Below are 106509 nucleotides of genomic sequence, written 5' to 3' on the forward strand. Positions count from 1 at the left end.
ATGATGATGCTGCTCTCGCTAACTCTCCTCTGTGATGTTCAGAGCAGTGGACAGCCGCATTGGGGCTTTGGGATCATGGAGGAGATGTGTGATAACTATGTGAACTACTATCCCGGACTCAACTGGAGCTGTGCAAGAGCAACGTGGACCATGGCTACTTGCAAAAGTACTTTAGTTTAATTAACAGGTAACACACACACACACCAATGCATGCACGCTTGCACACGCACACCAATCTGGATGTAAATCTGTCTCCCTCCAATAACTATGATACAGTGCATTCGGAAAGTATTCAGACCCCTTGACTTTTTCCACATTTTGTTACGCTACAGCCTTATTCTAAAATGGACGAAATTGTTTTTCCCCCCTCATCAATCTACACTCAATACCACATAATGACAAAGCAAAAACTGTTTTTTTTAGAAATGTTTGCACCTTTGGCAGCGATTACAGCCTCAAGTCATCTTGGGTATGACGCTACAAGCTTGGCACACCTGTATTTGGGGAGCTTCTCCCAATCTTCTCTGCAGATCCACTCAAGCTCTGTCAGGTTGGATGGGGAGCGTCGCTGCACAGATATTTTCAGGTCTCTTCAGAGACGTTCGATCGAGTTCAAGTCTGGGCTTTGGCTGGGTCACTCAAGGACATTCAGAGAGATGTCCCAAAGCCACTCCTGCGTTGACTTGGCTGTGTGCTTAGGTTCGTTGTCCTGTTGGAAGGTGAACCTTCGCCCCAGTCTGAGGTCCTGAGCAGGTTTTCATCAAGGATCTCTCTGTACTTTGCTCCGTCCATCTTTTCCTCGATCCTGACTTGTCAACCAGTCCCTGCCGCTGAAAAACAACCCCACAGCATGATAATGCCACCACCATGCTTCATCGTAGGGATGGTGCCAGGTTTCCTCCAAACGTGACTCTTTGCACGCAGGCCAAAGAGTTCAAATCTAGGTTTCATCAGACCAGAGAATCTTGTTTGTCATGGTCTGAGAGTCCTTTAAGTGCCTTTTGGCAAACTTCAAGCAGGCTGTCATGTGCCTTTTACTGAGGAGTGGCTTGGTGGCAAAGGCCTGATTGGTGGAGTGCTGCAGAGATGGTTGTCCTTCAGGAAGGTTCTCCCATCTCCACAGAGGAACTCTGAAGCTCTGTCAGAGTGACCATCGGGTTCTTGGTCACCTCTCCCACGATTGCTCAGTCTGGCCCGGGGGCCAGCTCTAGAAAGAGTCTTAGTGGTTCCAAACTTCTTCCATTTAAGAATGATGGAGGCCACTATATTCTTGGGGACCTTCAATGGTGCAGACATTTTTTGGTACCCTTCCCCAGATCTGTGCCTCAACACAATCTTGTTTCGGAGCTCTACGGACAATTCCTTCGACGTCATGGCTTGTTTTTTGCTCTGACATGCACTGTCAACTGTGGGACCTTATATAGACAGGTGTGTGCTTTTCCAAATCATGTCCAATCAGTTGAATTTACCACAGGTGGACTCCAAGTTGTAGACACTTCTCAAGGATGATCAATGGAAACAAGATGCACCTGAGCTCAAGAGTGTGCAAAGCTATCATCAAGGCAAAGGGTAGCTACTTTGAAAAATCTAAAATAAAACATATTTTGATTTGTTTGACACTTTTCTCATTACTACACGATTCCATATATGTTATTTCATAGTTTATGTCTTCTACAATGTAGAAAATAGTAAAAATAAAGAAAAACCCATTGAATGAGTAGGTGTGTCCAAACTTTTGACTGGGACTGTATGTTACGCAGATTAAATCAACTCCCACATCACACTAACCAGCAGAAGACACTTGACTTCCTGATAGCAATGGAACTTAAAGGGATACTTTGGGATTTTGACAATGAGGCCCTTTATCTACTTCCCAGAGTCAGTTGTGGATACCATTAGTATGTCTCTGTGTTCAGTATGAAGGAAGTTAGAGGTAGCTTTGAGTGTTTTAACAACGCATCATTACTATAATGGGCAAAAATGTCATATGCGTTTCCCAAAATACCACAGAGGGAAAGTTCACTAAGTGCGTAGTTGGAGCATGTGTCGATATTGATATGGAAAAAAAAGGCAGCACTGCTCTCAGATCAGCTTTCTCCATTCATATCTCCACAACACTAACGACGAATCAGCTCCTAGAGTGATATTATCGCCTATATGGCTGCAAATATTGAGGTGGCTTATTCTAATGCTTAGGTCAACCCAATAATAATGCACTTATAATCATGCACAAAATCACAGATTTGGCACATCATTGAGCATGTTGTTACACATCATGAACTATATTGAGGCAAAAATGACAGACGATGCCCTACAATCTGCTACTGTAAATAGAACTCAATTGATTGAACATAAAATCTATTTCAATATGATTATATTATATAGGGCTATGCAGCCAATACTGTATTTGTCTTTTCAATTTGAAGCATCCTTCGCTTGTTTGTAACAATTGCAAAGACATTGCCAACTTCGTTCTGAAGTTATCTTTTCACGCGACTTCAATATAGTTAACGTTACAGTCGGATGGGACTTTTTCGTAGCAGGTTAGAATTTACGCCGCAGGTTTGGAGAATTAGCATATCAGGTTAGGAGAATTAGGCTAAAGTTAGGAAAATAGCAAGATTTGGCGAAAATGCTTTCCTAACCTGCCAAGAAAAATAACTTCCGGTCGAGGCTGATTTCAAGTGCAACTTTAGTACGATGGTTTTGGAAACCGTCTCAGAGATTGAACGATGCTCCTACATTCTAACGATGAATTTAGCCTTAAAATGCTTTTGGGAAACCGGGCCCTGCAACACACACCAACAATAATGTTAACCTGATTCATATTAAGCCACATATAAACCTGAGCTGTGTTCGAATGCACATACTAACATAGTGTACTACATACTATTAGTTCATTTTAGGGTGTGTTCGTAAATTCAATCTGGAGTGCCAAAGAACACAGAGTGTGCTCTGGGCGTTCGTAAATTCAGAGCGTTGTCATATGGCCCATTCGTAAATTCAGAGTTTCGCACATCGGAGCGTTCAGAGCGCACACTGGACGCTCTAGCCGAGGAGTTGGGTTGATCCGAGCGTTCTGACCTCACAACGGCAGTCAAGCACCCAAGCTAACGTTGGCTAGCTATTTCCAGACACAAAATAGAGAATACCTGACTCTTAGCTAAGAATGATGTAAATAATCAAGTCAATTAACGCTGGGTAGTTAGTTAAATAGCAGATAGTTAATGTACTGCCTGGAAAGTTAGATGTATTAGTAGGCAATTTTCCATAATTTCCGGACAATTTTTTTATTTTGAACATAAATAAGCCGCACATGTCTATAAGCCGCTGGTGCCTACCGGTACATTGAAACAAATGAACTTTACACAGGCTTTAACGAAACACGGCTTGTAACAAAAATAAATAGGCTTTAACGAAACACGGCTTGTAACAAAAAGAAATAGGCTTTAACGAAACACGGCTTGTAACAAAAAATAAAACATTAGCAGTAAGCTTTAGTTGTCTTTTTGCACTGAGTCAATTCCTCACGCTGCTGTTTCCAACGTCTTATCATCGACTCATTAAGACCAAGCTCCCGTGCAGAAGCTCTATTTCCTTTTCCAACAGCCAGATCAATCGCCTTCAACTTGAAAGCTGCATCATATGCATTTCTCCGTGTCTTTGCCATGATGAGGGTGACAAAATGACTACCGTAATCAGAATGATGGGAAGTTTGAGAGAGCTCGATTTAATCTAAACAGTAAACAAAAAAGTTGTTTGACCTTAACCCGTTCGGCAATTTCATTGGAAAGCTTCATGCCGGCAAAAAAACTGAGCACATCACAGAATGTGTTTTTTGGAGAAAAAAAAAATTGAAAGTGGGAAAAATCCATATATTAGCCGCGTCATTGTTTAAGCCGCGAGGTTCAAAGCGTGGGAAAAAAGTTGCGGCTTATAGTCCAGAAATTACGGGTAGGTACCTAAATATCATACCGGTACATGCTGCTGTAATGCTATGTGGTTCATAAGGATAGTGTAGCTAACAAATTGTCAGCCAACAAATCAAATCAAACTTTGTCACATGCGCCGAATACAAGTGAAGACCGCGAAATGCTTACTTACAATCCCTTAACTCTTCTTGAACCGCACTGTTGGTTAAGAAAATATTGACCAAATAAACTAAAGTAAAAAAATATAAAATACAACTTTACACAATAACGAGGCTATATACACAGGGTACTAGTACTGAGTCAGTGTGCGGGGGTACAGGTTAGTTGAGGTAATTTGTACATGTAGGTAGGGGTGAAGTGACTATGCATAGATAATAAACAGCAAGTAGCAGCAGTGTACAAAACAAATGGGGGGGGGGGGGGGTCAATGTAATAGTCCGGTGGCCGTTTGATTAATTCTTCAGCAATCTAGGCTTGGGGGTATTTTGGCGAATTTAGTTCGACATCTGGGAACTTTTGGCATACTAACTATATCCATACTATGACCAATAAGCATACTATATACTCAATTCACGTCACAAATACTACAGTTAGTACTATTGCTTGATGATGAGTTGGTTATTTGAATCCGCTGTGTAGTGCTAGGGCAAAAAAACAAAACTGAAAACCCTGCTCTAGAATTCCACCTCCATCAGTGTTCCCCAACCCTGGTCCTCCAGTACCCCCAACAGTACACATTTTCATTGTAGCCCTGGACAAACACACCTCCTTCAACTCATTTTTTATTTTATTTATTTATTTCACCTTTATTTAACCAGGTAGGCAAGTTGAGAACAAGTTCTCATTTACAATTGCGACCTGGCCAAGATAAAGCAAAGCAGTTCGACAACATACAAAAACACAGAGTTACACATGGAGTAAAACAACATACAATCAATGATGCAGTAGAAAAAAATAAGACTATATACAATGTGAGCAAATGATGTGAGATAATGGAGGTAAAGGCAAAAAAATGCCATGGTGGCAAAGTAAATAAAGTATGGCAAGAAAAACACTGGAATGGTAGATTTGTAGTTTGAAGAAAGTTAAAAGTTAAAATATAAATAATATGGTGCAAAGGAGCAAAATAAATAAAATAAATAAATACAGTAGGGGAAAAGGTAGTAGTTTGGGCTCAATTAAAGATGGGCTATGTACAGGTGCAGAGATCTGTGAGCTGCTCTGACAGCTGGTGCTTAAAGCTAGTGAGGGAGATAAGTGTTTCCAGTTTTAGAGATTTTTGTAGTTCGTTCCAGTCATTGGCAGCTGAGAACTGGAAGGAGAGACGACCAAAGGAGGAGTTGGCTTTAGGGGTGACCAGAGAGATATACCTGCTGGAGCGCGTGCTACAGGTGGGTGCTGCTATGGTGACCAGTGAGCGGAGATAAGGGGGGACTTTACCTAGCAGGGTCTTGTAGATGACCTGGAGCCAATGTGTTTGGCGACGATTATGAAGTGAAGGCCAGCCAACGAGAGCATACAGGTCGCAGTGGTGGGTTGTATATGGGGCTTTGGTGACAAAACGGATGGCACTGTGATAGACTGCATCCAGCTTGTTGAGTAGGGTATTGGAGGCTATTTTGTAAATGACATCGCCGAAGTCGAGGATTGGTAGGATGGTCAGTTTTACGAGGGTATGTTTGGCAGCATGAGTGAAGGATGCTTTGTTGCGAAATAGGAAGCCAATTCTAGATTTCACTTTGGATTGGAGATGATTGATGTGAGTCTGGAAGGAGAGTTTACAGTCTAACCAGACACCTAGGTATTTGTAGTTGTCCACAAATTCTAAGTTAGAACCGTCCAGAGAAGTTATGCTGGATGGGCGGGCAGGTGCAGGCAGCGATCGGTTGAAGAGCATGCATTTAGTTTTACTTGTGTTTAGGAGCAGTTGGAGACCACGGAAGGAGAGTTGAATGGCATTGAAGCTCGTCTGGAGGGTTGTTAACACAGTGTCCAAAGAAGGGCCAGAAGTATACAGAATGGTGTTGTCTGCGTAGAGGTGGATCAGAGATTCACCAGCAGCAAGAGCGACATCATTTATGTATACAGAGAAAAGAGTTGGCCCAAGAATTGAACCCTGTGGTACCCCCATAGAGACTGCCAGAGGTCCAGACAGTAGGCCCTCCGATTTGACACACTGAACTCTGTCAGAGAAGTAGTTGGTGAACCAGGCGACGCAATCGTTTGAGAAACCAAGGCTACTAAGTCTGCCGATGAGGATGTGGTGATTAACAGAGTCAAAAGCTTTGGCCAGGTCAATGAATACGGCAGCACAGTAATGTTTGTTATCGATGGCGGTTACGATGTCGTTTAGGACCTTGAGCGTGGCTGAGGTGCACCCATGACCAGCTCTGAAACCAGATTGCATAGCGGAGAGGGTGCGGTGGGATTCAAAATAGTCGGTAATCTGTTTGTTGACTTGGCTTTCGAAGACCTTAGAAAGGCAGGGTAGGATGGATATAGGTCTGTAGCAATTTGGGTCAAGAGTGTCACCTCCTTTGAAGAGGGGGATGACAGCAGCTGCTTTCCAATCTATGGGAATCTCAGACGACACGAAAGAGAGGTTGAACAGGCTAGTTATAGGGGTTGCAATAATTTCGGCAGATAATTTTAGAAAGAAAGGGTCCAGATTGTCAAGCCCAGCTGATTTGTAGGGGTCCAGATTTTGCAGCTCTTTCAGAACATCAGCTGAATGGATTTGGGAGAAGGAGAAATGGGGGAGGCTTGGGCGAGTAGCTGTGGGGGTGCAGTGCTGTTGAATGCAGTAGGGGTAGTTAGGTGGAAAGCATGGCCAGCCATAGAAAAATGCTTATTGAAATTCTCAATTATAGTGGGCTTATCGGTGGTGACAGAGTTTCCTATCCTCAGTGCAGTGGGCAGTTGGGAGGAGGTGTTCTTATTCTCCATGGACTTTACAATGTCCCAGAACTTTTTAGAGTTGGAGTTGCACGAAGCAAATTTCTGTTTGAAAAAGCTAGCCTTGGCGTTTCTAACTGCCTGTGTGTATTGGTTTCTAACTTCCCTAAAAAGTTGCATATCGCGGGGGCAGTTCGATGCTAATGCAGAACGCCACAGGATATTTTTGTGTTGGTTAAGGGCAGTCAGGTCTGGGGAGAACCAAGGGCTATATCTATTCCTGGTTCTAAATTTCTTGAAAGGGGCATGCTTATTTAAGATGGAGAGGAAGGCATTTTTAAAAAATAACCAGGCATCCTCTACTGACGGGATGAGGTCAATATCCTTCCAGGATACCAGGGCCAGGTCGATTAGAAAGGCTTGCTCGTTGAAATGTTTCAGGGAGCGTTTGACAGAGATTGATGATTAGAATCAAGTGTTCTTGTCCAGGGTTACAATACAAATGTGTACTGTTGGAGGAACTCGAAGAATAGTGTTGGGAAACATTGATCTACATGGCCTGTAACAAGTCCCCCACCAAGCAATTCCCTGCGAGTACACTGCGTACAGGACAGTAAAATATCACGTACAGACTTTTCATATACACACTGTGGAGCAACGGCCTGTTCACCCTGCAATCTTCCAACCGAGCCACGGCCTGTTCACCCTGCTATCATCCAACCGAGCCACGGCCTGTTCACCCTGCTATCATCCAACCAAGCCACGGCCTGTTCACCCCGCTATCATCCAGAAGGCGAGGTCAGTACAGGTGCATCAAAGCTGGAACCGAGAGACTGGTAAACAGCTTCTAATCTCAAGGCCATCAGACTGTTAAATATCCATCACTAGCCGGGTACCATCCAGCTACTCAACCCTGCACCTTAGAGGCTGCTGCCCTATATACATACACATGTAATCACTGGTTACTTTGATAATGGAACTCTATAGTCACTTTAATAATGTTTATATACTGCTTTACTCATTTCATATGTATATACTGTATTCTATTCTACTGTATTTTAGCCAATGCCACTTCGACATTGCTCGTCCTAATACTTATATATTTCTTAATTGCATTCTTTTACTTTTAGATTTGTGTATTGTTGTGAATTGTTAAACTACTGCACTGCTAGCAACACAAGCATTTTGTTACCCCCGCAATAACATCTGCTAAATATGTGTATGTGACCAATAAAACTGGATTTGAAATCCTATTCAGCAAAAAAGTATTTGTAGTGCATACTGCGTCACCAATAAACCACATGGGAGTATAGATGTCTAACAACATACACTACGTGGCCAAAATAATGTTTACACCCCTTCAAATGATTGGATTCAGCTATTTCAGCCACACCTGTTGTTTACAGGTATATAAAATCAAGTGCTCAGCCATGCAGTCTTCATAGATAAACATTGGCAGTGGAATGGCCCGTACTGAAGAGCTCGGTGACTTTCAACGTGGCACCATCATAGGATGCCACCCTTCCAACAAGTCAGTTCGTCAAATTTGTGCCCTGCTAGAGCTGCCCCGGTCAACTGTAAGTGCTGTTATTGTGAAGTGGAAATGTCTAGGAGCAACAGCTTAGCTGCTAAGTGGTAGGCCACACAAGCTCACAGAACGGGACCGCAAGCGTGTAAAAATCGCCTGTCCTCCAAACTGCCTCTGGAAGCAACGTCAGTGCAATAACCCTTTCGTCGGGAGATTCATGAAATGGGTTTCCATGGCCGAGCAGCCACACACACAAGCCTAAGATCACCATGCTCAATGCCAAGCTTCGGCCGGAGTGGTGTAAAGCTCGCCGCCATTGGACTCTGGAGTAGTGAAAACGCATTCCCTGGAGTGACGAATCACGCTACCTGCCCCAATGCATAGGGCCAGCTGTAAAGTTTGGTGGAGGAGAAGGTTTGGTTTGGCCCCTTAGTTCCAGTGAAGGGAAATCTTAACGCTACAGCATACAGACGATTCTGTGGTTCCAACGTTTTGGAGAAGGCCCTTTCCTGTTTCAGCATGACAATGGCCCTGTACATAAAGCGAGGTCCTTACAGAAATTGTTTCTTGAGATTGATGTGGAAGAACTTGATTGGCCTGCACAGAGCCCTGACCTCAACCCCATCGAACACATTTGGAATGAATTGGAACGCCGACTGCGAGCCAGGCCTAATTACCCAACATCAGTGCCCGACTTCACTAATGCTCGTGGCTGACTGGAAGCAAGTCCCTGCAGCAATAATTTTGGTTTTTATAATTTACAGTAACACTTTACCACAGATCTCTATGAAATGAGGGTTGCAGGTAGCCTAGCAGTTAGAGCATTGGGCCAGTCACTGAAAGGTTGCTGGTTCAAATACCCGAGCTGACAAGGCATAAAATCTGTTAATGCGTCCTAATTTGCTCGAGGGGTGCCATATTACTATGGCTGGCCCTGTAAAACACTTTTTTTTTTTTAAATACATTTTTATGACTGTGGATGTGTGTTTCTGACTGGCTGATGGCAGCTGTGATCGTAACAGACAGAGACATGGCCAGTGGGACAGTGGCAGGGGAGGGAGTCGGTGAGTATTTAATTTACCATGGCATCCTCACCTGAACCTGCGCCCATGGTCTCAGGCTGAATCGTGCTGCCCTCCCTGTCAACCAGGTCACAGTGTTCGGATGGGCATATGTATGCCAGACTGGCACAGCCCACCGTCACCGGAGACTAACTGTACCATATAAAACACAGAGAACCACTGTACAGACATGTACAAATACCATGCATGACACGCATGTTAAAACACACAGGTCATTCGTTCAAATGTGCACGTCACCATCACGCGAGACCAGGAAAAAGTTCATAGCACATTTAAGGCGCCCCCCTTCTCTCTCTGGTGAAGTACTTCTCCACAACAAGTGCAGGGGATGGCACATCACATCCAGTTGATCCAATGGCATCATCATCATCAAGAAGGCCTACTACAGTACTAGCATAATATCATAATCACATTCACAGAATTCAAGAGAACACCATTATTGTACTATAATACAATAGTATTATATTGTATCTAAATGATCACTTCACTTTCACACAAATAAAATAGAACTCCATTATGATATCTCTATGATCACTTCACTTTCACAATGAATAAATAAAACACTCCCTAGTCCAGTACAGATATTTATTCGTAAAGGAATCTGTGGGACAGATCAGATAAATATGAAATTAAGTTCGATTTGAATGGGCATAGTTTATCATTTTAAGCTGTATGGCAATCATTGACACCAATAATTGCATATACATGAGATCTAAAATAACAGGAAACTAGACCTCCTAGTCTTCTAAAGCGGTCGTTGAAGTCACTAACCTGATCCTCAGATGTGAAAATGTAAGATCACATTGAAGCAGGAAGAAGTGAGACAACATTAAGACCAGATGACCCAGCATGCCTTGCAACATCTGAAACATTACGTTCAGTATACAAAGAACAGTTCAGTTCACAAAGAACCAAAAAAAATACACCGCTAAAACAAATTACATTGGCTATGGATTGTATTGGAAATGAATCAATAAAGTGTATTGAGGATTTCACAGGGGAGCAGTCTTCATTTGTTCTATATTTTCACAGACAAGTCATTTTATTAATGCATTATTAGAGTTCAATTCAGCAATCAGACTTCATTTGGTATCAACTCTGGAGTTAGCATACACTAATATGAACACAATAAAAGCGCCAATGGGATCTTATAACATGCTCACCAATAGCAGCACCAGAGACATTAATGAAACTAAGAATATATTGCAGTTCGCCAATTTATACATTTTATTTTAGTAGTTCAGCAAAGCAAGGCACGTTAAGTACAGTATATTACCCTTTGTTAACTATTTGTTAATCAATTTATCATATTTTCTACTTGATAATCAGAGATGATTTTAAGACTTACAGAAGTAGCTGTTAGCTTCGCCTTCAGCCATGATAATAACATGGTGTTGAGGGATGGTACTGCAGGACTACCAAACTCGTGACTCTAATCTGTGGTTCACTGGCTCTTTTTACATGGAATTATACTTCATTAATACTGACTTAAAAACACTGCTGTTCTCAAGCTTTACGCCAGACAGAGACCGTAAACATGTACCTCACATGATACTCCAACCAGACATGGGTTCAAATACTATGTCATGTCATTTCAAATACTTTAGCTGTGCTTGATTAAGCGTGCCTGTTGCAATTGAACCATTAGAAAAGTCCAGAAAAATGTAAAACCCTGCCCACCGGCACTCCTGGCAGGCTAGAACAAAATCTCAAAAGTATTTGGACTCAGGTCTGACTCCAACATGGGGATATGCTGGGGGAGATCAGGGACATATACAAAACAGGCACATTGTTCAATCACACCTTGATGTACATTATTGTGCATTGGCCTTGTAAACGTTGTGGTAGTTGTCGGGGTAAATGCCTTTCACGCGGTTGTTTGAGGGGTCAAAGGGCGACTTGAGGTGGGGCTTGGCCTCGTACACCACACCCATCCTCTCCAGAGCGAACTTTCCACTCTTGATGAAGTCAGCATTTACCTGAGAGAGAGAGCGAGAGAGAAATAGAAAGCAAGAGCGCAAGAGGGGGATAGAGAAAGAGTGACATTGAAAGGGCGAGAGAGAATAAAGAATGCAAGAGAGCACACAGATATCGTTAAATCCACACCTTTAGTCAGAGATGGAGGAACTCCGAGTCTTTAAAATAAGTTCCTAATCCATCCTGAGACCTGAAAGCTCAGGGAACCTTAGACTGTTCTTAATGACCCGACTCTTCTCTAGCACTATTCCTGATTAGATACTGCAGGGTTCGTCAACTGGCACCCAGCGTCGCAAATTTGGTGCGCGGCAGATTTTCTTTGGCCTCCGAAAGCTCTCAGGTAAAATGTTTTTAATATATTTCTTGATAGTATCACTGATCTTTAGTGCGTTTTACGTATCGGCCTTCGTCAGAGCTTTTGTGAGTTTTTTAAAATAGCACCCTTATGTAGACCTAGCCCCACCCACATCCGTTCCACGCATCGAATGGGGTTGGAGTCGAAGGAAAAACAAATAAGCGCTACCAAATATAACAATATGCATTTCATAAATATTCGAATAAAGTGTGTACATTAAACGTATTAAACACGTCTGTAAAACCACAATGAGGACATCGACCTACCAAGCAAGTTTTCATAAATCAATGGGTACAGCGCAAGAAAAACGTCAGAGTAATCTGAAATAGGCACATAATTCATGTTCAAATTCACAACATAACATATACATAGGCATTTCATCATTAAGACCTTTAGGAAATAATGTCTGGAAGGTGAAAATCCAAAAACATTCTGTTTTGCTCAGAGTATTATTAATATCACCTCCCCTGTCTGATATCTTGACTTTCTCTATGCCACAAAATATAAAAAGGTAGAAATGTCATGTTTTAGGACATTAAAATGTACTGCGACTGTATAATCCCTGTCGTTTTTCCTGATTGAACGTTTATGTTTGAGAAAACGAGAGGTTTTACCTACATAGCACAGCCCACATGGACATTTCATCATGTAGATAACATGGGTGGAGGAGCACGTAATAATGTGATTTATTTTAAACCGTTTTCCTGTATGTGGGTGGCAGAAATACTCACACTTCATCATATTGTTGCACTGTGCGCATCCTCTGCATTTATAGCTACCATTTGGAAGAGGGGTTTGTGTTCCAAACAAAACAACTAAACGTGTGTTTGATTTAGTTCCTCAACAGCACAGCTAGGAGAGCTAAAAAAAAAAACACCTTATAGTTAAAGACTCTTCTTTGAGTCATAAAAGCGTATTGAAATTACTTAGGTACTGTACACACTTTGGAGAGGTGTGTGTGTGTGTGTCCACTTGGGAGACACCAGTTAGTCCTCTCACTCAAACCCTTGTAATTGCTTTGTCTTATGTTGCACCTACCCCACCTTTTCCAGGAATATTCTTATCATGTCACTGAATGTATCCAGAGTATTTTCAGATTTCGTTATCAACAAATGCGGCGAAAAGTACAGTTCATGTAAAATGCGTATAAAATCAACAGTGTAATGTTGTGTCAGGTATACTGTCGTGTACTCATCTTTGGTCTAAAACATTTTCCCATAATCTCCAAACTGTTTCAATGTAGCCCTATCCATATAGACCGATTCCCACAAGAGTAAAGGGTTAATGAAACCCAAATGTAATAAGAGGTCACGAAACAGCCAGCTCATTCACATCTCAATGTCAAAACTATTCCGGCCCAATGAGTCTGTTCCTTTGGTTCCCTTCCTCGCCGTGCTGTGGCCCCTGCTCTTTCCTGTTCTGGCTAATTATAACTCTCCAAAAAACGAGCTGGGCTGGAGGCAGGTCTAACCCAGCTCCTAGTCCGTACCCTAGCCCAACCGCAGTCGAAGTCCACTGGCCTCTAACCCTCGGCCCCGCCCCTAGCCAAGCCCCTGCCCTGCTCTCCCCGAATCATTAGTAGTTTGTCACTTCATCTCTTCCCCCCCCTCATTCTCTCTTTCAGTACTTCTTGCTTACTCTCTCTCATTTGCTCAGACTTGTTTTCACCCTCCCTCGCTCCTCTATCCCACCCCAATTACCTCCCTCCTTTCCGCTTGCACGCTCCCTCCCTTCTTTCCTCTCAATCTATCCCCCCCTTCTTTACTCTCCCTCTCTCCTTCCTTATGTTCTTTCACTTCCTCCCTTTCTCAATCTTTCTCACTGTCCTCCATCTCTGCCTTTCAGTAATCAGTGAGGCGGATGAATCCCTCCCTGCCACTCTGACCTAAGCAGCAGTAGCAAGTAAGGAGAGGAGAGGTTGAGTGGTGGAGGTTTCAGAGCCATGTGATGAGCTGCTTCTGACGACCGACTGACCCTTAACGCAGCGTAGGAGGGCATGTGGAGCGCTGCAGCGCAGGGCCAAAGCCAGGGCTTTGTGAGTGGATGTGTGCGTCTGCTTCGCATTCTGCTGTGCTACTGTGATGGGAGAGGATGTGAGGCCAATGATAAGTGACAGGGGGATATATATATATATATATATCCTGTGGAACAGGTGGAGACCTAGACGTGGTGTCTCACTCCGTAACGCACACAGCCCTGTAACACTCTCTCACACACACACACACACACACACACACAGTGCAGCAGCATCTCAGTGAACAAGGCAACGGTCATCCACTGAGTCAGAACCTGCTCGGCCCGGTAGGACACACTGAGGTGGTACCAGGTTAGCCCACCGGGCCGTATTCTATTACTACAGATTTTATTATTGGGGGGGTGTAAGGAAAACAACACAGGATGTACACATATGTACACACATATGCCCACCGCACCACTTCACCCAAGCGACTACTTATTGTTAACTGTTTTGTTCGGCAGTGCGGTAAAAAAAAACAAATGCTGTAAATATTCTGCTGTGCAATTATGTCCTGGTTGTCGTAATCTCAAAAACGGACGTGGCAGTTTCACCAATTAACGAGTCCAGCTTTATTTAAAGGGTTCTTTTGAAATGCTGGGGGGGAAAAAAAAGTTCTCAGTTTCCGAGGTAGCAACCAAAGCTTGTGTGTGTGTCAAAGACCTGGTACTAGAATCTGACTCAATTGCCACTCAGAATCAAATATGAAGTTGTTAAACTGCAAGATATGCGTGATATGATGACGTGGTATAATTATAGGAAAATCTGGGCGTCTGCTCCAACACAAGGAGAGGACAATAGAGTCCCCGAATATTGTCTATCCTAAAGTAAAAGCTCAGGCGAGATTGTCCGAAGGCTGAGTTGATCTGGCTAGAGCCAATTAATGATGACTGATAATAGGAGAAAGAGGCAGTTCCAGAACGTGCACACCCACAGGCACGCGCACGGTGGGCTCCGAGAGGAGTCATCGCTTCCCAGCCGGAGGAGGAGCAGAGCAGAGCAGCAATGAAGCGTTTCTAAAGAGCTGGAAACAAGCAGTCGTTTCCCGTCTGCCAATCGTTACGAGCGTAACGGCCAGAATACCACCAATTATAATAGAAATCCCATCTCCCAACGAAGAAGAAAAAAAAAGCCTGTTAATGTTCCTTCTACTTGTGGTGATGACAGAAATTGTGTGGGTGGCTGAGTTGAATGGCGCGCGTGTAGCCAACTATACATTACTCACCACTCCTCCGTCAGGGTTGCGGATGTATCCGTATCCGATCTGCTTGTCAATAAAGAACCCGTAGTCGGAGCGCCGCAGATGGCCTACGGGAACGCCGTTCCGGAAGATTGCTTCCAGACCGAACATCGGGACTTTCCTGTTAGTAGGAACAGACAGACAGAGGTGTCAGGTTGAGCTACATCACACAGACCTGTTCAGGAGGATGTCATGTTAGAGAGATGGGGAAAGAGAAGAGAGACAAACCAGGTTTCTATCCAACCATTTCCTGCGGATGAAAAAAAAAGTTACGACAGGCCTAATGGAAACAGCAAATTTGTCGACAAAACAAAATACGCTAGACAAGGCGGGATATATTTTTTGTAGATTAAATAGATCATGCCACAATTGAAGTAAACTTGTAGTTTCGTGCAAATTTCCAATAAATATCGAGGGTAGGCTATCATTTGAATGATGATCGGTGCGCGGTTGCCAATTATATATAAAGTACCAGTCAAAAGTCTGGTGATAGTGATGATAAAGATATTGTAGCAGTGTATGTTAATGGTAACTTATTATTTGTTTGCAGAAATGGTTGGATGGAAACCTTCTCATTCAAGGGTTTTCATTTTTACTATTTTCTACATTGTAGAATAATAACAAATAAATATAAATATATTTTATATTTGAGATTCTTCAAAGTAGCCACCCTTTACCTTGATGACAGCTTTGCACACTCTTAGCATTCTCTCAACCAGCTTCATGAGATAGTCACATGGAATTCAATTCAATTAACAAGTATGCCTTGTTAAAAATTAATTAGTGGAATTTCTTTCCTTCTTAATGTGTTTGAGCCAATCAGTTGTGTTGTGACAAGGTAGGGGTGGTATACAGAAGATAACCCTATTTGGTAAAAGACCAAGTCAATATTATGGCAAGAACAGCTCAAATAAGCAGAGTAACGACAGTCCATCATTACTTTAAGACATGAAGGTCAGTCAATACAGAACATTTCAAGAAATGTGAAAGTTCCTTCAAGTGCAGTCGCAAAAACCATCAAGCGCTATGATGAAACTGGCTCTCATGAGGACCGCCACAGGAAAGGAAGACCCAGAGTTACCTCTGCTGCAGAGGACACGTTCATTAGAGTAACCAGCCTCAGATTACAGCCCAAATAAATGCTTCACAGAGTTCAAGAAACAGAAACATCAACATCTACTGTTCAGAGGAGACTGCGTAAATCAGGCCTTCATGGTTGAATTGCAGCAAAGAAACCACTACTAAAGGACACCAATAAGAAGAAGAGACTTGTTTGGGCCAAGAAACACGAGCAATGGACATTAGACCGGTGGAAATCTGTCCTTTGGTCTGATGAGTCCAAATTTGAGATTATTGTATCCAACCACTGTGTCTTTGTGAGACGCAGAGTAGGTGAACGAATGATCTCCGAATGTGTGGTTCCCACCGTGAAGCATGGAGGAGGAGGTGTGATGGTGCTTTGCTGGTGACATTGTCTGATTTATTTAGAATTCAAGGCACACTTAACCAGCATGGCTACCACAGCATTCTGCAGTGATATCCCATCTGGTTTGCGCTTAGTTGGACAATAATTTGTTTTTCAACAGGACAATGACCTAGCACACACCTCCAGGCTGTAAGGGCTATTTGACCAAGCAGGAGAGTGACGGAGTGCTGCATCAGATGACCTGGACTCGACAATCACCCGACCTTAACCCAATTGAGATGGTTTGGAATGAGTTGGACCACAGAGTGAAGGAAAAGCAGCCAACAAGTCCTCAGCATATGTGGGAACTCCTTCAAGACTGTTTGAAAAGCATTCCTCATGAAGCTGGTTGAGAGAATGCCAAGAGTGTGCAAAGCTGTCATCAAGGCAAAGGGTGGCTACTTTGAAGAATCTAAAATATATTTTGATTTGTTTAACACTTTTGGTTACTACATGATTCCATATGTGTTATTTCATAGTTCTGACTGGCACTGTGTGTATATGCAGTTGAAGTCGGAAGTTTACATACACTTAGGTAGGAGTCATTAAAACACATTTTTCAACCACGCCACAAATTTCTTGTTAACAAACTATAGTTTTGGCAAGTCAGTTAGGACATCTACTTTGTGCATGACACAAGTAATTTTTCCAACAATTGTTTAAAGACAGATTATTTCATTTATAATTAACTGTATTACAATTCCAATGGGTCAGAAGTTTACATACACTAAGTTGACTGTGCCTTTAAACAGCTTGGAAAATTCCAGAAAATGATGTCATGGCTTTAGAAGCTTCTGATAGGCTAACTGACATCATTTGAGTCAATTGGAGGTGTACATGTGGATGTATTTCAAGGCCTACCTTCAAACTCAGTGCCTCTTTGCTTGACATCATGGGAAAATCAAAAGAAATCAGCCAAGACCTGAGAAAAAAAATGGTATTCCTCCACAAGTCTGGTTCATCCTTGGGAGCAATTTCCAAATGCCTGAAGGTACCACGTTCATCTGCACAAACAATAGTATGCAAGTATAAACACCATGGGACCACGCAGCCGTCGTACTGCTCAGGAAGGAGACGCGTTCTGTCTCCTAGAGATGAACGTACTTTGGTGTGAAAAGTGCAAATCAATCCCAGAACAACAGCAAAGGACCTTGTGAAGCTGCTGGAGGAAACAGGTAAAAAAGTACCTATATCCACAGTAAAACGAGTCCTATATCGACATAACCTGAACGGCCGCTCAGCAAGGAAGAAGCCACTGCTCCAAAACTGCCATAAAAAAGCCAGACTACAGTTTGCAACTGCAAATGGGGACAAAGATCGTATTTTTTGGAGAAATGTCCTCTGGTCTGATGAAACAAAAATAGAACTGTTTGGCCATAATGACCATCGTTATGTTCGGAGGAAAAAGGGGACGCTTGCAAGCCGAAGAACACCATCCCAACCGTGAAGCAGGGGGGTGGCAGCATCATGTTGTGTGGGTGCTTTGCTGCAGGAGAGACTGGTGCACTTAACAAAATAGATGGCATCATGAGGTGGGAAAATTATGTGGATATATTGAAGCAACATCTCAAGACATCAGTCAGGAAGTTAAAGTTTGGTCGCAAATGGGTCTTCCAAATGGACAATGACCCCAAACATACTTCCAAAGTTGTGGCAAAATGGCTTAAGGACAACAAAGTCAAGGTATTGGAGTGGCCATCACAAAGCCCTGACCTCAATTCCATAGAATATTTGAGGGCAGAACTGAAAAAGCATGTGCGAGCAAGGAGGCCTACAAACCTGATTCAGCTACATCAGCTCTGTCAAGAGGAATGCAATGCTACCAAATACTAATTGAGTGTATGTAAACTTCTGACCCACTGGGAATGTGATGAAAGAAATAAAAGCTGAAATAAATCATTCTCTCTACTATTATTCTGACATTTCACATTCTTAAAATAAAGTGGTGATCCTAACTGACTTAAAACAGGGAATTTTTACTAGGATTAAAAGTCAGGAATTGTGAAAAACTGAGATGAAATGTATTTGGCTAAGGTGTATGTGAACTTCTGACTTCAACTGTATGTATGTATATATATATATATATATATATAAATAAATAAATAAATAAATAAAGATATTGCTTTTAGCCATGTCATATAACCTACCCTGTTCACTATATCATCAACTGTTGTCATTAGAGCACCAAAACCAGATTGGGCAAGGAGGTATGCTATTTATCGCAACAGTTGTTGTGACAAAACCATCAGAGTTGAAATTGCAAATAAACATATGAAACTTCAGGTTTTTTTTATTCGGTACCTGAACTCATACACTAAAGTTATTTTATGTGCACTACGTCATCACGCACAGCTTTTTATTGGCTAAAAAATCCGTTTGATGGAAACACACCTCTGGTGGGAAAATGTTAATATTTTATCTATGTGATTGAGACAGCGCAAGAGACAGAGAGCGCTGCACATGTCCTCTATATTGTTATTGTTCAATGGCTATTTAGACCCTTGGGTAATGTTGTCCCTTTGACAAGTATGACTATTATTATTTTAATATTGTAAATATCCAAAGTAAGCTTTGGCAATATGTACATTGTTACATCATAACAATAAAGCACAGTGAATTGAAATTGAGACAGAGCGCCAGAGAGATAGAGACAGAGCGCCAGAGAGACAGAGCGCCAGAGAGACAGAGCGCCAGAGAGACAGAGCGCCAGAGAGACAGAGCGCCAGAGAGACAGAGCGCCAGAGCGCCAGAGAGACAGAGTGCGAGAGACAGAGCGCCAGAGACAGAGCGCCAGAGAGCGAGAGACAGAGCGCCAGAGAGCGAGAGACAGAGCGCCAGAGAGCGAGAGACAAAGCGCCAGAGAGCGATAGACAGAGCGCCAGAGAGCGAGAGACAGAGCGCCAGAGAGTGAGAGACAGAGCGCCAGAGCGAGAGAGCTCGAAAGAGCGCGAGAGAGAACGAGAGAGCGCCAGAGAGAGAGAGAGAGAGAGAGAAAGAGCACCAGAGAGGCTGAGCGAGCATGAGAAAGGCTGAGGGCCCAAGAGAGAGCGAGTCAGAGAGAGCACGAGAGAACACCAGAGAGAACGAGAGCGCCAGAGCGAGGAAAGCACCAGAGAGAGAAAGAGAGAGCAGGAGAGGCACAGAGCGCGCCAGCCAGCGAGAGCCAGAACACCAGCCAGAGAGAGCGCCAGCCAGAGAGAGCACTAGCCAGAGAGAGCGCCAGCCAGAGAGAGCGCCAGCCAGAGAGAGCGCCAGCCAGAGAGATCGAGAGCCAGAGCGCCAGCCAGAGAGCCTGAGCCAGAGCCTGAGCGCCACCCAGAGAGCCTGAGCGAGAGCGCCAGCCAGAGAGCCAGAGCGCCAGCCAGAGAGCCAGCAAGAGAGCCTGAGCGAGAGCCAGCAAGAGACCCTGAGCGAGAGCCAGAGCGCCAGCCAGAGAGCCAGTCAGAGTGCCAGCCAGAGAGCCAGCCAGAGAGCCAGCCAGAGAGCCAGCCAGAGAGCCTGAGTGAGCACCAGATCGCCAGCCAGAAAGCCTGAGCGAGAGCCAGAGCGCCAGCAAGAGAGCCTAAGCGAGAGCCAGAGCGCCAGCCAGAGAGCCTAAGCGAGAGCCAGAGCGCCAGCCAGAGAGCCAGAGTGCCAGCCAGAGAGCCTAAGTGCCAGCCAGAGAGCCTAAGCGAGAGCCAGAGCGCCAGCCAAAGCGCCAGCCAAAGAGCCAGCCAGAGAGCCTAAGTGAGCGCCAGACTGCCATCCAGATAGCCTGAGCACCTGCCAGATCGCCTGAGCGCCTGCCAGAGAGAGAGAGCGCGAGAGAACGAGAGCGCAAGCGAGAGAGCGAGCCAGAGCGAGCGAGAGCGAGCCAGAGCGAGCGAGAGCGCCAGAGCGAGAGCGCGCCAGAGCGCAAGAGAGAGAGAGCGCAAGAGCGCCAGAGAGAGCACCCGAGCCGGAGAGAGAGCGCCAGAGAGAGAGAGCGCCAGAGAGAGAGAGCGAGAGAGCGCCAGAGCAAGAGAGCGCAAGAGAGAGAGAGCGCAAGAGCGCCAGAGAGAGCACCCGAGCCGGAGAGAGAGAGCAAGAGAGAGAGAGCGCCAGAGAGAGCCAGAGAGAGACCGAAGAGAGAGAGAGCGCCAGAGAGCGAGAGAGAGAGCGCCAGAGAGAGCGAGAGCGCCAGAGAGAGAGAGCGAGAGCGCCAGAGAGAGCGAGAGCGCCAGAGAGAGCGAGAGCGCCAGAGAGAGCGCGCCAGAGAGAGAGTGAGAGCGCGCCAGAGAGAGGGAGAGAGTGCCAGAGAGAGAGAGCGCCAGAGAGAGAGCGCCAGAGAGAGAGAGAGAGCGCCAGAGAGAGAGAGAGAGAGCCAGAGAGAGAGAGAGAGCCAGAGAGAGCCAGAGAGAGAGAGAGAGAGAGAGAGAGAGAGCCAGAGAGAGAGAGAGAGCGCCAGAGAGAGAGAGAGAGAGGCCAGAGAGAGAGAGAGAGAGCCAGAGAGAGAGAGAGCCAGAGAGAGAGAGAGAGAGAGCGCCAGAGAGAGAGAGAGCGCCAGAGAGAGAGAGAGAGCGCCAGAGAGAGAGAGAGAGGCGCCAGAGAGAGAGAGAGCGCCAGAGAGAGAGAGCGCCAGAGAGGAGAGAGCCAGAGAGAGAGAGAGCGCCAGAGAGAGAGAGAGCCAGAGAGAGAGAGAGAGAGAGAGAGCCAGAGAGAGAGAGAGAGAGAGAGCGCCAGAGAGAGAGAGAGAGCGCCAGAGAGAGAGAGAGAGATCGCCAGAGAGAGAGAGAGAGCGCCAGAGAGAGAGAGAGCGCCAGAGAGAGAGAGAGCGCCAGAGAGAGCGCCAGAGCGCCAGAAAGAGACAGAGTGCCAGAGCGCCAGAGAGAGACAGAGTGACAGAGCGCCAGAGAGAAAGATTGACAGAGCGCCAGAGAGAGAGAGACAGAGCGCCAGAGAGAGAGAGACAGAGCGCCAGAGAGAGAGACAGAGCGAGAGACAGACGGCTCACACTGCATCAAACAGACCTGTTCAGGTGATATAACGTTAGAGCGTTCAGACAGAAATGTCTTATGTAGAACAGATATGATTGTCTGCGTGTATAATAGGGGATCATGTCAGCTCCACTCATTGAATTTCTATCTGCACCTCAGACCTGAACCAGACAGAGTAGTCTCAGTGAATCAACTCAGAAAACGATATCACGTCAGGCTGACAGTCCTTTAAATCCACTTCTCACCGAATCCCTTCTAATCAAACCACAGGAGTTTTAGTGAATTACTGGAAACATCACTTAGTCCCTCACATTTAGACCAAACCAGGTCTGCTACAGTACACTAACAGCAGGGAAGACTTGAGGGCTAAGTTTCAAACATATGATTCTGTCATTTCTATTTCTATGGTTGTCATTAAGGCCATGGTCATGTTGACTTTAAAAAGAAGAGAAACACACCATTCTAACTGGAGTCATCAAAGACCCACATGGAAGGAGGAGGAAGAAACCGAGGATATGAGAAAATAATGCTGGTGACATTTAATTATGTCCTCAAGCTAAAAAAGTTGCCATGGTGACCGTGACCACTCACTCATCAATGGTGAAACAGACAATGCGTCTACGTAGTCCCTCAGCCTTCTGCTTCTCCAGAGAGGCCCGACCCAGGAAGGGAATGGTGCTCTTCATCTTACAGGTGAACGCTAGTCCCGCCTCCAGAGGTGTGTCGTCAGGGCGCAGGTCAGCATGCCAATGTCTGTAGCCTAGGGAGAGAGGAGGGGAGTCACTATCCAGCCAAACTGCAAACCTTGGAAGAGGTAGGACACAGAATGGACGAGACAGGTGTAATGTACGCTTGCACACTCGCGTTCAGTCAGTGGAGGCTGGTGGGAGGAGCCATAGGAGGAGGGTAATGGCTGGAAAGGAATTCATGGAACGGCGTCAAACATGCGGTTTCCATACGTTTGATACGTTTACATGTATTCCATTCCAGCCACTACAATGAGCCCATCCTCCTTTAGCTCCTCCCACCAGCCTCCCCTGCATTCACTATACACAGAAACACGAACGCACGCAAGCGCGCAGAGGTTAAGCGCTCTCAAAGAAGTTGCTTATGGCTGTCCAACGTATTCGACGATCACTTCCGAGTTAACGGGGAATTCTTTGGTGACTGCAGAGTCCAATCAGAGATCCACAAGCTTTATTGCAGGTGGGGCATATGCAGTCTGTGTTGGCGGGGGCAGGCGTGGTTGTATGTCTCCTGAGCTGTTTTTGCTGTCTCTTTATGCTCCTCTCCCCGCCTCTGTACACTGCTCTGGCAGAGCTGCTGCCAGGTGGAACGGTTGGCAGCAGCATCCTCTAGGTCTGTGGGTTCGATGTTGCACTTCTTCAGTGACGTTTCTAGCTGGTCCTTGTAGAGCTTCAGCTGCCCCCTTGCAGATCGCCGGCCAAGATGTAGCTTGGCCATACAGGATCTTCCCTGGCAAGCGCTCCTGAGACATTCTAATGACATGCCCAAGCCAGCGCAGTTGGTGTTGTGTGACCATGGCCTCCATACTCTTGCAGTTGGTCTTAGCAAGTATTTCTGTATGGGGCACACGGTTGCACCAGGGGATTCCCAGGATGCAATGCAGGCATCTAATGTGGAATCGCTCGAGCTGCATGTTGTGGCGACTAAGTGACCCAGGCTTCACAGCTGTAAAAAAGTATGGTGACGCAGACGGCTTGATCGACGGCAACCTTGGTGTGGACGTAGTACTATGACGTAGTACATCAGGTGCCAGTGTTTGGAGCGGGGGGGCATCCATGATGCCTTATATTTGTTCTTCTGCTGGAACAAGGTGTTAGTGACAATGGGATCGTGCTCGGCACATCGAGTTAGCAGGCTCACGCCGTTCTCATTGACCTGGCCAACACCATGCCTACCCAGCACTCCGCTCCATATCCTGTTGCTCTGTCCCACCCTAGCGTTGAAGTCACCCAGCAGAAACATCTTGTCGTTCCTGGGGATGCGGTGAAGGGCCTCATCTAGTGACTGGTAGAAGCAGTCCTTTGCCTCATTTTCAGATGGTAACGTCGGTGCGTATGCACTGAGAAGAGTAGCATAACGCATCTTGGCTAGGGGGTTACGGAGAGACATGAGTCTTTCCCTTATGCCGACAGGTGTTTCGGTGAGGCTGGGTAAAGGCTGTTCTTAATGGCCAGTCCCACACCGTGCTGATGTTGTGGAACTCCCGATAGGTGCGGTAGCCTATCCAGGATGGAGTGAGTGGGCAATTTTTAGGCCACCTATTCTAGGCCTCTCCCCAGCTGGGGTGAGCAGCGTGGCTCCTAAGTCGGGATGCTCAGTCACACAGGGGTCTGCCGAGAGCAGCTGCCACTCAAGTCCCAGCTGCTGGCGACCGTAATAGACCTGTGCCGCTGGCGTGCAGGGCTCTGATTAAGGGCTCCCGGTTTCCGGCTGATGGCTTCACCGAGGTCAGAAGTGGATACCTGTGCAAAGGAAGTTATTTAAAGTGCCGCTGAGTGTGTGCGCAATGCCCAACAGCACTACTTCACTGTAGGAAGGTGACATTCCAGTGGCAAGGGGGGGGAAACCCAGGACGACCAGTATCTTCCACAGCTGCAGGAGGCTGCCGAAACCCCAGTCTGTCAGCGTCTGCCTACCGCGCGCCGCCAGCATGCTGCTTTTCTCTCAGGGTGTGCTCCCCAAGCCTTTGTCGTACCAGACTAACCCACAAGGCAGCGGGACAGTGGTTGACGGCTGCCAGGACTTGTCCACACAGAGGTGGGCCTGTACAGACGCATCTCTGGGGCCCACTGCTGCTCCCGAGATCCCCAGCCGGTTAGACTGGAGTTTCAAGACAACCAGTTAACATGTGCCACCACGCGAGGAGGCCCGACAGGAGTCTTGGTCATGGAGATGCTTTGTCCAGGCAAGGGGAGACTTGTGCATGAAGCTTCACCCCAATTCACCACAAGGGCTAGCCGGCGGCAGCAAGCTGTAAGCGAGAGTATTCAAGCACGTGGCAAGAGGGCATGCAACTGACCTCTACCGCAGCACTACTGCACTAGACGCGTCACATGTACCCTGCGGTTACCCGCCGCCACAAATAAGTTACTGTAATGCATATTCACTGCCAGCTCCCCCGGCCTGTCAACAGACTAAACAGAGCGGGTAGTTGTACACTGTGGTTGATCCCGAGTGATGTTGAAGTACAAGCTAACATTATAGGATACTGCTGACACGTCAAACAGCCACTGTAATGGGTCTCTCATTTCTGCTAGTCATGCTACTGCTGTTCTCTCGAGGACACAGGTATCCATCTATTGAACCAAACACGCTCTGTTTCACTTACAGCTCCGCTCCATGTTGTCACGACACCAGTATCGCGATACTTACCATACCAGATTATCCTTGGCAAAAAAATAAAAACACGAAGCCGACAAAAAAGTCCTTTTAAAATCTACTTTTGTAAAACAAATGTGACTCTGGGTGACAACATAAGGCAGTTTTTTCCCAACATTACGACTGTTTTCCTCAAGAAATTCTGTCCGCTTCACGTTTTGTTTCCTTACTTCCTAGTATCGCGATACTGGTATCGTGACAAAACTACGACGGATACCTATGGAAATCTGTACATCTGCTACTTTCTGCTGCCTATGGAAGTTTATACATTCAGTTGAGACATTTACAGGACTGTTACTGTACTCTTAGCCTGGGTACTAGTCAGTTAAGCGAACATTCCACACCTTGTACTCCGTGTCATTGCCAAACTAAGCGATCTGCAGCGTGTGATTATCACACTGCCGTTACAGAAGAAAAAGGGGGTAGTGAAGTCCCAGCTTTTCCTGGCTCATCTCACTAATAGCCCTGTGTTTTCCTGGAACATGTCATAGCTGAAGCACAGCTGGTGGTTGTGATGTGTCGCCACCAGCCCCTCAGCTCAGAAAACCACAGCTGGGTCCGGAAACACTTCGTTAAGTTGTTGTTCTGCCACCAAACTCTTTCAGAGCTAAGCTGTACTATACCTTTCTCGATGCTGAAGTACACAGTTCGCTCTATGCTGAGGGAGTCACTGGCACACACACGCGCGCGCACACACAAACACCTTTCTCTATGCTGAGGGAGTCGATGGCTCTGTATCCGGCGTTGATGATGCTGTGCTTGGCACCGGCAGCCATGACAGCCTGGTAGACGGGCACGCAGGAGTCTTTAGGGATGTGCAGTTCCCAGCCCAGCTCGCCCACGAAGGACAGACGCATGGCTCGCACCTAGAGGGGGGAGGGGGTGACAGAATGAGAATTCATGAGCGAGCGATTGAATGAGTGAGCGAACGAACAAAGTGATCATTTAAAATGTCCTGGGACATGACGGGGCTCTAATAAGATGCAGTAATTGGAACCGATAGTTCCCTCTTCCCAACAAACTGTATGCAATGAGACTTTAAATTGCATGGCCAGAACCCAATGGAATATAGATGTAATGGAATGAATAGTGGAATTGTGTACGAGTTGTCCTTGAGAGCAGGAAGGCAGCTCACACTGGTCTAGTCTGACAGAGAGAACCCTTCTGGAGAACAGCACAGCTGCTCTGTAACCCTCCTACTATCTACCGCTCCCACACACACACACACACACACACACACACACACACACGTCTTCAAGGACATGGTCTGTATGCCTGGCTGCTGTACATTCTAATGAAGAAGTTCCTCGCAGGGAGAGAGGGAACAGAGAGGAGAGAAAGAGAGCGTGGGAGGATGAACAGAAGCATGGGAAACAAAGAAACGAACAGGGTGGGAACTGATAAAAATGTGTTAGGGATAGAGCTGGATACGGAGAAGAAAAGAGGAGGAGCAGAAGGCGAGAGGGTGAGAGACTAAAGAAGGTGAGAGGGTGAGAGACTATAGAAGGCGAGAGGGTGAGAGACTAAAGAAGGCGAGAGGGTGAGAGACTAAAGAAGGAGAGAGGGTGAGAGACTATAGAAGGCGAGAGGGTGAGAGACTAAAGAAGGCGAGAGGGTGAGAGACTAAAGAAGGCGAGAGGGTGAGAGACTAAAGAAGGCGAGAGGGTGAGAGACTAAAGAAGGCGAGAGGGTGAGAGACTAAAGAAGGCGAGAGGGTGAGAGACTAAAGAAGGCGAGAGGGTGAGAGACTATAGAAGGCGAGAGGGTGAGAGACTAAAGAAGGCGAGAGGGTGAGAGACTAAAGAAGGCGAGAGGGTGAGAGACTATAGAAGGCGAGAGGGTGAGAGACTAAAGAAGGCGAGAAGGGTAGAGACTATAGAATGCGAGAGGGTGAGAGACTAAAGAAGGCGAGAGGGTGAGAGACTAAAGAAGGCGAGAGGGTGAGAGACTAGAGAAGGCGAGGGGGTGAGAGACTAAGAAGGCGAAGGGTGAGAGACTAGAGGCGAGAGGGTGAGAGACTAAAGAAGGCGAGAGGGTGAGAGACTAAAGAAGGCGAGAGGGTGAGAGACTAAAGAAGGCGAGAGGGTGAGAGACTAAAGAAGGCGAGAGGGTGAGAGACTAAAGAAGGCGAGAGGGTGAGAGACTAAAGAAGGCGAGAGGGTGAGAGACTAAAGAAGGAGAGAGGGCGAGAGACTAAGGAAGGCGAGAGGGTGAGAGACTAAGGAAGGCGAGAGGGCGAGAGACTAAGGAAGGCGAGAGGGCGAGAGACTAAGGAAGGCGAGAGGGCGAGAGACTAAAGAAGGCGAGAGGGCGAGAGACTAAGGAAGGCGAGAGGGCGAGAGACTAAAGAAGGCGAGAGGGTGAGAGACTTAAGAAGGAGAGAGGGCGAGAGACTAAAGAAGGAGAGAGGGTGAGAGACTAAAGAAGGAGAGAGGGTGAGAGACTAAAGAAGGCGAGAGGGTGAGAGACTAAAGAAGGAGAGAGGGTGAGAGACTGGTGAAGCAGGACAGCAGGAGGAATATGAGGAGAAGCTGAGATGTGACAACAGCAAGGATAGTTGAAGAGGCAGCCCCAGAGGAGGCCCTGTCAGCCACACCATCTGGCCAGCACAGCCTCACACAGGTCCCTTTATCCCCCCCACACACAGCAGGAAACTCTAGGGATCCGGACAGAACTAGGCCAAGATCCTCTCACATAACACATACACAAATAATAATCATGCATGCACATGCAGGCACACATGCACACCCACGTGCATGCACACCCCCTCCAAACCAAACAACCCGCCTCACGGTATGGTAAACCTGTATGAGAGAATGATGTGTATTGAGTGAGTTGGGGCACAGGCAAAGACAGTGTTTTCAGCACAGCAGTGAGACCATCATTGGGATTAAAATGCCATCAAGACCGTACTTAATGTAGGACAGGATGGGGCATTAGTGAAGGCAGGCAGATGCCAAAGAACAAGGGGGATCCAGAAAAAAACGATGACATAATTCAGCTAAATCAAAACAGAATGCATTAGCGACACTGAGCCAGAGGCTTAGTTCGAAATAGAGCTGTCTTTATTTGGGAGAGGAGAGCCACTCCATTCCAACGCTGCTCTGCTCATCTACTGGGAAACATACAGAGGGCCCAGTGTTTTATACTGTACTGTAATTACAGTGTAATAGTTAGAGCTGTATTGGATGTTTATAAAACACTCCAAAATGTATTACAGATATCAAGCTAAAACATGTATAGAGATGTTGTCTCTTAATTTGATCACTGTTGTCAGATTGTTGCAACTTGTAGTGTGTTGAAGGTTTAAAAAAAGTTTCTAAAGTTTGGAACATTTCCACTTAAACTTGATTTGCCCCAACAAAAAATGCATCAACCCCTACAAAAATATCCATGAATTATAATCCACATAATTCAGATTTCCTGCAGGATTATTTTACTGCTGTGAGAAACTGGTCAAATTAAGATGGTGTGTGTTAAATGCACAGATACGTAAATGTTTTCTACAACTCTGAAATGAGGCAGAGAGGAGGAAAAGACTGGATGGTGAAAGACTAAAATGTTTAGATTCAAGGGAGATATGAATAATGGAGAGGAGAGGGACAGATGAGAGAGAGAGCGCAATAGAAAAAAAGAGAGAGGGAGGGTAGAGAAGTATGCAGAGTGTCTGACATGAGGTCTCAGTCACAGGGGTGATGTGAGCCAGGCCATCTGTCCCATAAACAGGCGCAACACACTCACACTCAGGTTCCTCCCACGCACACACAATACACAACTAGGCCGAGACACGCAACAAAACACACACGCAGGCAGCGACACACAAACGCGCACATACAACAACCACCTTTGTGCACGCATGAACGCACGCACGCGAAGATATGCACCCTCGCTCTTTCCTTGCTCTCTCTCGTGCACACTCAGGAGAAAACAACCCTTCTTCAAGCGGCGCCATGAAATGTACATTTATTCGAATTTACTACTTGAATTCCATTGGCAATTGACATCACTGTGTGAAGAAGAGTAATTTGTACCATTTTAAATTATACATTTGATGAGGCAGGAGTGTAAGGGTGGGAATGAAAGGGGGAAATAACTGTTAGCCAGACAGACCAATAGAGCCAGCCAGCCAGGAAGGAAGACAGACAGGTATTTTCTCTTACCTTGTGTCCGGCAGCGTTACAGACTTTGTGTGTAGAGAAAGCGAAGGCTTCGTTACTCAGGTCTGTATCCAGGATCTCCTGTAGCACCTCTCGACTGTGGACAGACACAGAACACCACGTCAGCAAATCAGCTGTCAATCAACCAGTATCAGCCAATCACCTGTCAATCAGGAACGGCTCTAACCAGCAACTGCCAAAGGGATCATCAGTGAATCAACAGAATATCTGTCAATCACCAATCGCAGCAGAGCTCGCGTCAGCCAAAGTACCTAGCAGTCAACCTGTCCATCTGAGAAAAGTCCACTACAGAAAATGTACAGTTGAAGTCGGAAGTTTACATACACTTAGGTTGGAGTCATTAACTCGTTTTTCAACCACTCCACAAATTTCTTGTTAACAAACTATAGTTTTGGCAAGTCGTTTAGGACATCTACTTTGTGCATGACACAAGTAATTTTTCCAACACAGACAGGTTATTTCACTATCACAATTCCAGTGGGTCAGAAGTTTACAAACACTAAGTTGACTGTGCCTTTAAACAGCTTGGAAAATTCCAGAAAATTATGTCATGGCTTTAGAAGCTTCTGATAGCCTAATTGACATCATTTGAGTCAATTGGAGGTGTACCTGTGGATGTATTTCAAGGCCTACCTTCAAACTCAGCGCCTCTTTGCTTGACATCATGGGAAAATCAAAAGAAATCAGCCAAGACCTCAGAAAAAAAAATGTAGACCTCCACAAGTCTGGTTCATCCTTGGGAGCAATTTCCAAACGCCTGAAGGTACCACGTTCATCTGTACAAACAATAGTATGCGAGTATAAACACCATGGGACCACGCAGCCGTCATACCGCTCAGGAAGGAGACGTGTTCTGTCTCCTAGAGATGAATGTACTTTGGTGCGAAAAGTGCACATCAATCCCAGAACAACAGCAAAGGACCTTGTGAAGCTGCTGGATGAAACAGGTACAAAAGTATCTACATCCACAGTAAAACGAGTCCTATATTGACATAACCTGAAAGGATGCTCAGCAAGGAAGAAGCCACTGCTCCAAAACCGCCATAAAAAAGCCAGACTACAGTTTGCAATTGCATATGGGGACAAAGATCGTACTTTTTGGAGAAATGTCCTCTGGTCTGATGAAACAAAAATAGAACTGTTTGGCCATAATGACCATCATTAGGTTGTGATGAAAAGGGGGGCGCTTGCAAGCCGAAGAACACCAGCCCAACCGTGAAGCATGGTGGTGGCAGCATCATGTTGTGGGGGTGCTTTGCTGCAGGAGTGACTGGTGCACTTCACAAAATAGATGGCATCATGAGGAAGTAAAAGTATGTGGATATATTGAAGCAACATCTCAAGACATCAGTCAGGAAGTTAAAGTTTGGTAGCAAATGGGTCTTCCAAATGGACAATGACCCCAAACATACTTCCAAGTTCTGGCAAAATGGCTTAAGGACCACATGGTCAAGGTATTGGAGTGGCCATCACAAAGCCCTGACCTCAATCCCATAGAAAATGTGTGAGTAGAACTGAAAAAGCATGTGCGAGCAAGGAGGCATACAAACCTGACTCAGTTACACCAGCTCTGTCAGGAGGAATGGGCCAAAATTCACTTAACTTATTGTGGTAAGCTTGTGGAAGGTTACCCAAAACGTTCGACCCAAGTTAAACAATGTAAAGGCAATGCTACCAAATACTAATTGAGTGTATGTAAACTTCTGACCCACTGGGAATGTGATGAAAGAAATAAAAGCTGAAATAATTCTCTCTACTATTATTCTGACATTTCACATTCTTAAAATAAAAGTGGTGATCCTAACTGACCTAAGACAGGGAATTTTTACTAGGATTAAATGTCAGGAATTGTGAAAAACTGAGTTTAAATATATTTGGCTATTTCCGATTTCAACTGTAAGTCAGACAGGCAGTGTTTATCACAGTCAGTGAGTAGACAAAAACAAAACATTATCATTAATATTTCATGCCAGTGTTCAGGTTTGGTTGGGTGTTGTCTGCGACACTGGGCCCAGGTCTGTCCTTCTGAGTTCCTCTGCGCGCACACACAATCTGCTTTCTGGAAAGTGCCTTGTCACTGAAGTAGCCTGATCCCAGATCTGTTTGTGCCGTCTTGCCAAACTAGACAATGACTGTAAGGAGCTGGCAAGACAACACAAACCAATTTGCGATCAGGCTATCACTGAAGGGCCCCTGACTGTAGTCATTGGTAGCAGCTGCAGGGCTTGCAGGGCTAAAACAGCCTGGACGATGAGCTCAGAGGGAGCTCCTCTTTCACTGTGATGCTTCTCTCTCATTTGGCTCGTACCCCTCTTTCCTCCAGCATAATGACGAGTTTCTACCATATTGTTTTCACCCGTCAAATCCTTTACAACAAGTGCCCGTAGAAGGGGAGGAGACAGGGGACAGCATTTTAAACGATTGAGTAACTGCACTCTCCATTGAGATAGAGATGGCTTCCTCATTTAGGGGCCGGCGGCAGCGTCAGTGTCTCCGGGTACAGGTCAATAAGGCTCCATCCTCAAGACACACACACACACACACAGCGTTGCTACATTGGCGGCAGTCAAAGTGATGGATGTTTACACTAGGGCAGAGACGTGGACTGTGAGCCGCTACTGCCACGCTACGTTGATAAACAAACCTCTGTATAAAAACATGCCAAAATATGCCATTTACGACAGCGACCGGGGCTTTTCTAGGTACAGGAATGGCTGAACGGCTGGCTGAGATTGCAGATGCATCATTTTTTAGAGGTAAATCTCAGAGTTGGAGCGGCTGCCGGTGGACGGCGGAAGAGTAATGGATGTTTAGGCTCTGCCAGAGCACGCGCGCGCGTGTACAGGGTGGGTGGGTGTGTGTGTGTGTGTGTGTGTGTGTGTGTGTGTGTGTGCAAGCAGGTACCACTAAGCAGAGGAACTCATAAGGACAAAATAAATGTATGAGGTACAGAGGGAGATAAGGTGCAGGGCCAGGGGAATATGTGGAGGTAGAGAGATAATATATTTTGTTCGTGAAGGTAGGTGGTTTCAGGGTCTTTTTTTTAACATACGAGGCAATGTGATGAGTTGCTGTTCGAATGGATCAGTGGTATAAAGCGCTCCGATATTTCATGAACAGCCTCCACCCATTCCCTTCCCTCTGAAACGCCATGCTTACTGAACTGTAGAGGCCGACAAGCTGTCTAATTATAAACCCTCTGTGTGAGTGTGTGCGTTAGTGCGTGGATAGTGCGGGCTGTGAAACACCCAATTAGTTGATCAGACTACCCATTTAGTGTGGAAGTTAGCGCAGGATCACAGATCTGTTCCTAATGAAAAATCACACACACACACACACACACACACACACACACACACACACACACGGCTGCATATCATCCCCCAAATCTAACCAAACTCCTAATTTGTGTTGTTGCACTACTATGTGACAACATCGAATTAAAACATTTCTAAATTGAGATTGCACTAATTAAACTTAATCAAATTATTTGCAGAACAACTAATTCAGTCCCAACGATGTATGTGTGATACACAGCGCCCACACAGTACAAGGGAACAAGTATGTGGCCCCTGCCTATCCGTGTACTCTGAGATACAAATCAGACCAGAGAGAAATCTCCCCCCCTTCAATATCCTCTCATTGTCTCCTCGTCGCTAGCTACACTGCCGCAGGGGACTCATTTGAGTTTCAGATGTGTTGTGACAGCATTTCATTCATATTTCAGGATTGTGGGAAGGGGGACGAGGGAGGAAGGGGGAGAGATGATGCGGGGGGGAGACATGATGAAAAAGACACTAATATGTATGGGGGCTGGGGACAGTCATTTCTACTAGCTGGAGTTAGTCTGTTCCAACAGAGAGACAGACGGAGCAGAAGGTGGCCCGGGGACAGCCATAACGATAAGGTCCACAGCAAGTTCACAGTCACAGTGAAATCCTTTTCAACTGGAACGTTTAAAAAAAGTTTTGGGCCTAGAGCAGCTTTGCTCACCCACGTCTGTCCAGGGTGACTTAATGGAGGCTATACAGTGAGTAAGGCTAGGGTAACTGTATGTGACTAACGTTACGGGTTGTGCTGATGAATTACTGTAAGTAAACCAGCAGTTACTGTAAGTGACATGTTAGTTGTGCTATTGCTGTAAGTAAACCAGCAGTTACTGTAAGTGGCATGTTAGTTGTGCTGATGACTAGTGACTTACTCTAAGTAAAAGTGAGTCCCTCATCTCAGAAACTGTGTATAGTTGTGGCCAAAAGTTGAGAATGACACAAATATTAATTTTCACAAAGTCTGCTGCCTCAGTTTGTATGATGGCAATTTGCATATACTCCAGAATGTTATGAAGAGTGATCAGTTGAATTGCAATTAATTGCAAAGTCCCTCTTTGCCATGCAAATGAACTGAATCTCAAAACAACATTTCCACTGCATTTCAGCCCTGCCACAAAAGGACCAGCTGACATCATGTCAGTGATTCTCTCATTAACACAGGTGTGAGTGTTGACGAGGACACGGCTGGAGATCACTCTGTCATGCTGATTGAGTTCGAATAACAGACTGGAAGCTTCAAAAGGAGGGTGGTGCTTGGAATCATTGTTCTTCCTCTGTCAATCATGGTTACCTGCAAGAAAACACGTGCCATCATCATTGCTTTGCACAAAAAGGGCTTCACAGGCAAGGATATTGCTGCCAGTAAGATTGCACCTAAATCAACCATTTATCAGATCATCAAGAACTTCAAGGACAGCGGTTCAATTGTTGTGAAGAAGGCTTCAGGGCGCCCAAGAAAGTCCAGCAAGCGCCAGAACCGTCTCCTAAAGTTGTTTCAGCTGCAGAATCGGGGCACCACCAGTACAGAGCTTACTCAGGAATGGCAGCAGGCAGGTGTGAGTGCATCTGCACGCACAGTGAGGTGAAGACTTTTGGAGGATGCCCTGGTGTCAAGAAGGGCAGCAAAGAAGCGGACAGACTGAGATTCTGCAAAAGGTACAGGGATGGACTGCTGAGGACTGGGGTAAAGTAATTTTCTCTGACGAATCCCCTTTCTGATTGTTTGGGGCATCCGGAAAAAAGCTTGTCCGGAGAAGACAAGGTGAGCGCTACCATCAGTCCTGTGTCATGCCAACAGTAAAGCATCCTGAGACCATTCATGTGTGGGGTTGCTTCTCAGCCAAGGGAGTGGGCTCACTCACAATTATGCCTAAGAACACAGCCATGAATTAAGAATGGTACCAACACATCCTCCAAGAGCAACTTCTACCAACCGTCCAGGAACAGTTTTGGTGACGAACAATGCCTTTTCCAGCATGATGGAGCACCTTGCCATAAGGCAAAAGTGATAACTAAGTGCTCGGGGAACAAAACATTGATATTTTGGGTGCATGGCCAGGAAACTCCCCAGACCTTAATCCCATTGAGAACTTGTGGTCAATCCTCAAGAGGCAGGTGGACAAACAAAAACCCACAAATTCTGACAAACTCCAAGCATTGATAATGCAAGAATGGGCTGCCATCAGTCAGGATGTGGCCCAGAAGTGAATTGACAGCATGCCAGGGCGGATTGCAGAGGTCTTGAAAAAGAAGGGTCAACACTGCAAATATTGACTCTTTGCATCAACTTCATGTAATTGTCAATAAAAGTCTTTGACACTTATGAAATGCTTGTAATTATACTTCAGTATTCCATAGTAACATCTGACAAAAATATCGAAAGACACTGAAGCAGCAAACTTTGTGAAAATTAATATTTGTGTCATTCTCAAAACCTTTGGCCACAACTGTACACAGTTGTAACTGCGCGCGAGTGCGTGCATGCGTGCAGCTGCGCGCGAGTGTAACTGCGCGTGAGTGTAACTGCGCGTGCGTGTGTGCAACTACACGTGCCCGAGTGCAACTACGCGTGCCTGAGTGCAACTGTGCGCGAAACTGTGCATGAGTACAACTGTGAGTACAACTGTGTGTGCAAATGTGCGTGCAACTGCGTGTGAGTGCAACTGCGCGCGTGTGCGAGTGCGTGCGTGAAAACTGCGCCTGAGTGCAACTGCGCGCGTGTGCGAGTGCGTGCATGCAACTGCGCCTGAGTGCAACTGCGCCTGAGTGCAACTGTGTGCGAAACTGTGCGTGAGTGCAACCGTGTGTGAGTGCATGCATGCGTGCAACTGCACGTGCGTGTGTGTAACTGTGCGTAACTGTGTGTGCGTGTGTATCTGTCTGTGTGTGCACTCGTGTGTGCGCGCGTGTGTAACTGTGTGTGTGTGTGTGTGTGTAACTGTGTGCGTGCGTGTGTCTGTAACTGTCTGTGTAACTGTGTGCATGTGTGTAACTGTGCGTGTGCGTAACGGTGTGTGTACGTGTGTATGTGTGTAACTGCGTGTGCACGTGTAACTATTCTGTGTGTGTGTGTGTGTGTGTGTGTGTGTGTGTGTGTGTGTGTGTAGTGGTTGTGCTGATGACTAGTGGCTTACCCTAAGCAGAAGTGAGAGCCTCATCTCAGAAACTGAAGACATATGAGAAATGAGGGAGTCTTTTTATTGAGCAGGGTTATTTGCCATTCCGTTTCGTAAGCATTCAGGGAATCATTTACCGTTTTTAATACCGATAAACCCAGGGGGATGGCAATGTAGCTGCCACACACACACACAGTTTGCCCATACTAGATGCAGTAAGGGAACTGTAGGGTTGATTAAATTGCTGTGTAGTGAGAGAGAGAAAATGAACGTTGCAGTTCCAATGTCAATGGTTTCATATAACTTGGCATACGCAAGGCTGTTATGCTCAAGTGGCATGAAATCAGACCACAATGAGTATGGTCATGTTGCACCTATTCCCCATGGCTCTAACAGTTACCGAACACAGTTAACAGTTACAGACTAGTGTTTCATCACAAGGAGAGGCCCTTTCCTGAGTGTAACGTATGACGCAATCCTTCCTAGGTTTGACTTGGAAATAACAGGCCCTTTCCTGAGGCAAGATTTCTGTGTATGATGACATTCCTTGCCGCGTTTGACGTCAGAGACCATTGCAACGCTCACTACCGAGTTCCAAACTGCCTCGAAGCAACGTCAGCACAAGAACTGTTAGTCGGGAGTTTCATGAAATGTGTAGTGCCAACTGTAAAGTTTGGTGGAGGAGGAATAATGGTTTGGGCTAGGCCCCTTAGTTTCATTGTAGGGATATCGTAACGCTACAGCAAACAATGACATTCAATGGTTTGTCGAGATCGGTGTGGAAGAACATGACTGGCCTGCACAGAGCCCTGAACTCAACCCTATCGAACACCTTTGAGATGAATTGGAACGCCGACTGCGAGCCAGGCCTAATCGCCCAACATCAGTGCCCGACCTCACTAATGCTCGTCTCTGAATGGAAGCAAGTCCTCGCAGTAATTTTCCAACATCTAGTGGAAAGCCTTCCCAGAAGAGTGGAGGCTGTTATAGCAGCAAAGGGGGGACCAACTCCATATGAATGCCCATGATTTTGAAATGAGATGTTCCAGGGGTCAGTTTGAAATGGGCATAACCTCTCTGCTCAGGACAGTGGTAAGGACCTGTTATTTCACCCATGAGGGGGACTCACCTCTGTCATTGTCTCACCCAAACCAAGATCCTGCCACCCTGTGTGGTTCCCTTTGAGATGCACCAATAAGCAAGTTTCACCTCTTAGGCCACTGGACGGTTAGTGTAAGGGTAACATTAAGGCACCTGTTTGGGGGGGGGGGGTCACACTCACCTCTTGGGCCCCTGGATGCTGATCATGCCCATGTCTTCAGAGTAGTCAGTCAGCTGGCAGTTGAAAGCCTCATCCTGGAGAACAGTCTTGATGTGGTTCCAGTTGTGTTCTGCTACCCCTCCACCGATGGCCAGGTAGTATGCGTCACCTGGTAGAGAGCGAGATTCCAGGCAGAAAGAATGAGACATAGGTGTTTACTCATCTATACTGTACAGTAAACACAAACATGCAGAAAAGTGAGTACCCACATACTGACAGTGCAGGCGCACACGCACACACACACACACACACACACACCAGTGGATATGGAGTCACATTTCCACATTGGAGGGCATTGATCAGGCAAACAACCCGTCAGAGAAGTTCTCAGATTTCAATTTGTTTTCCCTTCCACTTTCATACGAGTCCCCGAATGACTTCAATGTTGCTTCAGAAGTCGACTTTGTGAACAAGCTGCTTGTTTACAAAGCAGGAGAAATCATTCAGGAGCACTTTGCACCGATACTATTTTCCTGTGTTGCATTTCCTGTGTACATGGGACGTTTCCCATCCATTCAGAGCCTTTTGATGAGTGCAACTTGATCAAAAATAACTTTACATTTCACATTCTGTAAGAGAGAGCACATGTTCAGCTTCATAAAAAACACATTTTCCCATCTCAAGAGATAAAAAAAAATGTATATACAGTACCAGTCAAAGGTTTGGACCCAGCTACTTATTCAAGGGTTTTTCTTTATTTGTACTATTTTCTACATTGTAGAATAATAGTGAAGACATCAAAACTATGAAATAACACATATGGAATCATGAAGTAACCAAAAAAGTGTTAAATCAAAATATATTTTAGATTCTTCAAAGTAGCCACCCTTTGCCTTGATGAAAGCTTTGCACACTCCTGGCATTCTCTCAACCAGCTTCATAAGGTAGTCACCTGGAATGCATTTAAATTAACAGGTGTGCCTTGTTAAAAGTTAACATCAATCAAAAAAATGTAATTGTCAAAACATTTCTAGCATGTTTATCTATGAGTAACAGGGTTGACGTGTTATGCTCAACCGGCTCAGTTTTCCACCACAAAAAAAAAACTGAGAATGGCCATAAAGACCAGCTCACCTGCTTTTTCACAATGATTCGACTATTAGATGTTCAATGTTTATTTTGAAAAGGAATAGTTTCAACATATTAAAATGAGAGTTCAGTTCACTTAATAGGGTTGACCCTGAATCACATGAAATAAATAATACATATTCAGAGATGACTGTCAAAGCAACAAAATAACTAGGGCTTTACAATGATGGTGAAAACTTGGGAGAAATGTCAGGGTTAAGTGGGTTAAAAGTTACAGAAGGTGCACGGAGGAACATGTCAAAATACTGGTCATTAGTCATACTACAAATCTGATTTCTTGAATTCGCAACGTGGTCAATTTTATTCATACATTTTCATTCAATAAGAGACTTAAAATTCAATATTGGTGCACAATTTCTACTTAAAATATAAAAAAGGGACACAAAAGGCACTCTTTCCGTGGAACGAACCACACAACATTGCAGATTCGGGAAAGAGGTTAGGCAAGGCAATACTTCAAGGTAGCAAAAAGCAGGAAGTTCTGTACTCATCGATTCCCGGTGAAAAGGTCTCTACATTTATTCCACACTTCATGGTGATCACACCCCAAGCCCTCCTACAAAAGTGTCTCTACAATATACTTCAAAGTAGACATTTAGCCATTCAGCAGATGCTCTTATGCAGAGCAACTTACAGTTAGTGCATTCATCTTTAGATAGTATGTGTTTGTCCCATCTAGCTATCAGCAAAGTCGGTGCTAGTAAGGGGGAAAAGTCTACTGAGAATGTTAGTTCAAAAGTTTTTATTTTTATTTTTATTCATTTTACACACAGGGTGGGGGAGGGGAGAGGAGGAGGTGCTGTGTGATTATTTAAGACAGTCGGGAGATGGCCAGGGACTCTGCTGTCCTAGCTTCAGGGGGAAGCCAGTTCCACCATTTGAGTGCCAGGACAGAGAAGAGCTTTGACTGGGCAGTATGTCATTTTAGCAAGTAGTACGCAAGACAGATTTCGGCCACGGCGTCTCTGACCACTGCTAGTTACAAGCAAGCTACTGTAGCACCGCCGTGTTACTTAAATATTCTACAAGGGCTTCTTCTCTACAGAGAAGTCTACATGTGCAATGTCCCTGTCAAATACATAATAAAAACGAATATTGAAATGAATGAAATCCCCATCCCACTCTCCTCTTACCGTTGGCCTCTGGAGCCAGGGGCAGGTTGGCAGTGCCAGCCTCTAGCCGGCTGACTGTGAGATCAGCCTCAGATCCTCCTCTCTTGTTCAGCATACAGGTGTACACAGTAGAGCCTGCAACACAAGGATCCAGCTGTCAATCAAACCAGCACATTGGAGGACACACACATATTACATTTACATTTAAGTCATTTAGCAGACGCTCTTATCCAGAGCGACTTACAAATTGGTGCATTCACCTATAATATCCAGTAGAACAACCACTTTACAATAGTGCATCTAAATCTTTTAAAGGGGGGGGGGGGGTTAGAAGGATTACTTTATCCTATCCCAGGTATTCCTTAAAGAGGTGGGGTTTCAGGTGTCTCCGGAAGGTGGTGATTGACTCCGCTGTCCTGGCATCGTGAGGGAGCTTGTTCCACCATTGGGGTGCCAGAGCGGCGAACAGTTTTGACTGGGCTGAGCGGGAACTGTGCTTCCTCAGAGGTAGGGAGGCGAGCAGGCCAGAGGTGGATGAACGCAGTGCCCTTGTTTGGGTGTAGGGCCTGATCAGAGCCTGAAGGTACGGAGGTGCCGTTCCCCTCACAGCTCCGTAGGCAAGCACCATGGTCTTGCAGAAGGGAGGTGTGATGAGTAGCCCTACGAAGCATTTTGTGACAAATGTTTGCTCGAAAAAGGGCTATATACACACACGTCATTGATTGACTGATTAGTAGGACCTGACCATGTCACCTGACCTATAGCATTATTTAATGTATAGCCATTTTTCCTAGTCAGGAGAAGTTCAAGGCCCTATGGATGAAGAATATCCTAGTGTTAGACAAGGGGTCATGGCTAGGCCATGTGGTGGCATGAGGTTAGCTAAGACCTCTCACTATGACTAAGTGAGATCAAAGCCACAATGTTCCAGTGTACACATGCAGCATGGGGCCAGAGGATGTGTGTGGGGACAGATGGATTGGACTGTACCTCAAAACTCATCTGTAATTTAAACAGTCCTGCATCTCCTCTCCTGCCTCACTGGGTACTGCTGGGCTACATTATTCAGGGGCCAGCAGTGTGGGTGGGTGTGTGTGTGTGTGCACACATTTTTGTGTATGCAAACATTCTGTGGTAGTCGTGCACGAAGACTCACCTGGAATTTTGTTGACATCTGCGGAGAATAGCCAATCGGCAGCCTTCTTAGCATCTGGCCCAGTGAGGTAAAACTTTCCAAAGTAGGACATGTCAAACACCGAGACTCCATGTCTGCACGTCAGACACTCATTTTTTATCTGAAAAACAAATACACATCCCTGAAAGGACTGGAAAAAAATCAGCTGAAAAATCTATCAAATGAATTCATGAAGCAACATTTGGTAACAAAGTGCTTTACAGTAACCCAACCAAGAACCCAAAAAGCAACTGCCAGCACAATGGCAAGGGGAAAAAAATACTAGAAGGAATAAACCTTGAAAGGAACCAGATTCAGAGGAGGAGTCCCATCCTCTGGTTGTACCGGGTAGAAGTTGAGAGTACAAACAGACGCTTACCACGTGGTGATGTGGAGGGTAGTCAAACGTGTACTCCTTGCCAAGCAGCTCGTTGTATTTGTAGTTCTGGTTCTTGCTAATATCATAAGCCCCGTACCAATCATAGTCCAGAACCTATAACCACAAACACACATTAGGACAATGGTCAGAAACCTTACACCTCCTCTCTGTACTAACCACCTGACCATATGTCATCAGATGGTATGAACTTGCTTTCAAATCCTTTCAAGAAGAACAATTCATTATCATCCATTGTGACAGGTGTCCCTGGAACCGTTTCTAGGGCTTAAGTGCCTTGCCCAAGGGCACAACGGCAGGAGAGAGATCAAGGATTTCAGACCAGCAACCGCTCAGATGCGTGTTTCTTACTGGAGCAGCACCGTCCTGGTTGAACCATCCTGGTCTCTCCCAACCATGTCTCTCCTGGAACACGCAGCCCTGCTCCGTCAGAACCTAGAGAAACAGTGGCACAACTATTAGCATTACAATTAGCCTTCACACACTAATAACACAGACAGAAGGGGTAAACCAGACACGTCACAGGGGCGACAACGTTTTCTCACCACCAAATATGGTAGTCAGAGGAGGAAGTCCAGTCAAGGGTAGTGGGAACGGACGGAGCTAGGTGAAACTAGGCCGACATAAAGCAAATTCTCTCATCGAAGAAACATCTGATCTCAATACGTTTTGTCGGTTCCCAAAACTACAATATGTTACGAACACAACATTTTAGAGACAAGACGCTTTGCCAAAGTTGTAAAAAATTGCCCACGTGTCCGAGACGTATTTGGCAGGATCTACAGACAATCGCGGACTACAAAGGGAAAACCAGCCACGTCGCGGACATCGACATCTTCAAACATAGAACGTGGGGAATGGTCAGGGGCGATCTAAAGAACACTAATGTCGTATGGTGTGTTATTTTGTGATGTCATTAAAAATGTTATAAAGGAAATACTGTAACTTGTAAAGTATACACACTACGTAAAGTTTCCAACCGAATCTTTGCGCATGAAATATGAAAAATTATTAAAGTGTTTTTGTGAAGAGAGGGAAATGATTTTAGGAGACATAAGAGATAATGGTTTTACATAACTCTGAACAGTGACAAGTCACGCCCCTGAGTGAGGTCCGAGAGCGTGTCAGCCTGACGGAACTGCCCTTTTGAACAAACTGTATAAAATGATGGTTTAAGAATTAACATATCAGACCATAGAGATGTAGAGCTACAACTCAGGTTTAAAGTGGTTTGAACTCAATGTCAACACGAGGTAGAGACGATAAAGTCACCTTCCGGACAATCCCTGGTACGGCTGAATAGCTGTCATAAGTAAAGTATCTAGAAAAGTTCATTTAAGTGGGACCATTCTACTACTCTTTTCAAACCATTGTATTCCGCTACTCTCATCACCCCCACTGGGAACCATCGACATGGCTGGCTAGCCTATCTTCAAATAAGCATCTTCAAGAGTGAATGGAAGTAGAATAAACTCTGTATTTCTGTTCAGGACTACACAACAAGTCACAGGATACCGGATGACTGCAGAGGAGAAAAACAGAGAAACCCCTTTTGGACAATAATAGCATTACAAGCATGCCGCGAAAATGCCCAACCCCCTTTCCAAGGCGGCCCGGTTCGGAGAGATACACAGTAAACCAAGGCATTTTCACGTAAATACATTTATGTTTTCTTACTCCAAGCAGGCGGCAGTTCGTGTGCAAAGTATAAGTGAGAGTAGTCACCCCAGACTTCTCGAAAAAACGCCTCCAACAGTGTTGTTTGATGAAGACATTGTCTGTATAGTTTTTTTGGCCTTTTCCCCCAGCATTGTCCCAGACATATCCGCGGCAGCAGGAAGTATTACATCCTCCACAATAGTATGGGGCTTGCCTGTCCTAGACACTCGGTAGCTCACCATATAAGACGCTTCTAGCCCCTTCTTATTAATGGTATCTGTTGCTTTTATACATGTCTTACTACTCGAAAGTCGTCTTTATTCTCGCTCAATAAACTCCTGTGGCTTATTTTTCGAAATTGTCATGTATCTAAATGTCTGGCCTAGAGTAACGGTTAATGTGATTGGATGTTCATTATTTGACTAGGCTTCCTGTATTTGACATTGTGTTGTTATTTCGCTGAACACTAGATGGTTAAATTTTATTTTTGGCAGTGAAATGAGGCTACTCAGGAGAGATAAAAAAACCTCACCGAAATGTATAGCCCCGTTGGAAAATATAAATGTACACATTTTTATTTGGCGTACCCCCGACACCCAGTTTGGGAATACCTGCTCAAGAAGATATGCTAAGAGATGTAAAAAAGCGCAAAAGATTTGAGAAAGAGGATAAGATACGTCACCATGACTAGGCGTGGAATTGCCGGAGAACAGGTCCGTCAAAATTAAACACCACTAGTGAGGACGCTCTCACTCGAAACCCTACCCAGGGCCCACTTGATCAACAAACTAGCCCACGGGCTTTGACTATAGACTCAGATACAGATGTTGTGGCGCACAAGGTAACCCACATCAGAACAGTCAATTCCACTCAAACTCCGATAAGTCGATCTGTTTTCACCATGAACACAAATGACCCATCATGCCGTTCAAACGGAAAATATATCATCGGAAGCAGAGTCCACTCTAAACGTTGATGCTTTGTTTCCTGAGACTGCCGTGGTGCTTGCGGAAATGTCTGAAGGACCAGAGAAGTTAATATTAGCTACAGTATCGCATGACTCCAAGAAGGAGTGAAGTTGCTCACTCATGGTGAATGCTGGCTTGAAATCATGAAAAGAATAGTCTCAGGTTTGCTGATTGAGCGTGACGAGATATCGTAATATCAGCTTGAGTCAGATTCTGCACCAAGAGGTGTCCGTGAGTGAGCAACTTCACTCCTTCTTGGAGTCATGCGATACTGCAGCTAAGATTAACTTCTCTTGTCCTTACAATAAAACGAACGGCGTCACACACAGACGCTGGAACGGTTGCCACACACGGACGCTGTGGTGAATGGCAGACCACAACAAGCAGACAACACCAGGAGATTGGGTTGAAAGGTTATAGCCAATCTACTAACACGGCTGCTGACAACCCGTATAAAGGGTCCAACCTTTTCGTTTGTGCCTCAAACGGGGGGGAGGGGGGGGGTCCCAAGACACAAAGGGGGGGGGGGGGAATACTAGCCCAGACCCATGATGAGCCTTTAGAGTTTCATTTGGGAGATGGTAACTCTTTAAAGAACCTCTATCATGGTGCCCCAATTCCTAATGAGTAAATTGTTACAGGATTAATCTAAATGGGGTAACAATTAAACATAGTTAGTTGATTAGATAAATAACAGTCATCAGATTCAAGTTAAAAGTAAAGTCACGATCAGGCATTATCATTACTTTTCTTTGGTCACTAATGGACTCTAATATTTTAAGTGCCTAGAAATGAGTAATCTCTCTCTCTCAACAGTTATAACCCTGGTTGCTAGGCGATCCCCCTCATTCTGAGACTCTGAAGGAAGGCTCTCTTGGCCAGGAGCGGAGAGGTGGGCAAAGTCTGAGTCACAGGCTGCTGTCTTCTCAACCAGAAAACATGTCTTTTCCTGCTTTTAGAATGATAATAATGCTGCCGTATCATAATATAAATATTAAACGCAACATACAACAATTTCAAAGATGTTACTGAGTTACAGTTCATATAAGGAAATCAGTCAATTGAAATAAATTCATTAAATCAAATTTTAATTTGTCACATGCGCCAAATACAACAGGTATTTCCTGTAGTTACAGTGAAATGCTTACTTACAAGCCCTTAACCAATAATGCAGTTAAGAAAAATAAGTGGTAAGTAAAAGATAGATAAGTAATAAAAAAAATACAAATAATAATAATTAAGAGCAGCAGTAAAATAACAATAGCGAGGCTATATACAGGGGGTACCGGTACAGAGTCAATGTACGGGGGGCACTGGTTAGTCGAGGTAATATGTACATGTAGGTGGAGTTATTAAAGTGACTATGCATAGATAATAAATAGAGTAGCAGCAGTGTAAAGGGGGGGCGAGATGCAAATAGTCTGCGTAAATATTTGATTAGCTGTTCAGGAGTCTTATGGCTTGGGGGCTAGAAGCTGTTAATAAGTCTTTAGGACCTAGACTTGGCACTTCGGTACCACTTGTCGTGTGGTAGCAGAGAGAACAGTCTATGACTAGGGTGGCTGGAGTCTTTGACAATTTGTAGGGTCTTCCTCTGACACCGCCTGGTATAGAGGTCCTGGATGGCAGGAAGCTTGGCCCCAGTGATGTACTGGGCGGTACGAACTAACCTCTGCAGTGCCTTGCGGTCGGAGGCCGAGCAGTTCCCATACTAGGCGATGATGCAACCAGTCAGGACGCTCTCGATGGTGCAGCTGTATAACTTTGAGGATCTGAGAACCCATGCCAAATCTTTTCAGTCTCCTGAGGGGGAATAGGCTTTGTTGTGCCCTCTTCCCGACTGTCTTGGTGTGCTTGGACCATGTTAGTTTGTTGGTGATGTGGACACCAAGGAACTTGAAGCTCTCAACCTGCTCCACTACAGCCCCATCGATGAGAATGGGGGTGTGCTCGGACCTCCTTTTCCTGTAGTCCACAATCATCTCCTTTGTCTTGATCACGTTGAGGCAGAAGTTGTTGTTCTGGCACCCCACGGCCAGGTCTTTGAACTCCCTATAGGCTGTCTCATCGTTGTTGGTGTTCAGGCCTACCACTGTTCTGTCATCGGCAACCTTAATGATGGTGTTGTACTCATGCCTGGCCATGTAGTCATGAAGGAACAGGGAGTACAGGAGGGGACTGAGCACTCACCGCTGAGGGGCCCGTGTTGAGGATCAGCGTGGCGGATGTGTCGTTACCTACCCTTACCACCTGGGGACGGCCCGTCAGGAAGTCCAGGATCCAATTGCAGAGGGAGGTGTTTAGTCCCAGGGTCCTTAGCTTAGTGATGAGCTTTGAGGGTACTATGGTGTTGAATGCTGAGCTGTAGTCAATTAATAGCCTTCTCACATAGGTGTTCCTTTTGTCCAGCTGGGAAAGAGGAGTGCAATAGAGATTACACATCATCTGTTGCCCTAATCTATGGATTTCACATGACTTGGGAAGAGCGCAGCCATGGTTGGGCCAGGCCCAGCCAATCAGTATGATTTTTTTACCCCAAAAGGGCTTTATTACACACATAAATACTCCTCAGTTTCATTAGCTATCCAGGTGGCTGGTCTCAGACAATGACACAGGGACAGAAGCCGGATGTGGAGGTCCTGGGCTGGCGTGGTTACACGTTGTCTGCGGATGTGAGGCCGGTTGGACATACTGCCAAATTCTTTACAACGACGTCGAGGCGGCTTATGGTAGAGAAATTAACATTCAATTCTCTGGCAACAGCTCTGGTGGACATTCCTGCAGTCAACATGCCAATAGCAAGCTCCCTCAAAACTTGAGACATTGTGGCATTGTGTTGTGTGACAAACCTGCACATTTTAGAGTGGCCTTATTGTCCCCAGCACAAGGTGCACCTGTGTAATGATCATGCTGTTTACTCAGCTTCATGATATGCCACAGCTGTCAGGTGGATCATCTCGGCAAAGGAGAAATGCTCACTAACAGGGATGTAAACAACATTTGAGAGAAATAAGCTTTTTGTGCATATGGAACATTTCTGGGATCTTTTATTTCAGCTCATGAAACATGGAACTCATGAAACACAACACTTCACATGTTGTGTTTATATTTTTGTTCAGTACATATAGTTCCAAAAATAATAGCAGCTGTTTTGATTGCTGTTGCCATGCCAATGGAGCCCTTCCATTACCTTGAGTTGGGAGCTGAGTTGGCTGAGGGCAGCATTGATTTAATCCAATATTATCTTTATACTGCAGATGGATAAACAGTCAGCTGGAACAACAGATAAAACCTTTGTTATTGTGAGTGTGTTTTGAACCTCGAGTGTGTTGTGATGAGGACGGAACAGCAAAGAGAATACAATGTATCGACGTGTGTATGCGTGTGTGTTTCTGTTCGTACAAAAGTATTCATAGTATGTGACTGAAGCTCAATCGATATGAACAAGACTCTCTCACAGTCACACAAACACTCAGCCCAGAGAGAGAAGCTTTATTTCTTATAAGACTGAGATAACCTCAATATTTGAAGTGTCTCGTTTAGGAGCCATCTTAGCACGGATCGCACGTGTAATAAACGAGCAGCTAGCAGCTTTATTGCTAACTGTCTAATTCAACAGGCCATTACAAAGTGGGATGATCTGCTCACTAGATTAATGGAGGGGAGAGGGCTGGCTGCCAGTTAAAAGGTATTTTTGGAACACTAAAGCAGTGCACCATCTCTTTATTCAGTAGCTTAGCAACAAGTCCTACACACGCACACGCCGCTTACCTCAGGCACACAATTACACGACTGAGTTGAATGTGTTGTTGATCGTGATCATTGTTTTTTTGTTTTTTTAATCGAGTGACTTTCTTCAAATGACATGGCGAGGGGTTTTAACTAATTCCATCTGTTAATGATGTACTGTAATTGTCTCAAAAGGGCTGAGATGTCAATTGAGGCATACTATGTGAAAATATGGTAGCTAATTTATTGTATTTAGTCGTTGCAGAGTATGGCTTCACGGCTCACTCACAGAGTAAAACACAGAGACAGGAGTGTGCACACACACACACACAGACCACTACCCCCCCACCCCCGCAACACAAAAGCACGCACACAATTTCCATTTGTTCTATCGTCACAATACTCTGTCAATTAGCCAAATCGCACGGTGAGGTGAGAGAGGCTAATAGAATAAAACAACCAGAGGCACCTTGCTTCTCCTCCTCTCCTCCTCTGCTCCTGAGGAATCACTCTCCTTTATCTCTATCACTTAAATTAAATCCAGACAACTGTCTGTCTATTATTATGTGTTAACATTGGTTAGCCTCCCAGCCAGACAGAGGCTTTAGTAGAGAGAGAGAGAGGTAGGTAGAGAGAGAGAGGTAGAGAGAGGTAGAGAGAGAGGTAGGTAGAGAGAGAGAGAGAGAGGTAGGTACGTAGAGAGAGAGGTAGGTAGGTAGAGAGAGAGGTAGGTAGAGAGAGAGGAGGTAGGTAGAGAGAGAGGTAGGTAGGTAGAGAGAGAGAGAGAGGTAGGTAGAGAGAGAGGGAGGTAGGTAGAGAGAGAGAGGTAGGTAGAGAGAGAGAGAGGTAGGTAGAGAGAGAGAGAGAGGTAGGTAGAGAGAGAGAGAGAGGTAGGTAGAGAGAGAGAGGGAGGTAGGTAGAGAGAGAGAGGTAGGGTAGAGAGAGAGAGGTAGGTAGAGAGAGAGAGAGAGGTAGGTAGAGAGAGAGAGAGGTAGGTAGAGAGAGAGAGGTAGGTAGAGAGAGAGAGAGAGAGGTAGGTAGAGAGAGAGAGAGGTAGGTAGAGAGAGAGAGGTAGGTAGAGGAGAGAGAGAGGTAGGTAGAGAGAGAGAGGTAGGGTAGAGAGAGAGGAGGTAGGTAGAGAGAGAGGGTAGGTAGAGAGAGAGAGAGAGGTAGGGAGAGAGAGAGAGAGAGGTAGGTAGAGAGAGAGGAGGTAGGTAGAGAGAGGTAGGTAGAGGAGAGAGAGAGGTAGGTAGAGAGAGAGGTAGGTAGAGATAGAGGTAGGTAGAGAGAGAGAGGTAGGGATAGAGAGAGAGAGGTTAGGGTAGACGAGGAGAGGTAGGTAGAGTAGACGAGATCGAGAGAGGTAGGTAGGAGAGAGGTAGTAGAGAGGAGGAGAGGTATGGTAGAGAGAGAGAGAGGTAGGTAGAGAGAGAGAGGTAGGTAGAGAGAGGGAGAAAGGGTCGAGAGAGAGAGAGAGAGAGAGAGGTAGGTAGAGAGAGAGGTAGGTAGAGAGAGAGAGGTAGGTAGAGAGAGAGAGAAAGGGTCGAGAGAGAGAGAGAGAGATACTGCAGCTTCACATGAACAAATGAGAGAAAAGGAAAGAGGAAAATGTAGAGGAGGAGGAAGGGAAAAAGGGGTGTGGTGAGAAAAGAGCTGGAGAAGAGAGAGGCAAGGCAGTCAGGAAGTGGATAAGAGGGGGAGTAATGTGGTGACCAAGCAATACCTTGTGGAAGGGGTCTGTCCTCATGTTGCGAGAGGCCAGAGGCTCATCAAAGGGGAACACTACAGAGTAGTTCTTAGCATAGGACTCATGACTCCTCTCTCTGATCCACTTATTGTTGTCTGTCAGGGAGTGGTGGAACCGCCTGTTGAGGAGAATGAGAGCTTTGACAACTATCTCTCTCTCTCTCTGTGTGTGTGTGTGTGTGTGTGTGTGTGTGTGTGTGTGTGTGTGTGTGTGTGTGTGTGTGTGTGTGTGTGTGTACATACCTGATGTCATAGCCGTACATGTCCTTCTCAGGACGTCCATGGATGATCCAGTGGGCTAGCTCCCTGCCACAGCCTCCTCCCAGCATCATACCTGCAACACACATACAGATAGACAGATCAGTATCTCACACACACACTTAGAGACAGCTAGATAGGTTGCCTTCAATCTCCCACTATATCCTCTCCCATGTCCTGTATCTCTCTCTCTCACACACACACACACACACACGCACGCACGCACGCACTCACTCACACACACACGGCTGAGGAGAGGCCGTCTATCCATTACTAATGTAAAATACAGGACATCTCTCACTAATGTCACGTCACACACATCACAGATGTAACATCAAAAGGCCAGGTGACAGGGAAGGAGAGGTAGAGGATCACTCAACACAGACACAGGGAATGAGAATAGGTGGAGAAGGAAGAAGAGAGAGAATATAGTAGATTAGAAGAAGGGGTGAGATGTGGCAAGGGGAGAGAGAGCGAGTGACAGAGAGCGAGAACTTAAACAATTAAAACGAGTGAAAAGAAGAGGGTGAAACAGAGAGAGGGTGGAGAGGAGAGGCTGGCCTGCCCGGGTGGCTGTGTGTATGTGTGTATAGCACGGCAGTCTAGCTGGCTGGTCTGGCTAGCCGTGTCTCTGAAGGACGTTTTGCATGTTAGCAGACAGACAAGACAGATGAGACGGACGCAGCGAAACACTCACTAAAATGGGCCCAGCAACACAGCCTCGCTAATTAACTAACGCCATCATCCTGCCCATCAGTCGTGCGTCGCCTGTCCCACTCCAACCCTCACCTGTCCCCCGCCGACAGATCTGGGACCCCCTCCAGAACCAAACAGGGCCGGAGGAGACAGGGTAGATGATGATTAACAGGGGTGAGTTTCCAGAGTACTTTGTAGCTAATGTGGTCCATTATGGCTCGACACTCCTAGAACAGCAAAATACTAAGTACTACTTCAAGTAGTTTATGGTAAAATCTGTACTTTAATATTTAGAACACTACATTCCTAAAGAAAATAATGTACTTTTTACTCCATACATTTTCCCTTACACCCAAAATGATTTGTTACATTTTGAATGCTTAGACGAACAGGAAAAATGGTCCAATTCACGCACTTACCAAGACTGGTCATACAGACCGCCTCTGATCTGGCAGACTCACTAAACACAAATGCTTTGTTTGTAAATTATCTGAGCGTTGGAGTGTGCCTCTGGCTTTCCGTTAAAAAAAAGAAAGAAAATCGTGCTGTCTGGTTTGACTAATAAGGAATTTGAAATGATTTATACTTTTACTTTTGATAAAGTACATTTTAACAATTATATTTACTTTTGATACTTAAATACATCTAAATACCAAACCATTTTACTCAGGTAGTATTTTACTGGGTGACATTAACTTTTACTTGAGTCATTTTCTATGAATGCGTCTTTGCTTTTTCCACCACTGCTGTTGACTAACTTAAGACAGCTGGAGAGGTATGGGTTGGGTAAAGTAACCAGGCAGGTTAGAGGTTAGAAAAAAATCCAGCTCTCAGAGAGTGCTTGGTGCTGCTTCTGAAATACTCCATATACACCCAAGTGGGCCAAACAGATTGACTCGAGTTAGAAGCAGCAGCATAGCTTTGTTGTTACTAGTTTATATTTGTGTGAGGGTGGCATGGCACGACCGAGGGTGCCAACGAGGTCCGCACAGCCTTCTGCTTTAGCACAAAGAGAGGGAAGGAGGGGACCGAAAGCGAGCGACGGGGGCTGACTGTTCTCGGTTCTCCTTTCAAAAGGAGCCTCTGAATCACTGCCGGTATTTCTGGAAATGTCAGAGGAGATGTGAGTGAGAGAGAAAAAATGGAAAGCCGGAGCCAGGAGAGAAATAGAGCAGAGAGAGAGAGAGAGAGAAATAGAGCAGAGAGAGAGAGAAATAGAGCAGAGAGAGAGAGAGAAATAGAGCAGAGAGAGAGAAATAGAGCAGAGAGAGAGAGAGAAATAGAGCAGAGAGAGAGAGAGAAATAGAGCAGAGAGAGAGAAATAGAGCAGAGAGAGAGAGAGAGAGAGAGAGAGAGAGAGAGAGAGAGAGAGAGAGAAGGAAAAAATGGAAAGCAGGAGAGAGGAGAGTAGAAAGAGTGAGAGAAAAAGGACAGAAAAATAATTTAGCGAGAGAGAAAGAAAGAATTTAGTGAGAGAGAGAGAATTTAGCGAGAGAGAGGAGCGAGAGAGATGCAGAGGGAGAGAGACGTTACTGTCTGGTTGTTCACCTCACAGGGAAAGTCTGCTCAGCCAAGAAGGAACAGGTCACCCCCAGCAGGTGTCTCACAGCGAGGGACGAGGTGGAAGACAGGGAGGAGGGGGGAGAAACCACTCCCACACCAGGAGCCGGGACACCAAAGCACTCTGGGATATCTAAGTGGACTTATTGGGGGAGGTTTATGACACCCATAAATACCTTTCCCCTTTTTCCTCTCTCTACCGATGTGACTATTGAAAATCCCTTTGTTAACACGGCCCTCTCTCCCAATCCTATATAAGCCCCTTGACGAAAATGTAACTTTCTGTTCCCGAGGACGTTAGGGCGACGGATTTCAATGTGAAGGTAACGACCTACACGCCCGAAGGACGAATTTCGACTATACCAGCCAGAATATAGCATGAGCTTAAAGTACGGCAACTTGGTATGAACTTTGAACTCTTATTCACTAAAGAAGTGCTACCCCCTCCACCCGCTAAATGTGGGCTAGGAGAGGACGGACAGAGTCTCCATTCTACCACGCTCCAGTTCACCAAGAGACATTCTTCAAAGGACAAACCGGCCTTCCGTCGACGACCAATCTACCGAAGCGGAGCTCAGAGTAAATATTAATTGCATTCTCCTTTTTCAAATGGGGGGTAATTTAGAATACTTTAGATACTGTATTTATGATAGCATAGTTATCCCTTTGTTCCTCAGTCTTCCCGCTCTTTCACTCAAACCCCCCCCCCCTTTTCTTTGTGTAACCAGCCGCTATATCGGCTCCGTTCACCAGGTCCATCAATGTATGATTCATTCTGTGTATATGTAATTCTGTGTGATTAGTTAAGTATTTGGTAAGTAAATAATTAAACCAAATTTTGTATTGCTGATTCAACTTGTTAGCCAGGGTTCGTGAAGATAACCAAGAATTTACAACTTTCAGATGAGACTAAATAAGGTGAGGATTAAATATTGACTGCTACTGACGTAAAAGATTACAAGGTCTTCACGAGTTTATAACAGCTCTATAAACATTATTTCGTGGTGCCCCGACTTTCTAGTTAATTATTTACCCGAGTAGCTTAATCAGGTAATATTAGAGAAATTATTTTATAGAATAGCATGTCATTAATCCGGCATAGCCAAAGACACGACACTACATAGGTGTACAGAGGCCCATTATCAGCAACCATCCCTCCTGTGTTCCAATGGCATGTTGTGTTAGCTAATCCAAGTTTATAATTTTAAAAGGCTAATTGATCATTAGAAAACCCTTTTGCAATTATGTTAGCACAGCTAAAAACTGTTGTGCTGATTAAAGAAGCAATAGAACTGGCCTTCTTTAGACTAGTTGAGTATCTGGAGCGTCAGCATTTGTGGGTTCGATTACAGGCTCAAAATGGCCAGAAACAAAGAACTTTCTTCTAAAACTCGTCAGTCTATTCTTGTTCTGAGAAATGAAAGCTATTCGATGCAAGAAATTGTCAAGAAACTAAAGAGCTCGTACAATGCTGTGTACTACTCCCTTCAAAGAACAGCGCAAACTGGCTCTAAACAGAATAGAAAGAGTGGGAGGCCCCGGTGCATTAGTGTCTAGTTTGAGAAACAGACGCCTCACAAGTCCTCAACTGGCAGCTTCATTAAATAGTACCCGCAAAACACGTCAACGTCAACAGTAAAGTGGCGACTACGGGATGCTGGTCTTCTAGGCAGAGTTCCTCTGTCCAGTGTCTGTATTCTTTTGCCCATCTTAATAATTTATTTCTATTGGCCAGTCTGAGATATGGGTTTTTCTTTGCAACTCTGCCTAGAAGGCCAGCATCCCGGAGTCGCCTCTTCACTGTTGACGTTTAGACTGGTGTTTTGCTTCACCCTCACAACCGTGAGAAGTGGAACTGCAATGATTTCGGTGCGTAATCTACCGTCTACTCCAGTCTACTTCTCTACCTTCATCTGCACTGATCTACATAGACAGGCCAGACAGGGGAAAGAAAATGTCCTATCATGATGCTTTGTCATTAGAGATCAGTGCAGACGAGAGAGGAAAGGTGGGGGGGAGGGGGGGTGCAGAACTAGTGACCTGGCCTTGGGGACACACAGACAGTGACCCAATCATCCCCTAAATCACTGAGAGGATTGGATTGGTATAAGCAACATGGGGGAAACCAGCCTATCAGACACAGCTACAGCTGGTTGAGAAGGGGAAGGTGACACATGGAGGGTAACGGGTGCAGGAGTGACCCAGCGTTGGGGACGTTTTCAGGGACAGCCACATCAGCCCGACGCTAGGAGGACAGAGCACTAGAACCACTACGCCACGGTCGTCTGCTGCCTCCGGGTTCGGCGTCTTTCACACCGCTCGCTGCTCTTTCTTTTGTTCTCTCCCTCTCAATCTATTTCTGTCCCTGCCAGTCTATTTCTCCTCCCCACTTCCATCTTCCCCCCTCTTTAAAAGGCTCCTGGTAAAAGGAAGGCTATTGTGTGAGTGAGTGAGCTGTATAGAAAACATATGAAACCCCAGCTGAGCCAGCGGGCAAAAAGGCCATTTGTGCGTTCCAAATGGCACCCATTTCCCTAAAACCCCGGGTCAAAAGTAGTGCACTATAAAGGGAATACAGTGCCATTTGGGACACATACACGTGTTAAGTGTGTAAATGATTCAGACACAGCCAGAGCGGTACTGTGTGTGTGTGTGTGTGTGTGTGTGTGTGTGTGTGTGTGTGTGTGTGTGTGTGTGTGTGTGTGAGTGAGAGAGAGAGGAGGAGGGCGAGGAGTGGGATGACATTTTTTGCATTACCTCAGAGAAAGAGGGAGAGAGAGAAACAGAACAGAGCAGGCAGCAGCACTGAGAACGTAGCTGGTGGTGTAAGTAGCTGATCTGCCATAAACAGGGTTCGTTTAACCTCCCATGATGCACTGATATGTGAGGGTGTGGGGGGGATGGACTAATGAAGTGTGACAGGAGTTCCCGTGTGTGTGTGTGTTTGGTCTCTCTGGACTCAGTGGGGAGTGGAGAGGGTTACAGCCCCTATCGGTGTGGTGCAGTGAGGCAGGCCTCTCCTCACTCATCCCTGCCCTCTGTCCTATGTCTACACACCACTGTAACCACAGTGGCCTTAAGATACCCACTGATGGAGAGTCTGTGTGTGTGTGTGTGTGTACGTAGTTTGGGTTCACTATAGGTTAGTTTAGAGTGAAATGTAAGTCTGTTTTGTGGTTCCATGAATGTTTAAACAGCTGTAACATACATCCGTGACATGTACATCCCATATAACCACCATTCACCCACCAACATCCACTCCTCCCTCTGACCATGTGCCTCCAACCCCTGTGTCTGTCCATGTCTTGGGGTTTTGGGTTAAAAGCAAAAAGACATTTCCGTGGACTGTACGGAAATAGATTAATCTTTTTTTTGGTTCCTCCAATACTCACATGCACTATGTATGTATGTATGTATGTATGTATGTATGTATGTATGTATGTATGTATGCATGCATGCATGCATGCATGCATGCACGCACGCACGCACGTACGTACGTACGTACGTACGTACGCACGCACGCACGCACGCACGCATGTATGTATGTATGTATGTATGACATTACAGTCACTCACCTGCACTGTTGAACCCGCAGCCCAGGAAGAATCCCCTGACCTCTGGAGCCTCACCCATCAGGGGCTTGTGGTCCGCTGTGAATGATTCTGGGTAAAAGGATACACGTAGTGTTAAGGGAACATTCCATCCATTCTGAAACACCACCAGTGTCATGTACAGTACAGAGATGTATGTACAGTACCAGTCAAGTGTAAAATAATCAAAATATATATTTTAGTTTCTTCAAAGTAGCCATCCTTTGCCTTGATGACAGCTTTGCAAACTCTTGGCATTCTCTCAACCTGTTTCATGAGGAATGCTTTTCAACAGTCTTGAAGGAGTTCCCACATATGCTGAGCACTTGTTGGCTGCTTTTCCTTCACTCCGCGGTCCAACTCATCCCAAACCATCTGAATTGGGTTGAGGTCAGGTGATTGTGGAGGTCAGGTCATCGGATGCAGCACTCCATCACTCTCCTTCTTGGTCAAATAGCACTTACACAGCCTAGAGGTGTGTTGGGTCATTGTCCTGTTGAAAAACAAATTATCACAAACCAAATGGGATGGCGTATCACTGCAGAATGCTGTGGTAGCCATGCTGGTTAAGTGTTTCTTGAATTCTAAATAAATCACTGACAGTGTTACCAGCAAAGCACCATCACACCTCCTCCTCCATGCTTCACGGTGGGAACCACACATGCGGAGCTTATCCGTTCACCTACTCTGCGTCTCACAAAGACACAGTAGTTGGAACCAAAAATCTCAAATTTGGACTCATCAGACCAAAGGACAGATTTCCACCGGTCAAATGTCCATTGCGCGTGTTTCTTGGCCCAAGCAAGTCTCTTCTTCTTATTGGTGTCCTTTAGTAGTGGTTTCTTTGCAGCAATTCAACCATGAATGCCTGATTCACGCAGTCTACTCTGAATAGTTGATGTTGAGAGGTGTCTGTTACTTGAACTCTGAAGCATTTATTTGAGCTGCAATTTCTGAGGCTGGTAACTCTAATGAACTTATCCTCTGCAGCAGAGGTAACTCTGGGTCTTTCTTTCCTGTGGCGGTCCTCAGAGACAGTTTCATCATAGCGCTTGATGGTTTTTGCGACTGCACTTGAAGAAACTTTCAAAGTTCTTGAAATGTTCCAATTGACTGACCTTCATGTCTTAAAGTGATGGACTGTCATTTCTCTTTGCTTATTTGAGCTGTTCTTGCCAAAATATGGACTTGGTCTTTTACAAAATAGGGCCATCTTCTGTATGCCACGCCTACCTTGTCACAACACAACTGATTGGCTCAAACGCATTAAGGAGGAAAGAAATTTCACAAATTAACTTTTAACAAGGCACACCTGTTAATTTAAATGCATTCCAGGTGACTACCTCATGAAGCTGGTTGAGAGAATGCCAAAAGTGTGGAAAGCAAAGGGTGGCTACTTTGTAGAATAACAAATATATTTTGATTTGTTTAACACTTTTTTTTGGTTACTACATGATTCCCTATGTGTTATTTCATAGTTTATGTCCTCACTATTATTCCACAATGTAGAAAATAATCAAAATAAAGAAAAACCCTGGAATGAGTACAGTAGGTGTGTCCAAACGTTTGACTGGTACTGTATGGCTCTGGCCACCACTGTGTGAATATCTACTGCCACTAGAGTCTAATCCAGTCACAATGCGGAAGACAAGGCATGTTTCCATCGAATTACAATGAAGTATTACCACCCCCAAACATGTCTTCTCCACTCAGCTAGTTGAGCCAAACCCTACTCTACTATGACCTCCATCTTACCACATGAGTGAGGGATCAAATCCAAAGTGAGAGTGAGGGAGAGAGAACATACAGAGGGTAAGGAAAGAGAGAGGGGCGGCAGACGGGAGATCTGAACACACCTTTGCCATTATTACACACGAGGGATAAGTAATGAAGTACGAGAGCACCAAGAGCTCTCCTCTCCAATAAGTAGGGAGTCTCACAGAACAAGGCAGAATAGCGTCGCTGCTTATACACAGCTCCACAAACTAAGGTACCTTACCAATCAGTGACTAAACATGTGCTGGTTGTAAAATCAAGTCTGGAGGTAGGCGTCGCTCACATCTACACTGGCCTCTCTAGGGAGACGTGTAAGTTCCTATAAGGCATTCATTCGCGACTAAGAAACAAAAACACACTGAAATAACTGGCTTGTGTTTGTTTTGTAGTGGTGAGATACACAACCCTCTCACTGGGGAGTTAACAGCCATGCCGTCTTAAAAACATAACTTACGTTTGTATTTTGGACATACATTAGGAGGCTGGTAAAAAATGCACGCGTACTACACACAAGCATATTTATGGGCGCACGCACACAAACTCATCAGCTGTCTAGTCTAGAAAGGCCGAGGTCCACAAGGAGTGCACATGAATACAGACGTGCACTAGGGGAGTGAATGTTAAAAACGTTAAAAACATTTAAAGGGATACTTCGGGATTTTGACAATGAGGCCCTTTAACTACTTCCCCACAGTCTGATGAACTCGTGGATACCATTTCTATGTCTCTGTGTCCAGTACGAAGGAATTGAGGTCGTTTCGCAAAACCAATGCTAACTAGCATTAGCGCAATGACGAAGTCTATGGGTATCTGCTAGCATCCTCTCATCATGTCCTTTTCCAGTGAGTCAGGACCAGACAGACGAAAGTTAACGAACCAGCATGATTCTAACAGACGCTAATTAAACACTGGTCACCATCAGTTACATCCAACCACTGACAGAAATACAGAAGGATGGATCGAAAGAGAGACAGAGCGCGCGAGAGACAAGCAGACAGACCATCCAAACAACACGGGACTTAAGTGTGAGTGCGCATGCCCCGGAGACTACCTACCACTAGTGTGAGACCACCAGACGGTCAGTCTCTTACCAGTCTGTCACCTCTCTTCCCAGGGAGAGAAAGTCACAACGTTTCCCACCTGTCAGCTCTCATATCAGACCGTATTCACTGGAGTCACAGAGTCCATCGACTCAAGCCTCTCACAGGAAACGGGCCTTGACCAGTGATATCCTCCAGTCCCAGAGAAACCGACCTCGATCAGATCAGATACAGTTTGCCCCAAGTCACCAGACTATGGTAAAAGTTCAACACTGATCCAAATGAGAGGCCACAGAGATGAGGAATACAAATATGACAGAGGAGGACTATTGGGGTTAGCTGCCACAGCACAGAATGGATGGACACAGACAAATCCTAAAAAACTGTAGAGGGGGGATTAAATGATAGAGAGATGTGGAAAATATCTTTATGTTTGTGGAGGACTATATATTAAATGAGTATTGATGTCTGTCAGTGTTTGTAATTGTGTGTGAAAGAATGTTGTACAGCAAAGAATTGTCTTTTAGGAGCGTCTTAATTTTAAGACAGTGCCTTCAGAAATGCACATTTTGTTGTGTTACAGCCTGAATTAAATGTATTCAATTGTAGTTTTTGTTCAAATGTATTGAAAATGAAATGCAGAAATCTTGTTTACATAATTGTTCACATCCCTGAGAAAAGACATATTATAACCACCTTTGCAGTGATTAAAGCTGAGTCTTTCTGGGTAAGTCTAAGAGCTTTGCACACCTGGATTGTAAAACGTTTGCACATTATTCTTTTTGTAATCTATCAAGCTCTGTCAACTTGGTTGTTATTGCTAGATCGCTATTTTCAAGTCTTGCCATAGATTTTCAAGCTGATTTTAGTCAAAACGTTAACTAGGCCACTCAGGAACATTCAATGTCGTCTTGGTAAGTAACTCCAGTGTATACAGCGCATTCGGAAAGTATTTAAACCCCTTCACTTTTTCCACATTTTGTTATGTTACAGCCTTCTTCTAAAATTGATTCAATTGTTTCCCCCCCTTCATCAATCTAGACAACACCCCATAATCATTTTTTTGCAAATGTATTAAAAATAAAAAACGGAAATATCACATTTACATAAGAATTCAGACCCTTTACTCAGTACTTTGTTGAAGCACCTTTGGCAGTGATTACAGCCTCAAATCTTTTTGGGTATGACGCTACAAGCTTGGCACACCTGTGTTTGGGGAGTTTCTCCCATTCTTCTCTGCAGAACCTCTCAAGCTCTGTCAGGTTGGATGGGGAGCGTCGCTGCACAGGTATTTTCAGGTCTCTCCAGAGATGGTTGATTAGGTTCCAGTCTGGGCTCTGGCTGGGCCTCAAGGATATTCAGAGACTTGTCCCAAAACCACTCCTGTGTTGTCTTGGCTGTGTGCTTAGGGTCATTGTCCTGTTGGAAGGTGAACTTTGCCCCACCCAGTATGATGACCTGAGCGCTCTGGAGCGGGTTTTCATCAAAGATCTCTCTGTACTTTGGTCCGTTCACCTTTTCCTCGATCCTGACTAGTCTCCCAGTACCTGCCGCTGAAAAATATGCCAACAGCATGATGCTGCCACCACCATGCTTCACCGTATGGATGCTATTGGCCAGGTGATGAGTGGTACCTGGTTTCCTCCAGATGTGACACTTGGCATTCAGGCCAAAGAGTTCAATCTTGGTTTCATCAGACCAGAGAATCTTGTTTCTCATGGTCTGAGAGTCCTTTAGGTGCCTTTTGGCTAACTCCATAGGGGCTGTCATGTGCCATTTACTGATAAGTGGCTTCCGTCTGGCCACTCTACCATAAAGGCCTGATTGGTGGAGTGCTGTAGAGTTTCTTGTCCTTCTGGAAGTTTCTCCCATCTCCACAGAGGAACTCTGGAGCTCTGTCAGAGTGACCATCGGGTTCTTGGTAACCTCCCTGACCAAGGCCCTTCTCCCCCGATTGCACAGTTTGGCCAGGCAGCCAGCTCTAGGAAGTCTTGGTGGTTCCGAACCTCTTCCATTTAAAAATGGAGGCCACTATGTTCTTGGGGGCCTTCAATGCTGCAGACACTTTTTGGTACCCTTCCCCAGATCTGTGCCTCGACACAATCCTGTCTAGGAGCTCTACGGACAATTCCTTCAACCTCATGGCTTGGTTTTTGCTCTGACATGCACTGTCAACTGTGGGACCTTATACAGACAGGTGTGTGCCTTTCCAAATCATGTACAATCAATTGAAATTACCACAGGTGGACTCCAATCAAGTTGTAGAAACATCAAGGATGATCAAAGTAAACAGCATGCATCGGAGCTCAATTCCGAGTCTCATAGCGAAGGGTCTGAATACTTATGTAAATAAGGTACTTGTTTTTTTTGTTTTTTTTATATGAAAACATTTCTAAAAACCTGTTTTCACTTTGTCATTATGTGGTATTGTGTGTAGATTGATGAGGAAAATAATTTATTTAAATCCACTTTAGAAAAAGGCTGTAATGTAACAAAATGTGGAAAAGTGAAGGGGTCTGAACACTTTTAGAATGAACTGTATTTGGCCTTGTGTTTTAGGTTATTGTCCTGCTGACAGGTGAATGTGTCTGTTTTACAGTGAAATCCCTGAGTGGTTTCCTTCCTCTCCGGCAACTGAGTTAGGAAGGACACCTGTATCTTTGTAGTGGTCTGAGAGTCCTGGTCTGAGACTGGATGCATTGATACACCAACCAAAGTGTAATTAATAACTTCACCATTGTCATGACAATATAGCTAGTGGCTTCCCCCTCTCTCCCTCCTACACCCAGGTTCTGTTATCTCAGGTCATAAATTACGAATAAAACCCCCTCCTGAAGAAATCCTCTTCAGACCACGCGTACCTCGATGGACACCGAGGGGGCGCAGGTTGAGTTCAGACCACAAAAACCTGTATAAGCTGAGGTTGTAATGGTTGTTGAATTCCTAACCATACCACGTGGAGCATTGGCTACACGGCAGGAAATGGTTCAACTCTGAGACTATCGATCCCGACAGAATAAGAGCAAATCTTAGATACTAACTATTAGTCTGCAGCTAGAAATTGTCAACCTGGGATGCGAAGACAGACAACCGCCAAAACATCTATGTGCAAAGGATTAGCATTTCAATTAATATAATTATCAACTGTGTAGTGACTCATTTTGTCTTTCCCGCCATTCTCAGTCCACACCCACTTCCCTTTGTCCACCAAGCCGTCATATCATCTTAGCCCACTAGGGAACCTCCCCTATCATTTCCTTGTAACCATATCTACTGTATTGTTTGTTTATGCATTTCTGTGATTATTTAGTTAGTTAGTAAATAAATGATTAAGACAATTGATGTATGGATGATTCATAGTAAAAGGCTGGGTTCGTGCAGATAACCAACAATTTACGACGTTTGGAATGGAGACTAACGTGAGGTAAAGAATAATTCATCAATTAGAAGACTAATTGATCAGATATTAAAATATCTTAAAGTTATATTAGGAAAATTATAACTTTGTAATCTGAAGATTTCCCTTGGTACCCTGACTTCCTAGTTAATTACATTTGCATGATTAGTTTAATCACATAATAGTAATTACAGAGAATTGATTTGATAAAATAACAGTCTTCACTTTAATGATGCCAAAGACACGACGCCATGCTCAAAGGGATATTCAGTGTCTGCTATATTATCATCATCATCATCAACCAATAGATGCCCTTCTTTGTGAGGCATTGGAAAACTCCCTGGTCTTTGTGGTTGAATCTGTGTTTTAAATTCACTGCTCGACTGAGGGGCCTTACAGATAATTGTACAATATGTATGGGGCACAGAGATGAGGTAGTATATTCCAAAATCATCTTATTAAACACCATTATTGAACACAGAGTGAGTCCATGAAACTGATGTGACTTCTGAACTTATTTACAATTACATTTTAGTCATTTAACATTGAACTTATTTACATTTACATTTTAGTCATTTAGCAGACGCTCTTATCCAGAGCGACTTACAGTAGTGAATGCATACATTCCATACATTTTTTGTCTTTAAAAAAAAAAAAAAAAAAGGTTTTGTATGTAGGCTTGCCATAACAAAGGGGTTGAATACTTATTGACTCAAAACATTTCATGTTTTATTAATGTGTAAAAATTCCTAAAAGCATAATTCCACTTTGACATTGTGGGGTTTTGTGAGTAGGCAGTGCCAAAATCTCAATTTAACCCATTTCAAATTCAGGCTGTAACACAACAAAATGTGGTAAAAGTCAAGGGTTGTGAATACTTCCTGAAGGCACTGGAAATGACTGAGGGAGTTATTATGGGAGTGGGAACCATAGTGGGTGTGCGTATTGTATAGCCATACCTGGTCCACAGACAGTGGATTTGATGCCAGTCTGCTCCAAAGCAGGGACTCTGTTGATAGCTCCCTCTATGTGCTGCATGAACACATCCCAGTCCAGGTCAAACAGGCTGAAAGCAAACTTATCAGACACCTGCAACACAAGGACAACAACCAAAACAGTTTTTACTCAACCAAAACTTAGACACCTGTGTTGGATTCCACATTTTGAACTTTGAGATATTAAAGACATGATAGATCAGACGCATAGCATATTAAGGAGTGAGATCTGTAGAAAGACTGAGTGGCTGTGGAATGTGCTGGGTGGACGGGATGAGCTCAAAGGATTGCTATAGGGGAGGCAGATGGACATCTGTGGACTAGGTGAAGGAGGGGTTGAGGTCAGGAGGTGAGGTCAGTTCCCCTTATTAAGGGAGTAAAAGGTTGGAGAGAAGGAGGATTGTCTTAAGTGGGATATATATCTGTGATGGGAGAAATGTTTTGCTGTCTGATTACAGCTGTACAGAACCGCTGGGAAGAATTAAACTTGGTTAAAGCTTCTCTAGTGTCCGTGGGTTATTTACTCTCAGAAATAAGAACCTAACACCTGCAACTAGTGCTGAGAGATTAGCCAACATTTAGGTTATTTTTAGTTTTTTTAAACAACTAATTTACCGACTGACATCGGTTCAAATTTTTGGAATTCCATTTAGTTATTTATTTTCTTCTGTGAGCTCAATGAATCGTTTCTCTTTGAAGCATGGAGGTTAATTAGTGATTAGCCGTAGTGGTCAGTCACCATCATCTGGCTTTTATTTATTGTTTTATTCTGTGTTGTTAAAGCATTCAACAAACAATGCATTTATAAAAAATATGAATACAAATTCATAACCGTGACTATTGTTCATAAACCGAACCGACTTCAAAAAGCACTAAATCGTTCAGCACTACCTGCAACAAAACGACACAACAGCCCAACCGAGGACACAACAACAGCCCAACCGAGGACACAACAACAACAAGTCAACCGAGGACACAACAACAAGTCAACCGAGGACACAACAACAAGTCAACCGAGGACACAACAACAGCCCAACCGAGGACACAACAACAGCCCAACCGAGGACACAACAACAGCCCAACCGAGGACACAACAACAAGTCAACCGAGGACACAACAACAACTCAACCGAGGACACAACAACAGCCCAACTGAGGACACAACAACAGCCCAACTGAGGACACAACAACAGCCCAACTGAGGACACAACAACAGCCCAACTGAGGACACAACAACAGCCCAACCGAGGACACAACAACAGCCCAACCGAGGACACAACAACAGCCCAACCGAGGACACAACAACAACAGCCCAACCGAGGACACAACAACAACAGCCCAACCGAGGACACAACAACAAGTCAACCGAGGACACAACAACAACAGCCCAACCGAGGACACAACAACAAGTCAACCGAGGACACAACAACAAGTCAACCGAGGACACAACAACAAGTCAACCGAGGACACAACAACCCCACCAGTGTTTATTTTTTTATTTCACCTTTATTTAACCAGGTAGGCCAGTTGAGAACAAGTTCTCATTTACAACTGCGACCTGGCCAAGATAAAGCAAAGCAGTGCGACAAAAACAACAACACTGAGTTACACATAAACAAACGTACAGTCAATAGCACAATAGAAAAAGTCTATGTACAGTGTGTGCAAATGTAGACGATTAGGGAGGTAAGGCAATAAATAGGTTCATAGAGGCGAAATGGATGTGCAGATGATGATGTGCAAGTAGAGATACTGGGGTGCAAAAGAGCAAAAATATAAATAACAATATGGGATGAGGTAGTTGGGTGTGCTATTTACAGTTTGGCTGTGTACAGGTGCAGTGATCGGTAAGCTGGTCTGACAGCTGATGCTTAAAAGTTAGAGAGGGCGATATAAGTCTCCAGCTTCAGTGATTTTTGCAATTCTTTCCAGTCATTGGCAGCAGAGAACTGGAAGGAAAGGCGGCCAATAAGGTGTTGGCTTTGGGGATAACCAGTGACATATACCTGCTGGAGTGCGTGCTATGGGTGGTTGTTGATATGATGACCAGTGAGCTGAGATAAGGCGGGGCTTTATCTCAGCTCACTGGTCAGTGGGTTTGGCGACGAATATGTAGCGAGGGCCAGCCAACGAGAGCATACAGGTCGCAGTGGTGGGTGGTATATGGGGCTTTGGTGACAAAACGGATGGCACTGTGAAAGACTGCATCCAATTTGCTGAATAGAGTGTTGGAGGCTATTTTGTAAATGACATCGCCAAAGTCAAGGATCGGTAAGAATAGTCAGTTTACAAGGGTATGTTTGGAAGCATGAGAGAAGGATGCTTTGTTGCAAAATAGGAAACCGATTTCTAGATTTATTTTGGATTGGAGATGCTTAATGTGAGTCTGGAAGGAGAGTTTACAGTCTAACCAGACACCTAGATATTTGTAGTTGTCCATATACTCTAAGTCAGAACCGTCCAGAGTAGTGATGCTAGTCAGGCGGGTGGGTGCGGGCAGCGATCGGTTGAAGAGCATGCATTTAGTTTAACTAGCATTTAAAAGCAGTTGGAGGCCACGGAATGAGTGTTGTATGGCATTGAAGCTCATTTGGAAGTTTGTTAACACAGTGTCCAAAGAAGGGCCAGATGTATACTGAATGGTGTCGCCTGCTTAGAGGTGGATCAGAGAATCACCAGCAGCAAGAGCGGCATCATTGATGTATACAGAGAAAAGAGTCGGCCCGAGAATTTAACCCTGTGGCACCCCCATAAAGACTGCCAGAGGTCCGGACAACAGGCCCTCTGATTTGACACACTGAACTCTGAGAAGTAGTTAGTGAACCAGGCGAGGCAGTCATTTTAGAAACCAAGGCTGTTGAGTCTGCCGATAAGAATGCAGTGATTGACAGAGTCGAAAGCCTTGGCCAGGTTGATGAAGACGGCTGCACAGTATTGTCTTTTATCGACGGCGGTTAGGATATCGTTTAGGACCTTGAGCGTGGCTGAGGTGCACCCATGACCAGCTCGGAAACCAGATTGCATAGTGGAGAAGGTACGGTGGGATTCGAAATGGTCGGTGATCTGTTCGTTAACTTGGCTTTCGAATATTGTAGAAAGGCAGGGCAGGATGGATATAGGTCTATAACAGTTTGGGTCTAGAGTGTCTCCCCCTTTGAAGAGGATGACCGCGGCAGCTTTCCAATCTTTGGGGATCTCAGACGATACAAAAGCGTGTTGAGCAGACTAGTAATAGGGGTTGCAACAATTTCAGCAGATCATTTTAGAAAGAGAGGGTCCAGATTGTCTAGCCCCGCTGATTTGTAGAGATCCAGATTCTGCAGCTCTTTCAGAACATCAGCTGTCTGGATTTGGGTGAAGGAGAAGCGGGGCAGGGGGCTTGTGCAAGTTGCTGCAGGGGGGTGCAGAGCTGTTGGCCGGCGTAGGGGTAGCCAGGTGGAAAGCATGGCCAGCCGTAGAAAAATGCTTATTTAAATGATCGTAGATTTATCGGTGGTGACAGTGTTTCCTAGCATCAGTGCAGTGGGCAGCTGGGAGGAGGTTGTTAACAAGGACACAACCCAACCAAGGACAACAACAACCCCACCAGTGTTAACCCAACCAAGGACACAACCCAACCAAGGACACAACAACCCAACCAAGGACACAACCCAAGACACAACAACCCAAGACACAACGACCCAAGACACAACGACCCAACCAAGGACACAACGACCCAACCAAGGACACAACCCAACCAAGGACACAACAACCCAACCAAGGACACAACAATGCTGCGCTGCATTTGTGCCATCTTCAAAAGACACTGCTTTCGCAAACATTTAGTACACATAGGTGAACAGTTATGGAAGCACACACACACAGTTCAACCCATCTTTCAAATGACAGACAGACAGACAGACAGACAGACAGACAGACAGACAGAGAGACAGACAGACAGACAGACAGACAGACAGACAGACAGACAGACAGACAGACAGACAGACAGACAGACAGACAGACAGAGATGATGCAGACCACTCAGCAGGGAAATGCTGAACACATGAAACAGTGTGAATATGCCACAGTGTTTAAACTGATGCTGTAAAGAGAAGAAAGACAGGGATCAAGATTTAAAGAAAAAAAAAAAGTTGGAGGCTGCAGGGCCAGCCAAGTAACTGTGACCTTTTCCCGCAAGAATGCACGTACGCACACACAGTGATTTTCCGTTACGACAGCCCTTCATTACCAGTCGAGGCCTGGCCCCTAGGGAGCTCACAACACCAGATTAAACTTTCAACTTCTCTTAAACTTCTCTAACATATCGATCCACAAACCCAGCTTCTCTCTCTCTGTACTAAATGCATTTTCATTTTCTCACTTCGTATCCAACTCTTGAAAGCTTGTGCTGACAGAGCGGAAAGGACAAAAACGTTCCTTTATCCGGTTGAGGCGTCGGGTAATTTAGCGCTGTTAAATCGTTTGGCTGGATGTGAATGTTAAACGGGCTTGTGTGATGTGGTCTCTGCTTCGGAGTTGGGGGGGTCAGAGGTCATTTTGGCTGGTGTGTGTGACCAAAGCACATTTAGTACGGTACCTCCAGACTGAACAGGACCACACCAACTGAGCGTGCTCCACAGAGAGGAGGGAGTGTTGACATTGAGTCAGTCGGAGCCAGTGTGCACCGACAGAACACGGCACACTCCAGCTAGACCAACACAAACACTCAGATCTCAATCTGTGTCCTGCTGTAACCTCACAAGGCTGCGTACCCCCTAGCTAAAAGTGAGCGAGCGAGAGAGAATGAGAGTGCAGTAAAAGGGAGAGGTAGCCACAGACACTCAGCGGCTGGTGAAGTAATGAGTGTGTGTGTGTGTGTGCTTATCTGTGTACATCCTGCTGGATCTTCTCCTCGGGCTGTGTGAGTAGGGAGCGGATACAACAATCCACTGACACGCCAGAGGAACAGAGCATGCAATTAACTGGCCTGTGAAAGTGAGACATAGACAAGCAGCATGCCTCTCTGCAAGCTTCACTGCGCCTCGCAGCACAATACAAGCAAACGCACATGGACACCCGCACAAACATAAAGATTCTCACAGATAGAGGTCAAATACTGTATACACAATCACTCACACAAGCACCCGTATAGTTTACAACACCAAGTACCATACAAACCAATACACACAAACTACAGGAGGCTGCTGAGGGGAGGACGGCACATAATAAATGGCTGTAACGGAGCAAATGGAATGGTAACCATGTGTTTGATACCATTCCACCCATTCCACTCCAGTCATCCTTACAAACCCGTTCCCCCCAATGAAGGTGCCACCAACCTCCTGTGTCACAAACACAATGACATCCCGTTCACAGTATGTCAACACAGTGAAAACACACACACGATACCTTGTCCCAGAAGACAGGGTTCTGTTCGTAACCCCCCACGGAGAGGGCGTCACCTTGGAGACGGAGGTAGACTGATGCATCATGGTCCCTGACATTGGGCATGTTCTAGAAGGGTAGCAGGAAGAGAGACATTCTTTAGACCTTCAAAAAAGGTCTACTCCTAACAGATCACAGACACAATGATCATCTTAGAATAACAAACAGGACTATAAAAAAAAAAACAGTAGACTTAGCCTACTAGGCATACTTGTGTTTCACATCTAACGCTTAACAAAACAAAAAAGAACAGGACGACATGTCATAGTCATGAGTAACATTAGCCTAGAGCAGAACTCCCCCCCCCCCCTACAGGAGATCAGCGATCATCAGGCTCCTAAACAGCGTTCTGGGCAGTCTTGTAGTTATGTCTCAGACTTGCCCGATAATAGTTCATCAAAAGACATGCCCCGCCGTAGAGAGGAGCAGCGGCAGGCCCGTCCACGTGAGCATCTGCCGCACCCTTCCCCTGCACTGATTCTTTTTGGCAACTTTTACTTCACTACATTCGTAAAGAAAATAATGTACTTTTTACTCCTTCCATTTTCTCTGACACCCAAAAGTACTTGTTACATTTTGACAGGAAAATGGTCCAATTCACACACACTTATCAAGAGAACATCCCTGCTCATCCCTACTGCCTCTGATCTGGTGGACTCACTAAACACAAATGCTTTGTTTGTAAATGATGTCTGAGTGTTGGGGTGCCCCTGGCTATCCGTCAATAAAAAATAACAAATTCTGCCATCTGGTTTACTTAATATAAGGAATTTTAAGTAATTTATACTTTTTCTTTTGATATACTTAAAGTACATTTGAGCAATTCCATTTACTTTTGATACTTCAGTATATTTAACACCAAATACTTAGACTTTTACTCAAGTAGTATTTTACTGGGTCACTTTCACTTGAGTCATTTTCTATTAAGGCATCTTTACTTTTACTCAAGTATGACAATTGACTAATTTTTCCACCATTGTGAGGGTTAAATAATCAAAAGTAGTGCACTGGGCCTTTACTAGTATTAGCGGACCAATATAGATACCTGTAGCGTGGGCAAAAACATTTCCAGCATCTCCACTTTGCCAAAAAAGCTATTTGTATAATGAAGAACAATATCTTGCAGGATTCAATAGTTGGAATTGTAAGAGTTGTTGCCCTGTCCCTTTCTCTACGATTGTCATTCTAATGGAATACAGAAAGCGCAAAACCCAGTCCTCAAAACATTTACATTAAAAAGGTGCAAAGTTATAGGCAAAGATGCAAAACATCCACATCAAATTTAAAAAAAAGATTGATCAAATAACATGAAAACAAGCATTACCAACAGAGTGAATGTGAAAATGGATTAAACAATGGTCCCACTTTGCTGGTGATTTGCAGTATGTGCAATGATACAAGTAAAAAGGAAGGCTGTGATTGGTTAAATTGTCTATGCCAATTTATTTGTATAAAACAAAACTAGCAGAAATACCATTCTGTCAGTAGAGTATATATATTATGTTCAACAATATAGATTTGTAAAGAAAATACATATTTTCAATATTCATGTTTATATTATTGAAATCAAAATACTACTCATATTATAGAGCAAGCAGTAAAGCTTCATATGACACCAAATTTTGTAGCACCTACAGATGAAACAATATGGAGTCTTAAAGGAGGCGTGGGTAATGCCAGAGTTTAATAAATTGGCCAACTCCAATTAATTATTACTCAATTATGATAAAAATGTCAAATAGAGTAGCAGTCAAAAGTTTGGACACCTACTCAGTCAAGGGTTTTACTTTATTTTACATTGTAGAATAATAGTGAAGACATCAAAACTATGAAATAACACATATGGAATCATGTAGTAACCCCAAAAGTGTTAAATCAAAATATCATTTGAGATTTTTCAAAGTAGCCACACTTCGCCTAGAAGAGCTTTGTACACTCTTGGCATTCTCTAAACCAGCTTCACAAGGAATAATTTTCCATCAGTCTTGAAGGTGTTCCCACATATGCTGAGCACTTGTTGGCTGCTTTTCCTTCATTCCAAACCCTCTCAATTGGGTTGAGGTTGGGTGATTGTGGAGGTCAGGTCATCTGATGCAGCACTCCATCACTCTCCTTCTTGGTCAAATAGCCCTTACACAGACTGGAGGTGTGTTGGATCATTGTCTGGTTGAAAAACAAATGATAGCCCCACTAAGTGCTAACCAGATGGGATGGCGTATCGCTGGGTGTGTCCCAGGATTATTGCACCGCTTCCCCATTCATTGAGGAGACTCTCTCCATGCAGACACACTTATAGATTTTGGTTGTGGCATTTTTGTGGCCGTTTCTTTGCTTTGGCACCTTTTTGAACACCCCTCATTATCACATTTATGCACACAACCACTCACTTACACTGCTGATTACACACACACACACACACACACACACACACACACACACACACACACACACACACACCATTGTTAATTGTATTTAGTTTACTTAAGGAATAACAAAATATTTATTAACTGATCTATCTCCATGTTGTCTCCCTTTTTGTTATGGACTATGAGCCGGTTCGTGACAAATAGTCCCCGCAAAATACCAGTCAACGTCAACAGTAAAAAGGCGACTCCGGGATGCTGGCCTTCTAGGCAGAGTTCCTCTGTCCAGTGTCTGTGTTCTTTTTCCCCATCTTAATAATTTATTTTTATTGGCCAGTCTGAGATATGGCTTTTTCTTTGCAACTCTGCCTAGAAGGCCAGCATCCAGGAGTCGACTCTTCACTGTTGAGACTGGTGTTTTGCGGGTACTATATAATGAAGCTGCCAGTTGAGGACTTGTGAGGCGTATGTTTCTCAAACTAGACACTAATGTACTGGGGGTACGCATACCCCAGTTTGGGAATACCTGCTCTACACTGAAGGGAAGAAGTAAGACAGGGGCCTGCAGTGTCACAGTGCCCCCTGCTGGGGAGACCTGGTGGTGGGAGAGAGAAAAGGACTGATTCACTCGCACTCTATGGCCAAGCTGCAAAGTCAAAAATTGGCTATATCGTAACAAATGTATGAAAACTAAAATAAACTTGTGTCTTAATTTAAGGTTAGGCTTAGGCATAAGGTTAGCAGTGTGGTTGGGGTTAAGGTTAGGTTGAACATTTTAAGAAGATAAATTGTAGAACTTCCAGCTTTGCAGCTTGGCCAGATAGTGACAACCGAGAGCAGACTGGAGCCTCAGCTGGCCCTCTAGCCAGCAGTACGACATGCATGAGCAAGCTGGATAATATTGCAGATCAAAGTTCCGGTCAAATAGCACGTGTCACCTGGACTTTACCCTCTGACAGTGATTATGTTTGTTGGTGATAAATCAGTTTCCCAAGTTGAGATCAATAAAGTAATACTATTACAACTACACAATGGTAAAGACAAGACAGGCTCTTCCTTTTCCTTGGATGCCCTCGATCACTATGTCTGCACGGTGCCGTTTGTGTGTGTGCGCGGCACGCGTGCAACACGAGTGCGTATGGACGTACCTGGATGCCCTCGATCCTCTCCGTCACGACGTAGGCATGGTGCATGGCGATGAGGGGCACCTTGACTCCTGCCATCTCACCCAGCTTAGTGGCCCACACTCCTGACAGGGCAAAGAGAGACAGTGCGTGCTACAGATCAACATTGCAGTCCGTCTGTGCAGAATCCCTGACCTACAAATTCACCTTGCATCCTAAATAACTACTCATCGATGAGCCGTCCAAATCAACTCCATTTCTTGTTAAGGGCTTTTTGTAATGGTTCAATGATCTTGAATAGCGTCCAGCTGCTTAAATAGGAGGCCAGAACATATGCCTACTGGTAAAATGCACAAGGGGGTACTTTGTGGTTTCTCTAGACAGAGCAAAATGTAATTGGGAATTATAATTGGGAATCGCTGTGATAGACGACTGTCCTAACCTGCACAGTTTACGACCACGGGGGTCTGGATGGTTCCGTGGAAGGTCTCCACAGCCTTGACCCTCTTCACTCCCATGTCGTCTGTGCTCACCTGGATCCCCGTCACTGGACAGTTCTCTATCACCTGACAGGAGAGCGAGCCAATCAGAGAGGAGGTGAAAGACAACCCCGTGTACTGTATACCCACATGTATCTATAGTTATAATACTCATGGCTATCGCCAGGAGTTTGTTTCTGACTGTGTGACTTGACCAGAAACAAGACTTCTCCATACCAGACCCGGAGCCGGGATAAAGTGACTAAGGGGGCAGTTGAAAATCGGTGAGGGGGCACAATTTCTTTTGGGGGGGGGGGGTTCTCGCATTGGAATTATATTGAATTCTGCTTATATCATGCTATACCACAATAAACAAAAAGTTCATTGAGTGCTTTCGAAGTGACAGGTTGGCGTGGAATCTGTAGCCTAATGTATCTCCGCTGCGCTGTGTCAGCATAAAATAGCGGCCTTCTAGCAGTTCTAAGGACAACGATTCATCAGGAGGCAGGCAGGCAGGTAGAGGTGCAAACGAGTGTTGGATTTATTTTCAAAGCGCGGGTGTTTCAAAGATGACGGTGATATTGACAAATATATACACTGAACAAAAATATAAAAACGCAACATGTAAAGTGTTGGTCCCAAAAAAAAGTGTTGGTCCCAAAAAAAAACATTTCTCTCACATTTTGTGCACAAATGTTTACATCTGTTAGTGAGCACTAATCCTTTGCTACGATAATCCATCCACCTGACAGGTGTGGCATGTCAAAAAGCTGATTAAACAGCATGATCATTACACAGGTGCACCTTGTGCTGGGGAGAAAAAGGCCACTCTAAAGTGTGCAGTTGTGTCACAACACAATGCCACAGATGTCTCAAGTTTTGAGGGAGCGTGCAATTGGCATACTGACTGCAGGAATGTCCACAAGAGCTGTTGCCAGATAATTACATTTTCATTTCACTACCATAGGCTGCCTCCAAAGTCGTTTTAGAGAATTTGGCAGTACATCTAACCGGCCTCACAACCACCGACCATGTGTAACCACACCAGCCCAGGAGCTTCACCTGTGGGATGGTCTAAGACCAGCCACCCGGAGAGCTGATTAAACTGTGGGTTTGCACAATTGAAGAATTTCTGCATAAACAATCAGAAAACGTCTCAGGAAAGCTCATCTGCATGCTTGTTGTCCTCACCAGGGTCTTGACCTGACTACAGTTCGGCGTCGTAAATGCTCACCTTCGATGGCCACTGGCACGCTGTGTGCAAGTGTGCTCTTCAGGGATGAATTCCGGTTTCAACTGTACCTAGCAGATGGCAGACAGCGTGTATGGTGTCGTGTGAGCTGGCGGTTGGCTGATGTCAACAGAGTGCCCCGTGGTGGTGGGCTTATGGTTTTGGCAGGCATAAGCTAAGGACAGAGAACACAACTGCATTTTCTCAATGGCAATTTGAATGCACAGAGAAACCGTGATGAGATCCTGAGGCCCATTGTCGTGCCATTAATCCGCCGCCATCACCTCATCACCACCACTCACCAGACATGTCACCCATTAAGCATGTATGGGATGCTCTGGATCGACAGCGTTTTCCAGCTCCCGCCAATATCCAGAAACTTCGCACAGCCACTGAAGACGAGTGGAACAACATTCCACATGCCACAATCAACAGCCTGATCAACTCTATGCGAAGGAGGAAAATGGTGGTCACACCAGATACTGACTGGTTCGGATCCACGCCCCCACCTTATATAATATAATATAAATAAATATATATATATATATATATATATATATATATATATATATATATTCCCAGTCATATGAAATCCATAGATTAAGGCCTAATGAATTTATTTCAACTGACTGATTTCCATATTAGCTGCAACTGCGTTTATATTTTTGTTCAGTGTATATTTCATAGGGCATTGATAAAAATTGACACAATGAAACAAATTGGCAGGAGTCAGTGCCCAATAGTGGAGAGAGACGTGCCTATAGCGCTTCTTCACCACATACCCCTCCCCTTATTCTGGTCTGGACATTATTAACTATGCTGGAGACATGTTCTTCACACATAAGCAGTAACCTCAAACATTGTCAGTGGTCATTTTCCCTTTAACTGAAATCATTACTGTTCAGTATTTCTAACCGCACTATCCAAACTAATAGACATGTATCAGCAGGGCAGAATGGCACATTCCAACCGAGCAATGACTACATTATACATATTGACCAACATGGCATGTCCATTTGGTGAATGTAGGTTGGTAGCGCAAATAAAGGAACACCATAGCAGATGAACACTTTGCCCAGGCCCTAAACACTGTCCACTAACCTTTTGGCGATGTTAGGGCACAAACCTCCCCGTATGGGCCTTTGTTGAAGCAGGTAAGGGAGCATTCTCTCCCCAACGATGCACAGTGGACACTGGGGGTTGTCTCCTGACCCCCCCAGCAGTGACAAGTTCCACACCCAGGGACATTTGCGGTGGTGTCATTTTCTCTCCAAGCATTGGGAAAAGGACACAGCACACCTTCTCTCCAGGCACCGAAGAGAGCTCAGTCATAATCAATTCAGTGTCGGTCAATGTCGGGATGAAAACCTTACACATCCCATCATAGGTCAGACACTCCTGCAGAGCACCGCCCATAGGAACAGCAGAGGAGCAGAAAGGAGACAGTTCCACCCCGCCCTTAGAAATCTAAATCAAATATTACAAGCTGGGGCGTATCACGTTACTCATTTAGTCTCCCACAGAGATGAGAAGCGGTTTTTCCTGCTTTTATGGAAACCCAAAGGAATCATGCATAACCACCCCAGTGGCTTTCCATAGCCCCCCTACACACACACCGCGGCACGCTCTGTCCATTGTGCTGACACAGCGCAGCGGAGATTTTAGTTTTTTTGCGCCAACCTGTCACTCAATCATTTGAACTTTTTTGCCATTTTTATATAGGGATATAGAACTACAATTTAAGGGGGCAAAATTTTGAACTGAGGGGGCTAATCCCCTTTAGCCCCCTGGTGGAGCCAGGTATGATCCATTATGTTATAACCGATGTTCCCTCTAATATTTTTAAGCACGATGCCAATTTCAGGTCTGCTGAGCGCAAACTTGAACCTTGTGAAATTTCTGTGCATCTTCAGGCACGCGTTTACTTTGAACAATGAGGCTGTACCCGCTTTAATTTACTGTTTTAACAGTGGCCATGTCGGCTACTGTGGCTATTTGATCATAATGTAGGCCTACCAGTGTGGCCTACCATAAAAACCAATGGAGAAAATGCATCACATAACATTTTAACATGGAAAGAGCGGTTCTATCATTCAGCCGACATTAGCAGCCATGTATGGGGTTCAATTTAGGCCTACATTCCATGAGCCTTTTGAAAAAAAACATGCAGTTTATCAGACAAAGAGGTGACTGAACATTTTGTTGTGTTCTTTCATGCAAGAAACCACAATTCATTATTATTTCCATACCATCATTACAGAGAATCAGACAAATTATGCTACCCTCTGCCTACTGGCTACTTAGCTTATTCAAGCCTGTCTCAAAATAAAACACTGCCCTTCTAAGATACAATAAAGGTATTTACCAGACTAGCTTTTCAGAGATGGCTAGAAATCTACACGTTTTGTGCTCTTGTAGGAAGCAATCACTCCCATATTGCTGACAACAAATTAGCAATAACTGGGCTACTAAATCATTAACTAGCAAAGAATGTAAACAAATGAGCACACGTGGCTACATGCTGCTCTCGCTTTGATCTGAAAACAAATGCATAATAATCACGACAGCTCATGCTGTAAAACAGTCCAGTTCAAAGTGAATGGCACAAATCCATATATGGCAATGGTCTATTTGCATATAGGCCTACTGCAGCTCAGATTGGTTATGGCGCACCGGTCTGTGTAGAGCTTGTCAATACAATAGAATCCTACACCGATACGCTCTGCCTACAACAAAATCTCTTGCATAGTTCGTTTTGGTGGAAAATATTGCATTAATTCCATCACAATTCCCACAGTAAAGGGAAAAGTTAATAGTGTTCACTAATGGGGAAAACTCTAGAAAGTTGAGTGAAGTTCAATCTCGTGCTTCTCTGCGTGGGCTGATTTTTCATTCTGCATGGCAGTCTCTGGGGAGCCACGTCCACAGCTTAGAGGGAACATTGGTTATAACATACAATCACATAATAGTTATATGGTAAAACCATAATAGCATAGAGATGAATTCTTCAGGAGCTTTTTGTGCCATTGAGAGTAGGTGAGTGGGTGTTACAGGAGCAATGCCAACAGTAGTGCCAACAGTAGTGCCAACAGCGTATAAAGTGCCATAGTTTGGTATCTATCGCTGGCCATCTAAAGGTTTTACTGTCGAATATTCATTACTATCACTAATAGCAGAAAAGAGAATATGGAACAGTAGACTGGACCCTGCCAAGTTGATGCTCAGGGTTCACCGACCTCCCTACACTACAAAACACAGATAAACTGGACAGAAGCTCAGCCCCTGAGCTGTCTAGAAAGAAACATTGTTACCTTAAGGAACTGCAGGTTTATAGCCCACTCAATGTCTTTTACTGACCATTAAAGGTGCAACTGTACGCCGGTGTCAAGATAATGTTTCCATCTTTAATAGTACACAAGTGGGAAGAGAATAATTAAGCAAATAACAGTCAATACTCAAGCCATGTAACGCTTAAGTAACTTGGCATATTTGTGCGCGTGCGTGTCACGCTGGTCTCCCATGGGAGAAACCAACATCTTAACCTGTTAGCCCAATAGGAGATTCCCCTCTTGGGCCGAGGGTGACAGTGATTCTGAAGTCGCAGGCAAGGCTTGCTCATCACAAGACCACGAGCCTGTGTATGCATGCATGCGTGAGTGTTATCTTTACCGTGGCACCACGGGCAGTGGCTGCCCTGGACAGGGTGGTACAGGTGCCAGCGGGGTCCATGGTGCCATCCTTGGGGACGTACAGCGTTCCATAGAGGTCATCTACGTTCATCAGAGGGTACAGGTCTTTGGTCTCAGCGGGGGACAGGACATGGGACTCAATACCGTACACCTTCCCCAACTGGAGAGAAGAACAATAAATTACATCATCCTCGTGAGACAGCACCACACTTCCATTTTGCATGGAACCTCTATTAAATACAGGTTATTCTCACTGTGGGCAATTCCACTCAAAAGGTCTGTTATTAACATGTTTTTACCACTCTCTTAAAAATGCTAGACTATCAGATACTCAGCAAGAAGGTCTGATTTCACCATTACTGAAACAGGACCCAGATGGTAAATATAAAGAGCCAGTCCACCTAAAAAACTGGAGAGCCCTTACACTTCCGTGTTGCGATGCCAAAAACCAAGCAAAATGCATAGAATTAAAAAAAGGTATTGTCGGATATTATTCATCCTAAATCAGACCATGGACGATACATTGGAGATAATATAAGACATGTACTGGAAACAATAGAATACTATGAATTATGAATACTATGAAATCTGGGAAAACAGGCCTGGTATTCATAGCTGACTTTGAAAAGACGTTGAATAAAGTATGACTGAAATGTATATATAAATGCCTGGACTATTTTAATTTTGGAGAATCTCTTATACAATGGGTTAAAGTTATGTATAGTAACCCCAGGAGTAAAATAGTAAATAATGTCTACTTCTTAGAAAGTATTAAACTGTCGAGAGGAGTAAAACAAGGTTGTCCACTATCAGCATATCTATTCATTATGGCCATCGAAATGTTAGCTATTAAAATCAGATCCAACAATAATATCAGGGGCCTAGAAATCCAGGGCTTAAAAACAAAAAGGTGTATATAGCCTCAGAGGATCTATATAATGTTTCTAACCTCTCTAGATTGAAACCGAATGACAAGTGCACCATATTACTCAACTCAAAATCTTAAAAACAAAATACAACTTTTACATTACCGTGTAGTTTACCAATAAAATGGTCCGACGGTGAGGTGGACATACTCTGTAGTCATATCCCGAAATAAATACATGATGTCACTACAATACATTTTAATAGAAAGTTAGCATAATCTTATCTAATTTGGCTACCTGTCTATTTGTAGAAAAATCACCCTGATTCATTATTTAGTCATATCCCAGTTTACCAATTTACTTATGGCCCTGCCTAAATCTAACAACTTGATTTTTTTTATTATATGAGCAAACACATACCACTTTACTAGAACAAATATTATGGTTAAACTCAAATATACTAATTGATAAAAAACAATATTTTTGGGAAATACTTAAAAAAGGGTAAAATCTTCGGAAATGATATCATAAGTAGGACACACATGCAGTTAACAAAAATATATGGAAATGTCTGCTCTATCCAATACAACCGACTGCATTACCGCAAAAATAGAGGCAAGTGGAAAGGGCAGAAGGTAAGGAACTTGTCTGTCGGCCCTGCATTAACGACAAAAATTGGCTAAAGAAAATTGTGCTAAATAAAAAAGTATACCAGTGTAATTTAAGGACCAAAAAATTGACAGCTGCACTATACAGTTTGCAAAATAGCTGGGAGGATATTTTCTATGTACCGATTCCATGGCACATGGTTTATGAACTGATACACAAAATGATGCCAGAAAACTTCTAATTTTTCAATATAAATTATTATACAAAATTCTTGAAACCAATATAACGTTATATATATGGGGGAAACAACCATTCCAGCTCTGCAGATTTTGCTGCGGAAAGACAGAATAATTCGATCAATTTGTTTTGGTACTCCCCATTTGTAGCTTGTTTTTGGTTACAGGTTCAGGAAAGGCTGAAAAATGCAACATTTACTTGGAGTTACTCTGCCAAGAGCACAGCTGGGTGACAGTCTATCGATCAATAATATAATAATACTCTTAGCTACGTTTTTTTATCTGTAGAAACTATGAGAATAGAAAGGTTAGGAACTTTTGTGAAGAATCACAGCGGAAAAATATTTTCCAGCTAGAAATCAAAACTGGATGGTCTTCAGAGATAGATGTGAGGGGTTGAGGGTAGCTGAAGGCTGGGACTAAAAACAAACAAAAAGACAACTAATGAAAAATATACTGTCTGTGAAGTTTATGTAGTATGTATAAGCTGGAAGTGGAAGCCTAAGTATTGCTGTCCATTAGTTTACTCCAATTAGGGAATGGGTGGTAGCGTTAAGGGAAAATAATAATTTAAAAAAAACAACAGCAACAGACTTTTCAGTTTAAAATGTATGGCAAACAAAAATCAATGATTGCGAAGTTAAACGAACAATACAACTCTATGCACAATGTTCAGTGGAAATTGTTAAGTCCTCCTTATGCAAAGAGTTGTATGGTTTCTTTAAAGACATTGAGGCAGCCGGCGGGGAGAGGTGAGGGGGGTGGTAATTGAGGAGATATCATGCAGATCGCTGGCTCCACCCGCAAGCCTTATATGGACTTCCTGCCCCAACAAGGCAAGACTGACTCGTTAAACCAGGGAGTGTTTGGGGATAAAGGGGGAAGCAGCCTGCACAAAGGGGCAGAGGAGGTGAGAGACGCGAGAGAGAAATGAGCGTGAGAGCTGTGTGTTTGCACGTTGTGACCTGAACTGTTGGATTACGCCCCCCCCCCCCCCCCCCCCCCTGTGTACCAGACAAAGAGAACGGCTTGTGGACTGAGGTGATTGATGAATTCCCCTTCTTTCCCCGTGTACCAAAATCCCTAAAACTTCCCCTTCGCATTCTATTTGGGCTACTGGTGCCTGTTTTGTTATTGAACTTGGTGATGGGGAAACCCCACAACCTTGTGTTTTTTTTAATTTTTTTTTTATACACAACTGCTAACTTCAAGGATTAGGGCATTTGGGATGTCATCTGCCTCCCTTGCTTGAAGAAAAATGTGCTATGTCATGAGAATACCTGGACCACCTATTGAGCTATGCCTTAAGTAAATGAGCTGAAAAGGAGACTGGAGTAGGACTAGCTTTGCAATCATTTTTTTTGTTTGGCATACATTTTAAAAGTGAAATCTAAGTCTGAGCATAATTCTGTTACCATGGAATTTCCCTAGTTCAAAGACTGAAATGTTGACACTGCAATATTACATTTCATAAATCCTCTATATTTGCTAACTTGTCTCCCCCTGCCCCATATGGGAGTTGTGTGATTTGATTTCGAGATTATTTGTGCAATAAGCAAAACGGTCAAGTGCTCCAAAGAAAGACCTTGTTAAGCTGCAGCTGGCCCAGAACAGAGTGGCAAATCTTGCTCTACATTGTAATCAGCGGGCTAATATTAATACTATGCATGCCAGTCTCTGTTGCCTAAGAGTTGAGAAAAGACTGACTGTGTCACTTCATTTTTAAAAGAAACATTAACAAACTTGTTGAAATTCCAAACTGTTCGCATAGTCAACTTACACACACTTACCCCACCAGACATGCCACCAAGGGTCTTTTCACAGTCCCCAGGTCCAGAACAAATTCAAGGAAACCGACAGTATTTTACAGGGCCATGAGTGCAAGTGAACAGCAAACCTGGTTTCAAAGAACAAATAAAGCAACCCCTCACAGCACAACGCCTCTCCCTCATGTGACCTACTTGTTGTGTTTATGTACTGACATGTATGTGGAACTGATAGATGCACGCACACACAATGTTTTTAAATGTATGCAAAATGTAAAGTCTATTGTCGAATGTCTTTTTCGTTATGTCGAACCCCAGTAAGACTAGCTGTCGGCTAAATGGGATCCTAATAAAATCAAACTGGGCATTTCATCTCAGACTGCAAGTTACCTCTGGCCTATTTACTGAATTCGCTGGAGAGGTAGGTTACTCAGTCTAGTCTGGACCAGTAAGACCCATAGGTACAGTACCCAGCCTCTACCCCAACAAGTTATACAAGTTCCCTCAGTTGAGTCCAGTCTGGAGCAGCAGGGCCCAGTCTACAATACGTACCGACGTGAGGCGTCTGTACTCGTCCAGCCTCTGCTTGTTAGAGAGAGACACCTCTACCCCAACCAGTCTAACCTAAGACCCCAGTCCAGTGTAGTCTGGTCCTGTATGAGCGTACCGACATGAGGCGTTTGTACTCGTCCAGCCTCTGCTTGTTGGATGCGATGAAGAGGCCTCCGTTCTGGATCCAGCCCGTCTCTAGACCGGTCTCCTGCTCCAGGTCGTGGCTGATCACCTGTCTGGTGTGGGCTAGCAGCTCCACCTCCACATCACTGGGCCTCAGCTGCCACAGCAGACCTGGGACAGAGACACCACAAGAGATAGTGATGATTAGTGAGGGAGCAGGAGAGAGAAAAAGAGACCAAAAGGGAAAGAAAGAGACGAAGACAGAGAGGGGGGAGAGGGAGACTAATATGTAGTAAATGTGTTTTCCACCCAATTAAACTCCCCTTTAAAACCTGTTAAACTGCATGGTTGTTTTGGACCCAGTACCGGGTCTGCAGTGCTTTACCCACTGTCAATTTCAATTTTTGGAAATTGAGCTCAGATTTTACTGCCGGCAATGTCATAAGAATGCCCCCGTCACTTCATAGAGTATGCGAATTAGGTCAAGTAACCAAAAGTGAAAAAAATCTGTAAGCATGGTAAGGGTACACCCTTGTGGTCATCATAATGCATTTATTTTTCTATTGGCATTTAATGTGCCATTACCTTGAATGCATCCTCTATATTACCCTTTGGGTTCCCAGGACCAGGATTTAAAAAAAACACTGATCTACATTATGGATCCATTTACAAAACAACCCTACACATTAATGAATCCATAGTAGCAAAAGCCACGGCCCGGATAGGTTTCTGGGTGTTCAGGTGGGTACTACCTACCTGCTGTGTGCCAGGTGGTTCCGGCGGTCAGTCTGTCTCTCTCTAGCAAGACCACGTTGGTCATGCCCATCTTGGCTAGGTGGTAGACGGTCTGGCATCCCAGGCTTCCCCCTCCGATTACCACAGCCTCTGCTGACTTGGGAAGGGGCTTGGTAGGCCCACTGCCACCCTCCACCTACCATGAGATTTGTTTAAATAGAATCCTTTTTTTTTTTTAAGGCACACAGTAAAACTACATTTCTTATTAGATTTTATTTTTTATATGAAATAAAAACAACAAATACATATACCAAATTGTTGAGTGAAAAATGTTATTTGGCACTTGCACTGAAAACAACACATGTAGACCTTACAGTGAAATGCTTACGTACAAGCCCTTAACCCACAATGCAGTTTAAGAAAAATAAGTGTTAAATAAAAAATAAATGATTAAACAGCAGCAGTAAAATAACAACAGCGAGGCTATATACAGGGGGTACCGGTACAGAGTCAATGTACGGGGGCACCGGTTAGTCGAGGTAATATGTACATGTAGGTAGAGTTATTAATGTGACTATGCATAGATGATAACAGAGTAGCATCAGCATAGAAGGGGGAGGGGGGGGGGGGCAATGCAAATAGTCTGGGTTGCCATTTGATTAGATGTTCAGGAGTCTAATGCTTGGGGCAGAAGCTGTAAACACATACGTTTGAGACATTACCATTGTGGTCCTCATTTAACCTATGTATTTATTTAACCAGGCTAGTCAATTAAGAACAAATACGTTTTTACAATGACGGCCTTGCAACGTTCATAGTAAATAAAACGCTATACACTGAGTACAGAAAACCTTAAGAACACCTGCTCTTTCCATGAAAGACTGACAAGGTGAAGGTGAATCCAAGTTAAATGCTATGATCCCTTATAGATGTCTCTTGTTAAATCCACTTCAATCAGTGTAGATGAAGGGGAGGGGACAGGTTACAGAAGGATTTTTAAGCCTTGAGACTATTGAGACAGGGACTGTGTATGTGTGCCATTCAATGGGCAAGACAAAAGATTGAAGTGCCTTTGAACGAGGTACTGTAGTCGGTGCACCGGTTTGTGAAGAACTGCAATGCGATTAGTTTGGCTGCTCAGTCTAACTTAGTGGTTACTCAACAATCCTAGCGCTGCCATTCCAAACCAATCAGAGCGCTTGGAAATGTGCATCTGGACACTGCACCGCCCACTCAGGTCAGAGTGTTATCATCGTCCGGAAAGAGTACGGTTTCTGAGGACTTTTTTTTTGTCGACAGTAACACGAATGTCAATGTTGTGCGAACATCGAAATAACCACGACAAGTAAGATCCCAAGTTATTACAAGATCCACCATAAATACCTGAAGTGTGTGTGTGTGCCTCATTTGTGGTGGTGAGGAAGAAAAGGAATAAAAACGTCCCGTAGAGCAGCGTTTCCCAAACTTGGACCTGGCGGCCTAAAGGGGCGCACGTTTTGGTTTTTGCCATAGCACTACACAGCTGATTCGAATCATCATGAAGCTTTGATTATTTTAAAATCAGCTGTGTAGTGCTAGGGCAGAAACCAAGACGTGTACGCCTTGGGGTCCCCAGGACCGAGTTTGGGAAACACTGCTGTAGAGGGTCTGAATCAGCACAAGTACTGGACATAGCAGGTAAGGGCTCAGAAACCAACCGCTCAGACGAGATCCTGCTAGCTGTTCTTTCACCGTGTGTATCCAGAATGGACATCCACCCTTGACACAACTGTGGGAAGCATTGGAGTCAACATGGGGAACGCTTTTGTCCCTGTGAAACGCTTTCGACACCCTTGTAGAGTCCATGCCCCGACAAATTGAGGCTGTTCTAAAGGTAAAAGGGTGGGCAACTCAATATTAGGAAGGAATTCCTAATGTTTGGTATACTCAGTGTATTATGCACTACTTTTTGACCAGGGCCGATAGGGACTAAGGATTAGGGTGCCATTTCGGACATAACCATAGAGGATGACACAAAAACCATCACACAGACCTTGAGTACGTTCTCGTAGGGGACGCTCTTCTCCGTGGTGGGCTCTGAACTGGAGCTGTAGCGACGGGAGGTGGTGGCAGAGCGGCACAGGGGGGAGAGGGCCGGACGGCAGCTAGCCACCCTCCGCACTGCTGTCCCCAGGAAGGCCATGGCCCCTGCACACAGAGACACATATCGGTCTGATTCTGGCCTGCCTACGCAGCTACCAGAGCTATGCCTCCTACAGACGGACAGTCAATACAGTCAAAAGCACATCCCTTTAGGGTGTCAAACTTATCCCATTGAGGGCCCAGTGTCTGCAGGTCTTTGGTTTTTCCCTTTCAATTAAACCCTAGACAACCAGGTGTGGGGAGTTCCTTACTAACTAGTGACTTTAATTCATCAGTCAAGTACAAGGGAAAAGCAAAAACCCATAGCGACTCGGCCCTCTGTGGAATGAGTTTGACGCCTGTGCTTTAGATGGGTCGTTCTTGGCTAAGGAAAATGAATAGGGAGATGAATAAGGACCCACACGCTCTATTGCAGGGACGGTGGAGCAACAGCGTGCGCGTGAGTCCTAGTCATCCCTGCAAGATGATACAGATGTCTGACTCATACCACAGAGCCAACCTGAACCGGAATCTGCTCCTGAACCTTGTGCCACGACAACCATTACGCCAGTCTCGATGTGAAGCGCAGCATGTAAACAAACGTCACGGGCCAAAGCCATGTCACTGATTCTCTTTGTGCTGCATGGAATTGACTATCCACATCTGGGAAGAAAAAGTGTTAATTCTTTGTCCCAAATGTCACCATATAGTGTATTACTTTTGACAAGGGTTCCATACGGCTCTGGTCAAAAGTAGTGCACGATGTAGGGAATAGGATGCCGTTTTTAATGCATCCTCCATACTCGATGTCAACAAACATCGCGGCTCAGTTGTGGGTTCGATTCCCACGGGGGACCAGTACGGAGAAGAAAAAAAATGTATGAAATGTATGCATTCACTACTGTAAGTCGCTCTGGATAAGAGCGTCTGATAAATGACTAAAATGTAAACGTAAATGTAGCCATAGACCAATCTCTTATGTCAGACTTTACAGCTAGTGAAGGGAAAGGGGGATACCTAGTCAGTTGTAGAACTGAACGCATTAAACTGAAATGTGTTTTCTGCATTTAACCCAACCCCTCTGAATCAGAGAGGTGAGGGGGGCTTCCTCAATAATCAGAGACATCCTTGTCTGATTACATGAACACTGAGACATTGACCAAAACCACCATTGACTGACGGATAGGAAATGGCAGAGGGGAAAGAGCTTAACGATTCCCATATCTTCTATTACCCAACCAAGTTACACATCCACCAAACTCTGAAAATCAAGACCTTGGGCAAAAAATATATTACTGGAAGCTAAGAGAGTATATTTTTTTTAGAAATGAAGGCATATATACATTTTCCATCCTAAAAATGTGGAATAATTAATACAAAAAAAATGTATGTTTTGCCTTCTGTAAATGTAAGAAATATTGCCTAGTGTCTTGTCATTCTGTTACAAAAAACCCCCACATAGAAAATATTTTTAAGCTAATACCAATTACACTAATCATAAAATGCAACATGCAACAATTTCAAAGATTTTACTGAGTTACAGCTCATATAAGGAAATCAGTCAATTGAAATAAATTCATTGGGCCCTAATCTATGGGTTTCACGTGACTGGGAATACAGATATGCATCTGTTGGTCACAGATACCTTACAAAATAGGTAGGGGCGTGGATCAGAAAACCAGTCAGTATCTGGTGTGACCATTTGCCTCACACAGCGCGAGACATCTCCTTCACATGCGGTTGTGAGGCTGGTTGGACGTACTACCAACTTCTCTAAAATGACGTTGGAGGCGGCTTATGGTAGAGAAATAAACATTAAATTCTCTGGCAACAGCTCTAGTGGACAGTCCTGCAGTCAGCATGCCAATGGCACGCTCCCTCAAAACTTGAGACATCTGTGGCATTGTGTTGTGTGACAAAACTGCACATTTTAGAGTGGCCTTTTATTGTCCCCAGCACAAGGTGCACCTTTAATGATCATGCTGCTTAATCAGCGTCTTGATATGCCACACTTGTCAGGTGGATGGATTATCTTGGCAAAGGAGAAGGTGAAGTGCTCACTAACAGGGATGTAAACAAATTTGAAACCATTTCTGGGATTTTTAATTCAGCTCATGAAACATGGGACCAACACTTCACATGATGCGTTTATATTTTTGTTCAGTATTGTTAGTGTTTTAACTGATAACTTGGTTTGTGATTTATTAAATGATTAAAATGTGTCATTCTGTTACCAAATCTGTTACAGAATGGCTGCAACTGAATTGTCACCTGCTACTGTCCTCCCTTCCACTGGCATACTGTTACGCTCAGCTGTTTTCTTTCTGTCACATGGTGGACAAAGCAAGAGAGTGTGGAGAACTCATCCTCCCGCATACCTGAAAGGTACCTGTCAATAGAGTCACTCAACCTGGACACACTAATAACACTAGTGACATTACAGCCCTTATACATAATGTTTTTCCTGTATCTCTTGAATGTTGTTGTTTTACTGTAAAGTGTGTTGCGTTTTAAAATGCACTTTAAATCAAGTTGGATTTAAACAGAGGGCCATTGGCAGCTACCAATACTTGACCTGGGGCCCTAATGGGAGCTCCTGTAGCACTGCATAGTGCATCCACAGAAACAACATTCACTTTTGTCTAAATGGAATAGCCTAGTGAAAATGTTCCAATTGAGTTTGATGTGTTATTAGCCAAATAGGCCTTCGCAAGTAAACAGAGTCAATATTTTTACCAATGTAGCCTGAATTTGTTAGCCTGAAATCTGATACCGGTTTTCCTTATACTCCGTGTCATGCCAATGAAACATTCGACAACATTTGGTAGGCCAACACTTAGAAGCGCTGTAGCCTACGGTGTGTGTGCAATAAACTATACAGAAAGGTATATATGCAATTATAAACTGGGTGGTTCGAGCCCTGAATGCTGATTGGCTGACAGCTGTGGTATATCAGACCATACACCACTGATATGACAAAATATTTATTTGTAGTGGTCTAATTACATTGGTAACCAGTTTACAATAGCAATAAGGCACCGCGGGGTTTGTGGTATATGCAGTGGCGGTTCTAGACCATTTCAACTGGGGGGGCCACGCTGGGACCAGTTGTACTGTTAGAGGGGCCAGTTACATTATATGATATTGTTGTCATATCATTTCTTCACTGCATTGTAGGCATTAGCAGGCAAAAGACCATGTTCATAATGCAGATATATGTGGTACGATACTGTTGTGTTCCGCCTAAAGCCGTCCCTCTAGAAAATGTGTGGGTTAAATTAGTGTTCCGAGTTGCCACTGTCTAATAATGGATGTAAAAAAAGAACGATAGCAAAAATTAGTTATGTAAAAATGATTTCATACTCCACATTTAGGGGGGCCACAAGGGGGTCCAAAATTGTTGTCACAGGGGCACTGCCCCCAGAACCGCTAGTGGGTATATGGTCAATACACCACGGCTAAGGGCTGTATCCAGGCACTCTAAGAAAAGCCCTTAACCGTGGTATATTGGCCATATACCACACGCCCCCGAGCCTTCCTGCTTAACTATACAACTGGAGATCGAATTTCAATACTGAAACAATGTTGTAAATGTCAGAGAGACAGTCAGCAAGGTTTATACAAATCTCCGCTATTGAAAGCCAAGTGCTAGTCTAAAATAAATGGGAGATAATGTCTAGATGCGTTTTACACTGGAGACCAAGTTTACAAATTGTCTAGCTTGGTTGATGTGACAATTGATTACCCAGTCAAATCGAAGAGGACATAGGCATTTCAACGTCATAGTTTCAGCCGGTGGTAATTTGTGGAATAGACAGAAACTGGAACGCGGTTTTAACCAACTTCATCCGGGATTAGACCCACCCGTTGTGTAATATAAAGTCAATTGATGGTGTTGTGTGCTCCCCTACACGCAAACACTTACTTTGCTCCTATACGCTTCTGTTCTTGATTAAAGTTGATCCCCCCCAAAAAATGCAATAAGAGGGGAAAAGCATACAGCCCGAGACCGTTTATATGAAACTCACTCGAAAATGCCCGTGCGGTGTCTGAGCCCGAGCTCAAATCGTGGTTATCGCTGGCAGCAGTTTGATCACCCCTAACCTAAAACGTAGAAAAAAAACTTTCGAGTGAGATTGTCTTCTGCACTGCTCAACCGATCCAGTACATGTGGAGGAGGAGTTCAAATGGAGTGTCGCCTTGTTAACAAATATTTTTAGAACTAACACCAAGATAGACCACGGCCTGTCGTTTCCAATGGGAGCAAATGAATCATAGTGACCGGAACAAAGAGAAAGTTGGCAGAGCCAAGCACTTGCTAGCGAGATCCTATTGGAGCGTTCTATCATATATGTGCAGTCAAATGAGCATGAGTGGAGTGAGTTTGGAACCCGTGTATGAGTCTTAGAAGTACTTTTCACATACAAACTTTATATGTCCGAACTCAAAATCAGATATACTTCCAAAAATAACATGGTCGCTGTGGTAGAACGTTTATTTTCTGCATTTATCAGAGTGCCATCAGGTAGCCTGCTTTCAGATGTGACCGTGTAAACAGGATTATTAGGGAAATCGTTTTTGCAAAGCATCTAAACGTTTTAATCGAACTATTATATTAATCTGACTATCTACAATAATCACATTATTGTGTGCATGTAACCATAGTCAATTGGGCGCTAGCTCAAAAACCCAACATTAGCATGAATTTCGTCCACAACAAGTACAGCATTACAAATATTTAATTTTCGACTCATACCCTGATTTTGAAAAGGGATTAAAAGCGATTCTACAGTCTGATGGGTGAAGCGTTAAATGCTCGTCATTCATTGCAATGGGATTCCTGTCTCGTTTCTCTAATATATCTGTAGAGGCTAGATCATCACAGACGACTTCAGGAGTAGAATGTTGGCTAATCAGCACTGAAACATTCGAGGACAAGAAGTAAGGATGAAGATACAATGTTGTCCGCTGAGAGCGTGCGAAACCAACTGCTGAAACACTTTTGCAACGAAATTATCATACATTATTTCAACCAGCTTTTTCATTCATATTTGCCTTTTAGCGCCTATCTTGACATATATAGTTGTCCCTTAAATACACTTAACTTTTTGTACACCTTATTTGACCATCTAAGTAACCGTCTGAAAATAAAGGTTAATTGTTTGAGCAAGGATAATTTGTGACTCCTGGGGTGTATTCATTACAGAAACCGTTTATCGTTTATGAACCAAACGGAAGCATACAGAGCAAGACGAGTTTATTTCGGACAACTTCAGGTAGGTCCCTCCCCGTTTCGTAAAAAAAAAATCTATTTAAGGAAAACGTTTTGCAACAGATTTGGCCAAATGAATACACCCCTGGAGGGATGCGCATCGTGCATCTCTATCAACCAGGTGCCAGGTAGCCTAAAGATTAGAGTGTTGGGCCAGTAACTGAAATGTTGCTGGTTTTAATACCTGGCCTACAAGGTGAAAATCTGTTGATGTGCCCCTGGGCAAGGCTCTTAACCATAATTTGCTCCAGGGGCGCTGTACTAATATGGCTGACCCTGTAAAACAACACATTTCACTGCATGTGACCATAAAACATATATATATATACACACACTGCTCTGCTCTGGCTAGCAATATATATATATATATTGCTAGCCAGAGCAGAGCAGTGTGTGTGTGTGGTTGATGAGGGATGGGGTTAACCCTGCACATGGCAGGAGAGGCCCCCAGCAGGGGCCACAGCTGTTTTTTCTCTCCTCCCCTCCTCTTCTCAGAGCCTGGACCAAACCATGCAGAGCCCGGACCAAACCATCAGCCACTCTCATAACATGACTGAATAATCATAACAAAATGGCTGAATATGCTAAGACCGTGGGAAGTAGTTGAAGCAAAGAACTAATGGAAATATTGTATTACCTGTATTGTATAGGCTATAGTGTATTGTGTATTGTATTACCTGTCTTGTGTACTTGTGTAGGCTATAGTGTATTATTTATTGTATTACCTTTTTTGTGTAGCCTATAGTGTATTGTGCATTGTATTACCTGTTTTGTGTAAGATATAGTGTATTGTGCATTGTATTACCTATATTGTGTAGGCTAAAGGTGTAGGCCATAGTGTATTGTGCATTGTATTACCTGTATTGTGTAGGCTATAGTGTATTGTTCATTGTATTACCTGTTTTGTGTAGACTATAGTGTATTGTGCATTGTATTACCTGTATTGTGTAGGCTAAAGGTGTAGGCTATAGTGTATTGTATTACCTGTATTGTGTAGGGTATAGTGTATTGCGCATTGTATTACCTGCTTTGTGTAGTCTAAAGGTGAAGGCTATAGTGTATTGTATTAACAGTATTGTGTAGACTAAAGTGTATTATATTACCTGTACTGTGTAGGCTATAGTGTATTGTGCATTGTATTACCTGTATTGTGTAGGCTAAAGGTGTAGGCTATAGTGTATTGTATTACCTGTATTGTGTAGGGTATAGTGTATTGTTCATTGTATTACCTGTTTTGTGTAGCCTATAGTGTATTGTGCATTGTATTACCTGTTTTGTGTAAGATATAGTGTATTGTGCATTGTATTACCTATATTGTGTAGGCTAAAGGTGTAGGCCATAGTGTATTGTGCATTGTATTACCTGTATTGTGTAGACTATAGTGTATTGTTCATTGTATTACCTGTTTTGTGTAGGCTATAGTGTATTGTACATTGTATTACCTGTATTGTGTAGGCTAAAGGTGTAGACTATAGTGTATTGTATTACCTGTATTGTGTAGGGTATAGTGTATTGTGCATTGTATTACCTGCTTTGTGTAGTCTAAAGGTGAAGGCTATAGTGTATTGTATTAACAGTATTGTGTAGACTAAAGTGTATTATATTACCTGTACTGTGTAGGCTATAGTGTATTGTGCATTGTATTACCTGTATTGTGTAGGCTAAAGGTGTAGGCTATAGTGTATTGTATTACCTGTATTGTGTAGGGTATAGTGTATTGTGCATTGTATTACCTGCTTTGTGTAGGCTATAGTGTATTGTGCATTGTATTACCTGTATCGTGTAGGCTAAAGGAGTTGGCTATAGTGTATTGTATTTAATACACCAGTATTGTGAGTACGGGAGATTATTGGGAGATGTTTACACAAGGTGTGCACCCTAAAGAGTTGTGGATATCAAATAAAAATAAAATACAATGTTTTTGGTCAAGAACACATACAGTATTTAGCAGATGTTATAGCAGGTGTAGGGAAATGCTTATATTTCTAGTTCCAACAGTGCAGTAATACCTGACCATACAAAACAATACATGCAAATCCCAAAATTAGAACAAGCAATGTCAGAGTCCAGAATATAAATATAAAAGTAACCTATATGATGGTGTGTATAGACATTATGGGCAGTAAATTAATAGAAAAGGTGTGTACGGCAGTAGTTATATAGGATAGGCCTTGACTATAATACAATATATACATATGAAGTGGGTAAAACAGTATGTAAACATTATTAAAGTGACCAGTGTTGAATTACTATGTACACAGGACAACAGTCTCTAGGTGCAGGGTAGAGTACCAGGTGGTAGCAGGCTAGTAACAGTGACTAAAGTTCAGGGCAGGGTACTGGGCGGAGGCCAGCTAGTGGTAACTGTTTAACAGTCTGATGGCGTGGAGATAGAAGCTGTTTTTCATTCTCTTGGTCCCAGCTTTGTTGCACCTGTACTCTCTCTGCCTTCTAGATGGTGGGGGGGGGAACAGGTCATGGCTCGGGTGGCTGAGGTCCTTGATGATCTTCTTGGCATTCCTGTGACACCATGGGCTGTAGATGTCCTGGAGGGCAGGCAGTGTGCCTTGGTGAAGCATTAGGGTGTCTGCGCCACCCTCTGGAGAGCCTTGCGGTTGCGGACGGTGCAGTTGCTGTGCAGCCCGACAGGATGCTCTCAATGGTGCATCTGTTGCAGTTTGTGAAGGTTTTACGCCTTGATCACACCGACAGCGTCATTGAGCAAAATGGTGCGCAGCATCATCTGGATATGGGTGCAATAAAAGTTCAACATTCACCGACCATTTCTGTCAAGCAGTCTATGCGTACAGTCTGATGCATACATTCGATAAATCCAACGTATGCACCACACAGAACGCACTGCAACTGCCTCTGCAACACATTGCTGTAAGGCAAACGGAGCGTTCCATTGGAAATGAGTGTACTTCTGGTGTACCAAAATACCATGATGCTATCAAATGCTCACCTTCGGTGGCCACTGGCACGCTGGAGAAGTGTGCTCTTCACAGATGAATCCCGGTTTCAACTGTACCGGGCAGATGGCAGACAGATGGCAGATGGCGTTGTGTGGGTGAGTGGTTTCTGATGTCAACGTTGTGAACAGAGTGCCTCATGGTGGTTGGGTTATGGTATAGGCAGGCATAAGCTATGGACAACGTACACAATTGCATTTCATCTATGGCAATTTGAATGCACAGTGATACCGTGACAATATTCTGAGGTCCATTATTGTGCCACCATCACATCATGTTTCAGCATGGTAATGTATGGCCCGTGTAGCAAGGATCTGTACAGAATTCCTGGATGCTAAAAATGTCCCAGTTCTTCCATGGCCTGCATACTCACCAGACATGTCACCCATTGAGCATGTTTGGGATGCTCTGGATCGACGTGTACGACAGCGTATTCCAGTTCAAACCAATATCCAGAAACTTCGCACAGCCATTGAATAGGCATGAGACAACATTCCACAGGCCACAATCAACAGCCTGATAAACTCTATGCGAAGGAGATGTGTTGCGCTGCATGAGGCAAAGGTGGTCACACCAGATACTGACTGCTTTTCTGATCGACGCCCATAACTTTTTTAAAAGATATCTGTAACCAACGGATGCATATCTGTATTCCCTGTCATGTGAAATCCATAGAATAGGGCCTAATTAATTTATTTCAATTGACTGATTTCCTTATATGAACTGTAACTCAGTAAAATGTTGGAAATTGTTACATGTTGCGTTTATATTTTTGTTCAGTGTGAAAGGACGCATGAGCACAAACATGTGAAGTTCATAGGAGCATGTCAAATAGGTTATCAAATGAAAGCTAAGAGTCTATATTCTTTTACAGAAGGCATATATACATCTCCCACCATTTTCCATTCTAAAAAATGTGGAATAAGCAAAGGCTACCAGATGAGCTAAATGCCTTCTATATTTGCTTTGAGGCAAACAACACTGAACCATGCACGAGAGCACCAGCTGTTCTGGACGACTGTGTGATCTCGCTCTCCGTAGCCGATGTGAGTAAGACCTTTAAACAGATTCAACTTCATAATGCTGCGCGGCCAGACGGAATACCAGGACACGTCCTCAGAGCATGTTCTGACCAACTGGCAAGTGTCTTTACTGACATTTTCAACCTATCCCTGACCCTGTATGTAATACCAATGTCAAGCACAAAGACAAGCACAAAGACAGGTGAAACAGATCAGGGTGTGACAAACAACTTGTATCAAGCATACCACCATAGTCCCCCTGCACAAGAAAGCAAAGGTAACCTGCCTAAATGACTATCGCCTTGTAGCACTCACATCTATAGCCATGAAATGCTTTGAAAGGCTGGTCATGGCTGAAATCAACACCATCATATCAGGCACCCTGGACCCACTCCAATTCGCACCCTGCCCCAATAGATCCACAGATGACGCAATCTCTATACTCCACACTGTCCTCACCCCTCTGGACAAAATAAATACCTACGTAAGAATGCTGTTCATTGACTACAGCTCAGCATTCAACACCATCGTCCCCTCCAAACTCATCACCAAGCTCAGGACCCTGGGACTGAACACCTCCATCTGCAACTGAATCCTCCCTGACGGGCCGCCCCCCAGGCGGTGGGGGTAGGCAACAGCACATCTACTACACTGAGCATCAACATGGGGGTCCCTCAGTGGTGTGTGCTTAGAGTCCTCCTGTACTCCCTGTTCAACCACAACTGTGTGGGTCTGCACAACTCCAACACCATCATCAAGTTCACTGATGACACGACGATGGTAGGACTGATCACCGACGATGATGAGGCAGCCTATTGGGAGGAGGTCAGAGACCTGGCAGTGTGGTGCCAGGACAACAACCTCTCCCTCAATGTCAGCAAGACAACGGAGCTGATCGTGGACTAAAGGAAATGGAGGGTCGAGCACTTCCCCCTCCGCATCGATGGGGCTGTAGTGGAGTGGGTCGAGAGCTTCAAGTTACTCGGTGTCCACATCACTAAGGAATTATCATGGTCAACCACACACACCCACACAGAGGGCACGGTAGCTCCTCTTCCCCCTCAGGGGACTGAAAAGATTTGGCATGGGCCCTCAGATCCTCAAAAACCTATACATCTGAATTATTGAGACCATCAAGACTGCAACTGCAAGGCATCCAACCGCAAGGCGCTAAAGAGTGTGGTGAGTATGGCCCAGTACATCACTTGGGCTGAGCTCCCTGCCATCCAGGACCTCTATACCAGGTGGTGTCAGAGGAAGGCCCCAAAAATGGTCAAAGACTCCAGCCACCCATGCCATAGACTGTTCTCTCTGCTACCGCATGGCAAGTGGTACCAGTGCATCAAGTCCTGAACAGCTTCAACCCCCAAGCCATAAGACTGCTAATCAAGGCTACTAAATAGCTAATCCAATGGCTACCTGCATTTACCTTTTTAAAAAAAAATATTATAACTCTCTTGCAATGACTCTATGCACACACACTGGACTCTACCCACACACTCACACATAATTACACTGACACCCCAACAAACACACAGTACATACGCCCACACACACATAGCATGCACACACGTGCATACTGACGCCACACACACACACACTCACACCCACACATACTTTCACACTCACCACATACGCTGCTGCTTCAGCTCAGTCGACTATCTATCCTGTTGCCTAGTCACTTTATCCCTACCTATTTGTACATAGCTACCTCAATTTTCTTGTACCCATGTACATTGACTCAGTACTGGTACTCCCTGTATTTAGCCATGTTATTATTATTGTTTTTCATTATTCACTGTGTATTTATTCCTTGTGCCACTATTTCTATTTGATATTTTCATCTTTAACTCTGCATTGTTGGAAAAGGACCCGTAAGCATTTCACTGTTTGTCTACACCTGTTGTTTACTAAGCATGTGACATATACAATTTCAGGTTTTGATTATTGGTGATTATTTGATTATCCGGACAAACGAAATGTGGTCTTGTTTAGGGCCAGAGCTCATTAAAATAATACCTTTGTGTACCTATTTAGGATACATCGCCAAGTCAATGTGTCATGTTATAGCTGATAACCCATTCTTTCTGCAGACATCGTTGAATCTTAATTCGGACCAGATATTTAACAGAGTTTTTGGTAAACATGGACACAAAAAACTGAGGGAGATTTGACTGAAATTCTGTTCCCGAACCAATCTGCACAGTTTTTCCAGTAAAAGTGCTTTTGTCAAATGTAAATTGTTAAAGGTAGCCCTTGTGCATAGAGTTGTATGGTTTGTTAAACTTTGAATCAATGTTTACCCTGGAATTGCCCCAAGGCCATATCTAGTTCCATGGAGAAGTCCAGTCCTCTAAACTGCTAAACTTTTTAGAATGATTAATGTGAACTTCATAAAGAAGTCAAAAATGTTGGTGTGACTTGGATTAGGGCTACATGGTTATTAGCACTGCCACTGAATGAGACATGGGGCGTGTTCAGCAGGGCACAACCTTATGTGGGATTCAGATAGAAATAAACTCAGCAAAAAAAGAAACGTCCTCTCACTGTCAACTGCGTTTATTTTCAGCAAACTTAACATGTGTAAATATTTGTATGAACATCAGATTCAACAACTGAGACATAAACTGAACAAGATGTGTGACTAACAGAAATGGAATAATGTGTCCCTGAACAAAGGGGGGGGGTCAAAATTAAAAGTAACAGTCAGTATCTGGTGTGGCCACCAGCTGCATTAAGTACTGCAGTGCATCTCCTCCTCATGGACTGCACCAGATTTGCCCGTTCTTGCTGTGAGATATTACCCCACTCCTCCACCAAGGCACCTGCAAGTTCTCTGACATTTCTGGGGGGAATGGCCCTAGCCCTCACCCTCCGATCCAACAGGTCCCAGACGTGCTCAATGGGATTGAGATCCGGGCTCTTTGCTGGCCATGGCAGAACACTGACATTCCTGTCTCGCAGGAAATCACGCACAGAACAAGCAGTATGGCTGATGGCATTGTCATGCTGGAAGGTCATGTCAGGATGAGCCTGCAGGAAAGGTACCACATGAGAGAGGAGGATGTCTTCCCTGTAACGCACAGTGTTGAGATTGCCTGCAATGACAACAAGCTCAGTCCGATGATGCTGTGACACACCGCCCCAGACCATGACGGACCCTCCACCTCCAAATCGATCCCGCTCCAGAGTACAGGCCTCGGTGTAACGCTCATTCCTTCGGCGATAAACGCAAATCCGACCATCACCCCTGGTGAGACAAAACCGTGACTCGTCAGTGAAGAGCACTTTTTGCCAGTCCTGTCTGGTCCAGCAACAGTGGGTTTGTGCCCATTGGCATGATGTTGCCGGTGATGTCTGGTGAGGGCCTGCCTTACAACAGGCCTACAAGCCCTCAGTCCAGCCTCTCTCAGCCTATTGCTGACAGTCTGAGCACTGATGGAGGGGTTGTGCGTTGCTGGTGTAACTCGGGCAGTTGTTGTTGCCATCCTGTACCTGTCCCACAGGTGTGATGTTCGGATGTACCAATCCTGTGCAGGTGTTGTTATACGTGGTCTGCCACTGCGAGGACAATCAGCTGTCCGTCCTGTCTCCCTGTCGCTCTGTCTTAGGCGTCTCACAGTCTGGACATTGCAATTTGTTGCCCTGGCCACATCTGCAGTCCTCATGCCTCCTTGCAGCATGCCTAAGGCACGTTCACGCAGATGAGCAGGGACCCTAGACATCTTTCTTTTGGTGTTTTTCAGAACCAGTAGAAAGGCCTCTTTAGTGTCCTAAGTTTTCATAACTGTGACCTTAATTGCCTACCATCTATAAGCTGTTAGTCTCTTAACGACCGTTCCACAGGTGCATGTCCATTAATTGTTTATGGTTCATTGAACAAGCATGGGAAACAGTGTTTAAACCATTTACTATGAAGATCTGTGAAGTCATTGGGATTTTTACGAATTCTCTTTGAAAGACAGGGTCCTGAAAAAGGGACGTTTCTTTTTTTGCTGAGTTTATGTTCCCTGACATGTAGAATAAGGAATCGTGTCCTCTCTATTCATGAAGTTTCTATCCGCAACGTTCCACAATGTCTACCCACTGAACATGGCCCATCTGTTCCTCATACTGTAAGTTCTTACCATTACTAGTTACCATAATGATCTAGAGCTATATATGCACTGAGTGTACAAAACATTACGAACACCTGCTCTTTCCATGACATAGACTGACCAAGTGAATCCAGGTGAAACCTATGATCCCTTATTGATGTCACTTGTTAAATCCACTTCAATCAGTGTAGCTGAATGGGAGGAGACAGGTAAAGAATACGTTTTAAGCCTTGAGACAATTGAGAGATGGATTGTGTATGTGTGCCATTCAGAGGGTGAATGGGCAAGAAAAAATATTTAAGTGCCTTTGAACAGGGTATGTGTCAGTGGAATTTTCTATCCCAATGATAATAATTAACAATCAATAAGCCTTGACTAATCCCCAAGGTTTGTAAGACACTGGGTTAATAATAATTAGTCAAGGACTCAGCTTTCTGCAAAAGGTACGTACAGTTTATTCAGAGAACGTTCTGAAGTCCATTACACAAAGACATTCATTTTATGCTCACTCTCCACTTACGCACATACCTCCACACAAACAGTAGGTGAGTTGTATCCCTCCCTGGAGTTCCTACCACTGTTAATCACTACCCAGTGCTGTCTGTTCCTTTCCCCCGAGATTAGAGAGACCTTGGGGGTCACTCCCTTTCTTTTCTAAGTTACTCAAAGTTCCTCAGCTGTCGGGTCAATCACAGTCTACTTGTTGTTTTCTTAGGCCCACTAATACACACACACATGCATTTAATTTTTGTCCCGGGCCTCTACTAGACCTTATGGGCCTTTTGATTAGTACTTTAATTATTCATTATACATGCTACATAACTACTAATTACTAATTGGTTACGTGACAGGGTTGGATTCTTTAATCATTTACCTTTGAACATATTATTCCCTTATCAGTATGGTAGAAGGTGCCAGGCGGACCAGTTTGAATAGCCGGATGTGGAGGCCCTGGGCTGGCGTGGTTACATGTGGTCTGCGGTTGTGAGGCCGGTTGGACTGACTGCCAAATTTTCTAAAACGATGTTGGAGGCAGCTTATGGTAGAGAAATGAACATTAAATTATCTGGCAACAGCTCTGGTGGACATTCCTGTAGTCAGCATGCCAATTTCAGTTCTTAACGATTACAAGCATACCCATAACATGATGCAGCGACCACTATGCTTGAAAATATGGAGAGTGATACTCAGTAATGTGTTGTAATGGATTTGCCCAAAACATTACACTTTGTATTCAGGACAAAATGTTAATGGATGTGCCAAATATTTTGCAGTATTAGTTTAGTGCCTTGTTGCAAACAGGAATATTTTTATTCTGTACAGACTTCCTTCTTTTCACTCTGTCAAGTAGGTTAGTATTGTGGAGTAACGGCATTGCTGTTGATCCATCCTCAGTTTACTCCTATCATAGCCATTAAACTCTGTAACAGTTTTAAAGTCATCATTGGCCTCATGGAGAAATCCGAGTGGTTTCCTTCCTCTCCGGTAACTTAGTTAGGAAGGACGCCTGTATCTTTGTAGTGACTGGGTCTATTGATACACCATCCAAAGTGTAATTAATAGGGATATTCAATGTCTGCTTTTTTACCCCTCTACCAATAGGTGCTCTCCTTTCCGAAGCATTGGAAAACCTCCCTGGTCTTTGTGGTTGAATCTGTGTTTGAAATTCACTGCTCGACTGAGGGACCTTACAGATAATTGTATGTGTGGGGTACAGAGTTGAGGTACTGTAATCATTCAAAAATCATGTTAAACACTATTATTGCACAAGAGTCCATGCAACTTATGTGACTTGTTAAGCCAATATTGATAGACTTAAGGCATTTCAGCTCTTAATTTGAAATTATTTGTTTAAAAAATATATATATATATAGATTTGTATGTCCTCTGACCATAGCACCGGTTCCAATCCAAGTGCCAAAGCCGTTTATCAAACTTTAGGCGATGCTATGGTAAATGCTTGACTTGGGAAGGAGCTCACCGGAGATGAGTAGCGGCACCTTAAATTATCTACTGCTTGAGCTCCTGTTCCTCTTGTAGAATATTAGCTCAAAAGCATTTTGGCGCTCCTGCACCTAAATATAAACAGCACCAGATGCCAAAATGAGTACCAGCACCTATTTATGTCCAAGTCAAGCACTGACTATGGTCAGATGACATGAAAATTGATTTCTTTGGCCACGCACACCAGTGTTGGGTTTGGTGTCGAAAAACGGAAGCATATGCAGAAAAGTACCTCATACCTACAGTAAAATATAGTAGTGCATTTTTTATGTTATGGTGCTATTTTGCTTCTTCTGGTCCTGTGGCCCTTGTTGAGGTCAGCGGCATCATGGACTTTACCAAGTACCAGGACATTTTGGCCAAAAACCTGGTTGCCTCTGCCAGGAGGTTGACATTTAGCCCCAAGTGAATCTTCCAGCAAGACCATAACCCCAACCACACATCAAAATCCACAAATAAGTGGTTAATTGACCACAAAATTAACATTATGCAATGGCCATCTCAGTCTCCGGACTTGAACCCCATTGAAGACCTGTGGTTTGAATTGAAGAGGGCAGTTCATAAGAGCAGATGAAGGATATCAAGGATCTGGAAAGATTCTGTATGGAGGAATTGTCTAAGATCCCTCCCAATGTGTTCTCCAATCAATCTCATAAAACATTTTAGAAAAAAGGCTCACTGTCATCCTCGCAAGGGGACGTGCTAGAGTATTGACAACAGGGCTGCCACCGTGCCAATAATTTCAACCCCTATCTTTTTCAGATTTTTTTCAGAGCAATTGTATTAGTATAAAATATAATTTCCCAATTTTTTGGAGCATACAATATAACTCAGTATTTCTATTATTTAGCATCTTTATCAAGGGTGCCAATAATTATGGACCTGACTGTATATATGCAGGTGTATTATATAAAGTATATAAATATATGGTACGGATCATACCTACAATCGCAACCTCCAAAGGTATGTGGATCACCTATACTACAGTACCATTATGCTTAGGCATTGTTTTTCTGCAGTGGTCATATAAGGAGATCTGAGAAAGTTGCCTTATGCCATCCCATATTTCTGTGACCTCACGGAACCTTCCCCTCAGAACCAATTGGAGAGCTTGGTGATGTCCCCACCCCTGGAAGCGGGTTCTCTCCAGTCCAGACAGCCTCTAGCCAGATATGAAGGAGCAGTGAACTCAGAGCTCTGAACTGGCTGCAACATAGAAACTGTGCCACGCGCGCACACGCACACGCACACACACACACACACAAGCACTTGAATAAACACACATGCACGTGTAAGATACAGCATAGAGACGAGGGTGCATGAAGAGAGGAGGTTGTGGGAAACTGTGCCACGTGCACACACTTGAATAAACACACGCTGTGGGCATGAACGTACGTAAGCACAAACCACACACACGCGCATGAAATAACGCACGTGCACCTACGTACTACGCCCATATGCACACACACACCCGCACACACCTAAATTGGTAGATATTGGCCATACCCCATGCCACGGGGAACACTCAGAACGGGTTCAATCAAGTTTCTCCTGAAGAACAGTTTTTGAAAAGGTTGTCTTTGAGCTACAGTTATTTTTCTATTCAATTATAGAACGTTCTGATGACGGATTTCATTTGAAGATGTTATTCCGGGACCTTCTGCTGGCTATTGGCTCTGGAGAAATTAGGTCATCGAGTTCACAGAATCATATGCAGTTGTCAGAATGTCCCGAACTAAAAGGTTACTACGCATGTGTGCAGTTCAGTGAACCCTGGTATATAGGTTACCATGCATGCGTGCGGGGAGTCTCAGGAATGTCTGGGAAGGAATGTACCCGCCTATTTCAGACCCATCTCTGCTCAGCTTAGGCAAGTCTTGTCTGGGGGGGGTAATATTCTGTCTGGGGGGGTAATATTCTGTCTGGGGGGGTAATATTGTGACATGGATGGATAGACAAATTTGTTCCACAGCGTGGTTAGTGTTTCAGAGAGAGAGAGAGAGAGAGAGAGAGAGAGAGAGAGAGAGAGAGAGAGAGAGAGAGAGAGAGAGAGAGAGAGAGAGAGAGAGAGAGAGAGAGAGAGAGAGAGAGAGAGGAGAGAGAGAGAGAGAGAGAGAGAGAGAGAGAGAGAGAGAGAGAGAGAGAGAGAGAGAGAGAAAGCTCTTGTGGGAACAGCAAACAGTTAGTGTAGATTTTAATTATAATTTTTTTTAAATACGTTTCCAGCTCCTGCCCAAATTGGGTGTGAGTAGAAGACACTAATTTCAGAGTTACTACACTTCCCTAAAAATGACACTTCCTACAAAAGGGGAAAAAGAGAATTTCCCTTTTCAAAACTCCAGTCAAGGTTTACAGAATACCATCACTGCACAGCAAAGTTTTAATAAGTAACAGATTAAATCAATATTTTAAAACACTCATTTTTTTATGGCCAACATGTTGATTGGTTAAAGGGGTATGTATGCCCTCTTGTGGTACTTTCATGTCAGCACATAATAATCTTCAAAATTAAAGAGTACATTTCTTTTAACGCACAATAAAAAAAAAATGAAGTAGATTTTTATTCATGTATAAACAATTAACATCCATTTTTAACACTTTTGGCACAAGCAAGGCTCCTGCCAAATGTGCTACTTTTGCTTGACATAAACACTGAGTGAACAAAACATTTTCTATGACAGACTGACCAGGTGAAAGCTATGATCCCTTATTGATGTCACTTGTTAAGTCCACTTCAATCATTGTAGATGAAGGGGAGGAGAGACAGGTTAAAGACAGATTTAAGTCTTGAGACAATTGGGCAAGACAAAAGATTTATGTGCCTTTGAACGGGGTATGGTAGTAGGTGCCAGGTGCACCGGTTTGAATCTGTCAAGAACTGCAACGCTGCTGTTTTTTTATTTATTTTAAAAACGCCCAACAGTTGCCGGTGTGTATCAAGAATGGTCCACCCCACTTGACACAACTGTGGGAAGCATTGGAGTCAACATGGGCCAGAATCCCTGTGGAACGCTTTCGACATCTTGTGGAGTCCCTGCCCCGACAAGTTCAGTCTGTTCTGAGGGCAAAAGAGGGGGAGTGCAACTCAATATTAAGTGTTCCTAATGTTTTGTACACTCAGTGTACATGCATTTCTTTGACAAAAAAGGGAATTTCACTACCCTTAAGACATTGCACTTGGGTTTAATATTGTGCATTCCAAAAAAAAATCACAATATAATGCTAAAAATAAATTAGGAAAAGTGTATATAAGAATTGTACAAATAAATGGAATTTGTATGCATTTATAAAACACCAACACAAACCAATACCAATGAGCTCAGTCAGATTGTAACATGATCACTATAGCAATTGGTACCATTAACAACACCTAAAGCTTCTCTCTGGGGTGTTGACTTCTGTCTCCTCTAGTGAGAGACTCTACCACGAGGTCAGGCATTGAGAGAGACACTGCTCCTATCATTAGATCAGTCACACTGCTAGCTACAGGATCCTTACCTTGTGTGAGGGCTCGCAGTTCAACTTGTATGTGGTTACTTTACTAAAGTAAAGAAAACCTTTTAAGGCTGTTCTCACAACATCCTGAATAAGAGTCGAACGTGATATAAAAGAGAATGGCCCCCTCCAGTATTTCTGTCGTCAGACCCCCAGGGACTAAGTGTACAGTGAGGTGAGCCCAGACCCTGGAATGCTCAGCGGGTGTACAGATGGACAGCCAAGAACAACGTTCATGAGCCATGTAAAAAAAAACGGCAGCATCCTTACACAAACAAAGCCACACACACACAAACACTTTTGAAAACAGGTCTGGGGTCACTTGATGTGAGCAGACCAACTCTCTGGAGCCTCAGCTGGCTACACTACTGTATGTATATCCAGTCATTCCCAGTGACTATGCACAGACATACCAAGTACAAAATGGCGAAATATACAGTCAGCAATGAAGGCACTTATGAATAGCAGATATCTTCCTCTCTGTCAACAGTGACACTATAACCAGTAACCCATTGCACTTTTCACCCTACTGAGCCAAACGGATCCAATCTGTGCTGGCTACTTTCGTTTCTGGAACCTTGCTGTAAAAGAACAAAATGGGAAAAGACAATATCCAAGTCAGCCCAGTACGGTTTGAGTCGGTCCCCCTACAGTGTGAATCAGGCACTACTACGGTTCAACTAGAGCTCATCCTTGTACGTTGCCTGCAGCATGTCGGATTGAGGTGCCCCCTTCAGGGTTTTGTGGGAACCCCTCCAGTCTGTCGGTACGTTGTCGTCGTCCCACAGCGTGGAGGTCTCCGTGTCGCTCACCCACTCGGGGTCCCCGGCGTAGTGGGCCGGTTGCACCAGCAGGGGGCGCGTAGAGAACGCCTGCAGGTTACGGTTAGCGAAGTGAGACTTGTAGTCCTCACTGTGGAACAGAAGAGGGAGGTTAGATATCAGGTCAGGTGGCAATATTAACATATTCAAACTTCTAAGGGAGAGAGTTACTAGTGGTCACAGGCTATAGACAATGACGACACGTTGAGAAATGTACAATTCCACTAGAAACTAGCAGCTGCATGGTTGAGAGTACTGTCCAGATTAGAAGATCATGGACATACTTTGTTGAGTATAGAAGCCTATTGTTGGCCACAATTCGCTGCTACTCTCAACAAAACTATAATCTTAACGAGGATAAGAGTTTTGAACGTGACCTCTAAAAACTACAAAAGAACATTCAAGAGTGAGAGATTAATACAAGCATGTGAGAACACGCTCAACATTTTGTGGAAACACGGTTCTTATAAAACGCAAGTACTGGGGATATCAGGTTTCTGTAGGAATGACAACTTTCTGGAAGAAATGAGTCAGTGTGTCAGAATGGCCAGATTCAACTCCATGCGGTCCTAGTGAATTCTTTCAGGACAAGTCAAGCTTATCAAATCAGAAGAACCACTGAGGGGAGAAAGAGAATGGGGAAGAGGGAAAGGTGGAGCAGGGAATGGGGATTATGGCAGCGGGCCAGGTTTCCACGCATGACGGAACACTAAGGCAGTCTTAAAAGGACACCAAAGCATTCCAACAGCCTTCTCCCAAGGCCCAGAAGAAAGTCTCTGGGCTTTATTAACTTGGTCTAGCAGCCAGAGAGCCAGAGAGCGAGAGAGAGAGAGCGTTGACCACATGAAACTGGAATGCTACAACAAGCCAAGTCAGTCTGCAGAAAGCCTGGAGACACTCACATGAACAAAGCAGCGCTTTTTGATTGAACTAAAATGAGAATGCGCTACATGTGGGAATTGGCCTATATGGACGGGGCTAAACTGAAATGTTTCTTACAGAAGAAATATGAAAAGTATATGCATAAGCATGGCAGCAATTGAAAGGGAACAGTTTGGAGATTATTGGAAAATTAGACCAAAAGTTGAGGACAAAACTGTTGACCTGACAAGACTGAAGCCAAACGTTACACTATTGAGTTTATGTGCATTTTACATTGACTGTACTTTTCACCGCATACATTCAGTGACGCGATAAGAATATTCCTGGAAAAGGTGGGGCAGGTGCAACATAAAACAAATAAATGACAAGGGTTTGAGTGAGAGGTCTAACTGGTGTCTCCAAGTGGACACACACACACACACCTCTCCAAAGTTTGCACAGTTCCTACGTAATTTCAGTGCGCTTTTATGATTGAAAGAAGAGTCTTTTAACTATTGAGGAACTAGAGCAAGGACACTTGTAGTTGTTTTGTTTGGAACACAGCCCTGCATCCCCGCCATCACACAATTACTGTTGTTGTTTACGCAACCCAAAAACGGCCCATTATAAATCGCTATCTGGCTCAGGTGGGCATCCTTTGAAAGCTCGTTCTACTTCCAACATGACTAGCTAACTTGTAAAAATACGATCTTACAGTGTTAGGCTTTCACAGGGCAATTCAGTAAAGGGCATCGTTCTTTTGGTGCGCATTGAAAGGAGTCATGAAATGTAATAAATTGTGGCACATTAACAACTTCACAGTTAAGAGCATTTATAAGGCCTCCCGAGTGGCGCAGCGGTCTAAAGCACTGCGTCGCAGTGTCACTACAATCGCGGGTTCGATCCCAGGTTGTGTCACAACCAGGCCGTGATCGGGACTCCCATAGGGCAGCGCACAATTGTCCCAGCGTCGTCTGGGTTAGGGGGAAAAAAATACTTTAAAATATTAATACATAAAATGTATTCGGATTCAGCACCCCGCAGCTATGTTATAAAGTCCAAAAGTTATGGGCGGATCTAGAAAGTTGGCTGTCAGAAGTATTACAATGTAAACTTACTTTCAATCTGTCTGTCTGCATATTTCAAGACATGGCTGTTCAAGCCTTAACAGGACATTGTTTACCTCTCATGATGCACTGCAAAATTGAGTGGCACAAAACAGAGTTACAGCTTGGTAGCATGATCCTTATATGTCCATTGTTGGCAATGGATGATCTTAGTGATAGAAAACTTCCAGGAAACTCAGCCTAGTATTGGACTCTAGGAGCTGGCTCGTTGAGGAGTGACAGCATTCATCAAAGACAGGTTGGATACTTGTGACACTGGTTCTCTCACTGACTGGGTTTTGAACCCAAGTCTTCCGCAATCCACAAGACTGTTATCCCTTTGAGCTAAAGTCAGGGGATTATCTTGGTTGTACTTAACACAATTCTTCAGGTTTCAGTTCCACTTACTTGGTGTGTTTGGTCTCAATGACTTAAGGAGGACTTGCGAACGGCTAAAGAAATGAAGAAATGTCAAATGATACTTACTTGATGTGTTTGTCGTACATAATGGGTAGGAACTCGTCGACGGGCAGCATCTTGGAGAGGGGTTCGGCGTTGAGCAGCTTCTGGGCCCCCTGGAGAGAGATGGCGTAGGACAGGGTCCAGTAGGAATATTCTGCTACCACTAGGTTCCTCACGTTCTCCACCACCTCCTCCTCGTCACTCGGCGTCACCTGCTTACGGCCCAGGTAACTACGGACAGAGGACGGAGAGAGACAGGTCAGGCAGAGGATGACATATTGCTAGTGTAGTAACTGCTGTGGAACTGGACTATTATTTATTCCACTTGTGTAATAACAAAAGAAACAATCAACTTAATATGCAATGATTACATTAGATGTAACAATTAACGGCACCCCCCCCAACCCAGTTTAGCTCATCATACGAAATGACTCCAGGGCAGCTCGGCCCTTTCCTCTCCGTCTCCATGACAACGCGGGTGGGCGGCTGTTGCATGGTCGCCTGGGTGACCGTGACACTGACTCACATGATGTCCCAGTCCAGTTCCACCATCTCCACCTCCTCCATCAGACGGAGCACGCGCCGCTTGAAGTTGGCCTGGAAACGCACGTCGTCCTCGAAGATCAGAGCCTTATCCATCTGCTGGTCTACCATCTGAGAGGGAGAGAGAGAGATACAGAGAGAGAGAGAGACACAGAGAGAGAGAGAGACACAGAGAGAGAGAGAGAGAGAGAGACACAGAGAGAGAGAGACACAGAGAGAGAGAGACACAGAGAGAGAGAGAGAGACACAGAGAGAGAGAGAGAGAGAGACACAGAGAGAGAGAGACACAGAGAGAGAGAGACACAGAGAGAGAGAAGGGTGGGGAGAGAGGGGGAGAAAGGAAGGGGGAGCAAGGGAAAGAGAGTAGGGGAGATGAGAGCGGAGAGGGACAGAGATGGATGAGAATGGGTGATAAATAGTAGTTAAGAAAAGCTCTAATGACAGACCAGAGAAGCAGTTCTGCTTCACTGAACAAGTCAATTAAGCTGCTTCTAACATAAACCCCCAGGTCTCGTGTGTGTGTGTGTGTGTGTGTGTGTGTGTGTGTGTGTGTGTGTGT

General features: G+C 44.4%; 2 protein-coding genes across 3 annotated transcripts in view; both read right to left on the minus strand.

The window, feature by feature from the left end:
• Positions 1-10008: 10008 nt before the first annotated feature.
• sardh (sarcosine dehydrogenase) lies at positions 10009-87564 on the minus strand. Of its 2 annotated transcripts, none has more exons than XM_029708574.1 (22): positions 87324-87564; positions 83207-83361; positions 81196-81370; positions 80432-80610; positions 76268-76447; positions 71331-71454; positions 70913-71013; positions 67366-67470; positions 61943-62072; positions 54756-54842; positions 48910-49000; positions 48644-48785; positions 40916-40999; positions 40547-40660; positions 40150-40288; positions 39015-39128; positions 36754-36901; positions 29009-29102; positions 25552-25714; positions 22035-22203; positions 15009-15144; positions 10009-11416 (listed from the first exon to the last, which is right to left on the minus strand). In XM_029708574.1, exons 2-22 carry the CDS (start codon positions 83354-83356, stop codon positions 11252-11254), a joined length of 2790 nt encoding a protein of 929 aa, XP_029564434.1. In that variant the 5' UTR covers positions 83357-83361; positions 87324-87564; the 3' UTR covers positions 10009-11251. The 2 variants fall into 2 exon arrangements, with proteins under 2 accessions (XP_029564434.1, XP_029564433.1); XM_029708573.1 differs by having other exon boundaries at positions 87221-87564.
• Positions 87565-101891: 14327 nt separating this feature from the next.
• Positions 101892-106509, minus strand: part of LOC115159138 (procollagen galactosyltransferase 2) — a 17034-nt gene continuing 12416 nt past the window's right edge. The window contains exons 10-12 of the mRNA XM_029708575.1: positions 105934-106061; positions 105432-105638; positions 101892-103069 (exon numbers count right to left, since the gene is read on the minus strand). Coding sequence (XP_029564435.1) covers positions 102838-103069; positions 105432-105638; positions 105934-106061 — 567 coding nt within the window. The 3' untranslated portion in view covers positions 101892-102837. The remainder of the gene's footprint in view (positions 103070-105431; positions 105639-105933; positions 106062-106509) is intronic.

This window comes from Salmo trutta, chromosome 23, assembly GCF_901001165.1.
Source record: "Salmo trutta chromosome 23, fSalTru1.1, whole genome shotgun sequence".
Classification (NCBI taxonomy): Eukaryota; Metazoa; Chordata; class Actinopteri; order Salmoniformes; family Salmonidae; genus Salmo; species Salmo trutta.

What these genes read in the sequence shown, in the direction of transcription:
- sardh (XM_029708574.1), bottom strand. Translation starts at nt 83,356, where the DNA reads ATGGCCTTCCTGGGGACAGCAGTGCGGAGGGTGGCTAGCTGCCGTCCG. An exon ending in ACCCTCCACATCACCACGTG is followed by an intron (nt 40,289 to 40,546) that starts GTAAGCGTCTGT and finishes TTTGTTTTTCAG; the next exon opens with ATAAAAAATGAGTGTCTGAC. An exon ending in GTCTGTTTCACCATTGATGA is followed by an intron (nt 15,145 to 22,034) that starts GTGAGTGGTCAC and finishes TCCTACTAACAG; the next exon opens with GAAAGTCCCGATGTTCGGTC.